The 144,179-nt window shown below is 39.7% G+C and overlaps 2 protein-coding genes and 1 pseudogene across 6 annotated transcripts; all 3 read right to left on the bottom strand.

Annotated features, from left to right (window-relative positions):
* Positions 1-48,335: 48,335 nt before the first annotated feature.
* Positions 48,336-83,740, bottom strand: Ugt3a2 (UDP glycosyltransferases 3 family, polypeptide A2). Of its 3 annotated transcripts, NM_144845.3 has the most exons (7): positions 83,503-83,693; positions 80,547-80,645; positions 68,077-68,191; positions 57,309-57,843; positions 53,914-54,145; positions 51,824-52,043; positions 48,421-49,224 (listed from the first exon to the last, which is right to left on the bottom strand). In NM_144845.3, exons 1-7 carry the CDS (start codon positions 83,594-83,596, stop codon positions 48,948-48,950), a joined length of 1,572 nt encoding a protein of 523 aa, NP_659094.1. In that variant the 5' UTR covers positions 83,597-83,693; the 3' UTR covers positions 48,421-48,947. The 3 variants fall into 3 exon arrangements, with proteins under 3 accessions (XP_006520112.1, XP_011243651.1, NP_659094.1); XM_006520049.1 differs by lacking the exon at positions 80,547-80,645 and having other exon boundaries at positions 48,336-49,224; positions 83,503-83,740; XM_011245349.1 differs by lacking the exon at positions 68,077-68,191 and having other exon boundaries at positions 48,336-49,224; positions 83,503-83,739.
* Gm2360 (predicted gene 2360) lies at positions 97,060-100,332 on the bottom strand (annotated as a pseudogene).
* Positions 104,253-139,469, bottom strand: Ugt3a1 (UDP glycosyltransferases 3 family, polypeptide A1). Of its 3 annotated transcripts, NM_207216.2 has the most exons (7): positions 139,244-139,462; positions 135,118-135,216; positions 127,201-127,315; positions 112,682-113,216; positions 108,583-108,814; positions 107,323-107,542; positions 104,253-105,082 (listed from the first exon to the last, which is right to left on the bottom strand). In NM_207216.2, exons 1-7 carry the CDS (start codon positions 139,335-139,337, stop codon positions 104,806-104,808), a joined length of 1,572 nt encoding a protein of 523 aa, NP_997099.2. In that variant the 5' UTR covers positions 139,338-139,462; the 3' UTR covers positions 104,253-104,805. The 3 variants fall into 3 exon arrangements, with proteins under 3 accessions (NP_997099.2, XP_006520074.1, XP_006520075.1); XM_006520011.3 differs by lacking the exon at positions 127,201-127,315 and having other exon boundaries at positions 104,266-105,082; positions 139,244-139,467; XM_006520012.4 differs by lacking the exons at positions 107,323-107,542; positions 108,583-108,814 and having other exon boundaries at positions 104,272-105,082; positions 139,244-139,469.
* Between the last annotated feature and the right edge of the window lie 4,710 nt (positions 139,470-144,179).

The following is a 144,179-nucleotide window of genomic DNA, read 5'->3' as shown; positions in this document are numbered from 1 at the left end:
GAGTCTTTGTCCTCAGTTCAGACGTGTTGAGATTTGGGCTTTTGAAGAAGTTATTGACCCATATTTTAAAAAAATAATACAGAAGAATGGATTCTAAGAGTTTTCACATGCCTGTCACTGTACCAATACCATGCAGCTTTTATCACTATTGCTCTGTATTAACGTGTGAGGTCAGGGATGGTGATTTCCCCAGTTTTTCTTTTATTGTTAAGAATTGTTTTACTATTCTGGGTTTTTGCCTTTTGACGAGAATTTGAGAATTGCTCTTTCCATGTCTTTTAAGAATTGTGTTGGGATTTTGATGGGGATTGCACTGAATCTGTAGATTGGCTTTGGTAGGATGAACATTTTTAATATGTTAATTCTGCCAGTCCATGAGCATGGAGATCTCTCCATTTTCTGTAATCTTTGATTTCTTTCCTCCACAATGGTGACTGGGTTTGGTAACTGTATATAGGATGGATCCCCAGGTAGGGCAGTCTCTGGATCGCTTTCCTTCAGTTTCTGCTCCACACTTTGTCTCTGTATCTCCTCCCATGGGTATTTTGTTCCCCCTTCTAAGAAGAACTTAAGGATCCACACTGTAGTCTTACTTCTTCTTGAGCTTCATGTAGTCTGTGAATTGCATCTTGGGTATTCTAAGCCTTTGGGCTAATATCCAGTTATCAGTGAGTGCATACCATGTTTATTATTTTGTGATTGGGTTACCCCACTCAGGATGATATTTTCTAGTTCTATCCGTTTGCCTAAGAATTTCACAAAGTCATTGGTGTTTTTTTTGTTTTGTTTGTTTTTGAAGTCATTGTATTAATAGCTGAGTAGTACACCATTGTGTAAATATACCACATTTGCTGGATCCTCCGGTAGTACTATGTCCAACTTTCTGAGGACCCACCAGACTTATTTCCAGAGTGGTTGTAACAGCTTGGATTAGGCTACTTTTCCTTGTAATAAAATTCACATTACATGAATAAATCATTTTATCTAGTTTAAAGGGGACAGCTCAGTGACACTGAGAAATCCATTAAATCAAGTGACCATCATGATTACCCTCGTCCAGGAATGTTGCATTGCCTCAAAAGTAAATCCTCTGTTGAGGGACATCTGGGTTCTTTGCACATTCTGGTTACTGTAAATAAGACTGCTATGAACATAGTGGAGCATGTGTCCTTATTACAAGTTGGAACATCTTCTGGGTATATGCCCAGGAGTGGTATATCTGAGTCTTCAGGTAACACTATGTCCAATTTTCTTTTTTTTTATTTAAATATTTATTATTAGATATTTTCTTCATTTACAATTCAAATGCTATCCCAAAAGTCCCTTATACCCTCCCCTCACCCTGCTCCCCAACCCAAACACTCCTGCTTCCTGGCCCTGGTATTCCCCTGTATTGGGAATACCAATACTTTGCAAGACCAAGGGCCTCTCTTCCCAATGATGGCTGATTAGGCCATCTTCTGCTACATATGCAGCTAGAGACATGAGCTCAGGGGGTACTGTTTAGTTCATATTGCTGTTCCTCCTATAGGGTTACAGACCCCTTCAGCTCCTTGGGTACTTTCTCTAGCTCCTTCATTAGCAGCCCTGTATTCCAGCCAATAGATGACTGTGAATATCCACTTCTGTATTTGCCAGGCACTGGCATAGCCTCACAAGAGACAGCTATATCAGGGTCCCTTCAGCAAAATCTTGCTGGCATATGCAATAATGTCTGCATTTGGTGGTTGATTATGGTATGGATCCCCAATGGGGCAGTCTCTGCATGGTCCTTCTTTCCATCTCAGCTCCAAACTTTGTCTCTGTAACTCCTTACATGGGTATTTTGTTCTAAGGAGGAATGAAGTATCCACCCATTGGTCTTCCTTCTTGAGTTTCATGTGTTTTGCAAATTGTATCTTGGGTATTCTAAGTTTCTGGGCTAATATCCACTGATCAGTGAGTACATATCATGTGAGTTCTTTTGTGATTGGGTTACCTCACTCAGGATGATATCCTCCAGATACATCCATTTGCCCAATAATTTCATAAATTCATTTTTTAATAGCTGAGTAGTACTCCATTGTGTAAATGTACCACATTTTCTGTATCCATTCCTCTGTTGAGGGACATCTGGGTTCTTTCCAGCTCTGGCTATTATAAATAGCGCAGCTATGAACATAGTGGAGCATGTGCTCTTATTACCAGTTGGAACATCTTCTAGATATATGCCCAGGAGAGGTGTTGCTGGATCCTCTGGTAATACCATGTCCAATTTTCTCAGGAACCACCAGACTGATTTCCAGAGTGGTTGTACCAGCTTACAATCCTACCAACAATGGAGGAGTGTTCCTCTTTGTCCACATTTTTGCCAGTTTGATGTGTTGATCTTAGCCATTCTGACTGGTGTGGTTGCTCTTTTGTCCTATTGACAGTGTCCTTTGCCTTACAGAAGCTTTGCAATTTTATGAGGTCACATTTGTCAGTTGTTGATCTTACATCACAAACTATTGGTGTTCTATTCAGGAAATTTTCTCCTGTGCCCATGTGCCTGAGACTCTTCCCCACTTTCTTTTCTGTTAGTTTCAGTATATCTGGTGTTATGTGGAGGTCCTTGATCAACTTGGATTTGAGCTTTGATTCTTTGTAAGAATGGATCAATTTGCATTCTTCTACATGCTAACTGCCAGTTGAATCAACACCATTTGTTGAAAATGCTGTCTTTTTCCCACTGGACAGGCTTTCTCTGTGTATCCTAGCTGTTCTTCGTTTGTGTCCTAGGAAATATTCTACAGAAAACTAGTTATGTGTTTATACACATCTAATATGTGATGCTGTTTCTTCCATTGCAAGGATTCTCAACTTTGGGGACAAGGACTATGAATGAAAGAGGTGCCACCACTGGCTGCCTTAAGGATTCACTGGCAGTATCTTTGCTTTTTGTTCTGGAAGACTAATTCTCCTTTAGAGGTCTTGTTACAGAAGCAGAATGCTACCACTGAAGATACAAAACAGTTGTGTAGAACTCAAAAGCAATGTAGTGCCCTCGCCATCTTTGTCCTAGCTAGTCTCTGAACCGATGGGGGGAAAACAGTGCTGTTCTGATTAGAACAATAATACATGCACTCAATACTCCATACTCAATTCAATACTCAAGAGGGTACAAGAGGGTATTTGGTTGTATCATATGTAGGAAGTGAGGGAGAGAAAGCCCAACTTAATATCTATATACATTACATGCATATAGTTGAAGCCAATGGCTCAGACAATGCTTATTCTTCCAGAATAGTTTAAAATGGCCCAACCCTTTAGGAAATAATTTTATGTAAAACATTTATATTTCAGGCAGTGAGATTCTAGTTGTTAATCCAAAGAAAACAAAGCATATGTTTATGCAAAAAGCATTATGCAAATAAAACACTATACAATAAACACTAAAGAATTACTCTTAAACACAAGAATAAATTTTATAATAATGTGAATAATTAATAATGATAGAATAAACAGTAATGAGAAAAAACTAAAAGAATATAGCCTCTGGTATTATTTATATTAATTTTTTAATAAGAAAGCAGACACCTAGCAATGTATTAGCAACTAACCAGCAGTGAATATTGTCAAGAAGGATAACCAAAACCAATGACATAAAAGCTTAGATATGAATGAAATCTGTAATGACAAATAAATAGTCACATCTTAATGACGATGGGATTATAGTTTATCCCCAACATTCTAATTTCATACATTTAATTTTGTTTAGCTCATGATATAATAGTAACACTTGAATTATTTTTAAAGAAAAGAAAAAAAACATCAATGTGTGGCCAAGAGAATTTAAATACTAGACATATTTACATTTCTACTTCAAACAAAAAGTGAAAGGGATAGGAGCCGCCTATATACAAATGTTTTCACAAATTGTACAACAAAAAGTGGAGGGAATTTATTATTTGGTTAAGTAATTTATATAATAGAGTTTATGAAAGAGGTCAAATCTTCATCCTGAGAGGAGAATTCTAAATTAAAAAAAATCATTGGGACAGCTGGAATTAACAAAACAGAAAAGCATGGAGAGAACTGAACAATGCAAAGACTTGAGGGCAGTGCTTCCAAAATCAGCTCAATACATACATGACAGCTCCTTCTCAAATGAGCAATGACCTGATGAAAAATCTCCAGTTCAGTATACCCAGAAGTCACACATAGTCTATTTCAAATGCCCAGCTCATGTTTATTTCAGCTGTTAATTTTTAGTGAATATTTACAGAAGTCTTCCAATTGTTTTGAAATAGGGAACATGTTGAACATTTACGTTGCCTCTATGGTTATCTCTCTGAGGATTACAGTATTTGCAAGAAAAGTTACTACATTTTATTAAATTCCACAAAACATAGAACTATAACATCAGCTCTACCCTGTACAATATATTAAGTCTCTGTACACATTACTGCACTGAAGACATTGAGGAACATCCGTAAAAAAAAAAAAAAGAAAGAAAGATCCAGGATTCCAAACTGGGAGTTGAAATGCCCTTATAGCATCTGGGTTCCAATCTGCTACCTACTTACTGAAATAAGCAAAGGCTGATGGGAGTGAAAATAATATGATCAGCAAAAGAGATTTAAAAACATAAATCTTGAGCTATGGGTTGTAGGCAGCTACCAAGAATCACTAGAATGACCGTGAGGGTCCCCTGTAACCAAAGAAGATAAGTCATTTGGGACATGCACATGGTAAACAATGAGGGACAGAATTCTGTGTTGTAGAAGGGAAAAGAGCCCAGACTTCCAACCCTTACATGTTCCTTTAAGGCACTTCCATACACTCCAGATTTATGTATAGTTGGAAAAAATATTACCCATGAGCCCTAGAAACCTTGCTTTCTAATTGTGTCTAAAGTCATTTAGTTGATGAAGTTGAAGTTTGTTAATAGCTATTCAAATGTTTCAATATCTTAAACTGATAATTTGGTTAGGAAAAAGTGGCCAGTCAGGACATTTTTGAAGTTTAGATAGAATATTTTTATTTTACTTTCTTCTACAGAAAATGGTCTGTGATTAAGAGGAACTTGGTACCAACATTTTGACATACCACAAGACATAGCAAAATGGCTTCACAAATTCAGAGTTTACATATAACCATATGTTTAAAAGCCTATAACATTCGGGAATTTACCAAAGGCCACAAAAACTACCAAATTAAGGTGAATATACACAACTGCTGAGAAATCAGATGCTTATCCAGGCAGAGGTAAACAAAGAGCACAGAAATATTTGGCAAGTGTTAGGTAACCCAACTCAAAGTAGATTGTACATGCTTTATAAGTATTTGAATGTTAACAAGATCTGCATTGAACTTTCAGAATTACAATAACTCAGGGTACTTTGTACATAGATGTCTATATTTAGATATGTTCTCAAAGTAACACACTAAGAAACCTAGGATCTAAAATCTCAAATTCTTCCAACTCTGCTACATTTAAGTTACTGGGGTCTTTGTGTATTTATCTAAGCACAGAATTTGATTACCTCGACTTAAGATATAACCCTCAATTAAAAAATTTTAACATCAGCATGAATCATTGTTAAATAGAAGGAGATATTAAAATGATCATGAAGTTATCTAGTGCATAATTAAAAGTCATTTGGGATAACTAACAATAAAGACCTTTGAAACAAACATATAGAAATTTAATAATACAAGAGCTTCCTAAAATAAATACTATGCATTTAGTGAAAGAGTTTAAATAGAATTAGCCTGTTGCACATGACAATGCATCTCCCAGACATCATAGATTATCAAGTAAAAAGCCCAGTGCTCTTTAATGGGTATAGGTTAGTTTGTTTTTCTTTTGAGTTGTTCGTTATTAGAATCTCATAGACCCCCAAACAATGCAACATACCAGGAGAAAAATTTATTCAACAACCCTACAAAGATGTAAACACTTCAAGCTGCAACAGTGACCTGGCAAGATGTGTCAATTGGTGCAATTATGCTAAAAATTGTATTGAAGTACACAACCACTTTCTAATTGGATATAAGGCTTTTTCCACTAAATGAAACTGATGCCTGATACTGTTCACTGCATCAAAAATTCATGACTAGCTAGGTTATAGACTTTATGTGAGAGCTAAATATTATTATTCTGTTAAATGTACAAAATATTAAACTGACTCCAATTTCTTATCTTTATACCCATAAAACATTATATTTCTCCACCATCATTAAAGGAACTTCTTTTTGCAGTAGTTAGCAAGTAATACAGAACTTTACAACATACAAATATAAAGAGTCTGTGGAATGCTCAGCTATAAATGCAAGAGTTGTGTCATGTGCACATGCACACACAAACACATGCACAGGCTTAGACAGAGTCATCAAAGAAAAGACTACAAAAGACTAAATAAGAAGTGGACTTTTGCAATGAAACAGTAATGTCTGCACATAACAGGGCTGTTGATGCAAGCAAAATTCATAATTGATTAGATTGCCTGCCTAAGTCCTTCAGAAGATCAAACCAGCCAAAATTCCAGTGTGGACAGAATAAGGAGTCCTGAATCTCCACCCAAAGCTGAAAAGCTATTGTCAATTGATGGCTGAGAGAAACTTTTCTTCAGGGATGTGTTTTCTGAAAGTCTACCAATATTCTATACATGGTTCTCCACCTGTGTACATAGATACAATACTAATTAGACTATGTAACTGAAGAAGAAAGAGAAGGAGGAATAGGAGGAGGCAAGAGGAGGAGGAGGAAGAGGAGGAGGAGGGAAGGAAGAGGAGGAGGAGGGGAAGGAAGAGGAGGAGGAGGGGAAGGAGAAGAAGAGGGAAACGAAGAGGGAGATGAGGAGGAGTGGGAAGAGGAAGGACAAAAGAACAAGAACAAACCAAGAACAAGAATGAGAACGAGAACAAGAACAACAAGAAAAAGAACAAGAAAGAACAAGAACAAAAGAACAAGAAGGTTATGAAGTTGGTTGAGAAATTTTAGGGAATGAGAGAAGAGTTGGAGGGCAGGAAACTGAGAGAGGATCTTCTCAAAACATACTATATGCATGTATAAAAATCTCAAACAACAAAACCTTTTTTAAAAAAACAGATCATTTTTATGACATCATGAAATAGAAGAATGTAATAAATTTTTAAGTACCTGAGATAAATGGTATATCAAAAACAATGTTGATCACCTGATGACCATGTTCTTGGAGAATTTCAGAAGCGCGATTCATCAGTAAGCAATGACTTCCACCTAAGAATGGGAAAGAACTCCATTTCACAATAGGTTTGTGACGACAAGGCTGACATATCCAAAAGGCAATGGAAATTCAGGAAATGATGTGGAGGGGCAAGGGAGTGGCACACTGTACAACACACAGATAGAGAAAAGCCCTTTTATCCCCATATCTCAATTTGGTTAAGGTGAAGCACATGGACCCAGATCCATATCACATGGTAATCTTCACACATAAAAAAGAAATCCCTTTTATGACTAAAGATCTCCATGTCAGTGAGGTGATGTTCTCTATGCTCAGGTCATAGAAGTGGGTCATTCAGCAAATCCTGCTGGCATGTGCCACCAGGAAGGATGCTTGAATCTCACTCAGAAGGAGAAATAAAATCGTCATCAGAGGTGGATGGAGCAGGGAACTGGGTGAGAGAGGAGAAAGGGAGGGCAAGTTGGGGGAAGGGATCAAATGTAGCCAGAGAGGGGGCTGGGAGAGTGAACAGAAATGGTTGGGGTACATCTCTACTACCCACCTGGAATCGGGGAGACTCTAAGAATCTATGAGGGTGACTCTAGCTAAGAATCCTAGTAGTGGGGGATATGGAGCCTGAAGTGGTCAACTGCAGTAACTAAGCAGGACTCCCAGTGGAGAGATAAGCACGGCAACCCACCCACAAAACCTGAGACCCAAAATTTGTCCTGCCTACAAGAAGCGCAGGGACAAAGATGGAGCAGAGACTGAGGGAATGACCAACAAATGACTGGATTAACTTGAGATCCTTCCCACGGGTAAGAAGCAATCCTTGACACTAGGATTGATCCTCTGTATTACTTGCAGACAGGAGTCTAGTCCTCTGAAAGGCTCCCCCTAGCAGCTCATGGAAACAGATGCAGAGACCCACTGCCAAACATTAGCTCAGAAAGTCTTGTGGAAGAGTTAGGGGAAGGATTGAGGAAATTGGAGGGGATAGGGACTCCACAAGAAGACCAACAGAGTCAACTAATCTGGACTCTTGGGGGCTCCCAGAGACTGAACCACCAAACAAAGAACATATAAGGGCTGGACACAACCCCACAAAAACTTGCAACAGATGTGCAGCTTGATCTTCAGGTGGGTTCCCAACATCTGGAGCAGGGGCTTACACTGACTCTGTTGCCTACCTATGGATCCTGCTCTCCTAATTATGCTGCTTTGTCTGGCCTCAAGGGGAGAAGATGTACCTAGTCCTGCATTGACTTGAGGTGCTAAGGTGGGTTGGTCCCCAGTGGGGACTTCACCCTTCTTAGAGGTGAAGGAGAAGGGTAAATGGGAGTGGAACTGTATAAGGAGGGGACTGGGAAGAGAGGGAGGCTGTGATGGGAATGCAAAGTGAATAAATAAGTTAATTAATGGAAAAAGAAGTTATTCGTTCAATAATTACAACAAGTTGCCTTTCAAATGGGGTCTTAAAAGACCTCGTGCTCAAAAGATAAGACTGCAGTGGTAGAAAATACATGAAATTTATATGTGGATATATAACTTGGATATGAGGTTGGCAGGTACTGAGTGGATAACATTCAGAGAAATTTCTTTGATTCATTTATGCTAATTTATACTACTGTTGGATATAGAAATTTGGGAGTTAAAGAGACAGTAATGGGATCAAAATGACAAGCTGCCATTTAGAATCCAAGTTCTTGGGACTCAAATGTATTTGGTAAAAAGTTTTTGTTCTTGATGTGAATTTTGTACCCTATTGAATTAACCCAAAGGAAAACCATCAGGGAAAAAGACTTCTAAAGTAGATCATAAGGATTCTAGATGCACAATGGGCTGCAATAAAACTAAGCCTAAGGAAAGAGAAGCCAGAAGAGTACAAGTGTTATCACATTAGTGGGTGTCTCTTAAACAAAGAAAACCAGATAAGGAGAGAAGTTACAACTGCCACATCTGAGGAGACTGGAGTAGTTTAAGAGATGAAACTACCATGATAATCAAAACTTGATGGTGGTGAAATCTGAGGAGTAAGAGGAATTGTATTCCTCTGCTGAACCTATGATATTTTTACGTCTGTACTCATGTGGTCAGAGGTGACCTAAACCATATAAAACAACAACCTCTCTACTGTCCTTGCTCACATTAACTCAAGAAAAGCCTTGCAATTGAGGAGAAGAAATCTTGAGGAAGGCAGTCATGGTAGTAGGTATTTTTGAGCAACAGTGCATCATCCTGAGTAAAGGTGGGAATTTCAGCACTGCTCAAACCAGATTCCTCCTGGAGATAGGAGAAAGAGCACTATGATCACAGCAGGGCAAAGATCATCCTTCAAGGTTTCAAACAAACAAAGTGAAGAGCCAGTCTAAAATCAGTGCCCTTAGCACTCGAGAACAGGTGAACCAACTGTAATCTCTGTGTGTTACACCAGAAGTTGTGGTGCAATCTTGTGAGAAGCCGAGAAAGGCTTTGGCTCTTGTTTCTTTAGGTGACAACTGACTTAGATATAGTTACTCCATGCTTCAGGCCAACACACACAGATATGAATTCCTGGGAGAACTCCAAAGAGCAATTTAGAAAAGGTCCGCAAAATGACTTAAGGTGCCTTGTTCCTAGGATAAGTCTTTACACTCATGTTTCTTTCTTTTTTTTTTCTTTGTAGAACATGATTTTAATATTTTTTCTCTCTTTTTTTTATTACGTATTTTCCTCAATTACATTTCCAATGCTATCCCAAAAGTCCCCCACACCCTCCCCCCCCCCACTCCCCTACCCACCCATTCTCATTTTTTGGCCCTGGCTTTCCCCTGTACTGGGGAATATAAAGTTTGCCTGTCCAATGGGCCTCTCTTTCCAGTGATGGCCGACTAGGCCATCTTTTGATACATATGCAGCTAGAGTCAAGACTCCGGGGTACTGGTTAGTTCATAATGTTGCACCTACAGGGTTGCAGATCTCTTTAGCTCCTTGGATACTTTCTCTAGCTCCTCCATTGGGGACCCTGTGATCCACCCAGTAGTTGACTGTGAGCATCCACTTCTGTGTTTGCTAGGCCCAAGCCTAGTCTCACAAGAGACAGCTATATCACAGTCCTTGCACCAAACACTTGGTAGTGTATGCAATGGTGTCATCGTTTGGAGGCTAATTATGGGATGGATCCCTGAATATGGCAGTCTCTAGATGGTCCATCGTTTTGTCTCAGCTCCAAACTTTGTCTCTGTAACTCCTTCCATGAGTGATTGTTTCCAATTCTAAGAAGGGGCAAAGTGTCCACACTTTGGTCTTCGTTATTCTTCAGTTTCATGAGTTTTGCATATTGTACCTTATATCTCGCTATACTAAGTTTCTGGGCTAATATCCACTTATCAGTGAGTACATTTCATTTGAGTTCTTTTGTGATTGGGTTACCTCACTCAGGATGATGCCCTCCAGGTCCAACCATTTGCCTAGGAATTTCACAAATTCATTCTTTTTAATAGCTGAGTAGTACTCCATTGTGTAAATGTACCACATTTTTTGTATCCATTCCTCGGTTGAGGGGCATCTGGGTTCTTTCCAGCTTCTGGCTATTACAAATAAGGCTGCTATGAACATAGTGGAGCATGTGTCCTTCTTACCGGTTAGGACGTCTTCTGGATATATGCCCAGGAGAGGTATTGCGGGATCCTCCTGTAGTACTATGTCCAATTTTCTGAGGAACCGCCAGACTGATTTCCAGAGTGGTTGTACAAGCTTGCAATCCCACCAACAGTAGAGGAGTGTTCCTCTTTCTCCACATCCTTGCCAGCATCTGCTGTCACCTGAATTTTTGATCTTAGCCATTCTGACTGGTGTGAGATGGAATCTCAGGGTTGTTTTGATTTTGCATTTCTCTGATGATTAAGGATGTTGAACATTTTTTCAGGTGTTTCTCAGCCATTCGGTATTCCTCGGGTGAGAATTCTTTGTTTAGCTCTGAGCCCCATCTTTTAAGGGGGTTATTTGATTTTCTGAAGTCCACCTTCTTGAGTTCTTTATATATATTGGATATTAGTCCCCTATCTGATTTAAGATAAGTAAAGATCCTTTCCCAATCTGTTGGTGGCCTTTTTGTCTTATTGACGGTGTCTTTTGCCTTGCAGAAGCTTTGCAGTTTCATGAGGTCCCATTTGTCAATCTCGATCTTACAGCACAAGCCATTGCTGTTCTATTCAGGAATTTTTCCCCTTTGCCCATATCTTCGAGGCTTTTCCCCACTACACTCATGTTTCTTAACCTTTGTGTTATGTTTCCTCTATCCCAAAGTAAAGGAAGGTGCAGAATTAACAAGACAGTATTTACTTCCAATTATTCAGAAAATTAAGTAAAATACAGCAAGCACCCAAAGAGCCCAACTCACACTTGTCTTTAGCCATTTTCCCAAGTTTTCTGTGACAAAAAATCACTCCCAGACTGTGTTGTGCTGGCTCCAGCTCCTGATCCTGAAAATGCTCATTTTCTAATAGACACTGAGATGTTCCTGCAAGAAATGTGGGGTGCATGATTGAATGGCTATCGTTTGCCTAGAAAGAGACACTGGGTTTTCAAGCCTAAGACCCCTGACATCCACCTTGAAAAAAGACAATTGTCTTACAAAGATTTTAACAGGAAAAGAAACTACTGGTGTCTCCAAAACCTCCCATTCTTCACAGTAGGGTTTCCTCCGGACCTTATAGTTCCCTACTTTTCTTCTTTCTAGCCAGCCTAAACCCAATTGGAAATCTGCATGTCTGATGCTCTAAATTGTTCCTTCCCTCAGCTATAGATACACAAGTGCCCAACTTTCAGGACCTTGAATTTTTCCAGCAAAATCACTCACCAAATGAAGTTATTGTCAGAATTTTGGCAGCTGAAACCAGAAATCCAGGAAAAAACAAACTCACGAGCAATACAGTGTGCTGTCCAGCCATGATCACTTGTGGGGCATCACAGAGCCTGGTCTAATGTGCCCTGATCTGAGCCTTTATATGCCTATGGGATCCTGTGTCACAGGCCCTGGCTATGAACTTGGGAACAGTAGCCGACAAGTCTTCTTCCCATCTTCCCTGGGGTGGTTATTTTTCATAATTTATTCTGTTCCCCCCTTCCCTACTAAGAACCAGTGTTGAAACAGTTGGAGAACTGGTACCTGTTCCAGCTGTGTCCACATACCTCCTCTAGGCCTGGAAAAGTCTCTGAATTATAAATGTAGTCTTTAGAAATTTTGCCAGTGACAACTTCTCAAAGAGATGTATATTCATGTGTCATTTAGTGCTTTTGTGAACCTGTAATACTCCTCTGACGTGGATATTGCTCTGATTACAAATGTTTACATCTCACTTTCCAGTACTCCAGGTACTCCTTTTGAATCATCCAAGTTTTCTGTAATAAGAATCATTCCCAGATGGTATTGTGTCAGCTACTGGCCCTCTCAGCAGCCTGAAAATGTTTGTTTTCTAATGGAAAGTGATGCCCCTACAAAAAGTGTGAGGTTCATGCCTGCATGTCTATCCTTTGCCCAGAAAAAGGCACTAGGCTTTCAAGCCAAAGACCTCTGACATCAATCCCAAGCAAAGAAAAATATTTTATGAAGATTTAACAGTTTGATACCGACAAGATTTCATTTGGTATCTACAAGGAGGATAGGTCTAATATTTTGCTTAGGGCTTCTCACAAGCTACACATTAATGAAGGTGGCTTTTGTTTGTTTATTCATTTTTTAGTTTTAAAAAGAATTCAAGACAAGAGTGGTTGTCAAAAAAGTTCAACCTTTTTAAGTGATTGAAAATGCCTTTCAAAAATAAATAATGTTTCCAATATCTTACCTAATACTTCACTTTACATGTTCACACCATTTCAGCATGTACATACCTTAGAATTATTATCTATCCAGGAATTTTATCATCCTTCGGGGACAGTCTTCTTTATGAAGGTATTGGGTTTAGTGTTAAACATTTAGTATTTCTTCATCTTAATTCAGGCTTACTTCAAACCCTAGGAATAAATCCAAAAACATTTCTTTGCCAGTGCAGAAGTCATTATATTATCATTGTAGTATTTAAAGTTCAATTTACACATGGATATACAGGTATGGGGCTTAAAATCTTATGAAGTAGAGGAGAGAAAAAGAATACTTGACTTAGAATGGTAGTAAGGAATTTCTATGGTCTAGCAAAGTGGTCATAGTATTTTCTATGAACCTTTTCTAAGGTTCATGATGACACTATCCTCTAGAAGCTGACTAAACTTCCAGTACCTGGCATTATTTCTCTCCTATTTAGTGGGCATTAGGCCCAATTAGGCAGCTGTTGTGAGGCACCAACAGTGAGTGCCACTTCTTGCAACTTCATGCACATCTTCCGATCCTGGTAATTATAAGTGTAGCTAAACACATGGCATCCAAGAAGCTTCTCTGTACAGCAAACAAAGAAGAGCAGGAAGTCTACTGTGAAACTGTCGTTCTTCGAATGGCCAGAAAGCAGACTAGAACAGTAGCAATGCTAATGGAAATGTTAACATAAAGAAGGAGATTTCAGATAGGTAAAGATCCTTTCCCAATCTGTTGGTGGTCTTTTTGTCGGTGTCTTTTGCCTTGCAGAAGCTTTGCAGTTTCTTGAGGTCCCATTTGTCAATCCTCGATCTTACAGCACAAGCCATTGCTGTTCTATTCAGGAAAATTTCCCCTGTGCCCATATCTTCGAGACTTTTTCCCACTTTCTCCTCTATAAGTTTCAGTGTCTCTGGTTTTATGTGAAGTTCCTTGATCCACTTAGATTTGACCTTAGTATAAGGAGAGAGGAATGGGTCGATTCGCATTCTTCTACATGATAACAACCAGTTGTGCCAGCACCATTTGTTGAAAATGCTGTCTTTCTTCCACTGGATGGTTTTAGCTCCCTTGTCGAAGATAAAGTGACCATAGGTGTGTGGGTTCATTTCTGGGTCTTCAATTCTATTCCATTGGTCTACTTGTCTGTCACTATACCAGTACCATGCAGTTTTTATAACAATTGCTCTGTAGTAAAGCTTTAGGTCAGGCATGGTGATTCCACCAGAGGTACTTTTATCCTTGAGAAGAGCTTTTGCTATCCTAGGTTTTTTGTTATTCCAGATGAATTTGCAGATTGCTCTTTCTAATTCGTTGAAGAATTGAGTTGGAATTTTGATGGGGATTGCATTGAATCTGTAGATTGCTTTTGGCAAGATAGCCATTTTTACAATGTTGATCCTGCCAATCCATGAGCATGGGAGATCTTTCCATCTTCTGAGATCTTCTTTAATTTCTTTCTTCAGAGACTTGAAGTTTTTATCATACAGATCTTTCACTTCCTTAGTTAGAGTCACGCCGAGATATTTTATATTATTTGTGACTATTGAGAAGGGTGTTGTTTCCCTGATTTTTTTCTCAGCCTGTTTATTCTTTGTGTAGAGAAAGGCCATAGACTTGTTTGAGTTAATTTTATATCCAGCAACTTCACCGAAGCTGTTTATCAGGTTTAAGAGATCTCTGGTGGAATTTTTAGGGTCACTTATATGTACTATCATAGGGGACTAATATCTAATATATATAAAGAACTCAAGAGGGTGGACTCCAGAAAATCAAATAACCCCCTTAAAAGATGGGGCTCAGAGCTGAACAAAGAATTCTCACCCGAGGAATACCCAATGGCTGAGAAACACCTGAAAAAATGTTCAACATCCTTAATCATCAGAGAAATGCAAATCAAAACAACCCTGAGATTCCATCTCACACCAGTCAGAATGGCTAAGATCAAAAATTCAGGTGACAGCAGATGCTGGCAAGGATGTGGAGAAAGAGGAACACTCCTCTACTGTTGGTAGGATTGCAAGCTTGTACAACCACTCTGGAAATCAGTCTGGCGGTTCCTCAGAAAATTGGACATAGTACTACAGGAGGATCCCGCAATACCTCTCCTGGGCATATATCCAGAAGATGTCCCAACCGGTAAGAAGGACACATGCTCCACTATGTTCATAGCAGCCTTATTTGTAATAGCCAGAAGCTGGAAAGAACCCAGATGCCCCTCAACCGAGGAATGGATACAAAAAATGTGGTACATTTACACAATGGAGTACTACTCAGCTATTAAAAAGAATGAATTTGTGAAATTCCTAGGCAAATGGTTGGACCTGGAGGGCATCATCCTGAGTGAGGTAACCCAATCACAAAAGAACTCAAATGAAATGTACTCACTGATAAGTGGATATTAGCCCAGAAACTTAGTATAGCGAGATATAAGGTACAATATGCAAAACTCATGAAACTGAAGAATAACGAAGACCAAAGTGTGGACACTTTGCCCCTTCTTAGAATTGGAAACAATCACTCATGGAAGGAGTTACAGAGACAAAGTTTGGAGCTGAGACAAAACGATGGACCATCTAGAGACTGCCATATCCAGGGATCCATCCCATAATTAGCCTCCAAACGATGACACCATTGCATACACTACCAAGTGTTTGGTGCAAGGACTGTGATATAGCTGTCTCTTGTGAGACTAGGCTTGGGCCTAGCAAACACAGAAGTGGATGCTCACAGTCAACTATTGGATGGATCACAGAAGTCCCCAATGGAGGAGCTAGAGAAAGTATCCAAGGAGCTAAAGAGATCTGCAACCCTATCGGTGGAACAACATTATGAACTAACCAGTACCCCAGAGCTCTTGACTCTAGCTGCATATGTATCAAAAGATGGCCTAGTCAGCCATCACTGGAAAGAGAGGCCCATTGGTCAGGCAAACTTTATATGCCCCAGGACAAGGGAAAGCCAGGTCCAAAAAAATGGGAATGGGTGGGTAGGGGAGTGGGGGGAGAGGGTGCGGTGGACTTTTGGGATAGCATTGGAAATGTAATTGAGGAAAATACGTAATAATAATAATAATAAAAAGAGATTTCAGAGTTCCACTTAGATCAAGAACTACAGGCAACTATTGACTGCTGGGAGGAGAGTTAGCTTCTGCCAGGGATAAACCCACTTATTGGTTATCCAATGCTGAGTTGTCAGCCCTGAAACCATATACACAAGAGCAACAAAAATAACTGACCCAGTGGGAGATGATATATAGATGATAGATAGATAGATAGATAGATAGATAGATAGATAGATAGATAGATAGATGATAGATAGATAGATAGATAAAATGTGGGTGTGGGTGTGGGTGTGTGGGTGTGTAAGCATGTGCATTGGACAGGAAATGTTTCTCCCTAGATCTCAGTTTTGCACCTTGGTGAATTAACACATTAAAAACAACTCTGAAGTGGGAAAAATGTTGGTGGAGTTGTGAAAAATTTTTAAGTATGAAAGAAATTACCCATCCTTTGACAGTCCTGGGATCCTAAGAAATGAAAAAACTTAATCCTTGGAAGAGACATAAGAGTCAAAACATCAAGCCATGCTTTATGTTGGATATTCTCTGGAGTCTAGGACCACCACAAGTAGTGAAAGCCAGTAATAATTGACAAAAGTCTAGGAGCTCAAGGTTGTTTGGAAACTGAATGTCTCATGATGACCAAAGTGGGAAGGACCTGTGACTCTAGAGAAGTTGTATGTATTGACTGGAATCTCTAGAATTTGAAAAGTCCCTACTTGTTTGAGCTGAGATAACACAGTACATAAACTCTACAAATGATCTACCCCTCCAACTGTCTGTTCTAAAACATTATTCGGGAGGGAAACTGTGTCCCAGAAAGAGGCATGCACAGCAAAGCAGCCACCCTAGTAGGTTTTCTTGAGGACTGGTACATCATCCTATACAAAAGTAGAATCATCTAGGTACTCCACAAACAACCATTTGGTCCTGGAGACACACAGCAGGAAGTAGTGTGCTTATAGCAAGTGCGTAACCTTCCTTCCTTTGCTCCTCCCATATGTGTATATACATGTATATGCATACATAGCTTCCCTATATAATATGTATGCTGAAATGTATTCAGAATGGAGTTAATATTATATTTTTAATATCTCTACCACATAAGCATCATGATAAAAAATGTGTGCAAATCTTGGGATGTGACATTTTGGTGTGATCCTGGAAAAGGACTTAGCTCCTTGATTCTTTTCATTTCTATCTCACAAAATCTCAGGAAGAGACCAAGCCAGCAGTCTCTGCTCTTTTGTCCCCTCCAGGACAAAGATCCACAGATTCTGTTTTCTTTTCTTTTTTTTTAACACTAGCTCTTATTTTTATTATGTTACATACATATTTGACCACAACCTTTGCTTTAGAAATAGTGTTTATACTTAAAATTATTGAGTAGTATAAAACATTTAGAATCAACTAAAAAATGAAATTCATACAAAAGCTGCATGAGAGAAAACCTTTTGTGTCCTTCATTCATTTTCCCCCTTTTTTTAATTAAATATTTTCTTTATTTACATTTCAAATATTATCCCTTTCCTGGTTTCCCCTCCAATAATCCCCTATCCAATCCCCCTTCCCCCTGCTCATCAACCCACCCACTACCACTTCCTGGCCTTGGTATTCCCCTACACTGGGGCATTGAACCTTCTCAGGACGAAGGGCCTCTCCTCCCATTGATGTCCAACAAGGCCATCCTCTGCTACATATGCAGCGGGAGCCATATTGGAGCATCTTCTGGGCATTTCCCCTATGCCCAGGAGTGGTATTGCTGGGTCCTCAGGTAGTACTGTGTCCAATTTTCTGAGGAGCTGTCAAACTGATTTTGTACAGGTTTGCAATCCTACCAGCAATGGAGGAGTGTTCCTCTTTCTCTACATCCTTGCCAGCATCTGCTGTTACCTGAGGTTTTGATCTTAGCCATTCTGACTGGTGTGAAGTGGAATCTCAGGGTTGTAAGAATCTGCAATTTCCTGATGACTACGGATGTTAAAGCTTTCTTTAGGTGCTTCTCAGCCATTTGATATTCCTTGGTTGAGAGCTCTTTGTTTAGCTCTGTATCCCAATTTTATAGGTTTATTTGGTTCTCTGGAGTCTAACTTCTTGAGTTCTTTGTATATATTGGATATTAACCGTCTATCAGATGAAAGATTGGTAAAGATCTTTTCCCAATCTGTTGGTTGCTGTTTTGTCCTCTTGCCAATGTCCTTTGCCTAACAGAAGCTTTGTAATTTCATGAGGTCCCATTTGTTAATTCTAGATCTTATAACATAAGCTAGTGGTGTTCTGTTTAGGAAAATTTCCCCTGTGCCCAGGTGCTTGAGGCTCTTCCCCACTTTCTTTTCTATTAGTTTCAGTGTGTCTGGTCTTATGTGGACATTCATGATCCACTTGGACTTGAGCTTTGTACAAGGAGATAAGAATGAATCGATTTGCATTCTTCTACATGCTAACTGCCACTTGAAATAGCTCCATTTGTTTTTTTTTTCTTTCCATTTTTATTAGGTATTTAGCTCATTTACATTTCCAATGCTATACCAAAAGTCCCCCATACCCACCCACCCCCACTCCCCTACCCACCCTCTCCCCCTTTTTGGCCCTGGCGTTCCCCTGTTCTGGGGCATATAAAGTTTGTGTGTCCAATGGGCCTCTCTTTCCAGTGATGGCCAACTAGGCCATCTTTTGATACATATGCAGCTAGAGTCAAGAGCTGCGGGGTACTGGTTAGTTCATAATGTTGATCCACCTATAGGGTTGCAGATCCCTTTAGCTCCTTGGGTACTTTCTCTAGCTCCTCCATTGGGAGCCCTGTGATCCATCCATTAGCTGACTGTGGGCATCCAGTTCTGTGTTTGCTAGGCCCCGGCATAGTCTCACAAGAGACAGCTACATCTGGGTCCTTTCGATAAAATCTTGCTAGTGTATGCAATGGTGTCAGCGTTTGGATGCTGATTATGGGGTGGATCCCTGGATAAGGCAGTCTCTACATGGTCCATCCTTTCATCTCAGCTCCAAACTTTGTCTCTGTAACTCCTTCCAAGGGTGTTTTGTTCCCACTTCTAAGGAGGGGCATAGTGTCCACACTTCAGTCTTCATTTTTCTTGAGTTTCATGTGTTTAGGAAATTGTATCTTATATCTTGGGTAGCCTAGGTTTTGGGCTAATATCCACTTATCAGTGAGTACATATTGTGCGAGTTCCTTTGTGATTGTGTTACCTCACTCAGGATGATGCCCTCCAGGTCCATCCATTTGGCTAGGAATTTTATAAATTCATTCTTTTTAATAGCTGAGTAGTATTCCATTGTGTAAATGTACCACATTTTCTGTATCCATTCCTCTGTTGAGGGGCATCTGGGTTCTTTCCAGCTTCTGGCTATTATAAATAAGGCTGCTATGAACATAGTGGAGCATGTGTCCTTCTTACCAGTTGGGGCATCTTCTGGATATATGCCCAGGAGAGGTATTGCTGGATCCTCCGGTAGTACTATGTCCAATTTTCTGAGGAACCGCCAGACTGATTTCCAGAGTGGTTGTACAAGCCTGCAATCCCACCAACAATGGAGGAGTGTTCCTCTTTCTCCACATCCTCGCCAGCATCTGCTGTCACCTGAATTTTTGATCTTAGACATTCTGACTGGTGTGAGGTGGAATCTCAGGGTTGTTTTGATTTGCATTTCCCTGATGATTAAGGATGTTGAACATTTTTTCAGGTGCTTCTCTGCCATTCGGTATTCCTCAGGTGAGAATTCTTTGTTCAGTTCTGAGCCCCATTTTTAATGGGGTTATTTGATTTTCTGAAGTCCACCTTCTTGAGTTCTTTATATATGTTGGATATTAGTCCCCTATCTGATTTAGGATATGTAAAGATCCTTTCCCAATCTGTTGGTGGTCTCTTTGTCTTATTGACGGTGTCTTTTGCCTTGCAGAAACTTTGGAGTTTCATTAGGTCCCATTTGTCAATTCTCGATCTTACAGCAAAAGCCATTGCTGTTCTGTTCAGGAATTTTTCCCCTGTGCCCATATCTTCAAGGCTTTTCCCCACTTTCTCCTCGATAAGTTTCAGTGTCTCTGGTTTTATGTGAAGTTCTTTGATCCATTTAGATTTGACCTTAGTACAAGGAGATAAGTATGGATCGATTCGCATTCTTCTACATGATAACAACCAGTTGTGCCAGCACCAATTGTTGAAAATGCTGTCTTTCTTCCACTGGATGGTTTTAGCTCCCTTGTCGAAGATCAAGTGACCATAGGTGTGTGGGTTCATTTCTGGGTCTTCAATTCTATTCCATTGGTCTACTTGTCTGTCTCTATACCAGTACCATGCAGTTTTTACCACAATTGCTCTGTAGTAAAGCTTTAGGTCAGGCATGGTGATTCCACCAGAGGTTCTTTTATCCTTGAGAAGAGTTTTTGCTATCCTAGGTTTTTTGTTATTCCAGATGAATTTGCAAATTGCTCCTTCTAATTCGTTGAAGAATTGAGTTGGAATTTTGATGGGGATTGCATTGAATCTGTAGATTGCTTTTGGCAAGATAGCCATTTTTACAATGTTGATCCTGCCAATCCATGAGCATGGGAGATCTTTCCATCTTCTGAGATCTTCTTTAATTTCTTTCTTCAGAGACTTGAAGTTCTTATCATACAGATCTTTCACTTCCTTAGTTAGAGTCACGCCGAGATATTTTATATTATTTGTGACTATTGAGAAGGGTGTTGTTTCCCTAATTTCTTTCTCAGCCTGTTTATTCTTTGTATAGAGAAAGGCCATTGACTTGTTTGAGTTAATTTTATATCCAGCTACTTCACCGAAGCTGTTTATCAGGTTTAGGAGTTCTCTGGTGGAATTTTTAGGGTCACTTATATATACTATCATATCATCTGCAAAAAGTGATATTTTGACTTCCTCCTTTCCAATTTGGATCCCCTTGATCTCCTTTTGTTGTCGAATTGCTCTGGCTAATACTTCAAATACTATGTTGAAAAGGTAGGGAGAAAATGGGCAGCCTTGTCTAGTCCCTGATTTTAGTGGGATTGCTTCCAGCTTCTCTCCATTTACTTTGATATTGGCTCCTGGTTTGCTGTAGATTGCTTTTATCATGTTTAGGTATGGGCCTTGAATTCCTGATCTTTCCAGAACTTTTATCATGAATGGGTGTTGGATCTTGTCAAATGCTTTTTCTGCATCTAAGGAGATGATCATGTGGTTTTTGTCTTTGAGTTTGTTTATATAGTGGATTACATTGATGGATTTTCGTATATTAAACCATCCCTGCATCCCTGGAATAAAACCTACTTGGTCAGGATGGGTGATTGCTTTAATGTGTTCTTGGATTCGGTTAGCAAGAATTTTATTGAGGATTTTTGCATCGATATTCATAAGAGAAATTGGTCTGAAGTTCTCTATCTTTGTTGGATCTTTCTGTGGTTTAGGTATCAGAGTAATAGTGGCTTCATAAAATGAGTTGGGTAGAGTACTTTCTACTTCTATCTTGTGAAAAAGTTTGTACAGAACTGGAATTAGATCTTCTTTGAAGGTCTGATAGAACTCTGCACTAAACCCATCTGGTCCTGGGCTTTTTTTGGCTGGGAGACTATTTATAACTGCTTCTATTTCTTTAGGGGATATGGGACTGTTTAGAAGGTCAACTTGATCCTGATTCAACTTTGGTACCTGGTATCTGTCCAGAAATTTGTCCATTTCGTCCAGGTTTTCCAGTTTTGTTGAGTATAGCCTTTTGTAGAAGGATCTGATGGTGTTTTGGATTTCTTCAGGATCTGTTGTTATGTCTCCCTTTTCAGTTCTGATTTTGTTAATTAGGATTTTGTCTCTGTGCCCTCTAGTGAGTCTAGCTAAGGGTTTATCTATCTTGTTGATTTTCTCAAAGAACCAACTCCTCGTTTGGTTAATTCTTTGAATAGTTCTTCTTGTTTCCACTTGGTTGATTTCACCCCTGAGTTTGATTATTTCCTGCCGTCTACTCCTCTTGGGTGAATTTGCTTCCTTTTTTTCTAGAGCTTTTAGATGTGTTGTCAAGCTGCTAGTATGTGCTCTCTCCCGTTTCTTCATGGCGGCACTCAGAGCTATGAGTTTCCCTCTTAGAAATGCTTTCATTGTGTCCCAAAGGTTTGGGTACGTTGTGGCTTCATTTTCATTAAACTCTAAAAAGTCTTTAATTTCTTTCTTTATTCCTTCCTTGACCAAGGTATCATTGAGAAGAGTGTTGTTCAGTTTCCACGTGAGTGTTGGCTTTCTGTTATTTTTTTTGTTATTGAAGATCAGCCTTAGTGCATGGTGATCTGATACGATACATGGGAAATTTTCAATATTTTTGAATTTGTTGAGGCCTGTTTTGTGACCTATTATGTGGTCAATTTTGGAGAAGGTACCATGAGGTGCTGAGAAGAAGGTATATCCTTTTGTTTTAGGATAAAATGTTCTGTAGATATCTGTCAGATCCATTTGTTTCATCACTTCTGTTAGTTTCAGTGTGTCCCTGTTTAGTTTCTGTTTCCATGATCTGTCCATTGGTGAAAGTGGTGTGTTGAAGTCTCCCACTATTATTGTGTGAGGTGCAATGTGTGCTTTGAGCTTTACTAAAGTTTCTTTAATGAATGTGGCTGCCCTTGTATTTGGAGCATAGATATTCAGAATTGAGAGTTCCTCTTGGAGGATTTTACCTTTGATGAGAACGAAGTGCCCCTCCTTGTCTTTTTTGATGACTTTGGGTTGGAAGTCAATCTTATCAGATATTAGGATGGCTACTCCAGCTTGTTTCTTCATACCATTTGCTTGGAAAATTGTTTTCCAGCCTTTTATTCTGAGGTAGTGTCTATCTTTTTCTCTGAGATGTGTCTCCTGTAAACAGCAAAATGTTGGGTCTTGTTTGTGTAGCCAGTTTGTTAGTCTATGTCTTTTTATTGGGGAGTTGAGACCATTGATGTTAAGAGATATTAAGGAAAAGTAATTGTTGCTTCCTGTTATTTTTGTTGTTAAAGTTGGCATTCTGTTCTTGTGGCTGTCTTCTTTTAGGTTTGTTGAGGGATTACCTTCTTGTTTTTTCTAGGGCATTGTTCCCGTTCTTGTATTGGTTTTTTTCTGTTATTAACCTTTGAAGGGCTGGATTCGTGGAGAGATAATGTGTGAATTTGGTTTTGTCGTGGAATACTTTGGTTTCTCCATCTATGGTAATTGAGAGTTTGGCTGGGTATAGTAGCCTGGGCTGGAATTTGTGTTCTCTTAGTGTCTGTATAACATCTGTCCAGGCTCTTCTGGCTTTCATAGTCTCTGGTGAAAAATCTGGTGTAATTCTGATAGGCTTGCCTTTGTATGTTACTTGACCTTTTTCCCTTACTGCTTTTAGTATTCTATCTTTATTTAGTGCATTTGTTGTTCTGATTATTATGTGTCGGGAGGAACTTCTTTTCTGGTCCAGTCTATTTGGAGTTCTGTAGGCTTCTTGTATGTTCATAGGTATCTCTTTCTTTATATTTGGGAAGTTTTCTTCAATAATTTTTTTGAAGATGTTTGCTGGTCCTTTGAGTTGAAAATCTTCATTCTCATCCACTCCTATTATCCGTAGGTTTGGTCTTCTCATTGTGTCCTGGATTTCCTGGATATTTTGAGTTAGGATCTTTTTGCATTTTCCATTTTCTTTGATTGTTGTGCCGATGTTCTCTATGGAATCTTCTGCACCTGAGATTCTCTCTTCCATCTCTTGTATTCTGTTTCTGATGCTGGCATCTATGGTTCCAGATTTCTTTCCTAAGGTTTCTATCTCCAGTGTTGCCTCACTTTGAGTTTTCTTTATTGTTTCTACTTCCCTTTTTAGGTCTAGTATGGTTCTGTTCATTTCCATCACCTGTTTGTATGTTTTTTCCTCTTTTTCTGTAAGGACTTCTACCTGTTTGATTGTGTTTTCCTGTTTTTCTTTAAGGACTTGTAACTCTTTAGCAGTGTTTTCCTGTATTTCTTTAAGTGATTTATTAAAGTCCTTCTTGATGTCCTCTACCATCATCATGAGATATGCTTTTAAATCTAGGTCTAGGTTTTCGGGTGTGTTGGGGTGCCCTGGACTGGGCGAAGTGGGAGTGCTGGGTTCTGATGATGGTGAGTGGTCTTGGTTCCTGTTAGTAGGATTCCTACGTTTACCTTTCGCCATCTGGTAATCTCTGGAGTTAGTAGTTATAGTTGACTCTGTTTAGAGATTGTTCTTCTGGTGATTCTGTTACCGTCTCTCAGCAGACCTGGGAGACAGATTCTCTCCTCTGAGTTTCAGTGCTCAGAGCACTCTCTGCTGGCAAGCTCTCTTACAGGGAAGGTGCGCAGATATCTTGTTTTTGGATCTCCTCCTGGTCGAAGAAGAAGGCCCAAAACAGGGCCTCTCTCAGAAGCTGTGTTGCTTTGGCAGTTCCCAGAAGCTGTCCGGTTCTCTGGCGCACCCTCTAACCTGTTCAGACTAATTTCCTAGGTCCCGCGGAGTCCCGGAACCCAGATGGAGATCGCTGCTGCTGAGGCTGAGGCCGCCTCCCAAGCCAGGCGGACGCCTGTCCTCTGGTCCGGACGGTGTCCGGCTGTCTGCGGCCCGCCAAGGGTGCTGCCTCAGCGGCTCTGTGCTTCTGCCCGTCCCAGAAGCTGTCCGGTTCTCTGGTGCACCCTCTAACCTGTTCAGACCAATTTCCTAAGTTCTGCTGAGTCCCGGAACCCGCTCCATTTGTTTAAACTGCTGTCTTTTTTCCTTGGATGGTTTTGTCAAAGATCAAGTAACTGTAGGTATTTGGGTTCACTTCTGGGTCTTCAATTCTATTCCTTTGATCTACGTGCTTGTCACTATACCAATACCATGCAGTTTTTAATCACTATTGCTCTATATTACAGTTGAAGTCCAGAATGCCGATTCCCCCAAAGGTTCTTTTATTATTGAGAATAGTTTTCTCTATCCTGGGTTTTTTTTTTTTTTTTTTTTTTTTTTTGTTAATCCAGATGAATTTGAGAATTTCTCTTTCTAACTCTATGAAAAATTGAGTTGGAATTTTAATAATTTGAAGATTCTGCAGCGATTTCAAATGTACCGAAGAAGAAAAGTCCCATCCATGGTCACCTCTTAAAAACAGCTATATTTGTCATGATTTTGGTTTCTGTTCTTTAACCTAACACAGAATTATGATGGAACTTGGCAATGAGGAATGTATAGCTCTATGAGTCATTCTAAGACTTTCAATATCTCAGGTCAAAAATAGAAGGATCCCCACAGGACACATGTTCTAGGTTCCTCTCTTCTACCTTCCCATTATTCCAGGTTTCCTTTAGAACAATACATTTCTGGTGTAAGTTATACCAAGCAGTAACCACATCCTGGCCCCAAGAGCCTGATAGCTTACACACTATCTTCTATTGGGGACTAAAGAGTATTCCCAGGGATTTATCATGAGCAGCTAAATGTCCTGGTTATGCACCATAGAAAGTGACAGGGTGTTTATGACTAAAGATAAACCTGTAATGCCAGCTTTGAGCGACAGAAAGGACTCCTAATGCAAATTATAAACCAACGGAAATTACTGTTCTTTATCTTAAATGACACCACTCCTGAGATAGTTAGAGGCCTCTGAAAGAAGCAAATAAACGCCAGGTCACTAACCTGTTACCCATTAAAAGTATGAGTCAACAGCATTGTTATACATCTCCATATTCAATCACCACTGATGTGTGCACACACAAGAAGCCTAAGCCCTTACACTTTAACAAGCTAAAGCTAATGGGGTTTCTTAAGGCTAAGCAAATTATAGAAAAACATAAAGAGGAGGATTATATGGAAGAAACAACTTGTATAATGAAATACACTGGTAAGACAGCAGAAACAACTTACATATGTGTCAAGCTGTAAGAACATGACCAAATCACTTTCAGATGAATTACTCTGGCTGTTGTTACCCAGAAAAAAAGCCAGTGAGGCTCTCCTACTTTCATTGCCTCTTCATTAAATAAAAACTCACCAATCACAGACTCCACAAAACTCACACGTACATTTTTGTATCCCAGTAACTTGGCTGCAGGCAACACCTGTAATGAACTGGTTATATAACAAGTTATAAATTAAGTATTGAAAATCCTTTGTAGAAACTTGAAGGTTTATTTGGTTAACGATCGGGAGTTTTCACTGGGGCCTTGAGGCTATGCAATGGATGTCTAAAATAGTCTGAAAGATTTGGCATCCCTGCCTGCCTGTTATTCTAACCCTTTTGCTGTCCTAATCCTTGGGTTTGTTTTATTAAACTCTAAATGTCAACATGTTGATCAACAAAAAAGCATTTATTCAAGACTACATAAAACTTAATGAAGCCTATGCCTTGTCAGGTCTGGCATGCTCCTTTACCCTGCCTTGTCCCTTACCAGGAGTTGATGTAAATAAGTGCAACAGCCTAAGTTTTGAATCAAACCCCAAGGACAGGACAGTTATGAGTATAGGCAAGCTCTGAGGCGGCGCCATTTTCAGCTACAGACAACCTGCCACCTTCCTGGTCAGAGCACAGGTGTCCTCACAGCCCGGGAGGCTTCTGCCTCACGTTCCTCGGGGGTCACCTTGGTTCCGGGACTCCGCAGCGGGCGGGTGAGAGTGTGGAACACAGAGGCCAGCAGCTTCTGGACCGGGCGAGAGCCACAGAGCCTCTGAGGCGGCGCCATTTTCGGCTCCAGACAACCTGCCACCTTCCTGGTCAGAGCACAGGTGTCCGCACAGCCCGTGAGGCTTCTGCCTCACGTTCCGCGGGGGCCACCTTGATTCTGGGACTCCGCAGCGGGCAGTCTGCAGGCCAAAGCAACACAGCTTCTAGGAAAGATCCTGTTTTGGGCCTTCATCTTCGGCCAGGAGGAGGTCCAAACACCAGATAACTGTGCACCTCCCTGAAAGAGGAGAGCTTGCCTGCAGAGACTGCTCTGACCACTGAAACTCAGGGAAGAGAGCTAGTCTCCCTGGTCTGCTGATATAGTGTAACAAAATCACCAGAGGGACAATCTCTAAACAGAGACAACTATAACAACTAAATCCAGAGATTACCAGATGGCGAAAGGTAAACGTAAGAATCTTACTAACAGAAACCAGGACTACTCACCATCATCAGAACCCAGCACTCCCACTTCGCCCAGTCCAGGGCACCCCAACACACCTGAAAAGCTAGACCTGGACTTAAAAGCATATCTCATGATGATGGTAGAGGACATCAAGAAGGACTTAAATAACTCACTTAAAGAAATACAGGAGAACACTGCTGAACAAGTAGAAGACATTAAAGAGGAAACACAAAAATCCCTTAAAGAATTACAGGAAAATATAACCAAACAGGTAGAAGACATTAAAGAGGAAACACAAAAATCCATTAAAGAATTGCAGGAAAACACAACCAAACAGGTGATGGAATTGAATAAAACCATCCAAGACCTAAAAAGGGAAGTAGACACAATAAAGAAAACCCAAAGTGAGGCAACAGTGGAGATAGAAACACTAGGAAAGAAATCTGGAAACATAGATGCGAGCATCAGCAACAGAATACAAGAAATGGAAGAGAGAATCTCAGGTGCAGAAGATTCCATAGAGAACATCGGCACAACAATCAAAGAAAATGGAAAATGCAAAAAGATCCTAACTCAAAACATCCAGGAAATCCAGGACACAATGAGAAGACCGAACCTACGGATAATAGGAGTGGATGAGAATGAAGATTTTCAACTCAAAGGACCAGCAAACATCTTCAACAAGATTATTGAAGAAAACTTCCCAAATATAAAGAAAGAAATACCCATGAACATACAAGAAGCCTACAGAACTCCAAATAGACTGGACCAGAAAAGAAATTCCTCCAGACACATAATAATCAGAACAACAAATGCACTAAATAAAGATAGAATACTAAAAGCAGTAAGGGAAAAAGGTCAAGTAACATACAAAGGCAAGCCTATCAGAATTACACCAGATTTTTCACCAGAGACTATGAAAGCCAGAAGAGCCTGGAAAGATGTTATACAGACACTAAGAGAACACAAATTCCAGCCCAGGCTACTATACCCAGCCAAACTCTCAATTACCATAGATAGAGAAACCAAAGTATTCCACGACAAAACTAAATTCACCCATTATCTCTCCATGAATCCAGCCCTTCAAAGGATAATAACAGAAAAAATCCAATACAAGGACGGGAACCACGCCCTAGAAAACACAAGAAGATAATCCCTCAACAAAACTAAAAGAAGACAGCCACAAGAACAGAATGCCAACTTTAACAACAAAAACAACAGGAAGCAAAAATTACTTTTCCTTAATATCTCTTAATATCAATGGTCTCAACTCCCCAATAAAAAGACATAGACTAACAGACTGGCTACACAAACAAGACCCAACATTCTGCTGCTTACACGAAACCCATCTCAGGGAAAAAGACAGACACTACCTCAGAGTGAAAGGCTGGAAAACAATTTTCCAAGCAAATGGTCGGAAGAAACAAGCTGGAGTAGCCATTTTAATATCGGATAAAATCGACTTCCAACCCAAAGTTATTAAAAAAGACAAGGAGGGACACTTCATACTCATCAAAGGTAAAATCCTCCAAGAGGAACTCTCAATTCTGAATATCTACGCTCCAAATGCAAGGGCAGCCACATTCATTAAAGACACTTTAGTAAAGCTCAAAGCACACGTTGCACCTCACACAATAATAGTGGGAGACTTCACCACACCACTTTCATCAATGGACAGATCGTGGAAACAGAAACTAAACAGGGACACAGTGAAACTAACAGAAGTTATGAAACAAATGGACCTGACAGATATCTACAGAACATTTTATCCTAAAACAAAAGGATATACCTTCTTCTCAGCACCTCACGGGACCTTCTCCCAAATTGACCATATAAGTGGTCACAAAACAGGCCTCAACAGATACAAAAATATTGAAATTGTCCCATGTATCCTATCAGACCACCATGGCCTAAGACTGATCTTCAATAACAACATAAATAATGGAAAGCCAACATTCACATGGAAACTGAACAACACTCTTCTCAATGATACCTTGGTCAAGGAAGGAATACAGAAAGAAATTAAAGACTTTTTAGAGTTTAATGAAAATGAAGCCACAACGTACCCAAACCTATGGGACACAATGAAAGCATTTCTAAGAGGGAAACTCATAACTCTGAGTGCCTCCAAGAAGAAACGGGAGAGAGCACATACTAGCAGCTTGACAACACATCTAAAAGCTCTAGAAAAAAGGGAAGCAAATTCACCCAAGAGGAGTAGACGGCAGGAAATAATCAAACTCAGGGGTGAAATCAACCAAGTGGAAACAAGAAGAACTATTCAAAGAATTAACCAAACGAGGAGTTGGTTCTTTGAAAAAAATCAACAAGATAGATAAACCCTTAGCTAGACTCACTAAAGGGCACAGAGACAAAATCCTAATTAACAAAATCAGAACTGAAAAGGGAGACATAACAACAGATCCTGAAGAAATCCAAAACACCATCAGATCCTTCTACAAAAGGCTATACTCAACAAAACTGGAAAACCTGGACGAAATGGACAAATTTCTGGACAGATACCAGGTACCAAAGTTGAATCAGGATCAAGTTGACTATCTAAACAGTCCCATATCACCTAAAGAAATAGAAGCAGTTATCAATAGTCTCCCAGCCAAAAAAAGCCCAGGACCAGACGGGTTTAGTGCAGAGTTCTATCAGACCTTCAAAGAAGATCTAATTCCAGTTCTGCACAAACTATTTCACAAAATAGAAGTAGAAGGTACTCTACCCAACTCATTTTATGAAGCCACTATTACTCTGATACCTAAACCACAGAAAGACCCAACAAAGATAGAGAACTTCAGACCAATTTCTCTTATGAATATCGATGCAAAAATCCTCAATAAAATTCTTGCTAACCGAATCCAAGAACACATTAAAGCAATCATCCATCCTGACCAAGTAGGTTTTATTCCAGGGATGTAGGGATGGTTTAATATATGAAAATCCATCAATGTAATCCATTATATAAACAAACTCAAAGACAAAAACCACATGATCATCTCCTTAGATGCAGAAAAAGCATTTGACAAGATCCAACACCCATTCATGATAAAAGTTTTGGAAAGATCAGGAATTCAAGGCCCATACCTAAACATGATAAAAGCAATATACAGCAAACCAGTAGCCAACATCAAAGTAAATGGAGAGAAGCTGGAAGCAATCCCACTAAAATCAGGGACTAGACAAGGCTGCCCACTTTCTCCCTACCTTTTCAACATAGTACTTGAAGTATTAGCCAGAGCAATTCGACAACAAAAGGAGATCAAGGGGATACAAATTGGAAAAGAGGAAGTCAAAATATCCCTTTTTGCAGATGATATGATAGTATATGTAAGTGACCCTAAAAATTCTACCAGAGATCTCTTAAACCTGATAAACAGCTTCGGTGAAGTAGCTGGATATAAAATAAACAAGTCAATGGCCTTTCTCTATACAAAGAATAAACAGGCTGAGAAAGAAATTAGGGAAACAACACCCTTCTCAATAGTCAGAAATAATATAAAATATCTTGGTGTGACTCTAACTAAGGAAGTGAAAGATCTATATGATAAAAACTTCAAATCTCTGAAGAAAGAAATTAAAGAAGATCTCAGAAGATGGAAAGATCTCCCATGCTCATGGATTGGCAGGATCAACGTTGTAAAAATGGCTATCTTGCCAAAAGCAATCTACAGATTCAAAGCAATCCCCATCAAAATTCCAACTCAATTCTTCAACGAATTAGAAGGAGCAATTTTCAAATTCATCTGGAATAACAAAAAACCTAGGATAGCAAAAAGTCTTCTCAAGGATAAAAGAACCTATGGTGGAATCACCATGCCTGACCTAAAGCTTTACTACAGAGCAATTGTGATAAAAACTGCATGGTACTGGTATAGAGACAGACAAGTAGACCAATGGAATAGAATTGAAGACCCAGAAATGAACCCACACACCTATGGTCACTTTATCTTGGACAAGGGAGCTAAAACCATCCAGTGGAAGAAAGACAGCATTTTCAACAATTGGTGCTGGCACAACTGGTTGTTATCATGTAGAAGAATGCGAATCGATTCATACTTATCTCCTTGTACTAAGGTCAAATTTAAGTGGATCAAGGAACTTCACATAAAACCAGAGACACTGAAACTTATAGAGGAGAAAGTGGGGAAAAGCCTTGAAGATATGGGCACAGGGGAAAAATTCCTGAACAGAACAGCAATGGCTTGTGCTGTAAGATCGAGAATTGACAAATGGGACCTAATGAAACTCCAAAGTTTCTGCAAGGCAAAAGACACCGTCAATAAGACAAAAAGACCACCAACAGATTGGTAAAGGATCTTTCCCTATCCTAAATCAGATAGGGGACTAATATCCAACATATATAAAGAACTCAAGAAGGTGGACTTCAGAAAATCAAATAACCCCATTAAAAAATGGGGCTCAGAACTGAACAAAGAATTCTCACCTGAGGAATACCAAATGGCAGAGAAGCAACTGAAAAAATGTTCAACATCCTTAATCATCAGTGAAATGCAAATCAAAACAACTCTGAGATTCCATCTCACACCAGTCAGAATGGCTAAGATCAAAAATTCAGGTGACAGCAGATGCTGGCGTGGATATGGAGAAAGAGGAACACTCCTCCATTGTTGGTGGGATTGCAGGCTTGTACAACCACTCTGGAAATCAGTCTGGCCGTTCCTCAGAAAATTGGACATAGTACTACCGGAGGATCCAGCAATACCTCTCCTGGACATATATCCAGAAGATGCCCCAACTCGTAAGAAGGACACATGCTCCACTATGTTCATAGCAGCCTTATTTATAATAGCCAGAAGCTGGAAAGAACCCAGATGCCCCTCAACAGAGGAATGGATACAGAAAATGTGGTACATCTACACAATGGAATACTACTCAGCTATTAAAAAGAATGAATTTATGAAATTCCTAGCCAAATGGATGGACCTGGAGGGCATCATCCTGAGTGAGGTAACACATTCACAAAGGAACTCACACAATATGTACTCAGTGATAAGTGGATATTAGCCCAAAACCTAGGCTACCCAAGATATAAGATACAATTTCCTAAACACATGAAACTCAAGAAAAATGAAGACTGAAGTGTGGACACTATGCCCCTCCTTAGAAGTGGGAACAAAACACCCTTGGAAGGAGTTACAGAGACAAAGTTTGGAGCTGAGATGAAAGGATGGTCCATGTAGAGACTTCCATATCCAGGGATCCACCCCATAATCAGCATCCAAACGCTGACACCATTGCATACACTAGCAAGATTTTATCGAAAGGACCCAGATGTAGCTGTCTCTTGTGAGACTATGCCGGGGCCTAGCAAACACAGAAGAGGATGCTCACAGTCAGCTAATGGATGGATCACAGGGCTCCCAATGGAGGAGCTAGAGAATGTAGCCAAGGAGCTAAGGGGATCTTCAACCCTATAGGCGGAACAACATTATGAACTAACCAGTACCCCGGAGCTCTTGACTCTAGCTGCATATGTATCAAAAGATGGCCTAGTTGGCCATCACTGGAAAGAGAGGCCCATTGGATATGCAAACTTTATATGCCCCAGTACAGGGGAACGCCAGGGCCAAAAAGGGGGAGAGGGTGGGTAGGGGAGTGGGGGTGGGTGGGTATGGGGGACTTTTGGTATAGCATTGGAAATGTAAATGAGCTAAATACCTAATAAAAAATGGAAAAAAAATGAGTATAGGCAAGACTTGATGTAAGATAATCTCAGCATTAATAATGTCAGGAATTGATTCTTGCCCATGGTATGGATCTCAAGTTGCGCCACTCATTGGTTGACTATTCCCTCAGTCTCTGCTCCATCTTTGTCCCTGCACATCTTGAAGGCAGGTCTAAGGTTTTGTGGATGGGTTGGTGTGTTTATCCTTCCACTGGGAGTCCTTCCTGGCTACAGGAGGTAGCCATTTCAGGTTCCATATCCCCACTGCTAGAAGTCACTCTCAGTTAGAGTCACCCTAACAGACTTTCTGGAGCCTCTCCCAACCCATGTTATCTTAGAGATGCTCTCCAGTCCCTGCCAATTTCTGTGAATTCTTCAAGCCCTCTATCCCTAGTTTTCCCTACAGGTGATCTCCTTCTTCCACCATCCAACCCCTTCACCATCCATTTCACTCCCTCCATCCAACTCCAATGACAATTTTATTTCCCCCTTTGATTGAGACTCAAGAATACTCTCTTGGGCCCTCCTTGTTATTCAGCTTCTTTGGGGTCTTTAGATTGTAGCATATGTATCCTGTGCTTTATGGCTGATATCTACTTCTAAGTGAGTACAGACCCTGTAAGTCCTTCAGGGTCTAAGATACTTCCTAGTACTATCTATTTGCTTGCCAATTTCGTGAGGACACTATGAATGGTACACTGTAATGCTTGCAGACAGGAGTTTATCACGGCTGTCCTCTGAGAGACTCTACCAAGCCACTGACTGAAACAGATGCAGAGAGCTACACCCAAACATTAGACAGAACTTGAGAAGTCTTGTGGAAGAGTTGGGAGGATTGTGGAACCCAGAGGGGATAGGGACTCCACAAGAAGACAAAGAGAGTCAACTAACTTTGACTCTTGGGGGCTCCTAGAGACTGAACAACCCTAGCTCCCTGCACATATGTAACATCTGGAGCAGGGGCCTTACCCTGACTTTGTTACCTGAATGTGAATCCTGTCCCCCAAAGTGTGCTGTCTTATCTGTCCTCAGTGGAAGAGAATGTACCTAATCCTGCAGTTACTTGAAATATCAGGGTGGTGTTGGTACCCAGGGGAGGCCTAACCCTTCTCAGAAATGGAAGGAAGGGGGGAATGGATGGAGGGGCCATGTGAGGGGAGTTTAGAGGAGAGCGAGAGCTGCAATCCTGATGTAAAATGAATAAATAAATTAAAGGGCAAAAAGAGTATTTCAGCAATTCCTGGATAAAATTAACTGTGGATTAGCCCAGAAACCTTGATGCCAGAGTGTTCATATACAACAAGATAGTAAATGAATTTACCCAATACAAGAAAATCAATAAAAATTTTTACTTACATTTTTAAGCGAATACTATGATGACTTAAATCAATGGTGTGTCCTTCTCACTTATGATCTAAAGTCCTGGTATAGGCACCCTGCCTGACTTCTCTATAATATATTATTTGGTTTTGTTTCCATTGTACTTATGTCATAAGATACTACCACATGATATTCACACTGTTTGGCAGAGTCATTTCTGTGTCCCACAATGTCTGCCTGCCACTCACTTCTTCAGCTCTTGTCTAAATCCATCTGAGAACTCATACATATGATCACTTTCATGCCCCTTTTAAGAGATCTAGAGGTATAGGAACTCCAAGCATGCCAATATCTGAAGAACCAGTCTAGCATTTAGTCATAATCAACATGTCTATATTTAGAGTTGAGTAAAAACAAACCCAAGGGTTAGGACAGCAAAGGGGTTAGAATAATAGGCAGGCAAGGATGCCAAATCTTTCAGACTATTTTAGACATCCATTGCATAACCTCAAGGCACCAGGGAAAACTCACAGTCTTTAGTCCAATAAGCCTCCCAGTTTCTATAAAGGATTCTCAATACTTACTTTATAACTTGTTATAACCAGTTCATTACAGGTGTTGCCTGCAGCCAAGTTACTGGGATATAAATAATATATTAGTTAGCTTTGTAGAGTCTGAGATTGGTAAATTTTCATTTAGTGAAGAGGCAATGAAAGTTGGAGAGCTTTGTTGGCTTTTGTTCTGGGTTAGCATCAGCCAGAATAATGCATTGTGAAGGGATTTGATCATGTTCTTGCAGCTTGACAGATGTGTAAGTTGTTTCTGTTTTCATAGCTAAGCATTTCATTATACAAGTTGTTTCTTCAGAGTCCCCCTCCTTGTGTTTTTCTGTAATCAATTAGGATTTTGTCAGTCTCTGAGAACAGAACAGCAGGAAGAAAATTCACCAAAATGAAGCCATGACTTAGCTATTTTTATTCCTACATAGAGCTCACTGTAGACTGGGCACCTTAAAACCTATACTCTCCTTTGTGACAAGAGACACTTCTGATCTTGGACAGTGATTAATAATTGAAATTATTATTAATCTGCCTGTTTTTTCTTTCATTGTCCTTACATCTGTGCCTTCCTCCAACTCAAAGTGGTAAATTTCTCCTGGGTTCTCTCTTGTCTTCCCTTACCAGTCAAACCAAGGAACACTGGAAGAGATTATTTTAACTCTGTTCTCTCCCAATGTCTCCTCTTTTCTACCTATAACCCCCCATGAACTACAAATTTAGGGACCTTATCTCAGTGGGCAATCCTTATTCTGATTCTAGAAAATATTATCTCCTTTGTTTCTGCCCCAGTGTTACATACTATAATAACCATGCCCTTTTACCTCATGTGCCAGTTTTAAACCCTTTCTGTTGTGTGAAATTCAAGACTGCCAAAGCTAATCTGAAAGCAAAAGGGCCTATGATTATTTTTAGGGTCTCTTGAAAGTAAGAAATTCATGAAATAATGCATTATGGTTAAAAATCAAAATGGCTGCTCATATATTTGAATGCTGTTTGATCCCTGTCTATTAGTAATGCAGTTATAGGACCTGTAGGACAACTTCATTATGATATGTATTATGGTGGTAGTGGGCTTTTATGGCTATAACCCAGATCTGTTTCCAATCTACTTAGTGCTTTCTGATCTCATGTGCTTTCTGATCTCATGTCAGTCTTAAATTACCACCACCATGAATTCCTTCGTTTCATAATTACTAAGACTATGAGATACAATCAGCATCCTCTCTAAGTTGCTTGGATCAAGTATCGTGGTTATAAGCCTTAGAAGAGTAATTATTAAACTCAATAGCAGAACTGTCTTAATAAAGCTTGTCTTGCAGTTCTTAGGATCAAAGTTCTCCCTTTGGAATTAGTGCATATACTCTGTTCCTAAATATATGAGAGATATTTAGTATATTGATTTTGTGTGTTTATTATTTTTGCAAATTTTGTGCAGTGCATTCCAGTTATACTCATCTTCCTTCCCTCCGCTCCTCCAGATCCACTCTGATCCAAGTTTCTATTCTCTTTTTTTAAGCCTAGCAAGTCCAATTTGTAGTGTCCATAGTCTTGAATAAATGGCCTTTGTTCATAGTCTTGAATAAATGGGCAATTTACCAGGGGCAGCAATCTTAACTCTCCCAATAGCTATTAACTGCCAATAGCACTTTCTCTAGGGATTCCACTTCTACTTTCTTCTCCATACTTCGGCTTAGTATGGCTTGGGCATGCTTTCACAATCACTGTGAGATCTGACATTCATGAGTCCTGTTTCCAAAAAACACTGTTTCCTTTTATGCCTTCACTCTCCCGATTCTTCTGCTCTTCTTTATAAGCCTCTTCTACAGTGATCCATGATCCTTGGAGGTGTGTTATGGTTTCTGCATTTAGGAATGAACATTCTGTAGTCTCTTGTTCTCTGCACCTTGACCAGGTGAGGCTCTCTGTGTTAATCATGATCTATTACAAAAAGAAGCCTCTCAGATGAGCATTGGGACAATAAATGTTGTCAAAGGTGTGAAGAAATTCGAATACTGGTGAGAGTGAAAATTGGTACAACCACTGTGGAAACCAATGCAGAGGTTTTCTCCACGTTAGGAAATATGACGCAGGACCCAGCTATGCCACTCTTGGAAATGTACCTACGGTCTCTATATTCTACAATCAAAGGACCTGCATATCCATGTGCATTGCCACTCTAGTAACCATAGCCAGGAAATATAACAGCCTAGATATCAATAAAGCAATGAATGGGTGATGAAAATATGATACAGCTACATAATGACATATCATTCACCTGTTAAGAAAAACACAATTATGAAAATCACAGTATGGAGACAGAAACAGTTACTCTACATGAAGTAAATCTGACCCAGTATGTTTTCTCTCACCTGTGAATGCTAGCCTTGGACAGTCAAATATCCGTGTTACATCTAGAATCCCCACAGAGGTCTGGAAAGTACTAAGAGATCATAGGGTAAAATTTCAAGGGAGAGAAGACAGACAATAGCAGCAAAAGTTGGTAAAGGGGAATAATAAAATAGGTCACACTGAGGTGAGTGAGAGCTAATAAGGAAAGAGATTTTAAAAAAAGACATTTTGAAAAAGTCACATGCTTTCATATCTCTCCCAAGTGGGACTGGGGCATCCTTACTTGGGCACTTCACCTTGTTGAGCTCTTTGAGCACTATGGACTGTATCTTGGATATTCTGTACACTTTTTTTTCTAATATCCACTTATTAGTAAGTACATACCATGCGTTTGAGTTACCCCACTCAGGATATTTTCTAGTTCTATCCATTTATCTGCAAAACTCAGGATGTCCTCCTTCTTAATAGCTGAGTAGAACTCCATTGTGTAAATGAACCACATTTTCTGTATCCATTCTTCTGTTGTGGGACATCTAGGTTGTCTCCAGCTGCTGGCTATCAAAAATAAGGCTGCTATGAACATAGTGAAACACGTACCCCAGTGGCATGGTGGGGCATCTTTTGGGTATAAGTGTGGAGGGAGGGAAGGACCTGGGAGGGAAAGTGGAAGGGATTGGCGGGGAGGGAACAGAGAAAAACCTGATCTGCTATTAGGTGAGGGAAAAGGACTGAAGCCCTGAGGACCAGCAGAAAGAATGTAAACAGGCAACCTCAGGAAATAGGAGGTTGGAGGACCCCCAGAATGCATCAGAGTCCAGGGAGGTGAGAGACTCCCAGGACTCAAAGGGAAGGACTTTAGATGAAATGTCCTTACTGCTTTTAATAGTCTTTCTTTGTCTAGTGCATTTGGTGTTTTGATTATTATGTGACAGGAGGAATTTCATTTTTGGTCCCATCTACTTGGAGTTCTGTAGGCTTCTTGTATGTTCATGGGCATCTCTTTCTTTAGGTTAGGGAAGGTTTCTTCTATAATTTTGTTGAAGATATTTGCTGACCCTTTAAGTTGGAAACCTTCACTCTGCTCTATACTTACTATCCTTAGTTTTGGTCTTCTCACTGTGTCCTGGATTTCCTGGGCATTTAAGGTCACGATCTTTTTGACTGTTATATCAATGTTTTCTATGTGTATCTCTTGCATTCTTTCGGTGATGTTTTCATCTTTGACTCCTGATCTCTTTTCTCTTTGCTTCCTTTTGTTCTAGAGCTTTTAGGTGTGTTGTCAGCGGCTAATGTGTGCTCTCTCTAGTTTCTTTTTGGAGGCACTCAGAGCTATGGGTTTTCCTTTTAGAAATGCTTTGATTGTGTCCCATAAGTTTGGGTATGTTGTGGCTTCATTTTCATTAAACTCCAAAAAGTCCTTAATTTTTTCTTTATTCCTTCCTTGACCAAGGTATCATTGAGAAGAGTGTTGTTCAGTTTCCACGTGAATGTTGGCTTTCTATTATTTATTTTGTTATTGAAGATCAGCCTTAGTCCTTGGTGATCTGATAGGATGCATGGGACAATTTCAATATTTTTGTATATGTTGAGACTTGTTTTTTTAAATATTTTTTATTACATATTTTCCTCAATTACATTTCCAATGCTATCCCAAAAGTCCCCATACCCCCCACCACATTTCCCTACCTACCCATTCCCATTTTTTTGGCCCTGGCGTTCCCCTGTACTGGGACATATAAAGTTTGTGTGTCCAATGGGACTCTCTTTCCATTGATGGCCGACTAGGCCATCTTTTGATACTTATGCAGCTAAAGTCCAGAGCTCCAGGGTATTGGTTAGTTCATAATGTTGTTCCACTTATAGGATTGCAGATCCCTTTAGCTCCTTTGGTACTTTCTCTATCTCCTTCATTGGGAGCCCTGTGATCCATCCAATAGCTGACTGGGAGCATCAACTTCTGTGTTTGCTAGGCCCCGGCATAGTCTCACATGAGACAGCTATATCTGGGTCCTTTCAGCAAAATCTTGCTAGTGTATGCAATGGTGTCAGCGTTTGAAAGCTGATTATGGGGTGGGTCTCTGGATATGGCAGTCTCTAGATGGTCCTTCCTTTCGTCACAGCTCCAAACTTTGTCTCTGTAATCATTCCATGGGTATTTTGTTCCCAATTCTAAGAAGGGGCACAGTGTCCACACTTTGGTCTTCATTCTTCTTGAGTTTCATGCATTTAGCAAATTGTATCTTATATCTTGGGTATCCTAAGTTTTGGGCTAATATCCACTTATCAGTGAGTACATATTGTGTGAGTTGCTTTGTGATTGTGTTACCTCACTCAGGATGATGCCCTCCAGGTCCATCTATTTGCCTAGGAATTTCATAAATTCATTCTTTTTAGTAGCTGAGTAGTACTCCATTGTGTAAATGTACCACATTTTCTGTATCCATTCCTCTGTTGAGGGGCATCTGGGTTCTTTCCAGCTTCTGGCTATTATAAATAAGGCTGCTATGAACATAGTGGAGCATGTGTCCTTCTTACCGGTTGGGACATCTTCTGGATATATGCCCAGGAGAGGTATTGCGGGATTCTCCGGAAGTACTGTGTCCAATTTTCTAAGGAACTGCCAGACTGATTTGCAGAGTGGTTGTACAAGCTTGCTATCCCACCAACAATGGAGGAGTGTTCCTCTTTCTCCACATCCATGCCAGCATCTGCTGTCACCTGAATTTTTGATCTTAGCCATTCTGACTGGTGTGAGATGGAATCTCAGGGTTGTTTTGATTTGCATTTCACTGATGATTAAGGATGTTGAACATTTTTTCAGGTGCTTCTCTGCCATTTGGTATTCCTCAGGTGAGAATTCTTTGTTAAGTTCTGAGCCCCATTTTTTATTGGGTTCTTTGATTTTCTGGAGTCCACCTTCTTGAGTTCTTTATATATATTGAATATTAGTCCCCTATCTGATTTAGGATAGGTAAAGATCCTTTCCAATCTGTTGGTGTTCTTTTTGTGTTATTGACTGTGTCTTTTGATTGCAGAAGCTTTGCAGTTTCATGAGGTCCCATTTGTCAATTCTCGATCTTACAGCACAAGCCATTGCTGTTCTATTCAGGAATTTTACCCCTGTGCCCATATCTTCAAGGATTTTCCCCACTTTCTCCTTCAGTGTCTCTTGTTTTATGTAAAGTTCCTTGATCCACTTAGATTTGACCTTAGTACAAGGAGATAGGAATGGATCGATTCACATTCTTCCACATGATAACAACCAGTTGTGCCAGCACCATTTGTTGAAAATGCTGTTTTTCTTCCACTGGGTGGTTTTAACTCCCCTGTGGAAGATCAAGTGACCATAGGTATGTGGGTTTATTTCTGGATCTTCAATTCTATTCCATTGCTCTACTTGTCTGTCACTATACCAGTACCATGTAGTTGTTATCACAATTGCTCTGTAGTAAAGCTGTAGGTCAGGCATGGTGATTCCACCAGAGGTTCTTTTATCCTTGAGAAGAGTTTTTGCTATCCTAGGTTTTTTTGTTATTCCAGATGAAATTGCAGATTGCTCTTTCTAATTTGTTGAAGAATTGACTTGGAATTTTGAAGGGGATTGCATTAAATCTGTAGATTGCTTTTGGCAAGATAGCCATTTTTACAATGTTGTTCCTGCCAATCCATGAGCATGGTAGATCTTTCTATCTTCTGAGATCTTCTTTAATTTCTTTCTTCAGACACTTGAAGTTTTTATCATACAGATCTTTCACTTCCTTAGTTAGAGTCACGCCAAGATATTTTATATTATTTGTGACTATTGAGAAGGGTGTTGTTTCCCTAATTTCTTTCTCAGCCTGTTTATTCTTTGTGTAGAGAAAGGCCATTGACTTGTTTGAGATAATTTTATATCCAGCCACTTCACTGAAGCTGTTTATCAGGTTTAGGAGTTCTCTGGTGGAATTTTTAGGGTCACTTACATATACTATCATATTATCTGGAAAAACTGATATTTTGTCTTCATCTTTTCCAATTTGGGTCCCCTTGATCTCTTTTTGTTGTCGAATTGCTCTGGCTAGGACTTCAAGTACAATGTTGCATAGGTATGGAGAGAGTGGACAGCCTTGTCTAGTCCCTGATTTTAGTGGGATTGCTTCTAGCTTCTCACCATTTACGTTGATATTGGCTACTGGTTTGCTGTAGATTGCTTTTTATCATGGTTAGGAATGGGCTTTGAATTCCTGAACTTTCCAAGACTTTTATCATGAATGGGTGTTGGATCTTGTCAAATAATTTTTCTGAATCTAACGAGATGATCATGTGGTTTTTGTTTTTGAGTTTGTTTATATAATAGATTACGTTGATGGATTTCCATATATTAAACCATCCCTGCATCCCTGCAATAAAACCTACTTGGTCAGGATGAATGATTGCTTTAATGTCTACTTGGATTCGGTTAGCGAGAATTTTATTGAGTATATTTGCATCGATATTCATAAGGGAAATTGGTCTGAAGTTCCCTATCTTTGTTGGATCTTTCTGTGGCCTACGTATCAGAGTAATTGTGGCTTCATAGAATGAGTTGGGTAGAGTTCCCTCTACTTCTATTTTGTGGAAAATTTTGTGCAGAACTGGAATTAGATCTTCTTTGAAGGTCTGATAGAACTCTGCACTAAACCCATCTGGTCCTGGGCTTTTTTTGGCTGGGAGACTATTAATGACTGCTTCTATTTCTTTAGGGGATATAGGACTGTTTAGATCGTTACCTTGATCCTGATTTAACTTTGGTACCTGGCATCTGTCTAAAAATTTTTCCATTTTGTCCAGGTTTTCCAGTTTTGTTGAGTATAGCCTTTTGTAGAAGGATCTGATGGTGTTTTGGATTTCTTCAGGATCTATTAATATGTCTCCCTTTTCATTTCTGATTTTCTTAATTAGGATGTTGTCCCTGTGCCCTCTAGTGAGTCTAGCTAAGGGTTTATCTATCTTGTTGATTTTCTCAAAGAATCAACTCCGGTTTTGGTTTTTTCTATGAATAGTTCTTGTTTCCACTTGGTTGATTTCACCCCTGAGTTTGATTATTTCCTGCCATCTACTCCTCTTGGGTGAATTTTCTTCCTTTTTTTCTAGAGCTTTTAGATGTGTTGTCAAGCTGCTAGTGTGTGCTCTCTCCAGTTTCTTTTTGGAGGCACTCAGAGCTATGAGTTTCCCTTTTAGGAATGCTTTCATTGTGTCCCATAGGTTTGGGTACGTTGTGGCTTCATTTTCATTAAACTCTAAAAAGTCTTTAATTTCTTTCTTTATTCCTTCCTTGACCAAGGTATCATTGAGAAGAGTGTTGTTCAGTTTCCATGTGAATGTTGGCTTTCCATTATTTATGTTTTTATTGAAGATCAGCCTTAGTCCATGGTGTTCTGATAGGATACATGGGACAATTTCTTTATTTTTGTATCTGTTGAGGCCTGTCTTGTGACCAATTATATGGTTAATTTTGGAGAAGGTCCCATGAGGTGCTGAGAAGAAGTTATATCCTTTTGTTTTAGGATAAAATGTTCTGTAGATATCTGTTAAGCCCATTTGTTTCATAACTGCTCAGGCAAAGCGCTCCCAGCCCGGGCTGACCCCTTTCCTCTGGCCGGGAAAGTGGCCGGATGTCTGGGGCCTATGCAGAATACTCTCGGCTGGGTCCCAGAACCAAAATGTCTGCTGCTGATGCTCAGGCAAAGCGCTCCCAGGCCAGGCAGAACACTTTCCTCTTGCTGGGAAAGTGGCCAGCTGTCTGGGGCCTGTGCAGAATACACTCGGCAGGGTTCCAGAGAGGCTTGTGTTTTGACCAATTATATGGTCAATTTGGGAGAAGGGACCATGAGGTGCTGAGAAGAAGGTATATCCTTTTGTTTTTAGGATAAAATGTTCTGTAGATATCTGTTAGATCCATTTTTGTCATAACTTCTGTTAGTTTCATTGTGTCCCTGTTTAGTTTCTGTTTCCATGATCTGTCCATTGGTGAAAGTGGTGTGTTCAAGTCTCCCACTATTATTGTGTGAGGTGCAATGTGTGCTTTGAGCTTTACTAAAGTATCTTTAATGAATATGGCTGCCCTTGTATTTGGAGCATAGATATTCAGAATTGAGAGTTCCTCTTGGAAGATTTTACCTTTGATAAGTATGAAGTGCCCCTCCTTGTCTTTTTTGATGACTTTGGGTTGGAAGTCGATTTTATTAGATATTAGAATGGCTACTCCAGCTTGTTTCTTCAGACCATTTGCTTGGAAAATTGTTTTCCAGACTTTCATTCTGAGTTAGTGTCTGTCTTTTTCCCTGATATGGGTTTCCTGTAAGCAGCAAAATGTCGGGTCCTGTTTGTGTAGCCAGTCTGTTAGTCTATGTCATTTATTGGGGAGTTGAGTCCATTGATATTAAGAGATATCAAGTAAAAGTAATAGTTGCTTCTTATTATTTTTGTTGTCAAAGTTGGCATTCTGTTCTTGTGGCTGTCTTCTTTTAGTTTTGTTGAGGGATTACCTTCTTGCACTTTCTAGGGCGTGATTTCCAGTCTTGTATTGTTTTTTTTTTTTTTCCTGTTATTATCCTTTGTAAGGCAGGATTCGTGGAAAGATAATGTGTGAACTTGGTTCTGTCGTGGAATACTTTCGTTTCTCCATCTAAGGTAATTGAAAGTCTGGCTGGGTAGAGTAGCCTTGGCTGGCATTTGTGTTTTCTTAGTATCTGTATAACATCTGTCCAGGCTCTTCTGGCTTTCATAGTCTCTGGTGAAAAATCTGGTATAATTCTGATAGGCTTGCCTTTTTATGTTACTTGACCTTTTTCCCTTACTGCTTTTAGTATTCTCTCTTTATTTAGTGCATTTCTTGTTCTGATTATTATGTGTCGGGAGGAATTTCTTTTCTGGTCCAGTCTATTTTGAGTTCTGTAGGCTTCTTGTATCTTCATGGGCATCTCTTTCTTTAGGTTTGGGAAGTTTTCTTCTATAATTTAGTTGAAGATATTTGCTGGTTCTTTGAGTTGAATACTTCATTCTCATTTACTCCTATTATCCGTAGGTTTGGTCTTCTCATTGTGTCCTGGATTTCCTGGATGTTTTGAGTTAGGATCTTTTTGCATTTTCTTTGATTGTTGTGCTGATGTTCTCTATGGAATCTTCTGCACCTGAGATTCTCTCTTCCATCTCTTGTATTCTGTTGCTGATGCTCGCATCTATGTTTCCAGATTTCTTTCCTAGGGTTTCTATCTTCAGCATTGCCTCACTTTGGGTTTTCTTTATTGTGTCTACTTCCCTTTTTAGGCCTTAGGTGGTTTTATTTAATTCCATCACCTGTTTGGTCATGTTTTCCTGCAATTCTTTGAGGGAATTTTGTGCTTCCTCTTTAATGTCTTCTACCTGTTTAGCAGTGTTCTCCTGTATTTCTTTAAGTGAGTTATTAAAGTCCTTCTTGATGTCCTCTACCATCATCATGAGATATGCTTTTAAATCCGGGTCTAGCTTTTCTGGTGTGTTGGGGTGCCCTGGACTGGGTGAAGTGGGAGTACTGGGTTCTGATGATGATGAGTGGTCTTGGTTTCTGTTAGTAAGATTCTTACATTTACCTTTTGCCACCTGGTAATCTCTGGATTTAGTTGTTATAGTTTTATCTGGTTAGAGATTGTTCCTCTAGTGATTCTGTTAGCCTCTATCAGCAGACCTGCGATACTAGATCTCTCCTCTGAGTTTTATTGGTCAGAACACTCTCTACATGCAAGCTCTCCTCTTACAGGGAAGGTGCACAGATATCTGGCATTTGAACCTCCCTCCTGGCTGAAGATGAAGGTGCAAAACCTGACCTGTCCCAGAAGCTGTGTTGCTTTGGCCTGTCCCAGAAGCTGTTAGCTTCTGTAGTCCACACTGTCACCTGTGCAGACTACTTTCGGTGGAGTCACACGTTTATTTCATAGAACCTTTATAATTTTAATGAAGCAATTCTAAGTGCCATAGTAAGAATAAATATATTTTTAATTTATTGAAGTATATTCAATATAGATCATCATGCATTTTATAAAGATATTTTCAATAAGGTACATAATATTATGGTCATATTTGACAACATGTATTTGAAAGGAATGAATTTGCCTGAGCCAGGCTGACTTTCTGACAGATGGCAAACTAGCAGCTTATAAGATCACGTTTGAGTTTTTACTTCCCAGAAATGGGTAAGTCAGTTACTGGAACAACCACAGGCTTACATAAAAGGGATTCCCCCACCCCCTGCTTTCCAAAGGACAGTTGGCCAAATTTTTATCCAAGAGGTCAAGAGCTACTCTTCCTTGGCATGAAGCAGGAATAAGTAGTCTGAATCATAGATCACTCAAACCCCCAGAGATAGAACCCCCCAATCAAGATACCTATACCTCCCTAATATTCCTCTTTTTTTTCCTTCAATTTAGTTTTGTCTTGTTTTCCTCTTTTTATTGGATACTTTATTTCCATTTTAAATGTTATCCACATTCCTACCCCACTAGAAGCCCCTTATCTCATCCTGCCTGCCCCTGCATCTATGAGTGTGCTCCCCCAACCACCCACCCACTCCTTCCTCCCTACCCTGGCATTCCACTACACTGGGGCATCAAGCCTTCCATGGACTAAGTGCCTCTCCTCCCATTGATGTCTGACAAGGCTATCCTCTGCTACAAATGTGGCTGGAGCCATGGGTCCCTCCACATGTACTCTTTGGTTGGTGATTTAGCCCCTGGTAACTCTAGGGGTCCTGGTTGGTTGATATTGTTGTTCTTCCTATGGGGTTGCAGACACCTTCAGCTCCTTCAGTCCTTTCTTAGCTCTTCCATTGGGGACCTCATGCTTATTCCAGTGGTTAACTGTGAACATTCACCTCTGTATATGTCAGGTTCTGGCAGAGGCTCTTAGGAGACAGCTATATCAGGTTACTGTCAGCAAGCACTTCTTGGCATTCTCCATAGGGTCTGGCTTTGGTGTCTATATGGGATAGATACCCAGGTGGGGCAATCTCTGGATGGCCTTTCCTTCAGTCTGTGCTCCACACTTTATCTCCACATTTCTTCCCTCAAGTATGTTGTTCCCTCTTCTAAGAATGAATGAAGCATTCACACTTTGATCTTCCATCTTCTTAAGCTTCATGTGGTCTGTGGTTATATCTTGGGTATTCCTTTTGGGCTAATATCCACTTATCAGTGAATGCATACCATAGGTATTCTTTTGTGACTGGGTTACCTCACTCAGTATGATATTTTCTAATTTCATCCATTTGCCTAAGAATGTCATGAAGTCATTATTTTTAATAGCTGATTAGTATTCCACTGTGTAGATGAACCACATTTTCTGTATCCTCAGATGAAGGACATCCGCGGTTTTTTCCCATTTCCAGCTATTATAAATAAGGGTGCTATGAACATAGTGGAGCATGTGTCCTTGTTATATGTTGGAACATCTTTTGGGTACATACCTAGGAGTGCTATAGCTGGGTCCTAAGGTAGTGCTATGAGTGTTCCTCCTTTTGTCTTTAAAACAGAATCTGCAAATTCAGTCAGCATCCTTCCAGTCCAGTGAAATTGGGCCCTGCATGTAGGAATAACTGTTCTTTGCTTTTGCGTACTATTTGAGTCTGGGGTATTACTCTTCAGTGATTCACAGACCCTAACACAGACACATACCATGTCTTTTTGTCCTGTCTCATTTTCTACTCATTCTTCTGGTCTCCTTTTTCTCTCATGCAATCTCACCCCCATTACTCTATATATATGAGTGATTTCATCTGTCTATATTAAAATCTAAGTCCCACAAATTTTACAAAATGTGGCTTTCTGGGTATAGGACTCACCAGTTGTAGTCGCTGAAATGGACCTGCAGTGATGTAATTCCATTCTTCTTCATGGCTGAATTACATTCTATACCACGTTTTCTTTACCCATTAACTTATTGATAGATGCCTAGGCTGATTATATAACATTCTTAGACATTACAGAACTTCAAGTTAGAACCACATCAAGATTTCATCTCACTCCAGTCAGAAAGGTTATCATTAAGAAGCAGAAAACAATAAAATGCTGTTGAGGATTTGGAGGAAGTAATCTTGTGTACTGTTAGTGCCAAATAATAATTTCTAACTCTATTTTCATACATTTACAACAATATCTTTTGTTGCCAAGAGATTTACCTTTGTGATTATTTGTTTCTTTGTTTGAAGTGAGGTGTTATTGTATACCTCAAGTGGGCCTTCAACTCAGATATCTCCTTGATAATGCTGAGATTAGAGGCAAGAACAACCATACCTATCTGAAACATTATATATATATATATATATATATATATATATATATATATATATTCCCTTCTGGAGCATTTTTCTTCTTTTTGTGGCCTCCTAATCATCTTACTTACCTAATATCAGTCTTCAAATCATATATTTGCAAGGTGCCATGAATCTTTTCCATGATAATACTTGGAGACCAGTTCATGATCAGAAAATATGCTAGAAAATGTACAGATATAAATAGGGTTGCAAAATCCCATGTGGCTATCTAGAAGAGCATGCCTATCTTTATCATATCAAATTGTGAGTTCTTAGTCATACTTTAAATTGAAGTACTCTCCCAGTTGCGTTATGTTCATCTCATATTGCCATTTCTGAGTCTCTCTTTTAAAACTAAGGAATACAGCACTGATGTTACCAAATTATTTACAAATCTATTTGTTCAATCCTTTGCAGTAGTTTTCAAACACTCATCCACCCAACTATGAAGCACAAGCCGTAAATCATAAGGTCATCTATATGTATGCTTTTCTTTAACTGGGAATTTGATACTCAAAATATTTTTAGCCATTGGTGGTGATAGTTTTTAATGCTTTTCTTAGTAGTAAAAATCCTGGTGAGAAGATGAAGACCACTCTCATTTTGGTGTTTATATGATTTCATGGGTTCACTTATCTTATTCATTTTAACATGTTTTGTGCATAAACCATGGGCACACCTGTGGGTAATGTGAACTGAGATGTGTGAAGATTCTTCACACTGCAGCATCTATACAGTGCAGAGGAAATATCAAGTGAGTCTCAAACTTATGGTTCTTTTTAAGAAAAAAGTATAGTGTAAGGAGCATAGTTGTATACTATTCATGGCACATCAACTCTTACATCTTAGAAAATGTCAAAGAATATACTTATTGGTTCATTGGCATTATTTTAGTTAACAATACTGAACCCCATTCCACATACATTTATAAAAGTCTGGCTCATTCTACTTTATATAGACACATTACTCCAATGAATAAATAGACAACAGGTTCTTTCCTTTTGTAATTTCTTAAATGTTTAGAATAAAACCTTTTATATCAGGAACATTTTGAAAGCATACTCTTCCAATATTTTAGTTGCATATTATTTTTATTCTGATTATTACCAAACAATAATTATTATATTTTTCTACTTCATATATTCTTAGATAAATTCATTCACAATATAGAATGATTATTGTCCAGATCTTAGGGAAACAGTGGAGTAAGGCAGAGCAGGTGTTCTGAGCTCTAAAGAATGTTTATATAAAAAAAAAAAAAGAACATGAGAAAAAATGTCCAACTATGGTTTTAACCCCAAATGATAGAAGGGATAAAGAGAGGAAGAACATAAGGAGCCATGGGGCAAACAGCCTATTGAAGCAGTGTGTTTAGGATAAATGAGTGAGAGGAGGAACACATGATGCAAGTGGTTTATATCTAAGTAGGAATGAAGATCATAAGAGGAAAACAGGGCCAAAAGTAGTGAGGTACTAACTCGGGTGCATCAGTAGAAGATGGAGGCAGAGAATGCTAGAGTTTCTCTGTGCTGAATTACGGAAGGCCTCTGAAGAGCCACAGACCTCCCATCCCTACACCAGAGCCAAGCCCAGCATTTCAGCATTATGCCTCCTTGACCTTCGTTGCTATACTCAGATACCTGGTTACAGCAACAAGAACCTTTACACTAAGCCACAAAGTACCCAGCATGAGCCCTAGGAGAAAGAGGAAGACATCAAGCATGTACTGCTCATGCCATGGCTGCTGGAAAGCATATGGCTTGAGATGTGCTGCACCCCCTGTCTGCAAGATATGATCTATCCAGCCCAAAAGCCTCTGGGCAGGGGTCAGTGGGTGGGAGTGCCTGATAATCTTGGAGGCCATTGCTGCAGACTTGTACCTGTAGACATAGACAGAGAAAGGCTGTTACCTATTTGCTGTGCCAGTACTTAAATCTTAAATCATGAACACACAAACATACAAGCCCATATTTTCTCCCCCCCCCAATTTCTCTCTCTCTCTCTCTCTCTCTCTCTCTCTCTCTCTCTCTCTCTCACACACACACACACACACACACACACACACTTCTTGTCCATATTCATAGCTCAGCTATATACCAAATCTGTTGGCAAACCCTTACCATTATTACTCAAGGTCCATCAGAAAGTTCCCATGGCATAGTAGATGGCCCCCACCAAACCAATTCAGATGTGGAGAGTTCAATGCAATTGGTTAAAAGAGTGTATATATATATATATATATATATATATATATATATATATATATATATGCAAAGATTTTAAAAGGAGAAAGGAAGTTGAGAGGATGCTGTTTGAGGGAGTTCTGGGAAGAGGTGGAGGAGAAAGTAACCTGGAATTGATCAAAATACATCTATGTAAACAAAAAACCCTCAAGGATACATACAAAAATCATTTTTAAAAGTTCAATATAAAAGAAAAACCTACACAGAAGGACTATAACTAATTTGTGAAGAGAGAATATTTAGACAGAGAAATAAGTAGTCATTAGAGGGAGGGAACTTAATGAGAGAAAGGATGGGGATGGGAACAGGGTGGGGGAGATCAGATGTAAGGACATCTCAGAAGAGAGGACTAGGGGAATGAACCAAGACAACTGATAGAAACAGATGCAGAGACCAATACACATACATTAGATCAAGCTGGATGGGTCGTGTAGAAGAGTTTGGGGAAGCATTAAATGACCCTGAGGCAACAGGGATTCCAAAGGAAGACCAAAAGTGTTAGCTATTTTGGACCCTTTGGGGCTCCCAGAGACTGAATCACCAATCAAAGAGCATACATGACCTGGACCTAGTCCCCTGCCACACACATCACACACATATGTAGCAGATGTGTGGCTTGGTCTTCATACAGAACTCCCAACAACTGGAGAGGGGCTGTTCATGACTGTTGCCTGCTTATAGACTCTGTTCCCCTAATTGGTCTGCCTTATCTGACTTCAGCAGGGAGGATGCGCCTAGTTCTGCAGTGACTTGATGTGCCAGGGTGTGTTTGTTGGTGAGGGGGCCAGTCCCCTTTTCAAAGGAGAAGGGAGTGGGTTGGGAGAAGGCGCTATGTCAGAAGTGGACTGGAAGAAAGGGATTGCGATCAGGATGTAAAATGAATGAATGAATTAATTAATTAATGGCAACACAAATTGTTAACTACTAGAGCTGCTTGACCCTATGACCTTCAGTGTTGGCTGCCTGTTGGATTCTAGAAACAAGATAGGATATAAAAAAGCCAGTAGAAGTTGAGAAAGTGAATTGGGCTAGCAGTATGAGAGGAGAAGGCAGTTGGTGTAGAAGATGTATTGTTAAGAGACAGTTGAGCCAGAAGAAGCAGAGCTGAGTAGATAGACTAGAACAGTTATTATAGTTTGGAGCTGCTAGTACTGGGAAAACTGGGAGAAGAGACTTGTTTAAGCAGAGGGAAACTGAAGGAAGAACAGTGGTTAGAAGAAGCCTTTGAAGGGGCTGGGCTGGAAACTGGGAGCATTGTTCACAGGAAGTTAAGAAAAGTGCTCACTGTTTATACAAAAGAAAAAAACACATTTTATACCCTATAGCACAGAGAGAATGAGTAAATTGAATACTGTGAACAGATGTAAGAGATGTATATATGATTGAAGCCATTAGGACATTGAAACCTGAATATTTACCCTTGTTGAGTTGTTAAGTCATAGTGCTGAATGGGCAAGAGCTATGTGGGTCTCCAAACTCCTGTTCCTGCCCTACTTGTGCTAGATTTGTAAAATCTTCCTTTATAGCAGAACTGCCCTGTGTCCTAGGAACAGAATAAAATTGATACATACTGCTTCTTCATGTTGTGTGCTCTCTATATGCTACTGTTGGAAACACAATACCAATTCAGGTGATGGAGAGATGTCAAAGAGAAAGTCCTCAGGGAGATTAGTCATAATAACATGTAAATATCTTGAAGCAGAGGATTGCCAGGTCAGTCATCAATGGGAGGAGAGGCCTTTGTCCTGTGAAGGTTTTCTGCCCCAGTTAGGGGAATGCCAGAGCCAGGAAATGGAAGTGGGTGGATTGATGAGGAAGGGGGAAGGGGAGGGGATAGGGAATTTTTAGAGTGGAAACTAGGAAAGAGGATAACATTTGAAATGTAAATAAAGAAAATATCTAATAAAAAAGAACATTTTATGAAAATAAATTTAAATAAAACATGTAAATATCCTGTCCTGGTTCAACTGGAATTCTACTATAGGTACCCAAAATGTGAGAGGTCATGAAGGTACTTTGTAGAAAAGAAACCATCATACAACCATAGACAGAAGCATTTTTTCAGTACTTTACCTAAAATTAGGATTAATGGCAAAGGAAAAGCAGGGCCTTCAAGTACCACACACTTATTATAACACAACTACAAAATTCTAGTTTCACTGGAAAACAGACAACACAGATCCCTGTGTCAGGCCTGCATTCAGTCTTACGGACCACAACCCAGAAAGCTGCATACCTCTTGTCTTCTATGATTTTTTTCATGGTGAGCGCAAATGACTCTGCCTTGAGCGTCTGTAGCTGAATAGAAACACCAAGGTTCTTTGCTTCTACTCGGACCATGTTTTCAGGTTGGTCAAAAAAAAATGGAATCCCCACCATGGGTACTCCATGATGGACAGCCTCCATCACACTGTTCATCCCTCCATGAGTGACAAACAGACGAATGCTAGGGTGAGCTGTTGCAAAAGATAGAGAGATGGTCCAAGATTTCACTATGGAAGCGTCAGATACTAGGTAAAGCAGCAGACTCAAGAAATACCCATGTGCTGCAGAGAATGGACATTGGTTTTGCTTTTGATATTTGCAATGTTCCAGGGTATTGTGTCTAACCTTCCCTTTGCAGAGAAATGCTTTACTTCAATCCAAATACACCCAGCTACAAGGAGAGTGACAAGCCAGACATGTTTTCTGTCCTCCTATTCACCCTTGTCCCTTCCAATGATGCTTTTCTCTTCTCTTTTGTCACCTCTACAATCTCTTGCTTTCCATACCTGCTCTCTTATAAAGCTTATATTCTGTTTGCTATCTCCTCTGCTTCAAGGAAAGCAAAGGGGGATGGTAAGCCAAACACTTCTAGATATATAGGTCTTGTCTGTTGCAACATCTTGAAAGCAATCAAATATATCTTATGATCATATAGAAATTATCCCAAACTATACCTCACACAAAATCTACCCACGTTCCCTGGAAAGTGAGCCTTTTTCCTATGTCCTCAAACCCCCAATGGTCATGTATGTGTCTGAGTTTTCAGCCTGTAGCTGACAACCAAGATGCGTCTACATGTTTACATTCATATTTGTGTTTTATAATCGCTGAAGTATATTCATGTCTCTGTGATAATGGTGCTAACAAATAGTGCCAACTGCCCCCAGAAAGTAGTTATAGTTCACATATTGTTCAAGATGGTGTTATATTAATCCTATTCTGCTACGCTCTCCGGTAGAGTCAGCTGGACAAGCCGAAAGGCTTAAAAGTCACTCATGAGGCAAAAGAGTTTCAAGGAAGCTCTCCCCCTGGAGTCTAGCGTTCTCTACCCATACATTAATTTTTCATTCCCGTGTTCCATTACCGCATTAGTCTAGTGTATGGATCCACGTGCTCTCTTTCAGTATTTTCCTATTATAAGTGCTTTTTAAAATTGAATTCTGACATGGCTAAAGCCTTCTGCAGTGTTCCAACAGTCCTAGAACGTCCTTGACCAAGATCAAGGGCTTGGAATTCAGTAAGACTGTAAAAGCTAAGTCACTCCCTTATACAGGAATTTACCATCACTAAGGAAGAAGAAAGTTTCAGACCAAAGGAGAAACCAGAAACTATAGCAGAGTTACACCCATACACATGTATTTAAAATGGCCTAAGGGGAAGGTGGACTATACAAGATACTAAAATAGGAACTATGGCAAGGGCTCGAAGCCCTTGACCCTGGCTTCTAAGATTAGTGAATCTTAGGTGGAGCCCTTGTTGATCCCAGCTGTTATCAATGTATTCTATCCCATGTGGTTACTGTTAGACCTTTTGTGTTTGCATTCCTCTGTTTTATGTAAGATTCTGGTTACCTCAATTGTACCTTGCGAATTTGTCACCCAACTTCCTTATTGTCCTCTGCATAAAAGGTCTAATGCTCAATTCTAAAATTACACTCAGATTCCACACGACCTCTCCTGTGTGTGTCTGTTTGTCATTCATCCACGCTTTGCCCACCCGCGTCGAGAGACCCGTTCCACGCAGACACAGGGACCAAGAGGGTCTGCGGCACTATTCAATCTCAGATACTGTTACATCAAGGCAATGTCACTGATCATATCTAATTACAGATATGAGACCTGTCTGAGTTGGGAAAAAAATAAGGAAGTTGCTGCTATAGCCAGACTAGACTGCAGCCTGGTTCCTTCAAGAAGCTGTTATCATTCAAAAGCTGTGATTGCCTGCCTCCTGGAGATAAATCTTTACCTATCAGAAGACTTCTCTTCTGCCAGTCCAAGTGTTCAGACATCAGATATCCATCATGTGAATGGAAGGAAAGTAACAGGTCGAAGAGGAGCTTACCTAGAAGGTCAGTCTGTGGAAGCCAATCCATGATTTTGACATTTGGGGCCAAACTGACATCTTTGGGCCAATGAGAAGTCTTACATGTCCATAGCACCCCTTGAGGGAGGTGAGCAAAGGCACTGTTCATCTCCTTAATAATTTCCTTGGACTGAATCATGCTCACTATAGAGCCCAGGGCCACAAGGACAAAACCTGAGTCTCCAAACTGAGAGATAAAATTCTCCAAGTCCTAGAAGAATCATAGAGGGAAGAAGGAAAAGGAGGTGGTTTGTAAAGGCCAAAGCAGCATGACACGAAAGCAGGCTGGGTGTTAAATAAATCTTTGCTTCAGTTGATTATGTCCTATATGATAAAAGTCCTTCCATAGGCCCTGTTCAGATGTGCCATGTGTACCGTGTTCATGGTTACTGCTTTTATTAGCAGACATCTCTTCACCATGAAGTCTTATAAAATGTGTAGCCTGTGGTTTTACTGACAGAAGTATATTTCCAAAATTTCCCAGCTTATTTTGGGTCACAATGTTAGGTACAAAACTCAAACTCAGTCACTTAGTGTGCTGGTGATGGGTCTCCAAAAAGTCACACATAAACATAGAATTTGAGGGGAGGTGGCTTTGGGGACTTCTCTATTGTCCAAGAAATCACTGTCTCTGTATCATAACATGGGGTTACATAGGTTGGTGCTCAAGTGTTTCATATGCCAACCCCCAATATTAATGTTGTAAATATCTGAGTTCTCTGCCTTTAGTTGACAACCAAGATATGTCTAAATACGTGTAAATATACATATACATATGCATATACACAAGATTTATTTCAGTGACTAATTTCTGTTGCTTAAAGTATAACCTTGGGAGTAACCTAATTGTTAAGAGTAGTTCTCTGTTTAAAAAGTTGAGATCCCTGCAAACGTTTTTTTTTTTAATATCAATTGCATTATTTTATAAGTAGGCAACAAATATGTAATAGAATACACAAGATTCCTTCACCAGCTTCGTTATCATCTGGTTTTCTTTTTTGTCTTTGGTAACAGAGCAATAATAGACTCATAGAATGGGTTGAGAAGGATTCCTCCCTGTACAACTGCCATGGATTTATAGAGGAACTGCCATTGATTTTTAAGTGTTTCACCTAATTTGCCAGTTAATCTATGTCATATTAGACTTTCTTGATGAAAGATTTTGTTTGGCATTTCCAACCTAATATAATCTTACAAGTTTCAGATGTTTTATTTCTCTCAAGTCCAGGTTTGTAAACAGATAGCATTAGGAATTTGTCCATTCCTGTAGGTCACCTAATTTGATGATACATGTTTCTGTGGCTCCCTTAGAATCTTTTGATTTGTTTTGTTTTTGTTTTTGTTGTTGTTGTTGTTGTTTGTTTTTTTTTTTTTTTGATACAGGGTTTCTCTGTGTAAGACTGGCTGTCCTGAAACTCACTCTGTAGACCAGGCTGGCCTGGAACTCAGAAATCTGCCTGCCTCTGCCTCTCGAGTGCTGGGATTAAAGGCGTGTGGGTGCCAGGCATGGTGGTGCATGCCTTTAATCTGAGCACTCAGGAGGCAGAGGCAGGTGGATTCTTGAGTTCAAAGCCAGCCTGGTCTATAAAGTGAGTTCCAGGACAGCCAGAGCTATACAGAGAAACCCTGTCTCGAAAAACATAAATAAATAAATAAATAAAATGGGCAATTTTTCACTTTAGGATTTAGTTACTTGATTGTTCTTTCTTATTCATTTTCTCAATGACTCTAGTGGTTTGCAGTATACTATTCTCTTTTGTTCAGTTGATTCCAATGCTTTAATATTCATTTTTCAATAATCTTTGCTGTGATTTCTAAGCCTCTCCTTTCTAAGAGTAAAAGGTTCCATATAGTAAAAGGTTATATTATCGATCTCCATTGCCTTGTCTGCACCAAAAGAGATAATGACAGCCAAAAAGGATGTACAGAATTGTTTATATTGCATTTTATTATCCCAATGTGTTTTTCCCTTTCTCCTTGATATACAGTATTTTCAAATGTTCCTCTTGATTTTCCCCCTTTGTCTCATTGACTGTTTTAGAGCATGTTGTCTATTTTTATATATTTTTGATTTCTATATCATCCCACTGTGATATGAGATTTTTGCACTAATTCAAGATTTTGAAATTTACTGGGGTTGTTATCATCTGACGGTGTTCTAATGCACAAACCAAGGATTTTGTTTTGTGAATTAGAGAAGGATATGTACCCTGTTCTTACTGGAAAAGATCCTTGAGCTAGAGAGATGGCTCAGTATCTAAAAGAACTTGATGTTCTTATAGAGGACCACAGTAAAGTTTCCAGTAAAGCACATAGCAGGTCACAGCCCTCTGTAACTCTAGCTCCAGGGAATCTGGTGCCCTCTTCTGGTCACTTCTGGACCCAAGCACACCTATGTCTCACGCACAGGCATATATGCAGGACAAAAACTTAAGAAATATAAAATTATTTTAAAAATAAATTTAAAGAATACTCTATATATTTCTAAGAGTTCTGATTAGCTTATCGTGTTGATGGAGATGATAATGGATATGGAAACTCTTCTCATTCTATAAAGCCAGAATTTAAGTCTTAAGTTATTATCTACTACTTCTTTAAATTGTTTACATTTTCTTCATATTTTTATTTCATATTTGTTGTACATATGGTGTATTTCTTACATATTCTCTGTGAATTACCCATTTCACATATTTTAAATAATGTAATTGTAAAGTTTGATAAACTCAAAATTTCCAATAGTTAAATGCAGTCTTTAATCTTCTGCGAAAGGTTCAATACAAAGTCTGCTTCTTATATCAACAAACACAACTGTCTATTTTGCTTCTAACATGATCTTTAAAGAACCATGTGGTCAAATACCCTACAGAGTAAATTCCATACTGCTTTGTCAGGCATTCTTTCAAAACATTTCTCCCCGTTCTTCTCTTTGACAACTATTTCATCTCTCTGCGTGGCAGTATCTGATCCACCTGTGTGTGTGTGTGTGTATGTACATATATCTGTGTGTGCATGTGTTTATATACATGTAAATAAATATGTTTCTGTGTGTCTGTGTGTGTTTGGGTGTTTGTGTCTCTGTGTGTGTAATCAAATTTCAATCGGAAATATCAATACTAACTAAAAGAGTCATTCTACCCAATCCAGGACTACAGAGGGACAAAAATAATTCATAGTTATTATCATATAACTAGGTATTCAATATCAGCCTGGGGCATTCTGACACTGTACTTACACAGACATAAAAGTGTAGGCTGCAAATATCTCCCTTACCTTGAGGCACTTCCTTTCAGGACATCTCTGACAAGTGACAACCCCTACCTGAGTATTGTAGGTCTCTGAATAAAATATAAAGTGAGAGCTAATTTGTCACTTACTTGGGGTATTGGCTGAACAGGTTTGTCCAGTAAACCTCCCACATAGACTGTGTTGGGAAACAGGGGACGAGCAAAATCCAAAGCAAAGTCAGAGTTGACAAACCACAGCTCAGCTTTCAGTAGAAGGTCAGACAACACTGGCTGAGAGCCTTCCACAAAATGCTCCTGGATAGTGCTGTCATACTGAGAAAGGATTTCCCTTTGCTTCATGGAGAAATCAAGGAACATCAGAAAGTTCTTCACTCGGCCCCAGAAGTCCATTTGGTCAGTTAGACCAGAACCATACACTGGAGCATAGGACAAGGGGGCGCTTGGTAACCCAAAGTCCATATAGCTAAATTGAAAGGGAAGAAAGGACACAAATCGTTTCCCAAGCTTTTCAACAATTAGCAAAGAACAGAGATCCATTGAATCAAGAAGTACTAGGTCAAAGTTCTCATTTTTTAAGAAGTCCATGATGTCCTTTCTGCTTAATAATTGACTGCATAAGTCCCCAAAGTATTGATGGATCTTTAGAAGGGTGTGATGTTTGGACCTGTAATAAATAAACACACAAATAAATTAAAACACAAAAAATATTTTAATAAGCTTTTACACACTATATGGAATGCTACTATGCTTAATTCCCAAAGGATATTTTGTATGTTTTTACACAATTTATTATTCAACATTAGATATAGGATTCTCAGTTATGGATAGTACTAAACATTCACTAATGATATTTGTAGGGTATGAAAAGATATGAATATAAAAGTTGAACAAGCTCAGGAAAGATGACAATTTTCTCTCTGGTGACTCTCTAAGGCAGGTCCACTCAGGTCCACCCAGAAGTGGCAGAGCAGCTGGAACAGGATTCTATGGGCCGACATCTGCACCCAGGAGGTGGGGCTTTTCCTAGTCCTTTGTGCACTGGTCTTGCCAGGAAGGAGCTGGTCTCCCAGACACAGGCTTACTGACTCACAGGGGAAACAATCTGTAGCCAGAGACAGCAAGAACATCTTACACCAGAAAATACAAGATAGCAAAAGGCAAATGTAAGTATCTTACCAATAGAAACCAAGACGTCTTGGCATTATCAGAACCCAGTACTCCTGCTACAGTGAGTCCTGGGTACACCGACACACCGGAAAAGGAAGATTCAGATTTAACATCATATCTCATAATTCTGGTAGAGGGTTTTAAGGACATTAATACATCCCATAAATAAATACAGGAGAATGCAGCTGAACACATAGAAGCCCTTAAAGAGGAAACACAAAAATCCCTTAAAGAATTACAGGAAAACACAACCAAACAGGTGACGGAATTGAACAAAACCATTCAGGATCTAAACAAAAAAGGAGAAACAATAAAGAAATCACAAAGGGAGACAATTCTGGACATAGAAACCTAGGAAAAAAATCAGGAGCCATAAATGCAAGCATCACCAAAAGAATACAAGAGATGGAAGAGAGAATCTCAGGTGCAAAAGATTCCATAAAAAAGATTGACACAACATCAAAGAAAAGGCAAAAAGAACCGAAGCTAAATCATTCAGGAAATTCAGGACAAAATGAGAAGACCAAATCTAAGGATAATAGGTATAGATGAGAATGAAGATTTTCAACTTAAAGGAGCAGTAAATATCTTCAACAAAATTATAAAAGAAAACTTCCCTAACCTAAAGAAAGAGAGGCCCATGAACATACAAGAACGCTACAGAACTCCAAATAGACTGCACCAGAAAGAAATTCTTCCCAACGCATGATAATCAAAACATCAAATGCACTAAACAAAGAAAGAATACTAAAAGCAGTAAGGGAAAAGGGTCAAGTAACATATAAAGGCTGACCTATCAGAAGTATACCTGACTACTCCCCAGAGTCTATGAAAGCCTGAATATCCTGGACAAATGTCATACAAACCATAAGAGAACAGAAATGCCAGTCCAGGCCTATACCCAGCATACTCTTAATTACCATAGATGGAGAAACCAAGGTATTCCATTGTAGCCTCCCACAGCCTGAAGCAGGCTGGTACAAACCTTGTGGCCACTGAGGTGGGGCCACCTGCAGTGCAGCTTTCTGACTTGGCTGGCTCCTTTTTGAAGTGACAACTGCCCTGCTCTTCTGCTACCTGCCAAGAGGCTGAACCTGTCTTCCTGAGAGATTCCTGAATAAGCAACCAGCCTGGCCACTGAGTGCTGGCAGAATGGCTCCAGACACCAAGAGTGGACTGGGGGTGGGGTAGGGATGGGCCTTCCCCCTTAAATGCACGGTCTCTTAGTAAACTCATGGGTCTTGAACAGAATTGTGTCTTTGTCTTCATTAATTTCTCTCAAAGTCTAAGTCTCTTTCAGCCCCAGTCTGCCTCCCAGGTGTACCTGGTTCATGTAGGCCATGGGCCGGCATACAACATTCCATGACAAAACCACATTTACAACATATCTTTCCATGAATCCAGCCCTTCAAAGGATCATAAAGGAGAAACTCCAACACAGGGAGGGGAAACTAAACCCTAGAAAAAGAAAGAAAGTAATCTTTCAACAAACCTAAAGGAAGATAGCCTCATGAATAGAATCCCAACTCTAACAACAAAAATAACAGGAAGCAACAATTTCTTTTCCATAATATCTCTTAATATCAATGGACTCAATTCTCCAATAAAATAGACATAGATGAACAGACTGGTTACGTAAACAAGACCCGCATTTTGCTGTATACAGGAAACCCACCTCATGGACAAAACAGACACTACCTCAGAGTAAAAGACTGGAAAACAATTTTTCAATCAAATGGTCCAAAGAAACAAGTTGGAATAGCTTGTTCTATTAGCCATTCTAATTTCGAATAAAATCAACTTGCAACCTAAAGTTATCAAATAACACAAGGAGGGACACTTCATACTCAACAAAGGTAAAATCTACCAAGATGAACTCTCAATTCTGAACATCTATGTAATATTTGATATTCAAGACAATCAATAGTATTACTGTGCTCGATGTATTAAATGCATTTAAATAATAAAAATATAAAGAAATAAAGAAATAGTTCTGCAGCTAGATAAACACAAGCCTGTAATTTCAACACTCTGGAAATGGAGACAGGAGGATCAAGAGTTTAAGGTCAGTCTTAGGATTGTGACTTTGAGGCCAGCAGTGCCTGAGCTAAATAAAATTGTGACTCACTTAGATAAAAATGATTTCTAATATGTTTTATGGAAAGAGGCTCTGTAGCCTGACTTATTGTTTTATTCTGTTTAAAGATAGACAATCATTAGTTTTACTTCCTATGGAAACCATATGGCTTTTCACAAAATAAAGTATGTTTTTTAATTAAAAGCAAAAAACACGTAGAAAGTTGTTTCCACACTCCTCCATTGCTGGTGGGATGGCAAGCTGGTACAACCACTCTGGAAATCAGTCTAGCCGTTCCTCAGAAAATTGGGCATAGTACCCGATGACCCAGCATATACCCAGAAGATGCTCCAACATATTATAAGGACACATGCTCCACTATGTAGACTTGGAAAGAACCCAAATGTCCTTCAACAGAGGAATGGATACAGAAAATGTGGTACATTCACACAATGGAGTACTACTCATCTATTAAAATGATGAATTCATGAAATTCTTAAGCAAATGGGTAGAACTAGAAAATATCATACTGAGAGAAGTAACCCAATTGCAAAAGAACACACATGGTACGCCCTCACAAATGGATATCCTCCAGATACATCCATTTGCCTAAGAATTTCATGAATTCATTGTTTTTAATTGCTGAGTAGTAATCCATTGTGTAAATGTACCACATTTTCTGTATCCATTCCTCTGTTGAGAAACATCTGGGTTCTTTTTAGCTTCTGGCTATTATAAATAAGGCTGCTATGAACATAGTGGAGCATGTGACCTTATTACAAGATGGAACATCTTCTGGGTATATGCTCAGGAGAGGAATTGCTGGATCTTCTGGTGGTACTATGTATAATTTTCTGAGGAACCACCAGACTAATTACCAGAGTGGTTGTACCAGCTTGCAATCTCACTGCAACCCTATAGGAGGAATAAAAATATGAACTAACCAGTACCACACAGAGCTGTATCTCTAGTTACATATGTAGCAGAGGATGGCCTAGTTGTCCATCAATGGGAGGAGTGGACCTTGGTATTGCAAAGATCATATGCCCCAGTACAGGGGAATGCTAGAGCCAGGAAACAGGAATGGGTGGGGTGAAGAGCAGGGTGGGGGTAGGAATAGGGGACTTTTGGGATAGCATTTGAAATGCAAATGAAGAAAATATCTAATAAAAGAATGCCTTAAAATATACAGAGGCACATATTCACATCCAGCCATTGGACTGAGCCTTGAATCCCTAATAGAGGAGTTAGAGAAGGTACTGAAGGACTTGAAGGGGTTTGTAACCCCATAAAAAGAACAAAAATATCAACCAACCAGACTCCACAGAACTCCCAGGGACTAAGCCATCAACAAAGGAGTGCACATTCCTACAGCTGCATATGTAGCAGAGGATGGTCTAGTTATGCATCAATGGAAGGAGAGGTCCTTGAACATATGAAGACTTGATAGATGCCCCAGTTTAGAGTAATTGAGGGCAGGGAGGTGTGAATGGGTGGGTGGGTGGAGGAAAACCCTCATAGAATCAAAGGGAGGGAAGATATGATAGGGTGTTTTCAGGAGGGAGGAAAACATTTGAAATGAAAATAAAGAAAATATCTGTAGTCTCCCCTCCCCCAGCCTGAAACCTGCTTGCTCAGGGGTGGAGCTTCCTGCTCATTCGTTCTGCCACGCCCACTGCTGGAACCTGTGGAGCCACACACGGGCACCTTTCTACTGGACCAGAGATTATTCGGCGGGAATCGGGTCCCCTCCCCCTTCCTTCATAACTGAGTGTCGCAACAGTAAAATTTGAGCTTTGATCAGAATAACCATCTTGGCTACATTTCTTTCTCTCGCCACCTAGCCCCTCTTCTCTTCCAGGTTTCCAAAATGCCTTTCCAGGCTAGAACCCAGGTTGTGGTCTGCTGGCCGGATACAACAATTGGCGAACCAACGCGGGACTGAGAAACGGCAAAGGATTTTTGGAAGAGACGCTGCTGGTTTGGAGCTCCATAAAATAAAGGATAAAGGAAATTCATACCGAAGAAGGTATGGGCTAAGCTGAGACAGCGTTAAACCCGAGCGCTGGTTCACTTAGGTTCAGCAGTGAGGAGCTGGGTAACAGGCGGTAGGCCGTAGCTCTCTGAAGCTACATGAGGCATGAGAAAAGAAAGGGTTTATTAAAAGGAATAGGCGGATTGCCCCAGTTAATAAAAAATGCATCATAAGGGAGGAAAATGTCCCAAAAAGCAGAGAGAAATTTCTCTCTGGGCCTTATAGCAGGAGTACTCTGTTCCCTTTTGTGTCTTGTCTAATGTCCGGTGCACCAATCTGTTCTCGTGTTCGATTCATGTATGTTCGTGTCCAGTCTGTATGAATGAATGTTCTATGTTTTATGTTGGATAATAAAGATTGTATAAAAAACTTTATCTGCAAAGCCGAGAGCTGCCACGTGTTTCAGCCAGGAATCAGACACATGGCGGGAGGGCCCCTGCTGGAAAAACTGTTCGTTTTAGGAAATAAGGGCGAGTGCACAGCCTCTTAGTTCCAGAGTAAAAAAGCTAATAAATGGTTCATGATTAATGTGTTTGACAATGGTAAAGTGTTTTTTATTCTATGATTGTAGCTACAAAACTTAATATTCTCTGATTGGTCTAAATATAACTGCTTCATTTGGTTCTTTTTTATTGAAAATGTGCTCTGCATGTCTTCACATTCAGCTCATAAGTTGTTGGTTAAGATTAATAATTGTTACACTGCTACAGATGGCTAGTGTTAAATTTGATAACTCAAGTTTAGAGTCCTTCCGACACGTGGCATAAAGCAGGCCAAGAGGCTGGGTCTCTAAAGATATTTCTAGTTTAGGTAATAATTAATGTGGTTCGTATCCTAAATAGTAAAATTTAAGATAAGATTTAAAGCAATGTCTTTTTATTAAAGCATTAAAGCTTGCTTTAATAGCTATTCATAGGTATTAATTGGCATCCAAACTTCGTAATATGATAGTAATGCTTCTAATATTTATTTTAAAGATAATAAATTGTTTTAAACTTGGGTTTTGCTTTCCCAAGGTTGTAGGTATTATCCTAACCTTGAACAAAAAACTTAAAAATTATGGTTAAAACTGCCATTGTTCCATTGACTGCAGCTTGCAGTTTGATTTCAAATTTAAGATCTTTAATTCACCTGTATACTGTAATTAAGATAATTACAAGAGTAATCATCTTATGAGAGCGCTCATACAGCTCACTTCATACAAAACTGTGACAAAGTTATCTAGTTATGTTTGTCTTTGTGAATAAATTAGACAAACAGTTTGGCTATAGTTGCTGCCTGGCAGGAAACTGCAGTACGGGCAATTTTTTCACAACACTAAAGTTGTGAAGAACGTTTTAACTGTAAGTCATCTTAAGAAAGAGTATCAAAAATTAGAGGCGTAGATGGTTAAATTGTTCCTCTAAAATCGGTCCTTATTACAAGAGGGCCAAGATGCTCAGATTAAAAAGTATTTTACTTTTGAGTCAATACATGGCTCTGGGCAGCCCCAGAGCAGCTTGTGGCCTTTCTTTTGTCTTGCAAACAGTGCCTGAGAAAGTTTTTTCCCTGTGTTCAAGAGAATTTCTTTTTAACAGTGTTGCAGATCTATTCAGATGTTTAAAATAATGCTTAAATTCAAAGAGTTTTGCTTCTAGTGAACTGGTAATCACTAGAAAACTTTGCCTCTAGGTATGGCTAATGTAACTTTACATTATGTAAGAAAAATTTTTATTGTTTCTGCTTCTATACAAGAAGCCAAGAGTTTTAATCTTTCAGTGTATATTGTTTCCTAAGTGAAAAGTATTTTATTAACTAATGCTTCTTGAAGTTTACCTTTTTTCCCCCCCTCAGGCCATCTTTTTCTTTTTTTAAATTTTGTTAATAAAAGGGAGGAAATGTAGTCTCCCCTCCCCCAGCCTGAAACCTGCTTGCTCAGGGGTGGAGATTCCTGCTCATTTGTTCTGCCACGCCCACTGCTGGAACCTGTGGAGCCACACACGGGCACCTTTCTACTGGACCAGAGATTATTCGGCGGGAATCGGGTCCCCTCCCACTTCCTTCATAACTGAGTGTCGAAACAGTAAAATTTGAGCTTTGATCAGAATAACCGTCTTGGCTACATTTCTTTCTCTCGCCACCTAGCCCCTCTTCTCTTCCAGGTTTCCAAAATGCCTTTCCAGGCTAGAACCCAGGTTGTGGTCTGCTGGCCGGACACAACAAATACCCAATTAATAAAAGGAGACATGTTTGTTTTCTAATGAAATACAGAAAGGTCATGTATCTATTAGGGAAGTACTAGGAGGAGTGGAGAGAGGGAGGGGAAACTATAATCAGAATATAGTCAGAAAAATATTTACTTTCTTTTTTTTTTTTTCTTTTTCTCTTTTTGATGTTTTCTTCATTGACATTTCAAATGCTATAGCCTTTCTTAGTTTGCTCTCTGAAAATCCCCTCTACCCTCCCTACTCTAACTGCTCCTCAACCCACCCACTCCCAAATCCTGGGATTGGCATTCCCCAATACATGGTCATAAAATCTTGACAAGACCAAGGGACTCTCCTCCCATTGATGACCAACTAGGCCATCCTCTGCTCCATATGCAGCCAGAGACATGAGCTCTGGGGGTACTGGTTAGTTCATATTGTTGTTCCTCCTACAGAGTTGCAGACCCCTTCATCTCCTTGGGTATTTTCTGTAGCTCCTTCATTGGGGACCCTATATTCCATCCAATAGATGACTGTGAGCATCTACTTCTGTATTTGCCAGGCACTGGCATAGCCACACAGGAGACAGCTATATCAGGGTCCTGTCAGCAAAATCTTGTTGGTATATGCAATAGTGTCTGGTTTGGGTGGTTATTTATGAGATAGATCCCCAGTTGAAACAGTCTCTAGATGGTCATTTCTTCAGGCTCTACTCATACTTTTTCTCTGTAACTCCTTCCATGGGTATTTTGTTCCTCTTTCTAAGAAGAAACAAAGTATCAATACTTTGGTCTTCCTTCTTCTTGAGTTTCATGAGATTTGCAAATGGAATCTTGGGTATTCCAAGATTCTGGGCTAATGTTCACTTACCAGTAAGTGAATATCATGTGTGTTCTTTTGTGATTGGGTTATATCACGTAGGATGATATACTCAAGAGTCATTCATTTTCCTAAGAATTTCATGAATTCATTGTTTTTAATAGCTTAGTAGTACTCCATTGTATAAATACCACATTTTCTGTATCCATTCTGTTGAGTCACATCTGGGTTCTTTCCAGTTTCTGGCTATTATAAATAAGGCTGCTATGATCGTAGTGGAACACGTGTCTTATTGCACATCAGAACATATTCTGGGTATATGCCCAGGAGTGGTGTTGCTGGATCTTCTGGTAGTACTATCTACAGTTTTCTGAGAAACTGCCAAATGGATTTCCAGAGTGGTTGTATGAGCTTGCAATCCTATCAGCAATGGAGGAGTGTTCCTCTCTCACCACATCCTCACCAGCATCTGCTGTCACCTGAATTTTTGATCTTAGCTATTCTGACTGGTGTGAGGTGGAATCTCAGGGTTGTTTTGATTTGCATTTCCCTGATGATTAAGGATGTTGAACATTTTTTCAGGTGCTTCTTAGCCATTCAGTATTCCTCAGTTGAGAATTCTTTGTTTAGCTCTGTACCCCATTTTTAATAGGGTTATTTGGTTTTCTGACATACAAGTTCTTGAGCTCTTTATATATATTGCATATTAGCCCCCTATTGGATTTAGGATTAGTAAAGATCTTTTCCCTATCTGTTGGTCGCCTTTTTGTCTTATTGACATTGTCCTTTGCCTTACAGAAGCTTTGCAATTTTTTAAGGTCCCATTTGTCGATTCTTGATCTTACAGGACAAGCCATTGCTGTTCGGTTCAGGAATGTTTTCCCAGTGCCCATATATTCAAGTCTCTTCCCCACTTTCTACTCTATAAGTTTTAGTTTCTCTGGTTTTATGTAGACTTCCTTGATCCACTTAGACTTGAGCACTGAATAAGGAGATAAGAATGGATCAATTCCCATTCCTATACGTAATAACTGCCAGTTGAGCCAGCACCATTTGTTGAAAAGGTTGTCTGTTTTCCACTGGATGGTTTTAGCTTCTTTGTCAAAGGTCAAGTGACAGTAGGTGTGTGGGTTCATTTCTGGGTCTTCAAATCTATTCCATTGATCTACCTGTCTATCGCTGTGAATGTACCATGCAGTTTTTATCAAAATTGCTCTGTAGTACAGCTTGAGGTAAGGGATGGTGATTCTACCAGAGATTCTTTTATTGTTGAGAATAAATTTTATTGTTGAGTTTTAAAATGTAAATTAAAAAAATCCAATAAAATAAAAGGAAACCTGTTTATTCTAATGAGACAGAAAGTTAGTGGATCTAGTAAAGAGGAGTAGAGGGAGGGGAAACTGTAATCAGAATACATAATGTGAAAAAATTACTTTCAATAAAAGGAAAAATAAAAAGAAAGCTTTTAGGCAAGTTTGATAGGAAAGGACCAATTAATAACACAGTCATGTACAAGGGGATTTGAAGAAGAAATTTCTGGTTTCTCTATCAACTCAGTTGTGTGACATGATGTTTTCCTTGAAGCAGTTCTGTAAGAACATGTTTTGCTGAAGCAGACACATGAGAGGATGTTTTGCTGAAGCAGACACATGAGAGGATGTTTTGCTGAAGCAGACACATGAGAGGATGTTTTGCTGAAGCAGACACATGAGAGGATGTTTTGCTGAAGCAGACACATGAGAGGATGTTTTGCTGAAGCAGACACATTAGAGGACATGCAATGCTTTGCTGGAGCAGACACTTGAGAGGGTGCATGATGCTTAGAAAGAATATAAATATAACCCACAGACATGCGAGGATGCTCTTGTGTTGGTTCACTCAGCAATGCTTTGCTGGTTTTCTCTGATCTTCACTTGTCATAACTTCATAGAGACAAACATGCCAAAGAACATCTCATGGTGTTCTGGCTGTTGCCTGCCACCTCCTAGGACTCATGCTGATTCCTCAGAGCCTCAAGGTTTCTTATGGGTCAAGCTGCTGCTACTGATTTGTGTTTGGTGTTGCTGATTGGACTGGACTACCACTACTGATTTGTGTTTGGAATTGCCCCAAACAACCACTTCTAAACAAGTCTGCATTGCCTTATTAACCAGTTTTCTCTTCTATATTTGGTGAGTGGGCTAGGAGGAAGAATGAAGCATCTATGAATCCTTATTAAAGTATGATTTAAAAACTCTAAGCCTACAGGCATTCCCTCTATTAGTGAATTTACATAAGAAGGTGACAAAGTACATTGAAGAAGGTGGCTCTCCTTTCCCTGAGTTGAGAAGTTGAAGTGACAGTACTGGCATATATGACAGGAAACTTGTTGACAGGTAACTTAATAATAATAATAAGGCACAGTTCCCATGTTCTAGAGAATTACTTCAGCCCATCATTTATCTAGCCAAGAGTGAACTACCATGCACAATCCAAACACATCTATCCCTGTATCCATCAGAGCACCAAGTCATCCTTCCCCTTAAGCTCACTGAAAGCATCATGCATCCATCCTCTACCAACTTGTAAGGCTTGATTAGCAATAGTTTGGTTCAATGAAATGGAAAAGATTACCTGCCATAAGTTATTTCTTCTGTAAGTCGATGCCTAAGATCAGCAAATTTCTTTTCCTGATCTTCAGGTGGACGCCAATTAATAACTTGATATGATGGTTTTTCCTTTCTAAAATCTAAGAAAAGACCAACTGAGTAAAATTTAAATTTATCACAATATACCACACGTTATTATGGTAATAAGGACAGTTAATTTAATTAATATCACATCTATGTGGAAATTTTATTTGTTTTCCAGTGGGCTTATATTTATTTTATTCTACACAATTCTGAATTCTAATCATATTTACTGATACTTTACAATAATTCAAGAATTTTATACAGTCTACATAATGAAATATTCTAATAATGCCCTTCACTTAAAGACATAGCTACCATTTTTTCACTTTACAAGTAAGAAAACACAGAAGTAAATATTCTAAAGTGATGTAATTCAGCAACTTTGTCACCATAGTGATTTGCAATTTTTGTTAATTACAAATGAGTTTGACTGCAGTTTTCTGTGTTTCAAAGAAATATCAAAATGAAATAGATGAAGTATAATTTTGTTTGTTTGCCTTTTAATTGATATTCATTTCATATTAGTGGTTGGTTTGTTTATTTGTTGTTTTGTGATAGTCATGTTCTAACTTTTGATTGACTTTCAATTCACAAACCTACTTTTTGAAGCTGTCAAGAAATTGGATTACAAGTATGTGATAACAAACAGGTTTTATCTCTGTTTTTCTTTCTTTCTTTCTTTCTTTCTTTCTGTTTGCTTGTTTGTTTGAGAAAATACAAAGGTTCTACTCACAGTCAAGATGCAAAGTCAAAAAGAAACATGAACAGTAGGAAGGAAGGAAGGAAAGAAGGAAGGAAGGAAGGAAGGAAGAAAGGGAGGGAGGGAGGGAGGGAGGGGGGAGGGAGGGAGGGAGGGAGGGAGGGAGGGAGGGAGGGAGGGAGGGAGGAGAGAAAGTTTGCTATGCCCCAACTGGCCAGTCTGGCTCTCCCCTTATTACTCATTCACAATGAACACTATGATTTCCCTTTGAGGTTTCACTTCTGACAATTTCAAGCTATATCTCTCATCTTAAAGAAGAAAAAAACTGAATTCATCCTCTCTTGCTATTGATGAGAATTTCAAATCAAAATAAGTAGGCCTAAACCAGAATCCTCAAGTGATCCTAACTAGAGAGTTTCAATAATTTGTGTTTGAAGACTGACTATAGGTTGGGAACATCCATTCATTGTTCATTGCTCATCTGACACAGTCCCACACTAACTTGGTGTCTCAGACTCAGTCATAATTGGAGATTCCAGCACCAACTGTGGCTGACTCACCTCAGTGAATGCCTCTAATCTGCACATCTGCCAGGCGGTGCTCATATAAAGTATTAGAATGGATCCCATACACAACACAATGTACAGATGAGTAAATCCAGCAGGATGCTTGTGCCCACACAACACAGTCATCAATCACCCAGAATCCTGGAAAATGCCCTTTCTATCCCCATTGATTACACATCTGCAGATTTTTTAATGCTATTAAAATGTTCCATGGGGGGAAAACACTCAAAATTTCCATGAGTGTGGCCATTCTTTTTAATGATATTGGTTGGGTCTCTCGGGGGAAAGTTGTAAATATAAGAAACTTTTAAGTACACCCACCATTGGCAAGGGAAATGAAGCAATAACCAAAAAGAGATTAGGAGAGAGGTGGAGAACAGCTAAACAAAGCTAAAGACTATACAGGAGACATATGGAAATCCACTAGTTTAGAAGATAATTTTAAAAGAAGAAAATAAAATCTCAAAGGGCCACTGAGATGGCTCAGCAGATTAAGGTACTCACTGCCAAGGCTGGTGGCCTGAGTTTGATCTCTGGGATTCAGATACTGGAAACTCCTGCAGGCTGTCCCTTGATCTCCACACATTAGCATGCACACACACATACACAGTCAGTAAAGAAGCTTACTGTCAAAACCATTCATAAAACATGTTTTAAATTGTTTAAATAGAGATGTCATGTATACTTAGATAATGCTGATCTCAGAAGTCAAGAGCAATCAAACAAAAAGACCCTGTGCTAGTGTGGGACACATTCCTAGGAGTTGTTGATCTGGAGGCCAATGAAGCCCTCAAGACAGCATAGGCTGCTGCCATTGCTCTTGATTGCCCAGCAGATCTTGATCACATAGCTGAGGTCACCACAGCTTTGGTTATAAGGCAGAACAAACTCGAACTGGGACTGAACATGGAGCTTCCTCCCTTCTGACTGAAAGGTGCTACACAGGACACTAGGGGGCAAAATTCATCAATACTTTCACATAAATGATGGGCCTCCTATGTTACAATAGTGACCTACAGGGAAAACGTGCCCAGTGTTATGAAGGTGGTCTTCTACCTTCTGACTGGATTTAAAGCCTGTTGTACAGTGGGGTAAAAGTACCCAGCACTGTAAACTTCTTCAAACGTCCATGACTTAGGGAGGCCATATTTTGGTATGGAAGAAATTACTATTTTCTTTAACTAAATGGATATGTTTTTCAAACCACCTTATAAATATTTATGTTTATACCTGAGTATTTTAAGTATTGCTGTTAGCCTTCATTAGAGAATTTCTTTGTGCACCCAACTGTAGTAATTGCAAAGAACCATGTCTGCTCAATGTGCTGAGAACATCCAGTGCTCAGCTCTATCTACATCACTCTCTCCAGGGCTCAGGCAGCATTGCACAGAAGGGATGAGAATTGGATAAAAGCTGGATAGAGGGAAAGGGGGGGTCACAAAACATTATCTTCTGAACATGGCATGTCTGTGACTTCACTACAGCTGTGATTGCCTACACTGGACCTGACTTCCAGACAGGATAAAGAATGGCTAATGCAAATCTGCCCTCCTTGGGAAACTACTGCGGACTGTCCATGGTTGCTGAGGGGTACAGTTATTGTCATCAATGGTTTGACCACTAGTGAGCTTCCTAAACTCCAATGGATAGTCCTAGTCACATGCTTGTGCAACTAGTTACTTTAGTTAAATACAGTTGTTCTCTCAGTCTCTCTGTATCTTTCTCTCTCTCTCTCTCTCTCTCTCTCTCTCTCTCTCTCACGCACACACACACACACACACTTACACACAGACACATGAATACAGACTTGGGATTGAATTGCAAAAAAGAAGAGAAATAGACAAGAGGTTGAGAGGTTAGAGGAGTAAGTGCAGTGGTGTGACAAGAATGCATTATTTATTTGAATGAAATTGTATATAAAGACCTTCAGGTACTGCACACCTATCAACCTAGAGAAATAGAGGTTTTAGACAGAGGTATGTGGATGTGTGTGAGTGCATTTCTGTGTGTGTGTGTGTGTGTGTGTGTGTGTGTGTGTGTGTGTATACAAAATATTCACAAAGGATTATTTTTTAACCACAGAAAACTATACATAGCCTGAACTCTATCTATAGGAAACTAAATAAGTTAACCATGCCAATAGGATATGACTAAGAAATGCCTTGAATTATTCACAAATACAAATGGATGTTTACATAATATCTAAAAGAATATTTAATTTATGGTCCCATTCATGTAAAGCCCAGAAGATACAAACTAACATAGCAATATTTTATATTGACCACCAAAGCTTCCTAGGAAGTAAGATGGCCAAGAAAAAACATCGTGAAGAGCTAGGGAGGAGAAATCTTCTGTGATGACAAAACTTCACAGTGTTCAGATATTTAAACACTGATATCCATATATGTACAACTGATTGTTTTAGTTATGATGAATTTGTCAATGCTAACCCAGTAAATTACTTTTCAGAATGAAGTGTGAACAAAAGGGAAAAATAGACAGATCTGCTTTGCATGTTAAATGACTAAAAATCTAAACTAGAAATACTGTCTGTGTAAAATGTTCTTCACACATTGTTCATTAGGAGGCACAGGATACTTGGTAACCATTGGAGTTAGTTTTCAGAATCCAGGTCATGAAGGACGTATTCAAATCCACTCAGGCATTCATCCTGAATGAGAAGATTAAATTCAGATTTTAGGAAGGACAAGACAGCTGGAAGGAATTTATAGGCTAAGCCAGCAAGGACAGAGTGGTACATGAGAGAGTAGAGTGCTCTGTGAGAGAAAGTCTGGAACTGAGATTTCCTAGAAACAGGTCAATCCAAACTTGCCAATCCCTCCTCCTTTCAGCAGTGTGTTACAGAAACAGTCAAGTGGAATGATATCCAGAGGGTACACATGGCCCTCTCTATACCCTTATCCCTGATTCAATTATTGATATTTTTCAACACAGAAGAGAGTCAGTTGGCTGATGACACTTCACATGGTGATTGTGACCTCTCTCTCTCTCTCTCTCTCTCTCTCTCTCTCTCTCTCTCTCTCTCTCTATCTCTGTGTGTGTGTGTGTGTGTCTATTTCTATCTCTCTCTGTCTCTCTCTCTCTCTCTGTCTCTCTCTCTCTCTGTGTCTGTCTCTATCTGTCTCTGTCTCTGTCTCTGTCTCTTTCTGTGTCTCTGTGTGTCTCTGTGTGTGTGTTTCCCTGTATCTGTGAATTCTCATATTTAAGGATAAACACATACTTTAATTTCCTTAGACCCACTAGTAGTGAACCGACTTCACCTTACATAGTGAATGAAATGTTATACTTTGAGTTCTTCTGGATTAAAGTGAACAGTGCTGTTAGGGAAAGGAAGGCCTGCATTCTAATCTGGAAAATGAACTCTGAATGAGGGACTTCATTACATTTATCTATCTGTTTTTTGTTTGTTTGTTTGTTTGTTTGTTTGTTTTTGTTTCTGTTTTATCTAATCTTCACTATAAATAAGAACCAGCCTGCTAGAAGGGATAAAGGTTGCCTGGTAATCAAGAACAATTATAAAAACATGTCCTAGCCTGAATATTTATATCAAATCACTAAGGATCAGTGGTGTTATTGCATTCATCTACCAAAACAAGAGTGTTTACTTAAGATGTATGCTTGATAGGAAGTGAGGCATACACATATTGATACATTGCTCAGTTGTTAAAGTTTTTGCTAGTGTATACAAAGTCTTAACACTGGATGCTGATAATCGAATTTTTTGGCACATACTTATAATCCAAGAACTCAGGAAGTGGAAGAAGAAAGACAAGAAAATAAGTGTTATTATTTACTATAAAGCAATTTTGAAGCCATCCTGGGACACATGAGACCCTTTCTCAAATCAAATAGATAGTTAGGTAGATAGGTGGATTAGTAGAAAGATAAATAGATAGATAGATAGATAGATAGATAGATAGATAGATAGATAGATAAGTTAATTTAAAATGAGTCTAAGTATGTTTGTTATGGGAAGAAAAGAACTATAACTTCCAACCATTAAACCCTCCTTCCTGGCACTAATCCATTACTCGAAATTATGTATAAACCCTAAAAAACTTCAATCCTTCAAAATACATCATATAGACCTTGGGGGCAAATCAGCAGGCGGTCCCAAGTTCCCCAGAGGACTCGCAACACGATCTCAGGATCACTGGTAAGTGGAACACAACCTCAGTTCCAATCCAATCATGCCAGGCCTGAGCCAGTGGCAGGGAAGCAGAAAACCTGAGTGACCAGGGCCACAAGTCTCTTCTGGTAGGAGCCAGCTCTGCATCACCTTGTGCGTAAATCGATGGTCGGTCCCACAGACCTCAGAGGACTCTCCATGCGATCTTAGGATCACTGGTGAGTGGAACACAACATCTGTTCAAAACCAATTATGATGGGCCTTTGACAGCAGGAGCAAGGATATGGGAGCCCTGCCTGACCAGAGACTCAGGTTCCTTCTAATTGGTACTACTAAACCTTGATTTCAAACAGACCAGACAGCCCCACAATCCTCAGAGGAGACACCACTTCCAGGCATTGTAACATGCCCAGGAACTTAGGATTCCAGGATCCGAAGATGACAGGAGCTTGGTCACAAAAGAATCTTAGGGTCTCAGAGGAAGCTTGACTGCCAATAACTCTGACACACCCAGAATCTCAGGTTCACAGGAGACAGGAATCACAGGATCATAGAGAAAACTGTACTCTGAGGAGTCCTGAATCAACTGGGATTATAGGAAGGACAGGTTCCAATCAGATATATTGAGGGCAGCAAGCTTTTGAGATAATCAGATGTCAGTGAGCAAGCACAAGACTAGAAGCAACAGAAACCAAGGTTACTTGGCATCATCAGAAACAAACTCTCCAACCATAGCAAGTCCTGGATACACCATCACACCAGATAAGCAACACATGGATATAAAGTCACTTCTCATAGTGATGATGGAGGATTTTAAGAAGGAAATACAGGAAAACACAGGCAAACAGCTAGAAGCCCTTAAATAGGAAACACAAAAATCCCTTAGAGACTTACAGGAAAACAGTACCAAACAGGTGAGAGAATTGAACAAAAACATCTAGGATCTAAAGTAGAAACAATAAAGAAATCATAAAGGGAGACAACTCTGGAGATAGAAAACCTAGGAAAGAAATCAGGAACCATAGATGCAAGCATCAGCAAGAGAATAAAAGACAAGGAAGGCAGAATCTCAGGTGCAGAAGATTCCCCAAAAACATGGACACAACAATCAAAGAAAATGCAAAATACAAAAAGATCCTAACTCAAAACTTCCAGGACATCTAGGACACGATGAGAAGACCAAACCTATGGATAATAGGTATCGATGAGAATAAAGATATTAAACTTAAAGGGCCAATAAATATCTTCAACAAAATTATAGAACAAAACTTTCCTAACCTAAAGAAAGAGATGCCCATGGACATACAAGAAGCCTACAGAACTCCAAATAGACTGAACCAGAAAAGAAATTCCTCCCAACACATAATATTCAGAAAAACAAATGCACTAAATAAGGATAGAATATTAAAAGCAGTAAGGGAAAATGGTCAAGTAACATATATAGGCAGACCTATTAGAATTACTCCAGACTTCTCACCAGAGACTATGAAAGCCAGAAGATCCTTGACAGATGTTATACAGACCAGACCCTAAGAGAACACAAATGCCAGCCCAGGCTATTATAGCCAGCAAAACTCTCAATTACCATAGATGGAGAAACCAAAGTAGTCCATGACAAAACCAAATTCATGCAATATCTTTCCATGAATCCAGCCCTTCAAAGGATAATAAAGGGAAAACTCCAAAACAAGGAGGGAAATGACGCTCTAGGAAAAGCAAGAAAGTAATCCTTTAACAAACCTAAAAGAAGATAGCTATAAAAATAGAATCCCAACTCTAACAATAAAAATAACAGGAATTAACAATTACTTTTCCTTAATATCTCTTAACAGCAATGGACTCAATTCCCCAATAAAACACATAGACTAACAGACTGGCTATACAAACATGACCCAACATTTTGCTACATAAAGGAAACCCACCTCAAGGACAAAGACAGACAGTACCTCAGAATAAAAGGCTGGAAAACAATTTTCCAAGCAAACAGTCCAAAACAACAAGTAGAAGTAGCCATTTTAATATCGAATAAAATTAACTTCTAACCCAAAGTTACCAGAAAGGACAAGGAGGGGCACTGCATATTCATAAAGGTAAAATATTCCAAGAGGAACTCTCAGTTCTGAATATCTATGCTCCAAATGCAAGGGCAGCCACGTTCATTAAAGAAACTCTAGTAAAGATCAAAGCACACATTGCACCTCACACAATAATAGTGGGAGACTTCAGCACCCCACTCTCATCAATGAACAGATCCTGGAAACAGAAATTAAACAGAGACACAGTGAAACTAACAGAAGTTATGAAACAAATAGATTTAACAGATATCTACAGAACATTTTATCCTAAAACAAAGGGATATACCTTCTTAGCACCTCAGGGTACCTACTCCAAAACTGACCATCTAATCAGTCAAAAACAAGCCTCAACAGATACAAAAATATTGAAATTATCCAATTAATCCTATCAGATCACCACAACTAAGGCTGATCTTCAATAACAACATGGATAATAGAAAGTCAACATTGAAGTGGAAGCTGAACAACACTCTACTCAATAATAACTTGGGCAAGGAAGAAATGAAGAAAGAAATTAAAGAATTTTTAGAGTTTAATGAAAATGAAGCCACAACATACCCAAACGTATGGGACACAATGAAAGCAGTCCTAAGAGGAAAACTCATAGCTCTGAGTACCTCCAAAACAAAACAAAACAAAACAAAACAAAACAAAACAAAACAAAACAAAACAAAACAAACTAGAGAAAGCATACACTAGCAGCTTGACAGCACACCTAAAAACTCTAGAACAAAAGGAAGCAAATTCACCCAAGAGGAGCAGATGGCAGAAAATAATTAAACTCAGGGCTAAAATCAATTAACTGGAAACAATAAGAACTATTCAAAGAATCAACCAAACCAGGAGCTGGTTTTTTTGAGAAAATCAACAAAGTAGATAAACCCTTAGCCAGATTAACTAGAGGGCACAGGGACAGTATCCTAATTAACAAAATCAGAAATGAAAACGGAGACATAACAACAGAACCAGAGGAAATCCAAAGCATCATCAGATCCTACTGCAAAAGGCTATATGTAACAAAACTGGAAAACCTGGATGAAATGGATAAACTTCTAGACAGATACCAGGTACCAAAATTAAATCAAGATCAGATTAATAATCTAAACAGTTCCATATCCCCTAAAGAAATAAAAGCAGTCATATATAGCCTCCCAACCAAAAAAAAAAAAAAAAAAAAAAAAAAAAAAAAAAAAAAAGTCCAGGACCAGATGAATTTAGTGCAGAGTTCTATCAGAACTTCAAAGAAGACCTAATTTCAATTCTCCTCAAACTATTGCACAAAATAGAAATAGAAGGTATTCTACCCAATTCATTCTATGAAGCCACAATTACTCTGATACTTAAAAGACACAAAGACCCAACAAAGAAAGAGAACTTCCGACCAATTTCCCTTATGAATATTGATGCAAAAGTACTCAATAAAATTCTTGCTAACCAAATCCAAGAACACATCAAAGCAATCATCCATCCTGACCAAGTAAGCTTCATCCCAAGGATGCAGGGATGGCTTAATATACAATGTAATCCACTAAATAAACAAACAAACTCAAAGACAAAACCCACATGATCATCTTGTTAGATGCTGAGAAATCGTTTGACAAAATGCAACACCCCTTCATGATAAAAGTCTTGGAAAGATCAGGAAATCAAAGCCCATAACTAAACATAAGAAAAGCAATATACATCAAACCACTAGCCAACATCAAACTCAATGGAGAGAAACTTGAAGCAATCCCACTAAAATCAGGAACTAGACAAGGCTGCCCACTTTTTCCCTATATATTCGATATAGTGCTTGAAGTCCTAGCCAGAGCAATTAGGCAACAAAAGGAGATGAAAGGGATAGAAATTGGAAAGGAAGAAATCAAAATATCACTATTTGCAGATGATATGATAGTATATATAAGTGACCCTAAAAATTCCACCAGAGAACTCCTAAACCTGATAAACAGCTTCAGTGCAGTAGCCGGATATAAAATTAACTCAAACAAATCAGTGGCCTTTCTTTACACCAAGGTTAAACAGGATGAGAAAGAAATTAGGGAAGCAACAGCCTTCACAATAGACACAAATAATATATAATACCTTGGTGTGACTCTAACTAAGGAAGTGAAAGGTCTGTATGATAAGAACTTCAAGTCTCTTGAAGAAAGAAGTCAAAGAAAATCTCAGAAGATGGAAAGGTCTCCCATGCACATGGATTGACAGGATTAATATAGTTAAAATGGCTATCTTGCCAAAAATAACCTACAGATTCAATGCAATTCCCATCAAAATTCCAACTCAATTCTTCCCTGAGTTAGAAAGGGCAATTGGCAAATTCATCTGGAATAACAAAAAACCTAGGATAGCAAAAACTATTCTCAACAAAAAAGAATCTTGGGTGGAATCAGCATGCCTGACCTAAAGCTGTACTACAGAGCAATTGTGATAAAAAAAAAACTGCATGGTACAGGTATAGTGACCAACAGGGAGATCAATGGAATAGAATTGAAGACTGAGAAATGAACCCACAAACCTATGGTCACTTGATCTTTAACAAGGGAGCTAAAACCATCCAGTGGAAAAAAGGCAGCATTTTCAACAAATGGTGCTGGCACAACTGGCAGTTATCATGTAGAAGAATGCAAATTCATCCATTCTTATCTCCTTGTACAAAGCTCAAATCTAAGTGGATCAAGGAACTCCACATAAAATCAGAGACTCGGAAACTTATAGAGGAGAAAGTGGGGAAAAGCCTTGAAGATATGGGCACAGTGGAAAAATTCCTGAACAGAACAGCAATGGCTTGTGCTGTAAGATCAAGAATCAAAAAATGGGACCTCATAAAATTGCAAAGCTTCTTTAAGGAAGAAGACACTGTCAATAAGACAAAACGGCCACCAACACATTGGTAAAGGATCATCTCCAATCCTAAATCTGATGGAGGCCTAATATCCAATATATACAACGAACTCAGGAGCTGGACACCAGAGATTCAAATAATCCCATGAAAAAAGGGGGTAGAGAGCTAAACAAAGAATTCTCAACTGAGGAATATGGAATGACTGAGGAGCAACTGAAAAATATTTCAACATCCTTAATCATTAGGGAAATACAAATCAAAACAATCCTGAGATTCCACCTTACACTAGTCAGAAGGGGTAAGATAAAAATTCATGTGACAGCAGATGCTGGCAAGGATGTGGAGAAAGAAGAACACTCTTCCATTGCTGGTGGGATTGCAAGCTGGTACAACCACTCTGGAAATCAGTTTGGCAGTTCCTCAGAAAATTGGGCATAGTGCTACTGTAAAATCCAGCAATACCCCTCCTGGGTATATACCCAGATGATCCAACTTGTAATAAGGACACATGCTCTGCTATGTTCATAGCAGCCTTATTTATAATAGCCAGAAGCTGGAATTTATAATAGCCAGAAGCTGGAATGAACCCAGATGTCCCTCAACAAAAGAATGAATACAGAAAATATGGTACATATACACAATGGAGTACAACTCAGAAATTAAAAACAATGAATTTATGAAACTCTTAGGCAAATGGATGTATCTGGAGGATATCATCCTGAGTGAGGTAACCCAATCACAAAAGAACACACATGATATGCACTCACTGATAAGTGGATATTAGCCCAGAAATTTAGAAGACCTAAGATGCAATTTGCAAAACACATGAAACTCAAGAAGAAGGAAGGCCAAAATGTGGATACTTCATTCCATTTTAGAATGGGGAACAAAATACCCATGGAAAGAGGAGTGGCTCTTGGTCCTGTGAAGCCTCTATGCCCCAATATAGGGGAATGGCAGAACCAGGAATGGGAGTGGGTGGGTTAGAGAGCAGGAGAAGTGGGGAGGAGATAGATAGGGGATTTTCAGAGATGAAATTAGGAAAGGGGATAAAATTTGAAATGTAAATAAAGAAAATATCTAATGGATCACAGGGCTCCCAATGGAGGAGCTAGAGAAAGAACCCAAGGAGCTAAAGGGATCTGCAACCCTATAGGTGGAACAACATTATGAACTAACCAGTACCCCGGAGCTCTTGACTCTAGCTGCATATGTGTCAAAAGATGGCCTAGTCGGCCATCACTGGAAAGAGAGGCCCATTGGACATACAAACTTTATATGCCCCAGTACAGGGGAACGCCAGGGCCAAAAAGGGGGAGTGGGTGGGTAGGGGAGTGGGGGTGGGTGAGTATGGGAGTGGGGGTGGGTGGGTATGGGAGTGGGGGTGGGTGGGTATGGGGGACTTTTGGTATAGCATTGGAAATGTAAATGAGCTAAATAACTAATAAAAAATGGGAAAAAAGAAAATATCTAATTTTAAAAACTATTTTATCTTAAATAATGTCCCTTAAAAAATACATCATATACTTTTTCTTTTTTTTCCCATTTTTAATTAGGTATTTAGCTCATTTACATTTCCAATGCTATACCAAAAGTCCCCCATACCCTCCCACTCCCCTACCCACCCACCATTACATAAGACATTGTAACATAAGACACCATTACATAAGACAATGTAACTCATTGTACATAAGACACCATTACATAAGACAATGTAACTCATTTCCAAGTGTTTATCTTCATAGGACAGTCAGATTGTACTAGACCTACCTCTTATAGATCAATAATTATTCAACACCATTAAGTTAAAAACCCTGATTGTAGCACATTAAGGCTTGGGGCACATACTGTAATCATAATCAACCTATACTCAGAAGTAAGTAAATTACAGAAGTATATCATATGTGGCCAAGACTACATAGTCTAATGAGATCCATAAAACTTACACACACACACTCACACACTACAACTTAACTCTCAACAAGGCCAAATACAGAAATTTTGTCAAACAGTTCTATAAAAAATCATCATTTGTTATTTAAGTAATTTACTGTAATAATTGATTTTAAAGATACCTGGGATATTAGCACTTTCATAAAGAAGTTTGGTCACATTGTGGCCACCTTCATGAAGAACTTGCGACACACGGCTTATCACTATATAATGGCTTGCACCTAGAAACAATACATAAGGTTTATTTTTTGTGGAGATTAAGGAAAATGGTTCTGATTACCATAGATAGCTGACATAAAGAAATCCAAAACTAAGTGTCAAAGCACAGAATGCCTCAGGATGCCTCGATGGAAACCAGCTCTTTCATGCCCTCTATTACATTGTAGGTAACACCCAAAACAGGACCCAGAGCTTTGACCAATAGTGATCTTTCAACAAAGATGTGAGGGTCATGCCTGGAGAAATGGCTCAGCAGTTAAGAGTGCTTGCTTTTCTCACAGAGGATTTGGCTTCAGTTCTCAGAAGTCAGTCATGTGATGGCTCACAACCATATGAAACTCTAGTTCCAGGAGGTCCAACCCTTTCTTCTAACCTTCGCAGGCTTTCCATGTGCATAATACACTAACATACATGCAGGCAAAACACACATATGTAAAATGAAAATAAATAAAATCCTTTTTTAAATTTAGACATTCTTCATCTTATGGTGAAATTCCCCTATACCAGCCCCCCACCCTGCTTCCCTACCCACCCACTCCCATTTCTTGGCCCTGGTGTTCCCCTGTACTGGGGCATATAAAGTTTGCAAGACCAAGGCTCCTCTCTTCCCAGTGATGGCCAACTAGGCCATCTTCTGCTACATATGCAGCTAGAGACATGAGCTCTGGGGGCACTGGTTAGTTCATATTGTAGTTCCACCTATAGGGTTGCAGACCCCTTCAGCTCCTTGGGTACTTTCTCTAGCTCCTCCATTGGGGGCTCTGTGTCCCATCCAATAAATGACTGTGAGCATCCACTTCTGTGTTTGCCAGGCACTGGCATAGCCTCACGAGAGACAGCTATATAAGGGTCTTTTCAGCAAAATCTTGCTGGCATATGCAATAGTGTCTGCATTTGGTTTCTGATTATGGGATGGATCCACCTGTAGGGCAGTCTCTGGGTGGTCCATCCTTTCCTCTCAGCTCCAAACTTTGTCTCTGTAACTCCGTCCATGTGTATTTTGTTCCTAATTCTACAAAGGGGCAAATTATCCACACATTGGTCTTCCTTCTTGAGTTTCATGTGTTTTGCAGATTGTATCCTGAGTGAGGTAACCCAATCACAAAAGAACTCACATGATATGCACTTGCTGATAAGTGGGTATTAGCCAAGAAACTTAGAATACCCCCAAAAAATAGTATTTTAAAAAGCAAATAGAATGTAGCATCAGAATTGTTAACACTAATATACAAGACCCCACTCTAAAACTACTCCATAAGAATTTTTTATGCAACATTAGAAAGGTGAGTTTTACTCCTGCAAGAGGCAGCCCATGCTCTTGACCCTTGTGTCCCTCTAACATGAGCAGAGTAGAAGGCTCAAGCCCACGGCTCCAGTCAGTGTTTTGCCACTGCTGAGATCCTCAGGCTCCATCCCTGAAAGTGCACTGAGGGTGGCGCCCTGCCATTTGAGAGCAGCTGAGAACAAACATCCCTTTATACAGGCACACTTTTAACTTTTGCATTCTATTATCCTAGACAAACAAAAAGTAAGTAAGTAACACGTGAGCCATAAAATACAGAATTATAACACCTATCCATCTACAATATTGTTAAGAAAGCAGGAAAAGCACACAAGGGCCCATAGAACCCTTGAGAAGATGCCCACCCATTCTTTCAGTTTTACCTTGGCAGAAAATATTCCTAATTTTCACCCCTTGGAAACATAAGATAAGTCCCTGAATATTTTGCCCCTACCACTGAGAATGTTCTAGAATGCTAGGGTTTTACGACTCAGGTAAATCTTTGACACCAGTCCTGTATAATGATTATTTTTGCAGAGCTTAAAAGAAAACTTCTGCTTTCCATAAAATCATCATCTAGCTGAGGTAGTTAGAAATAGTGAAGAGGGACCAGTGGAGGCTAACTTACCCGTTCATTGTTAAATCCAGAATGTCTATAGCTTTGCCATAAAATAACAGATAATTTGGCTTGTGGGTAATATCTATTATAAGTGAGTTATGATCACAGGTTAGAAATTAAGAGTTTGTCGTCCTTTGCAGATCTTTGAAGGTTAATTTTGCTTAAATTCTTACCTGGCACAATGCGATAACCCTTTCATCACGTCTGCCACACTATTCTGTCTGTGTTCTTTCTTGCCCTAATTCTTCAGTCATATTCTATTCAACTATAAATACAAACAAGTTGACCATTTGAAAAAGAATGTTTTCACAAAGCCTATATACAGCCTTCATGTGACCTGTTATCAGTTGTCACTAATGTGTATTTCTCCTAGCTAACCCAGTCTTTTATCAGTGATCCATGTATATGAAGCTGCTGTTATCATGAGCTCCAGACCAAACCATGGAGCCAGGATGTTTGTGGTGTTAAGGGTAATGGATTAGGTCCTGGAATAAGATGATGTCCTGGTGACATGCGAACTTTGAGGCCTGGGTGCTTATAAGAAGGAGAACATCTTTTAAAAACCAAAAGGTTTATGAATGTTAGCCTACCCAGAAAAATCAAGAAATGTTCACTGCTCCCTTTGTTGGATGAATAGGCAGATCACTTTTCCTGATCTGCCTCCCACCCACTCACAACTAAAACCCCAGTAGAGAAGCCTTTCTTACAACCCCACCCCCCCCTGCATTCCTCCTTCTGTTTCCACATCACATTATATCACCATCTACTGCTGTTCTCTCCCTTGGGTAGAGTCCTCTCTAAGCACAACTTTACACACACTCCATAGCCCCTGCCCCAGGTGTGGTCCACACCTAGGTAGAAAAACCTCATGCATGGTCAACTATGTGTCATTTTTGTGAAACATGTTAACCCAGGCATTACAGTCTCACAAGGCTCTACATTCCCAACAAGAACTTACTCAGTGTAGATATAGTCAGGATTTTTGCAGCCTCCAAGAGAATAACCTCAAGGAAAAGGAAGCTCATGAGAAGCCAACGCCGATGTGCTGCCATCTGTAGAATATGTGGAGCCCTGACACAGGTTGCACACCTAAAGAGCTGTGCCCCACTAAGGGACCCTGTAAGCCTCTGTCACAAAGCACTGTCTGTTGCCTCAGATGGACTAAAGGCAGAAGATATTTTCTGTTCTTTTTCCAAATGCCCTTTTACCCTTGGCCTTTTCTCTGCTAATCTCTTTCCAGCTGATGTTGCATCATCCTCCTTAACTAGAGTTAAAAGAAAAACAAATGGAGAATTAATACATAACTTGTCTTTTCGTTTTGTTTTGTTTTGTTTTTGTTTTTCAAGACAGGGTTTCTCGATATAACCCTGGCTCTCCTGGAACTCACTTTGTAGACCAGGCTGCCTCGAACTCAGAAATCCGCCTGCCTCTGCCTTTCGAGTGCTGGGATTAAAGGCGTGCGCCACCACACCCAGCTATAATTTGTCTTATAGCCACAATATTTCTTTGCTGCCACAATATATCTCTAAAGTGGGAATGTAGGGACCTTGGGAAATCCTGTCAATGAGAATATCTTAAAGTGGAATATATCGTAAATATTTTTTAAGCCTAGTCATAAGCTCACAAGATGCTTCTCCCTCTGACACTCCTCTATCTATTTTCTATCGTCACTTCTGGAACAATTACCCTGGGTACCGGTTTTAAAATCTCCAGTGACGTCGATCATAAACATATCTTCGAGAAAAGCAATCAAGATTATTGCTTGACATCTCTCACTAGTCACAGATGCATGAAAATGTGCTAGTTGCCTGTGTAACTGAAAGACAGAAAAAGGAAAAGGAAAAAAAAAAGCTAAACCTCCACTTCTGAATGAACAGCATGAAACAGAACAGAACTATTCCACAATCCTTCCAAGGGCAAGCTCAGGACAGAGTCCAGATCTGTTTACTTGTAAATCAACAATGAAGGAAGGAGCACACTGCTCCGAGCAGTCATCTTCACACTCCAGTGTAAAACCAAAGTGCTTTAGCCAAGTTTCTCAGTGCAAAGTTTCCAGCTCCAAAGCACAAAGAGAATCTGATTCCCCTGAGGTTCTTTTATTGTTGAGAAGAGTTCTTGCTCTCGTAGGTTTTTTGTTATTCCAGATGAATTTGCAAATTGCTCTTTCTAACTTGGTGAAGAATTGAGTTGGAATTTTGATGGGGATTGCATTGAATCTGTAGATTGCTTTCAGCAAGATAGCCATTTTGACTATGTTCATCTTTCCAATCCATGAGCATGGGAGATCTTTCCATCTTCTGAAAACTTCTTCGATTTCTTTCTTCAGCGACTTGAAGTTCTTATCATACAGATCTTCCACTTCCTTAGTTAGAGTCACACCTAGGTATTTTATATTATTTGTGATTTTTGTGAAGGGTAATGTTTCCCCAATTTCTTTCTCAACCTGTTTATTCTTTGTGAAAAGAAATACCACTGATTTGTTTGAGTTAATTTTATATCAACCTACTTCACTGAACCTGTTTATCAGGTTAAGGAGTTCCTTGGTGGAAATTTTATGGTCACTTATATATACTATCATATCATCTGCAAAAAGTGATATTTTGACTTCTTCCTTTCAAATTTGTATCCCCTTGATCTCCATTTGTTGTCTAAATGCTCTGGCCCAGACTTCGAGTACTATATAGAATACGTAGAAAGAAAATAGGCAGCCTTGTCTATTCCCTAATTTTAGTGGGATTGCTTCAACTTTCTCTCCATTTATTTCAATGTTGGCTACTGGTTTGCTCTCTATTGCTCTTATTATGTTTAGGTATGGGCCTTGAATTCCTGATCTTCCCAAGTCTTTTATCATGAATGGGTGATAGATTATGCCAAATGCTTTCTCAGCATCTAACAAGATGATCATGTGGTTTTTGTCTTTGAGTTTGGTCTTATAGTGGATTATGTTGATGAATTTCCATATATTAAACCATCCCTGCATCCCTGGAATGAAGCCTACTTAAACTTGATGAATGATCGTTTTGATGTGTTCTTGGATTCAGTTAGTGAGGTATTTATTAGGTATTTTTACATAAATATCCATAAGGAAAATTGGTCTGAAGTTCTCTTTCTTTGTTGTGTCCTTACATGGTTTAGGTATCAGACTAATTGTAGCTTCATAAAATGAATTGGGTGGAATACCTTCTGTTTCTATTTTGTGCAATAGTTTGAGGAGAATTGGAATTAGGTCTTCTTTAAAGGTCTGTAGATCTCTGCACTAAATCCGTCTGGTCCTGGGATTTTTTTGGCTGGGAGACTATTAATGACTGCTTCTATTTCTTTAGGGGATATGGGACTGTTTAGATCATTAACTTGATCCTGATTTAACTTTGATACCTGGTATCTGTCTAGAAATTTGTCCATTTCATCCAGGTTTTCCAGTTTTGTTGAGTATAGCCTTTTGTAGAAGGATCAGATGGTGTTTTGGATTTCTTCAGGATCTGTTGTTATGCCTCCCTTTTCATTTCTGATTTTGTTAATTAGGATACTGTCCCTGTGCCCTCTAGTTAGTCTGGCTAAGGGTTTATCTATCTTGTTGATTTTCTCAAAGAACCAGATCCTGGTTTGCTTTATTCTTTGAATAGCTCTTATTGTTTCCACTTGGTTGATCCCTTTTTATTTTATTAAAATTTGAGGCTGGTCTAGGCCTCTGCAGTCATGTCCATCTGCTGTGGCTCCTGTCTTGGGTCATTCCTCCAATGCCACAGCCTTTCCTGTCATAGGGTAACCCTATCGCCACCAGGTCCCATGTCTTAGGTTGGTCTGTGCATGAGGAAAGTTGCCCGTCTCTGGATACCGCAGTACTGTGTGACAGTAACTGCTAAATGACCTAGGGAGAACTCTATAAAAGAGGCCAGCCAAAAAACTAATTAGTAAACCTCAGCAAGGTGTAAGTGCTGATCAATGAGCGTTGAGTCTCTTACATCCCAGTGCAATGTATCCACAAATCCGTGGGACACAATAGCAGAGAACTCAGATGCCATTTAGGTCTTAAGCATGGACAGCCAAATTTCAGGGGAGGCCCCTTGTTCAATGGCTGCAAGTGCTTGAGCAATAACAACCTTGTCATTTGTTTGTTGGGTTCTGAGCTTGCAAACTAACCAGAGCATAAACACAAATCCACAGCAGGTGGCAACACCAAATAAAACTACCCCCACCCATTCCTTAAAATAAGAAAAAGCAGATGAAATCCAGGAGGAGAGACCCTCTGTCAATGACAGGTCCACTCATGTCGAGTTGATCCTGAGAACAGCCGCTCTCAGGGCCTCAAGGGTCTCATCGAATCTTTCAGACCAATTTCTTGCAAGATACAAAGAAATCTGCCTAGACAGATTAGCAAACATGTAAATATTGATTTTTCCCAAAGGAGGAAATATGCGTGACATCCATTTGCCAGCTCAAAGAACGGGAGCTAATAGTGGAGCAGGACTGATAGCCTAGCCCTTGTAAAGAGTGTGATGACTGAGTTACGGGCCAGGTTTTTGGCCACCAGTGAGAAGAAATAATACTTTTGTCTGCTCCTGTATCTAAAATTCCCTTAAATTGTTTCCCTTCTATAACTAACTCCAAGGATGGCCTGGAATCTAAAGGCATTATTAAGTAAGCAGAATCATTTCCAGTAGAACCAATCCTTCTGGAAGCTCAAGGAATACCAGAGGAAGGAAAACAGCCATGTAGGCTTGGCAAAATTATTAGTTGAGCTATTCTGTCCCCTTGTGATATAGAAAAGACACCTTGAGGACAAGAACAGAGAACCTGAAGTTCCCCTTTATAATCCTGATCTACAACTCCAGGGTGGACAATAAGACCTTGTAGGCTGCAAGAGCCTGCCTCGTATATCTCTAATTGAATGACAGTCCTTAGCCCAATGATATCCTTTTCCACATTTAGTTCACAATCCTGGTGCTGTCCTTTTTATAGGGGCTCTGCAGTCCTTTTTTAAATGTCCTGGTTTGCCACAATTAAAGCAGAGTTTGAGCTCCGCTGAGTCTGAGCACCTCCGCCCCTGCAGAATGGCAGCTGCCAATCCAGCATTAGTAAGCAGCCCTCCAAGCTCACCGCAAACCTTTAACCAGTCCTGTAACCCCTTACTCTTTCTAGGTGTGATTGCTGATCTGCATTCCTGCGTAGCTTGTTCATAAACCAGCTGTTCAATTAAAGGCATAGCTGCCTCTGGATCACCAAATATCCTCCCTGCTGCCTCCGTCATTTTGGCCACAAAATCTGAGAAGGACTCCTGTGCACTTTGAGTAATCTTGGTCAAATGCCCACTTGCCTCTCCCTTCTTAGAGAGTGCCTTCCATGCCTTAACAGTGGCAGCTGAGATCTGAACGTACACTCCCCAATGATAATCTGTTTGGTTAGCAGCATGCTGTCCCTGACCTGTAAGTAATTCAAACGTCCACGTTCTTTGGTCCCCTTCCATGGTGGAATTGGCCCTTGCCTGCGTCTGGCAGGAGTCCTGCCACAAGGCTTTCCACTCAAGATACATTCCCATACTGGGGGCCTCAGCTTTTACTACAGTCTGCCAATCACCAGGAGTCATAGCGTGATTTGCAAGCCTTTCGACTTGTGCTATAGTGAAATTAGCGCTGACTCCATAATTGCGAACTGCTTCTGCAAGTTCCTTAATCTGTATATACTCTACCGGAGCGTGAATACGCCCTCCCTCAGCTCCTTCAAAAACTGGGAACGCTTGCTGCACTTTTCTCTGTTCCTCTTTTGGAATGAATGAATCTGAATGATACCTCTGCACATAAGGCTCTGAATGGTACCTTTGCACATAGGGCTGAGGTGCACTAGGACCCTGAAGCCAACAGTCCGGAGGCCGAGCAGCAAGCTGGCTTTCGCCAGCCGCTTTTTGCCTTTTTCTGGACTGAGTAGCTCGCTTTTTATCTTGCTGGTACCTTTCTCCCTTATAATGAACTGCTTCCTCCTCCAAGTCCGTTTCTTCAGAGGAGCTAAGTCCTTCATCTGATTCTGAGCTACTAAGAGCTAGCTCCTTAAACTCATCTAGTAGCAGGTATAAGTTCCTTCTCCTAGAAACCTCCGCTGATTGATCTTTTTTCTTTGCTTTTTCCTTCTCTTTCCTTCCAATCTCTCCCCAGGTATTCTTCCCTGACATTAACTTTTCCTCGGGTTCAAGACCCGTGGAAAGGCTTGTATGCTTAATTGGTACACCATGTTTCCTCTTTGCTCCTACTCTCTCTCCCCGCTTTACCTCTGATAGACTGTCTTGAATTTCATCCAGAATTCTCTGCCCTGCCTTAACCACTTGTTGACATGTGAAAAGAAACAAAAAGGCTTCTAACACTGGAGAAAGTTCAAGGCCAGACATACCTCGTAAAGCTGTAATTTGTCCCGCAGTTCTGGTTCCGCCTCGCGAACGAGGGATCTCCCTTGCGCCGGTGTGATGGTAGCTCCTGGGTTTCGGCACCACTTATTGCCCGAGCTTTTGTCCCCGCTGGCAAGAACATACTCAGGACAACTGGAATCTTCTGCGGCAAAGCTTTTATTGCTTACTTATCAGGAGGGAAGACCCTGAACCCAGAAAATGTCACTGCTTATATAACCTGCAGCATGACGTTTCAGCACCTGATGTGGCGTGACAGCTCCTGATTCGTTGCTCGGCCATCACCCCATTACTACGCCGCGATGGGCAGTGAATGGCGATTGCTCACAGCATGCGCACGCACGCGATTGCTTGCGGCACGGCTCTCCACATTTACTAAAGTTTCTTTAATGAACGTGGCTGCCCTTGCATTTGGAGCATAGATATTCAGAATTGAGAGTTCATCTTGGAAGATTTCACCTTTGATGAGTATGAAGTGCCCCTCCTTGTCTTTTTTGATAACTTTGAATTGGAAGTCAATTTTATTCGATATTAGAATGGCTACTCAAGCTTGTTTCTTCGGGCCATTTGTTTGGAAAGTTGTTTTCCAGCCTTTCACTCTGAGATAGTGTCTGTCTTTTTCCCTGAGGTGGGTTTCCTGTAAGCAGAAAAATGTTGGGTCCTGTTTGTGTAGCCAATCTGTCTATGTCTTTTTATAAGGGAATTGAATCCATTGATATTAAGAGATAGTAAGGAAAAGTAATTGTTGGTTCTTATTATTTTTGTTGTTAGAGTTGGTATTCTGTTCTTGCGGCTGTTTTCTTTTAGGTTTGTTGTAAGATTACTTTCTTCCTTTTTTAGGCCGTAATTCCCGTTCTTGTGTTGGTGTTTTCCCTTTATTATCCTTTGAAGGGCTGGATTCGTGGAAAGATATTGTGTGAATTTGGCTTTGTCATGCAATACTTTGCTTTCTCCATTTGTGGTATTGTTCAATTCCATTACCTGTTTGGTTGTGTTTTCCTGTAATTCTTTAAGGGATTTTTGTGTTTCTTCTATGGGCACTTCAACATCTTTAGCTGAATTCTTCTCTATTTCTTTAAGGGAATAATTAATGTCCTTCTTAAAATCCTCTACCAGCTTCATGAGATATGATTTTAAATCAGAATCTTGCTTTTCAGGTGTGTTGAGGTATTTAGGACTCGCTGTGGTAGGAGTGCTAGGTTCTGATGATGCTGAGTGTTCTTGGTTTCTGCTAGTAAGACTCTTATGTTTGCCTTTCGCCATCCTGTAATCTCTGGTGTTAGTTGTTATAACTGTCTCTGGCTGGAGCTTGTTCCTTCTGTGATTCTGTTAGCCTCTGTTAGCAGTCCTGGGAGTCAACTCTCTCCTGAGTCTCAGTGGCCAGAGTACTCTCTGAAGGCAAGCTCTCTCTCATCTTGCAGGGAAGGTGTGCAGAGGTCTGGAGCTCAGCTCTGCCTCCTGACTGAAGATATAGGCCTGAAAGGGACCCGGACCCAGAAGCTATGTTGCTTCTACTGCCTGAGCTCTCTCCTGAGCAGACTGGTCTCTGAGGGACCCTGGATACAAGATGATGTTTTCACCTGGTCCCTCTGTCACAGCCCTCCCTGGAGGCCAACTCTCCTCTGAGGGGAAAAGTGTCCAGACATCTGGCTGGGATCAATTTTTAACTGTGTTTATTAGTAGAACAAAAGCATCAGGGTTGACCTTAGGGGTAATGACAGAGAATGCCCCGGAATTTTGTCTCTGACAATGATACAAAGCATAGAGTTCACATTATAGAGCAGGTTTTTAATTTAATCAGAAAATAGTTGGTTGCTCTGACAATATTTCTGCCACTGTTTTACCACTGGACATATTTTCTTTCAGGCCAATTGTTACAGTTCCCAGAGCTGTCAGTTAGGTAAGACTCTTGATGATGCTTCTCCTCCAATAGCATGGATAGAAACTTCTAGCATTAAGAAAGTCAGCTAGCAGGAATAAAGCTGCTGTTTGGTTACCAGCTTGATTGTTCCCTGTCCTTTGAATAAGGTATTTGTCATCTTCAACAAGAGTCTTACATTCAAGTTCTAGGGAGGAACCAAGAGCAATGGAACCAGATTGTAATGTTTTGGGGAGGGGCTTTCTTTGGCTTCTCATTGACCAGAATCCTGAAAAGAAGTAATTCATACCAGTGATTAGTATTTATGTTTTATTTGATAGCCTATGGTGCTTTCAAAAGGCATTGCATTCTCACTATAGATAAATCCCATTTAAGTTCTTTAATATGTATCATAATTAAAATAAATAATTATACATATATGGATATCTATATTTGTCCATACACCCCCACACCCATCTTATACACCCAGTGTAGATTAATCACCATTGAACATTTCCCCTCCCTAGCTCTTCGTAATGTTTTCTGTTAGTTGTCTTACTTCCTAACAGCCATTGGTGGTCAGTAAATAATGTTACTATGCTAGTTTGTATCTTCTGGATTTTACATAAATGAGACCATGAATTAGATAATCTTTTACTGTATTGTTTTAAACACTCACACACACACACACACACACACACAGAGAGAGAGACATGTTCCCACATATCTCTGTAAAAAAAAAAAAAACAAGCAAACAAGCAAACAAACAAACTATTTTCTTTAGGTTGGTAGTTAGTAGTACAGTGCCTGAAAGTTTTTATATACAATTTCATCCACATGTATAATGCATTCTGTTCACACTTGCTTTTCCATATTTATTCCTTCATCATTTCTATCTCCTTTATATATACCTTCCTTCCTCTTTGTAAGTCTCCATTCCATATTAATTTGTGTGTGTTTGTGTGTTTGTGTGTGTGTTTGTGTGTGTGTGAGAGAGAGAGAAAGAGAGAGAGAGAGAGAGAGAGAGAGAGAGAGAGATTGAGAGAGAGAGAGAGAGAGAGAAACAGAGAGAGAGAGGTCTAGGTGTGTGTTATATGTGTTTTCATGTGTATATATGAGCAAGACACTTCATTCATATATTTCAGAACATGTAGGTTGAAGCCAGAGATAGGCATTAAGAGCCCTTCTTTATACTACATACCCTGCTTTTTGTAAAAGGATCATTGACTAGACCTGTCACTTGGCAGTTAAGTCAGACAGGCAGGTGTGTAATGCCCCAAGATACACCTATTTAGACCTTTATAGTCCTGGGATTATAGGAGCCTGTTTTGTTGTTGCTCTTGTTGCTTGTTTGTGTGTTTGTTTTTGTTTGTATTGTTTTGTTTTGTTTTTATTGGATATTTTCTTTATTTAAATTTCAAATGTTATCCTTTTTCTTGGTTTCCCCTTGGAAAAACACCCTCCACCTATCCCCTCCACCATCCCTGCTCACCAATCCACCCACAGCTGCTTCCTGGCACTGGCATTCCCCTAATCTGGAGCATAGAGCCTTCATAGGACAAAGAGTCTCTCCTCCCACTGATGTCTGACTAGGCCATCCTCTGCTGCATATGCAGCTGGAGCCATGAGTCCCACCATGTGTGCTCTTTGGTTGGTGGTTTAGTCCCTGGGAGCTGGGGGGGGGGTTACTGGCTGGCTTATATTGTTGTTCCTCTTATGGGGTTGCAAAACCCTTCAGCTCCTTGGGTCCTTTCTGTAGCTCCTTCATTTGGGACCCTATGCTCAGGCAAATGGATGACTGTGAACATCTACCTCTGTGTTTGTGAGGCACTGGCAGAGCTTCTCGGGAGACAGCTATATCAGGCTCCTGTCAGCAAGCACTTGTTGGCAGCCACAACAGTGTCTGCATTTGGTGATTGTTTATGGGATAGATGGCCAGTTGAGTAAATCTCTAGATGGTCATTTCTTCAGTCTCTACTGCACACTTTGTCTCTGTAACTCTTTCCATGGGTGTTTTGTTCCCTGCTTCTAAGAAGGATACAAGTATCCACACTTTGGTCTTCCTTCTTCTTGAGTTTCTCGTGATTTGTGAATGTGTCTTGAGTATTCCTAGCATCTGAGCTAATATCCACCATTCAGTGAGTGCATATCATATGTGTTCTTTTATGATTGGTGTACTGGCTAGTTTTGTGTCAACTTGACACAGCTGGAGTTATCACAGAGAAAGGAGCTTCAGTTAAGGAAATGCCTCCATGAGATCCAGCTGTAAGGCATTTTCTCAGTTAGTGATCAAGGGGGAAAGGCCCCTTGTGGGTGGGACCATCTCTGGGCTGGTAGTCTTGGGTTCTATAAGAGAGCAGGCTGAGCAAGCCAGGGGAATCAAGCCAGTAAAGAACATCCCTCCATGGCCTCTGCTCCTGCTTCCTGCTTTGCTTGAGTTCCAGACCTGACTTCCTTGGTGATTAACAGCAATGTGGAAATGTAAGCTGAATAAACCCTTTCCTCCCCAACTGTTTCTTGGTCATGATGTTTGTGTGAGAAGAGAAACCCTGACTAAGACAAATTGGTACCAGAAGAGTTGGATATGCCTGTGACAACCTGATCATGTTTGGGGAGGAGTGTGGAAGGACTTTGGAACTTTGGGCTAGAAGATCCATTCGGTGTTAAGAGCTCTGTCAGATGTTGTGTAGAAGTTTGGAAGATAATGTTGAGAACAGTGCAGAAGATGGAGGCCTGGCTTGTGAAATTTCAGAGGGAAAATTAAAGACTTTTCAGGGCCATTGCTATTTGGGAGTTTGATTATTCTGTGATTTTGGTTAGCTGGGGCTGAAAAATCAGCTGTGATTAACAAGATACCAGAACTACTAAAGCAAAGCCTTTGCATTACTGGGTGGATCTATTGATGCTGGTTAGCTGGAGCTAAAAAATTAGCAGTGATTAAGAAGAGACCAGCATCATTGAAGTGACATCTTCTGGGAAGTGTTTTCTGAAAGCACAAAGAGGCTGTGTTCCAGAGATAGCCACGGTTGTACTCCTGCTGCAGCAGGATTGGTAATGTGTAAGGGTCACCCAAGTGATACTGGTTTTGAAGGCATGAAGGGGTCACACAGAGCAGCTGAGACTCAGCACTGTGAGAGGCCATGGAAGGCAATTGGTGAAGGTGCAGCCTCAGTTGCAATTGATGGCCCAGGTCTGAAGGGGCCATGAGGTATTTTGAAGATGCCAGTACCATGAGATGACCACCAAGACCAGCATCAGTGGAGTACAGGTATCTGGAGCCTAGAGGATGATGTGTGTGCCACACAGGGCATGGCTGGAGAAGTGACCCAAGCCCTTGGAGGAGCCCAGAAGATCATGAGTTGGATCCCAGACTTTGGATGGTTGGAGATTGATTTTTGATTTTGATTGTGACTGTGCCCTGATATTTTTCCCTCTTGAAGGAAGAAACTATTTTAGTGGAGCCTACAGTTAAGAGACTTTTAATTGTAAAAAGACTTTGGATTTTAAAGATATGGATATTTTAAAGAGATTGAAATTTTAAGAATATGTAAAGACTATGGGACTTTTAAAGTTATTTAGATCTTGGAGATGAATAAGAGGGTAAGGGTTGAGGCTTACTAGTGATGTGTTTGTGGTCAATTGTACTGGCTAGTTTTGTGTCAACTTGACACAGCTGGAGTTATCACAGAGAAAGGAGCTTCAGTTGAGGAAATGCCTCCATGAGATCCTACTGTAAGGCATTTTCTCAATTAATGATCAAGGGGGAAAGGCCCCTTGTGGGTGGGACCATCTCTGGGCTGGTAGTCTTGGGTTCTATAAGAGAGCAGGCTGAGCAAGCCAGTAAAGAATGTCTCTCCATGGCCTCTGCATCAGCTCCTGCTTCCTGACCTGTTTGAGTTCCAGTCCTGACTTCCTTGGTGATGAACAGCAGTGTGGAAGTGTAAGCTGAATAAACCCTTTCCTCCCCAACTGCTTCTTGGTCATGATGTTTGTGCAGGAAGAGAAACCCTGACTAAGACAGCTGGGTTACCTCACTCAGAAGGATATCCTCCAGATCTATCCATTTGTCTAAGAATTTCATAAATTCATCATTTTTAAAAGTTAGTAGTACTCCATTGTGTAAATATACCACATTTTCTGTATACATTCTTCTGTTGAGGGACATCTGGTTTCTTTCCAGCTTCTGGCTCTTATAAATAAGGCTGCGATGAACATAGTGGAGCATGTGTCCTTATTACACATTGGAGCATCTTCTGGGTATATGCCCAGGAGTGGTATTTCTGGGTCCTGAAGTAGTACTATGTCCAATTTTTTGAGGAACTGCCGTATAGATTTCCAGAGTGGTTGTAGCAGCTTTTAATCCCACCCACAATGCAGTACTGTTCCTCTTTCTCCACATCCTGATAAGCATCTGCTATCATATGAGGGTTTGATCTAAGCCATTCTGACTGGTGTGAGGTTCAATCTCAGGGTTGTTTGATTTGCATTTCCATGATGACTAAGGATGTTAAATATTTTTTAGGAACTTCTCAGCCTTTCGGTATTCCTCAGTTGAGAATTCTTTGTTTAGCTCTGTACCCCATTTTTTAATAGGGTAGTTTGTTTTTCTGGAGTCTAACTTCTTGAATTCTTTGTATATATTGGATATTAGCCTTTTATCCAATGTAGGATTGGTCAAGATCTTTTCCCAATCTATTAGTGGCCTACTTTTCTTCCTGACAGTGTCCCTTGCCTTACAGAAAGAAGCTTTGCAATTTTATGAGGTTGCCTTTGTCAATTCCTGATTATACATCACAAGGCATTGGTGTGCTGTTCAGAAAATTTTCCCCTGTGCACATATGTTTGAGGCTCTTCCCCACTCTCGCTTCTTTAAGTTTCTGTGTATCTGATTTTATGTGAAGGTACTTGATCCACTTAGACTTGAGCTTTGTATAAGGAGATAAGAATGGTTGATTTGCCGCCTTCTACATAATAACCGCCAGTTAAGCCAGCACCATTGGTGGAAAATGCTGTCTTTTTTTCCACTGGATGGTTTTAGCTTCTTTGTGAAAGATGATGTAACTATAGGTCTGTGGATTCATTTCTGGGTCTTCAATTCTATTCCATTGATCTACCTGCCTGTCACTGTACCAATACCATGCCATTTTTTAATCACAATTGCTCTGTAGTACAGCCTGAAGTTAGGGATGGTGATTCCCTGAGAAGTTCTTTTATTGTTGAGAATAGTTTTAGCTATCCTGGGTCTTTTGTTATTATAGATGAATTTGGAAATTGCTCTTTTTAACTCTATGAATAATTGAGTTGAAATTTTGATGGGGATTGTATTGTATAGGTAGATAGCTTTGGGCAAGATGGCCATTTTTATTATATGAATCCTGCCAATCCATGAGCACGGAAGATCTTTCCATCTTCTGAGATCTTCTTTGATTCTTTCTTCAGAGACTTGAAGTTCTTATACAGATCTTTCACTGCTTAATTAGAGTCACACCAAGATATTTTATATTATTTGTTACTATCGTGAAGGGTGTTGTTTCCCTATTTTCTTTCTCAGCCTGTTTATCCATTGTGTAGAGTAAGGCCACTGATTTGTTTGAATTAATTTTATATCCAGCCACTTTGCTGAAGTTGCTTTTCAGAATAAGGAGTTCTCTGGTGGAATTTTTGGGGTCACTTAAGAATATTATCATCAGCAAATAGTGATATTTTGACTTCTTACTTTCCTATTTCTATCCCTTTGGTGTACTTTGTTGCTCCGGATAGGGTTTCAAGCACTATATGGAATAAGTAGAGAGAGAGAGAGTGGGCAACCTTGCCTAGTTCCTGATTTTAGTGGGATTGTTTCAAGTTTCTCTCCATTTATTTTAATGTTGGCTACTGGTTTGCTCTATATTGATTTTACTATGTTTAGGTATGGGCCTTGAATTCCTGGTATTTCCAAGACTTTTATCATGAACGAATTTTGGATTTTGGCAAATGCTTTCTTCATATCTAATGAGATGATCATATGGTCTATTTCTTTGAGTTTGTTTATATTGTGGATTAAGTTGATAGATTTCCATACATTGAACCATCCCTGCATCCCTGGGATGAAACTGACTTGATCATGATGGATGATTGTTTTGATGTGTCCTTGGATTTTGTTTGTGAGAATTTTATTGACTTTTGAGATAGCATTTGAAATGTAAATAAAGAAAATATCTAAAAATATAAAAATGAAGAACAAAGGAAAATAAAATAAAAAAGAAAGTATTTTCTTATAATATTTCAGTTGCATATCATTTTTATTCTGATTTTTACCAAACAATAATTATTATATTTTTCTACTTCACACATTCTTAGATAAATTCATGTATAATATAGAATGATTGCTGCCCAGGCCTGAGGGAAATAGAGGAGTAAGGCAGAGCAGGTGTTCTGAGCTGTAAAGAGTGTTTATTGTAAAAGAGAAGAAGAACAAGAGAAAAAATGCACAAATATGGTGTTAATCCCAAATGATAAAAGGGATAAAGAGAGGAAGAACATGAGGAGCCACAGGGCACACAGCCTATTGAAGCAGTGTGTTTAGGATAAATGAGTGAGAGGAGGAGAACATGATGCAAGTTGTTTCTATCTAAGTAGGAATGAAGGTCACAAGAGGAAAACAAGGAGCAAAGGAGCCAAAAGTGTGAGGTACCAATTCAGGTGCATCTGTAGAAGATGGAGGCAGAGAATGCTAGAGTTGCTATGTACTGAATTATGGAAGGCCTCTGATGAGCCACAGACCTCCCATCACCACACCAGAACCAAGCCCAGAATTTCAGTATTATGCCTGCTTGACCTTCCTTGATATACTCAGATACCTGGTTACAGCAACAAGAACCTTTACACTAAGCCACAAGGTACCCAGTGTGAGTCCTAACAGAAAGAGGAAGACATCCAGCATGTACTGCTCATGCCATGGCTGCTGGAAAGCATATGGCTTGAGATGTGCTGCACCCCCTGTCTGCAAGATGTGATCTATCCAGCCCACAAGCCTCTGGGCAGGGGTCAGTGGGTGGGATTGCCTGATAACCTTGGAGGCCATTGCTGCAGTCTTGTACCTGTGAAAATAGACAGTGAGAGACTGTTACCAATTTGTTGTAACAAAACTTAAATCTTACATCATAAACACACATACATATAAGCCCATATCTCTCCCTCCCCCCCACACACACATACATCTAGTGCATATGCATAGCTCAGTTCTAAACAAAATCTGTTGGCAAACCCTCACCATTATTAGTCAATCAGAAAGTTTGCTTGGCACAGAAGATGGCCCCCACCAAACCCATGTATATATGTGGAGAGTTCAACACAATGGGTTAAAGAGTAAATAAATAAATAATTAATAATAAATTAGGAAGCAAAGATTTTAAAAAGAAAAAGGAATTTGAGAGGGTGGTGTTTGAGGGAGTCCTAGGAAGAATTGGAAGAGAGAGTAAGGTGGATTTCATTAAAATACACTACATATAAACAAAAAAATTCAAACATAGGTACAAAAATCATTTTTAAAAATTCAATACAAAATAAAAACCTACACAGAATGATCATAAATAATATGTGAAGGGAGAATATTTAAATGGAGAAATATAATAGTCATTGGAAGGAGGGAACTGGATGAGAGAAGGGATGGGGAGGGAAACTAGGTAGGGGAGATCAGATGTATGGACATCTAGGAAGAGAGGGCTATGAGAGTGAACCAAAACAACTGATGGAAACAGATGCAGAGACCAATAGCCATACATTAGACCAAGCTTGATGGGTCATGTAGAAGAGTTGGGGAAAGGTTTGAGAGACCTTGAGGGGATAGGGACTTGACAGGAAGACAAACAGTGTCAACAAACCTGGAATCTTGGGGGCTCTCAGAGATTGAGTCACCAACCAAAGAGTATGCAGGGGCTAGAGCTAGCCTCACACCACACACATACATAGCAGATGTGTGGTTTGGTCTTCATACTGATTCCCCAACAACTGGAGAGGGGCTGTCCATGACTGTTGCCTGCTTGTGGACTCTCTTCCTCTAATTGGTCTGCCTTAGCTGGCTTCAGCAGGGAAGATGTGCCTGTCCTGCAGTGACTTGATGTGCCAGGGTGGGTTTATAAGGGGACCAGCCTGCCTTTTCAGAGGAGAAGGAATTGGGGAGGGGGAAGGGGCTATGTCAGCTGTGGACTGGAAGAAAAGGACTACAGTCAGGATGTAAAATAAATGACCTAATAAATTAATGGTAAAAACAAATTCTTAACTGTTAGGGAGGTTTGAACCTATGATCATTAGTGTTGGTTGCTTCTAGCATTTCTAGAACAGGATAGGATATTTAAAAAAAAAAAGCCAGAAGAGGCTGAGAAAGTGAATTGGAGCAGAAGGCAGTTGATGTAGAAGATGTTATGTTAAGAGACAGTTGAGATGGAAGAAGCAGAGCTGAGTAGATAGCCTAGAACAGTTGAACAGTTGTTATAGTTTGGAGCGGCTAGTACTAGGAAAAGTGGGAGAAGAGACTGTTTAAGCAGAGGGGAACTGAAGGAAGAACAGTTGATTAGAACAAGCCTTTGATGGGGCTGGGCTAGAAACTGAGAGCAGGGCTGACAGGGAGTTAAGAGAAGTGGTCACTCTTTATAGGGAAAAAAACACATTTTACGTCTTATGGCAGAGAGAAAACGAGTAAATTAAATGCTGTGAACAGATGAAACAGATGTATATCTGATTTAAGCCATAAGAACACTGAAACGTGAATATTATTCTTGTTGGGTTGTTGAGTCACGGTGCTGAACGGGCAAGAGCTCTGTGGATCTCCAAGATCCTGTCTGCCCTCCTTGTGCTAGATTTGTGAAATTTTCCTTTATAGCAGACCTATCCTGTGCCCTGGGAACAGAATAGAACTGATACACACTGCTATTTCATTTTATGTGCTCTCTGTGTGCTACTGTAGGACACACAATAACAATTCAGGTGATGGAGAGATAGATGTCAAAATGTCAGAAAATTCTCAGGGAGATTAGCCACAATTATATGTAAATGAACTCTCCTGTTTTAACAGGAATTCTACTATTGTTACCCAAAATATGAAAAAGTCATAATGACACCTTGTAGAGAAGAAACCATCATACCACCATAGGCAGAAGCATCTTTCAGCACCACACTTAAAATTGGGATTAATAGCAAAAGAAAAGAAGGACCTTCAAGGCCCCCACACATACTATAACACATACCACAAAATTCTGGTTTCACTGGAAAACAGACTACACAGATCCCTGTGTCAGGCCTGCATTTAGCCTACAGGACCACAACCCAGAGAGCTGCATACCTCTGGTCTTCTATGACTTCTTTCATGGTGAGCAAAAATGACTCTGCCTTGAGTGTCTGTAGCTGAATAGAAACACCAAGGTTCTTTGCTTCTACTCGGACCATGTTTTCAGGTTGGTCTCCAAAAAATGGAATCCCTACCATTGGTACTCCATGATGGACAGCCTCCATTACACTGTTCATCCCCCCATGGGTGACAAACAGACGAATGCTAGGGTGAGGGTGTGCAGACCACCAAGAAATCAAAGCCATCTAAACATAAGCAAAACTCATATGAACTCAGAGAGACTGAGCCAGCATGGACAGGGTCTGCATCGGGTCGTATGTATATATACATACATACATACATACATACATACACACACATATATATACATATATACATACATATATACACATATACATGCATATATACATATACATGCACATATATATGTTAGTTTCATACTTTTATGGGATTTCTGAGTGTGAAAGCTTTTGAATCTTGTGCATTTTCTTAGGCTCTTTTCCTTTTGGTTGTTTATCTTATCCAATTCTGATGTGATAGTTTTGGTTTTATCTTATTTTATTTTATTTTGTTACATTTTATTATTATCCCTTAGAAACCTGTTTCGTGTTTTAATGAGATACAGAAAGGTACTATATCTAGTAGGGAGGTATTGGGAGGAGCAGAAGGAGGGGAAACTGTAATCAGAATATACTATGTGAGAAAAAATTTTACTTTCAATAAAAGGAAAGATAAAAAGAAAGCTTTTCGGGAAGTTTAATAGTAAAAAAACAAAGAATAACACACTCATGTACAAGGGAGTTGAAAGTGGAAATTTCTGGTTTCTCTATCAACTCAGTTGTGTGACATGATGTTTTTCTTGACTCAGTTTTGTAAGAACATGTTTTGCTGAAGCAGACACATGAGAGGATGTTTTGCTGAAGCAGACACATAAGAGGATGTTTTGCTGAAGCAGACACATGAGAGGATGTTTTGCTGAAGCAGACACATGAGAGGATGTTTTGCTCTCAGCACTGTGAGAGGCCATGGAAGGCAATTGGTGAAGGTGCAGCCTCAGTTGCAATTGATGGCCCAGGTCTGAAGGGGCCATGAGGTATTTTGAAGATGCCAGTACCATGAGATGACCACCAAGACCAGCATCAGTGGAGTACAGGTATCTGGAGCCTAGAGGATGATGTGTGTGCCACACAGGGCATGGCTGGAGAAGTGACCCAAGCCCTTGGAGGAGCCCAGAAGATCATGAGTTGGATCCCAGACTTTGGATGGTTGGAGATTGATTTTTGATTTTGATTGTGACTGTGCCCTGATATTTTTCCCTCTTGAAGGAAGAAACTATTTTAGTGGAGCCTACAGTTAAGAGACTTTTAATTGTAAAAAGACTTTGGATTTTAAAGATATGGATATTTTAAAGAGATTGAAATTTTAAGAATATGTAAAGACTATGGGACTTTTAAAGTTATTTAGATCTTGGAGATGAATAAGAGGGTAAGGGTTGAGGCTTACTAGTGATGTGTTTGTGGTCAATTGTACTGGCTAGTTTTGTGTCAACTTGACACAGCTGGAGTTATCACAGAGAAAGGAGCTTCAGTTGAGGAAATGCCTCCATGAGATCCTACTGTAAGGCATTTTCTCAATTAATGATCAAGGGGGAAAGGCCCCTTGTGGGTGGGACCATCTCTGGGCTGGTAGTCTTGGGTTCTATAAGAGAGCAGGCTGAGCAAGCCAGTAAAGAATGTCTCTCCATGGCCTCTGCATCAGCTCCTGCTTCCTGACCTGTTTGAGTTCCAGTCCTGACTTCCTTGGTGATGAACAGCAGTGTGGAAGTGTAAGCTGAATAAACCCTTTCCTCCCCAACTGCTTCTTGGTCATGATGTTTGTGCAGGAAGAGAAACCCTGACTAAGACAGCTGGGTTACCTCACTCAGAAGGATATCCTCCAGATCTATCCATTTGTCTAAGAATTTCATAAATTCATCATTTTTAAAAGTTAGTAGTACTCCATTGTGTAAATATACCACATTTTCTGTATACATTCTTCTGTTGAGGGACATCTGGTTTCTTTCCAGCTTCTGGCTCTTATAAATAAGGCTGCGATGAACATAGTGGAGCATGTGTCCTTATTACACATTGGAGCATCTTCTGGGTATATGCCCAGGAGTGGTATTTCTGGGTCCTGAAGTAGTACTATGTCCAATTTTTTGAGGAACTGCCGTATAGATTTCCAGAGTGGTTGTAGCAGCTTTTAATCCCACCCACAATGCAGTACTGTTCCTCTTTCTCCACATCCTGATAAGCATCTGCTATCATATGAGGGTTTGATCTAAGCCATTCTGACTGGTGTGAGGTTCAATCTCAGGGTTGTTTGATTTGCATTTCCATGATGACTAAGGATGTTAAATATTTTTTAGGAACTTCTCAGCCTTTCGGTATTCCTCAGTTGAGAATTCTTTGTTTAGCTCTGTACCCCATTTTTTAATAGGGTAGTTTGTTTTTCTGGAGTCTAACTTCTTGAATTCTTTGTATATATTGGATATTAGCCTTTTATCCAATGTAGGATTGGTCAAGATCTTTTCCCAATCTATTAGTGGCCTACTTTTCTTCCTGACAGTGTCCCTTGCCTTACAGAAAGAAGCTTTGCAATTTTATGAGGTTGCCTTTGTCAATTCCTGATTATACATCACAAGGCATTGGTGTGCTGTTCAGAAAATTTTCCCCTGTGCACATATGTTTGAGGCTCTTCCCCACTCTCGCTTCTTTAAGTTTCTGTGTATCTGATTTTATGTGAAGGTACTTGATCCACTTAGACTTGAGCTTTGTATAAGGAGATAAGAATGGTTGATTTGCCGCCTTCTACATAATAACCGCCAGTTAAGCCAGCACCATTGGTGGAAAATGCTGTCTTTTTTTCCACTGGATGGTTTTAGCTTCTTTGTGAAAGATGATGTAACTATAGGTCTGTGGATTCATTTCTGGGTCTTCAATTCTATTCCATTGATCTACCTGCCTGTCACTGTACCAATACCATGCCATTTTTTAATCACAATTGCTCTGTAGTACAGCCTGAAGTTAGGGATGGTGATTCCCTGAGAAGTTCTTTTATTGTTGAGAATAGTTTTAGCTATCCTGGGTCTTTTGTTATTATAGATGAATTTGGAAATTGCTCTTTTTAACTCTATGAATAATTGAGTTGAAATTTTGATGGGGATTGTATTGTATAGGTAGATAGCTTTGGGCAAGATGGCCATTTTTATTATATGAATCCTGCCAATCCATGAGCACGGAAGATCTTTCCATCTTCTGAGATCTTCTTTGATTCTTTCTTCAGAGACTTGAAGTTCTTATACAGATCTTTCACTGCTTAATTAGAGTCACACCAAGATATTTTATATTATTTGTTACTATCGTGAAGGGTGTTGTTTCCCTATTTTCTTTCTCAGCCTGTTTATCCATTGTGTAGAGTAAGGCCACTGATTTGTTTGAATTAATTTTATATCCAGCCACTTTGCTGAAGTTGCTTTTCAGAATAAGGAGTTCTCTGGTGGAATTTTTGGGGTCACTTAAGAATATTATCATCAGCAAATAGTGATATTTTGACTTCTTACTTTCCTATTTCTATCCCTTTGGTGTACTTTGTTGCTCCGGATAGGGTTTCAAGCACTATATGGAATAAGTAGAGAGAGAGAGAGTGGGCAACCTTGCCTAGTTCCTGATTTTAGTGGGATTGTTTCAAGTTTCTCTCCATTTATTTTAATGTTGGCTACTGGTTTGCTCTATATTGATTTTACTATGTTTAGGTATGGGCCTTGAATTCCTGGTATTTCCAAGACTTTTATCATGAACGAATTTTGGATTTTGGCAAATGCTTTCTTCATATCTAATGAGATGATCATATGGTCTATTTCTTTGAGTTTGTTTATATTGTGGATTAAGTTGATAGATTTCCATACATTGAACCATCCCTGCATCCCTGGGATGAAACTGACTTGATCATGATGGATGATTGTTTTGATGTGTCCTTGGATTTTGTTTGTGAGAATTTTATTGACTTTTGAGATAGCATTTGAAATGTAAATAAAGAAAATATCTAAAAATATAAAAATGAAGAACAAAGGAAAATAAAATAAAAAAGAAAGTATTTTCTTATAATATTTCAGTTGCATATCATTTTTATTCTGATTTTTACCAAACAATAATTATTATATTTTTCTACTTCACACATTCTTAGATAAATTCATGTATAATATAGAATGATTGCTGCCCAGGCCTGAGGGAAATAGAGGAGTAAGGCAGAGCAGGTGTTCTGAGCTGTAAAGAGTGTTTATTGTAAAAGAGAAGAAGAACAAGAGAAAAAATGCACAAATATGGTGTTAATCCCAAATGATAAAAGGGATAAAGAGAGGAAGAACATGAGGAGCCACAGGGCACACAGCCTATTGAAGCAGTGTGTTTAGGATAAATGAGTGAGAGGAGGAGAACATGATGCAAGTTGTTTCTATCTAAGTAGGAATGAAGGTCACAAGAGGAAAACAAGGAGCAAAGGAGCCAAAAGTGTGAGGTACCAATTCAGGTGCATCTGTAGAAGATGGAGGCAGAGAATGCTAGAGTTGCTATGTACTGAATTATGGAAGGCCTCTGATGAGCCACAGACCTCCCATCACCACACCAGAACCAAGCCCAGAATTTCAGTATTATGCCTGCTTGACCTTCCTTGATATACTCAGATACCTGGTTACAGCAACAAGAACCTTTACACTAAGCCACAAGGTACCCAGTGTGAGTCCTAACAGAAAGAGGAAGACATCCAGCATGTACTGCTCATGCCATGGCTGCTGGAAAGCATATGGCTTGAGATGTGCTGCACCCCCTGTCTGCAAGATGTGATCTATCCAGCCCACAAGCCTCTGGGCAGGGGTCAGTGGGTGGGATTGCCTGATAACCTTGGAGGCCATTGCTGCAGTCTTGTACCTGTGAAAATAGACAGTGAGAGACTGTTACCAATTTGTTGTAACAAAACTTAAATCTTACATCATAAACACACATACATATAAGCCCATATCTCTCCCTCCCCCCCACACACACATACATCTAGTGCATATGCATAGCTCAGTTCTAAACAAAATCTGTTGGCAAACCCTCACCATTATTAGTCAATCAGAAAGTTTGCTTGGCACAGAAGATGGCCCCCACCAAACCCATGTATATATGTGGAGAGTTCAACACAATGGGTTAAAGAGTAAATAAATAAATAATTAATAATAAATTAGGAAGCAAAGATTTTAAAAAGAAAAAGGAATTTGAGAGGGTGGTGTTTGAGGGAGTCCTAGGAAGAATTGGAAGAGAGAGTAAGGTGGATTTCATTAAAATACACTACATATAAACAAAAAAATTCAAACATAGGTACAAAAATCATTTTTAAAAATTCAATACAAAATAAAAACCTACACAGAATGATCATAAATAATATGTGAAGGGAGAATATTTAAATGGAGAAATATAATAGTCATTGGAAGGAGGGAACTGGATGAGAGAAGGGATGGGGAGGGAAACTAGGTAGGGGAGATCAGATGTATGGACATCTAGGAAGAGAGGGCTATGAGAGTGAACCAAAACAACTGATGGAAACAGATGCAGAGACCAATAGCCATACATTAGACCAAGCTTGATGGGTCATGTAGAAGAGTTGGGGAAAGGTTTGAGAGACCTTGAGGGGATAGGGACTTGACAGGAAGACAAACAGTGTCAACAAACCTGGAATCTTGGGGGCTCTCAGAGATTGAGTCACCAACCAAAGAGTATGCAGGGGCTAGAGCTAGCCTCACACCACACACATACATAGCAGATGTGTGGTTTGGTCTTCATACTGATTCCCCAACAACTGGAGAGGGGCTGTCCATGACTGTTGCCTGCTTGTGGACTCTCTTCCTCTAATTGGTCTGCCTTAGCTGGCTTCAGCAGGGAAGATGTGCCTGTCCTGCAGTGACTTGATGTGCCAGGGTGGGTTTATAAGGGGACCAGCCTGCCTTTTCAGAGGAGAAGGAATTGGGGAGGGGGAAGGGGCTATGTCAGCTGTGGACTGGAAGAAAAGGACTACAGTCAGGATGTAAAATAAATGACCTAATAAATTAATGGTAAAAACAAATTCTTAACTGTTAGGGAGGTTTGAACCTATGATCATTAGTGTTGGTTGCTTCTAGCATTTCTAGAACAGGATAGGATATTTAAAAAAAAAAAGCCAGAAGAGGCTGAGAAAGTGAATTGGAGCAGAAGGCAGTTGATGTAGAAGATGTTATGTTAAGAGACAGTTGAGATGGAAGAAGCAGAGCTGAGTAGATAGCCTAGAACAGTTGAACAGTTGTTATAGTTTGGAGCGGCTAGTACTAGGAAAAGTGGGAGAAGAGACTGTTTAAGCAGAGGGGAACTGAAGGAAGAACAGTTGATTAGAACAAGCCTTTGATGGGGCTGGGCTAGAAACTGAGAGCAGGGCTGACAGGGAGTTAAGAGAAGTGGTCACTCTTTATAGGGAAAAAAACACATTTTACGTCTTATGGCAGAGAGAAAACGAGTAAATTAAATGCTGTGAACAGATGAAACAGATGTATATCTGATTTAAGCCATAAGAACACTGAAACGTGAATATTATTCTTGTTGGGTTGTTGAGTCACGGTGCTGAACGGGCAAGAGCTCTGTGGATCTCCAAGATCCTGTCTGCCCTCCTTGTGCTAGATTTGTGAAATTTTCCTTTATAGCAGACCTATCCTGTGCCCTGGGAACAGAATAGAACTGATACACACTGCTATTTCATTTTATGTGCTCTCTGTGTGCTACTGTAGGACACACAATAACAATTCAGGTGATGGAGAGATAGATGTCAAAATGTCAGAAAATTCTCAGGGAGATTAGCCACAATTATATGTAAATGAACTCTCCTGTTTTAACAGGAATTCTACTATTGTTACCCAAAATATGAAAAAGTCATAATGACACCTTGTAGAGAAGAAACCATCATACCACCATAGGCAGAAGCATCTTTCAGCACCACACTTAAAATTGGGATTAATAGCAAAAGAAAAGAAGGACCTTCAAGGCCCCCACACATACTATAACACATACCACAAAATTCTGGTTTCACTGGAAAACAGACTACACAGATCCCTGTGTCAGGCCTGCATTTAGCCTACAGGACCACAACCCAGAGAGCTGCATACCTCTGGTCTTCTATGACTTCTTTCATGGTGAGCAAAAATGACTCTGCCTTGAGTGTCTGTAGCTGAATAGAAACACCAAGGTTCTTTGCTTCTACTCGGACCATGTTTTCAGGTTGGTCTCCAAAAAATGGAATCCCTACCATTGGTACTCCATGATGGACAGCCTCCATTACACTGTTCATCCCCCCATGGGTGACAAACAGACGAATGCTAGGGTGAGCTGTTGCAAAAGAAAGAGAGATGGTCCAAGATTTCACTATGAAAGCATCAGATACCAGGTAAATCAGTAGACCCATGAAATACCCATGTGCTACAGAAAATGGACTTATTGGTTTTGTTTTTGGTATTTGCAGTGTTCCAGGGTATTTTGTCTAACCTTCCCTCTGTAGAGAAATGCCTTACTTCAATCCAAAGACACCCAACTACAAGGAGAGTGACAAGCCAGACATGATTCCTGTCCTCCTATTCATCCTTGTCCCTTCCACTGATGCTTTTCTCTTCTCTTTCCTACCTCTGCCTTCTCTTGCTTTCCATATCTGCGCTCTTATAAAGCTTATATTCTGTGTGTTATCTCCTCTGCCTCAAGGAAAGCTTACAAAAGGGGATGGTAGGCCAGACACTTCTAGATATATAGAGAGGTCTTGTCTATTGCTCCACCTTGAAAGCAATCAAATACTTCTTATGATCATATATGAATTATCCCAAACTACACCTCACACAAAATCTACCCATGTTCCCTGGAAAGTCAGCATTTCCCCAATGTTATCAAATCCCCAACATTCATCTAAGTGTCTGAGTTTTGAACCTGTAGCTGACAACCAAGATGTGTCTATATGCTTACATTCATATTTGTGTCTTAAAAGTGCTGAAGTGTTCTCACAACATTGAGACTAGTGGTAACAAATAGTGCCAACTGCCTCAGAAAGTAGTTATAGTTCACATATTGTCCAAGATGGTGTTAGACTAATCCTATTCAATGTTAGGTACTGTTACATTAAGGCAACATAACTGATCATATTAGGGATGTGAGAACGATCTGAGTTGGAAAAAAATTAAAGAAGTTGTTGCAATAGACAGACAGTCTAGAGTGCAACCTGATTCCTCCAAAAAGCTGCTATCCTCCAGAAGCTGTGATTGCTTGCCTCCTAGAGGAAAAATATTTACCTATCAGTAGCCTTCTCTTCTGCCAGTCCAAGTGTTCAGACATCAGATATCCGTCATGTGAATGAAAGGAAAGTAACAGGTCTAAGAGGAGCTTACCTAGAAGGTCAATCTGTGGAAGCCAATCCATGATTTTGACATTTGGGGCCAAACTGACATCTTTGGGCCAATGAGAACTCTTACATGTCCATAGCACCCCTTGAGGGAGGTGAGCAAAGGCACTGTTCATCTCCTTAATAATTTCCTTGGACTGAATCATGCTCACTACAGAGCCCAGGGCCACAAGGACAAAACCTGAGTCTCCAAACTGAGAGATAAAATCCTCCAAGTCCTAGAAGAATCATAGAGGGAAGAAGGCAAAGGAGGTGGTTTGTAAAGGCCAAAGCAGCATGACACGAAAACAGGCTGGGTGTTAAATAAATCTTTGCTTCAGTTGATCATGTCCTATATGATAAAAGTCCTTCCATAGGCCCTGTCTAGATGTGTCATGTGTACTGTGTTCATGCTTATTGCTTTTATTAGCAGCCATCTCTTCACTATGAACTCTTATAAAATGTGTAGCCTGTGGTTTTACTGACGGAAGTCTATTTCCAAATTTTCCCAGCTTATTTTGAGTCACAAAATAAAAATCAGCTTATTTTGTTAGGTACAAAACTCAAACTCAGTCACTTAGTGTGATGGTGATGGGTCTCCAAAAAGTCACACATAGACATAGATTTGAGGGGCCATTGCTTTGGGGAGTTCTCTGTTGCCCAAGAATTCACTCTCTTTGTATCATACCATGGGGTTACTTTGGTTGGTGCTCAAAGAGTTTTATATGTCAAACCCCCAATATTAATGTTCTAAGTGTCTGAGTTCTCAGCCTTTAACTGACAACCAAGATACGTCTACATACATGTACATATACATATATATGCACATACACAAGATTTTATTTCAGTTGCTTAAAGTTTAACCTTGGGAGTAACCTAATTGTTAAAAGTAGGTCTAGCTGGACTTGGTGGCGCACGCCTTTAATCCCAGCACTGGGGAGGCAGAGAGAGGCAGGTAGATTTCTGAGTTCGAGGCCAGCCCAGTCTACAAAGTAAGTTCCAGGACAGCCAGAGCTATACAGAGAAACCCTGTGTCTAAAAAAAAAAAAAAAAAAAATTAAAAAGAGTAGTTCTATGGCCAGGCAGTAGTCCTGCATGCCTTTAATCCCAGCACTTGGGAGGCAGAGGCAAGTGGATTTCTGAGTTTGAGGCCAGCTACAGAGTGAGTTCCAGGACAGTCTTGGCTACACAGAGAAACCCTGTCTCAAAAAACAACAACAAAAACCAAACCAAACCAAACCAAACCAAACCAAACAAACAAAAAAGAGTAGTTCTATGTTTAAAAACTTGAGATCCCTCCAAATGTTTTTTTTTAGTATCATTTGCATTATTTTATAAGTAGGCTACAAATATACAATAGAATACACAAGATTCCTTCACCAGCTTCGTTCTCATCTGGTTTTCTTTTTGTCTTTGGTAACAGAGCAATAATAGACTCATAGAATGGGTTGAGAATATTCCTCCCTGTACAACTGCAATGGATTTATAGAGGAACTGCCATTGATTTTAAGTGTTTCACCTAATTTGCCAGTTAATCTATGTTATATTAGACTTTCTTGATGAAAGATTTTGTTTGGCTTTTCCAACCTAATGCAATGTCACAAGTTTCAGATTTTCTATCTCTTTCAAGGCCAGTTTTGTCAACAGATACCCATAGGAATTTGACCATTCATGTAGGTCACCTAATTTGATGACACATCATGTTGTGTTCTTCCATTAGAATCTATATTGTTTTAAACACTAATGGGTAATTTTTCACTTTTAGATTTAATTATTTGGTTGTTCTTTCTTATTTATTTTCTCAATGACTCTAGAAGTTTGCCAGCATACTGTTCTCTTTTGTTCTGTTGATTCCAATTTTTTACTATTCATTGTTTCAATAATCTTTGCTGTGATTTTTAAGCCTCTCCTTTCTAAGAGTATGCTATTTAGTTCTATCCTCATTATCTATTTCCATATAGTGAAAGGTTATATTATCAATCTCCATTGCCTTGTCTGCACCAAAAGAGATAATGACAGCCAAAAAGGATGTCCAGAATTGTTTATATTGCATTTTATTATCCCAATGTGTTTTGTCCCTTCTTGATATACAGTATTTTCAAATGTTCCTCTTGATTTTCCCCCTTTTTCTCATTGACTGTTTTAGAGCATGTTGTCTATTTTTATATATTTTTGATTTCTATATCATCCCATTGTGATATGAAATTTTGCATTAATTCAAGATTTTGAAATTTACTGGGATTGATTTCATCTGGGTGTGTTCTAATGCACAAAACCAAGGATATTGTTTTCTGCATTAGAGAAGAATATGTGCCCTGTTCTTACTGGAAAAGATCCTTGAGCTAGAGAGATGGCTCAGTATCTAAAAGAACTTGATGTTCCTACAGAGGACCACATTTAAGTTTCCAGGAACCCACATAGCAGGTCACAGCCCTCTGTAACTCTAGCTCCAGGAAATCTGGTGCCCTCTTCTGGTCTCTTCTGGACCCAGGCACACCTATATCTCATGCACAGGCATATATGCAGGACAAAAACTCAAGAAATAAAAAATGATTTTAAAAATAAATTTAAAGAATACTCTATATATTTCTAATAGTTCTGATTAGCTTACAGTGCTGATGAAGATGATAATGGATATGAATAGTCTTCTCATTGTATAAAGGCAGAATTGAAGTCCTTACTTCTTTAAATTCTTTAATTTTCTTCATATTTTATTTCATATTTTTGCATATATGGTATATGCCTTACATCATCTCTGTAAATTAACTGTTTCATATATTTTAAATAATGTAATTGTAAAGTTTGATAAACACAAAATTTCTAATAGTTATATATAGTCTTTTATCTTCTGTGAAAGTTTCAGTACAAAGTCTACTTCTTATATCAATGACCACAACTATTTTGCTTCTAACATGATTCTTAAAGAAACATGTGGTCAAATACCCTACAGAGTAAACTCCATACTGCTTTGTCAGGCATCCCTTCAAACCACTTCTCCCCACTTCTCTTTGACAATTATTTCATCTCTCTATGTGGCAGTATCTGATTCACCTGTCTAGAAGGTGAGGACTCTGTCAATCACATCTAGATCTCTAAATGTAGATGAATCTTCTGCTACTTGAAGATACAGTCAGGAAACCCAGCTGATGACTGTCTCTCTTTCACATCTACATACTGTACCCCTACTCCCCCAATTTGAGTTTTCAGAAGATTTTATCCAAAACTCATAGCTGATAACTCCTTCCAGCAATGAAAAAAAATATATATCATTCAGTGATCACTCCCCAAACCCTTCTTCTCACTCAGTGCAAGGAAAAGTAGGGACTCTGGTACCCAGTAGAACCAGAAGAAACCTGTACTCTCTGTGCATTTAGATGAAAATAGGAGAAATATCACCTTTATCATTTCAACAACTCGGCCACCACTGTATAAAAACTCAGGGGGTCATTCCTCCCAGCAAGGGACAGGGAATTATAGAAGATAATTTCTACAAAACAACAATCCTATAGTGACAGGTAACAACCAATCAAAATTTATAAGCTCTGTACTTTTAATTTTTCAGTGGTAGTGATTTTGAGCCTGCATTGATCATGCAAACTAGATGGCAACTTTAATGGTTTACAATAGCTGAATGAAGTATAAAGGGCTCATAGACTGGGGACACAGAATAACAGACACAGTTCTTGATGCCACTCCTGCTAAGTTCTATCTAGATACATGCCTTCTGAAAGAGGTATATGTTTCATCATGAAAAGTGTGGCTCTGTAACAAATACAAAATGTACAGACATTTGCTGCATTTAATCTCTCTCTGTGTGTGTGTGTGTGTAATCAAAATTCAATTGGAAATATCAACACTAACTAAAAGAGTCATTCTACCAAAAGAGGGACAAAACCAACTCATACTTCTTAGCATATAACCAGGTCTTCAATATCAGCATGGGGCATTCTGACACTGTACTTACACAGCCCTAATAGTGTAGGCTGCAAATATCTCCCTTACCTTGAGGCACTTCCTTTCAGGACATCTCTGACAAGTGACAACCTCCACCTGCGTACTGAAGGTCTATGAATGAAATATAAAGTGAGAGCTAATGTGTCACTTACTTGGGGTATTGGCTGAACAGGTTTGTCCAGTAAACCTCCCACATAGACTGTGTTGGGAAACAGGGGACGAGCAAAATCCAAGGCAAAGTCAGAGTTGACAAACCACAGCTCAGCTTTCAGTAGAAGGTCAGACAACACTGGCTGAGAGCCTTCCGCAAAATGCTCCTGGACAGTATTGCCATATTGAGAAAAGATGTCCCTTCGCTTCTTGGTGAAATGAAAGAACATCAGAATGTTCTTCACTCGGCCCCAAAAGTCCATTTGGTCAGTTAGACCAGAACCATACACTGGAGCATATGACAAGGGGGCGTTTGGTAACCCAAAGTCCATATAGCTAAATTGAAAGGGAAGAAAGGACACAAATCGTTTCCCAAGCTTTTCAACAATCAGGAAAGAACAGAGATCCATTGAATCAAGAAGTACTAGGTCAAAGTTCTCCTTTTGTAATAACTCCATGATGTCCTTTCTGCTTAATAAGTGACTGCATAAGTCCGCAAAGTATTGATGAATCTTTAGTAGGGTGTGATATTTGGACCTGCAATAAATAAATAAATAAATAAATAAATCATAACATATTTTGAGAAGCTTTTTCACACTATTTGGAATGATGTTATGCTTAATTCCTAAAGAATATTTTCTATGTTTTTATACAATTTAGCATTCAACATTAGATATAGTATCCTTAGTTATGGATATTAGTAAATATTCACTAATGATATTTTTAAGATATGAAAGGATATGAATATAAAAGTTGAACAAATTTCTTATGTATTATTTGAGTCTCAAAACATTTAATATTATTAATGTGTTTGATATATAAAATGCATTTAAATAATGAAAATTTAAAAACAGAAAAGAAAATATTCTGCAGCTAGACAAATACAAGCCTATAATTCCAGCACTCTGGGAATGGAGACAGGAGGATCAAGAGTTTAAGGTAGGCTTAGGATTGTGACTTTGAGGCCAGCAGTACCAGGCTAAATAAAATTGTGACTCACTTAGAGAAAAATGATTTCTAATATATTTTAAGGAAAGAGGCTCTGTAGCCTGACTTTTTTCTTTTATTCTGTTTAAAGATAGAAAATCATTAGTTTTAGTTTCTATGGAAACCATATTGCTTTTCACAAAATATGGTTTTTAATTAAAAGCAAGCAGACACAAAGAAAGTCATTTCCACATTCCTCCATTGCTGGTGGGATTGCAAGCTGGTACAACCACTCTGGAAATCGGTTTGGCAGTTCCTCAGAATATTGGACATGGTTCTACATGAGGACCCAGCTATACCATTCCTGGTCATATATCCAAAAGATGCTCGAACATGTAATAAGGATACATGCTCCAATATGTTCACAGTATCATTATTTATAATTGCCAGGATCTGGAAAGAACCCAGATGTCCTACATCAGAGGAATGGATACAGAAAATGTGGTACATTTACACAATGGAGTATTACTCAGCTATTAAAATGATGAATTCATGAAATTCTTAAGCAAATGGATAGAACTAAAAAATATCATCCTGAGTGAGGTAACCTGATTGTGATTGCAGGCTGGTATCCAGTCGAGCTGAGGTCTGAACCCCGATGATCATAATTCACCTTCATTACACGGTAGGCGTTCCCTCATGCTCCTGGAATTCCACCCCCTGCCTAAGGTACCACCTCCCACAGCCCCCACAAGAGAAACATGGTTAGTAGTCACATAAGCAATGGCCCAAGCTTCTGACCTTCAGGCTAAACTCCTCCCCAGTTACCTAGCAACAGTGACGACCATAAAAAGGGGTGCTCAGCCTGCACCTTGCTCTCCTGTTCCTTTGTCCTCTCACCTCTCTCTTCTCTCACTTCTCTCTCCTCTTCCCTTTCTCTTTGTCTTCTTCTTTCCTCTCTTCTCTTCTCTCTCTCTCTCTCTCTCTCTCTCTCTCTCTCTCTCTCTCTCTTCCTCCTTTCTACCTTCTCTCTTTCCCCTGCATTTCTACAATAAAGCTCTTAAACCATAGAGTCTCTGCTCTGCTCCTTCAAGTTCCACAGCGCACTCTGGTCAGTGTTAGGAACTTCTTCCCTCTTCCCTGTCTCCCACAACCCTGGTGGCTTTAGCCAAGTAGCTCCAGGGGCAGGGGTCTCCAGGCAGGGCTGCCCCTTGACCACTCCCTGATGAGTAGGATAGAGAAATGCCCACCCAGGGATGAGTGGATAGGGTAGATAGTAGCCTCCCCACACCTGACTGACCAGAGAATAGGGAAACTCTGGCGGGGTGCGGGCATCTTTTTCCTTCCATTCTTCTCCAGGGCCACAGGGCCCCCCCCCTCTTTTTATTTTGTTTCCAACACCTGATTACAAAAGAACACATATGGTATACACTCACTAATAAGTAGAATGAACCCAAAAGCTCCAAATAACCAGAATACAATTCACAGAGCACATGAAGCTCAATAAGAAGGAAGACCAAAGTGTGGATGCTTTGGTCCTTCTTAGAAGTAGAACAAAATACTCACTGGAGCAAATATAGAGATAAAGTGTAGAGCAGAGACTAAAGGAAAGGCCACCCAGAGACTGTCCCACCTGGGTATTCATCCCATATACAGTTACTAAACCCAGACATCATTATGGATGCCAAGAAGTGAATGCTGAAAGGAGCTTGATATGGTTGTCTCCTGAGAGTCCCTGCCAGAGCCTTACAAATACAGATGCAGATGTTCACAACCAGCCATTGAACTGAGTTTGGGGTCCCCAATAGAGGAGTTAGAGAAGGGACTGAAAAAGTCAAAGAGGTTTGCAACCCGATAGGAAGAACAACAATATTAACCAACCAGATTCCCCAGAACTCCAAGGGACTAAGCCATCAACAAAGGAGTGCACATGGCTCTAGATGCATATGGAGCAGAGGATGGCCTTGTCAGGCATCAATGGGAGGAGAGGTCCTTGGTCTTATGAAGGCCAGATAGATGCTCCAGTATATGGGAATCGAGGGCAGGGAGATGGCAGTGGGTATGTGGGTGGATGAACACCCTCATAGAAGCAGGGTGAGGGAGGATGTGATAGAGTGTTTCTGAGAGGGAGGGAAACTGGGGAAGGAGATAACATTTGAAATGTAAATAAAGAAAATACCCAATTAAAAAGAAAAGAAAAGAAAGTCATTTCCAGGCCCCTCCCTCCTACATGGAAATATTTCTTTACTTCTTAGTAATCTTTTCTTATGAGAGAGAGAGAGAGAGAGAGAGAGAGAGAGAGAGAGAGAGAGAGAGACAGAGATAGAGGCAGAGACACAGAGAAAGAGACACAGAGAGAGACAGAGACACAGAGAGAGACAGAGACACAGAGAAAGAGACAGAGAGAGAGAGAGAGAGAGAGAGAGAGAGAGAGAGAGAGAGAGAGAGAGAGAGAATTCTAGGTGACCATGTAGCATCAGCCTTCCATCTGAATTACAGCTGTTCAACAAAACCTTCAGCTTTAATCATTCTGGTGTAGGTATTTCTGCTTCCTAAAATGCACCCACTTCCATAAGATTTCCTCTAAGGATTTAATTCCCATTCATCATCAATATGAGTTTGATTTCTTCTGTCTTGGAAGTCATCATTAGATCTTGGAGCATCAGTCACCAAATGCAGGTGTATAATGATATTAAACTCATGTTATATAATCAGTTTTTGAGTCATAGTATTGTTCCCCTGGCAATCTGTGTAAACAGCATAAATACAGCTAATAAAGTCCTCACTGATAAAGTTATTTCCTTTAATCCTCTGTATCTTAGCTTGGATGTTTTGTCCCATAAAGAGAACATTCATCCCAATGATAATATTGGAACTAGGCTGAACATGTTTCAGCTTTCTGCCTAAAACTTAAACAATTAAAAAAAACAATATATAAACCTAATGATTTTTGTCTTTTGTATGTGAAACCTAAATATAAACATGTGTGTGTGTGTGTGTGTGTGTGTGTGTGTGTGTGTGTGTGTGTGTGTGTATGTGTGTATGTGTGTGTGTGTGTGTTGTTTTCATTTTTTGATCATGGAATTAGAAAGGAAGCAATGATAGAACACTGGGGGGTGGATATCAAGAGAGATGCAGGTGTCATGAAAGAGAGCTGGGGAGGAAGAGGGCAAGGTACCACAAAGAATAATCACACACGCACAAATCAAAACATATTACTGTGCATGCTAGCTTAAAATTTTAATGTAAAATATGTGTGACTGGAAGCTTACTATTAGAATGTCTAACTCTTATTGGCTCAAATTTTCACTGAAGATTGTGATATTGATCCTACTGATGACTCCTATCTGTAGCCCCGTTCAGATACTCTTTCTTGTCAATGCTTCTCAGATAGATGAGCAACATAGTACAACGCCCCAATGTACCACATCAACATATATCAAAAGAGCCACAAGATGTGAGCCCAGAAGCATCTTTACTCCCTTTCATACTCAACTTTAAATCACAGCAGCTGTTCTTTGTCTTCAAGGGTTCATCTGTCATAGATTTGGGGCTCAATACAACTGTGTAGAGGTAGCAGGAACTTTAAGAGGGCACCTTAGTAGGAGATCATTCAAAGCTGGCCTCCTGTATGGTTAAAGTAGTCCTCATTGGACTTTGAGTCGGTGCCTGTAGTTGGCACTATGGAAACATACTTCTGTTTTTTCTCTGCTCTTTACCCTTCCAGGAACACTTGGTTTCAACATTGTCTATCATGATGCCATCAACCAAGCAGACTGTTGTTGATGCTATGGGCCCAAACTTCCACAACTGTGTGCCAAATAAAATTCTTTTCAGTATAAAGTCACCTAAATTCAGTTATTCTGTCATAATAATAGAGTGTAGGGCAATACAAGGCATAATTCTCTAAAATTATTCCTAGTATTGCATTTTAATTTTTATGTAATAATTGCCAAATGAAATGTAGTATGTGTAGTATATAATTCTTTAAAATAGAAGGTTAAATCCCTTTAAAGGCAATCAATTGTAAAAATTCCAAGAAGTCTCTGTTCTCAGCAATTTGACTCTACTGCACTTATAATTTGAACCACTTCTCAAGAGTTCAGGCTTGAAAAGAAGACTCTGTGTGTGTGTGTGTGTGTGTGTGTGTGTGTGTGTGTGTGTGTGATTGTGTATGTTTGTGTGTGTGTTTTAAATGTGTATAAATAAGTGGGGGGGGGGGTTAAATGTGTATAAATAATAACCCAATTTGAACCACCCCTAGAGTCCAGACTTGAAAGAATCCACAATATATATGTTCAAATATGTATAAATAATAACCCAATTAGACGAAGGTACAATTTGACTCTTCTTTCAATAATATGATAAAAGAAATATGTTTTTAAATATCTGTGAGTGAGAACACTTTCCATAAATAATTATCTATAAGCACCACCTTGATTGTCATGTAGAATTTTCAAAAATGGAGAAGAGAGTAAGATCAATGGAATTAACTAAAAGATACATCTGTACATGCTATGCTTGTGAAAGACAAAAGAGGTTCTGTACACCCCATTTAAGAACTAAGCCTCAGGCTCAGCTGTATCACCTGGTCATTGAAAGGATTTAAACTTACCTGTGGCTATTGGTTGTAAATTCAATGATAACCAAATTGCAATCCATAGAACCACAGAGGTTAGGTATAGAATAAGGGACAAATAGAGTAAGGGCACCAATAGACCTCCTTAAGGAAAGAAAAATAGGATAGTTCTGTGTGGAAGTGGGAGACTAGAACAGGACGATCAAGTCAGGAGGAGAGAGTGATGAGAGAGGGAATACAGAGAGACACAGCTACGATTAAGGGGAATTGAGGGGTATCATGTGAACCTAATACAGTACACTCTTTCTAACATATATATATATATATGCAATCTAATTAAACTTGCCAAATAATGTGTTAGACGGAGTACTGACTGGCCATCTCTTTTCACACAATGAGCTTCCAGTACCATAACTGGGTTACATCTAAATGATTTGTTAGCCAAAGGGGTCTCATGGAAATTCCCAAACAGTCCAGGCAGTTGCCAAAACTATAGGATGCTCTCCACAAATTGACAGCAAGGTTCTACTGCTGAAGAAAGAAAGCACCTACACAACTCACTGAACATGGAAAAATTGATCTGTTGACTATACAGAGTCTATACAGAGTTCAAGCATTTTTGGTGCCAAAATATACCCTACACACTACCAAATGAGAAATGTAAACATGAGCCAGCCACAAATCCATTGATTTACAATGTTGTCCTGCCTACAAAATATGCTAGGAAAATTGTCATACATAGCTTGTGTGAGTAACCAACCAATAACTGACTTTAGTCCCACTCCACTAGATAAAACCCATATACAGCACTGTTTGGATGACAAAAAGTGGGTGACTCTTTTTTAAGGGGTGAATATATATCCCAGAGACCTAAGGTAAGCCCAATACTATTGGTCTAAAAAAAAAAAAAAAAACAAAACAAAACAAAGCAAAACAAAAGCAGCAGTATTTTGACTCCTGATGACATTCTGCTCTACTCATAGATCATCACCTTGCTCAGTCATCATAAGAAAGCTTCCTCTTGCAGCAGATAGGAACAGACCCACAGCCAGGGACTTAGCCCAAATGGAAAGTTTGCATCAAAACTTTCCATCCCTTCAGGTCTCAGGGAACACTGAGGAAGAGGAGGCAGAAAGAATGTAAGAGGTCCCTTCCGGCCCACTGCTGCACCATGGTCCCTGGCCCGAGAGTCTGTGGACACCCGCAAGGACCCACACAGGATCCGCCACGGGATCCTAAGACCTCTGGTGAGTGGAACACAGTGCCTGCTCCAATCCAATCACGCGGGACCTGAGACTGCATTAATTAAGGAAGCAGATAATCCAGCCTGACCCGGGGCTCAAGTTCCTTCTGGCCCACTGCTGCACTGTGGTCACTGGCTGGGGAGTCTGCAGACACCCGCAAAGACCCACACTGGATCTGCCACGGGATCCTAAGACCTCTGGTGAGTGGAACACAACTTCTGCCAGGAGGCAGGTTCAAACACCAGATATCTGGGCACCTTCCCTGCAAGAGGAGAGCTTGCCTGCAGAGAGGACTCTGACCACTGAAACTAAGGATATAGCTAGTCTTTCAGGTCTGCTGATAGAAGGTAACATAATCACCTGAGGAGCAAGCTCTAACCAGAGACAATTATAACAACTAGCTCCAGAAAATACAAGATGGCGAAAGGCAAATGTAAGAATCCTACTAACAGAAATCAAGACCACTCACCATCATCAGAATGCAGCACTCCCATGCCACCTAGTCCTGGGCACCCCAACACAACCGAAAAGCTAGACCCGGATTTAAAATCATATTTCATGATGATGGTAGAGGACATCAAGAAGAACTTTAATAACTCACTAAAAGAAATACAAGAGAACACTGCTAAAGGGTTACAAGTCCTTAAAGAAAAACAAGAAAACACAACCAAACAGGTAGAAGTCCTTATAGAAAAACAGGAAAGCACATCCAAACAGGTGATGGAAATGAACAAAACCATACTAGTCCTAAAAGGGGAAATAGACACAATAAAGAAAACCCAAAGTGAGGCAACGCTGGAGATAGAAACACTGGGAAAGAAATCTGGAACCATAGACGCGAGCATCAGAAACAGAGTACAAGAGATGGAAGAGAGAATCTCAGGTGCAGAAGATTCCATAGAGAACATCGGCACAACAATCAAAGATAATACAAAACGCAAAAAGATCCTAACTCAAAACATCCAGGAAATCCAGGAAACAATGAGAAGACCAAACCTACAGATAATAAAAGTTGATGAGAATGAAGAATTTCAACTTAAAGGGCTGGCAAATATCGTCAACAAAATTATAGAAGAAAACTTCCCAAACCTAATGAATGACATGCCCATGAACATACCAGAAGCCTACAGAACTCCAAATAGACTGGACCAGAAAAGAAATTCCTCCTGACACATAACAATCAGAACAACAAATGCACTAAATAAAGATAGAATATTAAAAGCAGTAAGGGAGAAAGGTCAAGTAACATATAAAGGCAGGCCTATCAGAATTACACCAGACTTTTCACCAGAGACTATGAAAGCCAGAAGAGCCTGGACAGATGTTATACAGACACTAAGAGAACACAAATGCCAGCCCAGGCTACTATACCCGGCCAAACTCTCAATTACCATAGATGGAGAAACCAAAGTATTCCACGATAAAACTAAATTCACACATTATTTTTCCACGAATCCAGCCCTTCGAAGGATAATAACAGAAAAAAACCAAAACAAGGACAGAAATCACGCCCTAGAAAAAGCAAAAAAGTAATCCCTCAACAAACCAAAAAGAAGACAGCCACAAGAACAGAATGCCAACTCTAACAACAAAAATAAAAGGAAGCAACAATTACTTTTCCTTAATATCTCTTAATATCAATGGTCTCAACTCCCCAATAAAAAGACATAGACTAACAGACTGGCTACACAAACAGGACCCAACATTCTGCTGCTTACAGGAAACCCATCTCAGGGAAAAAGACAGACACTACCTCAGAGTGAAAGGCTGGAAAACAATTTTCCAAGCAAATGGTCTGAAGAAACAAGCTGGAGTAGCCATTCTAATATCGGATAAAATCGACTTCCAACCTAAAGTTATCAAAAGAGACAAGGAGGGACACTTCATACTCATCAAAGGTAAAATCCTCCAAGAGGAACTCTCAATTCTGAATATCTATGCTCCAAATGCAAGGGCAGCCACATTCATTAAAGACACTTTAGTAAAGCTCAAAACACACATTGCAACTCACACAATAATAGTGGGAGACATCAAAACACACCACTTTCATCAATGGACAGATTGTGGAAACAGAAACTAAACAGGGACACAGTGAAACTAACAGAAGTTATGAAACAAATGGATCTGACAGATATCTACAGAACATTTTATCCTAAAACATAAAATCCTATCTCAGCACCTCACGGGACCTTCTCCAAAATTGACCATATAATTGGTCACAAAACAATCCTCAACAGATACAAAAATATTGAAATTGTCCCATGCATCCTATCAGACCACCACGGCCTAAGGCTGATCTTCAATAACAACATAAATAATGGAAAGGTAACATTCACGTGGAAACTGAACAACACTCTTCTCAATGATACCTTCGTCAAGGAAGGAATAAAGAAAAAAATTAAGTACTTTCTGGAGTTTAATGAAAATGAAGCCACAACATACTCACACTTATGGGACACAATGAAAGCATTTCTAAGAGGGAAACTCATAGCTCTGAGTGCCTCCAAGAAGAAACTGGAAAGAGAACACACTAGCAGCTTGACAACACATCTAAAAGCTCTAGAAAAAAATGAACAAAATTCACCCAAGAGGAGTAGATGGCAGGAAATAATCAAACTCAGGGGTGAAATCAACCAAGTGGAAACAAGAAGAACTATTCAAAGAATTAACCAAATGAGGAGTTGGTTCTTTGAGAAAATCAACAAGATAGATAAACCCTTAGCTAGACTCACTAGAGGGCACAGGGACAGCATCCTAATTAACAAAATCAGAAATTAAAAGGGAGACATAACAACAGATCCTGAAGAAATCCAAAACACCATCAGATCCTTCTACAAAAGGCTATACTCAACAAAACTGGAAAATCTGGACGAAATGGACAAATTTCTAGACAGATACCAGGTACCAAAGTTAAAGCAGGATCAAGTTAATGATCTAAACGGTCCCATATCCCCTAGAGAAATAGAAGCAGTCATTAATAGTCTCCCAGCCAAAAAAAGCCCAGGACCAGACGAATTTAGTGCAGAGTTCTATCAGAACTTCAAAGAAGATCTAATTCCAGTTCTGCACAAACTATTTCACAAAATAGAAGTAGAAGGTACTCTACCCAACTCATTTTGTGAAGCCACAATTACTCTGATACCTAAACCACAGAAAGATCCAACAAAGATAGAGAACTTCAGACCAATTTCTCTTATAAATATCAATGCAAAAATCCTCAATAAAATTCTCGCTAACCGAATCCAAGAACACATTAAAGCAATTATCCATCCTGACCATGTAAGTTTTATTCCAGGGGTAAAGGGATGGTTTAATATACAAAACTCCATCAATGTAATCCATTATATAAACAAACTCAAAGACAAAAACCACATGATCATCTCGTTAGATTCAGAAAAAGCATTTGACAAGATCGAACACCCATTCATGATAAAAGTGTTGGAAAAATCAGGAATTCAAGGCCCATACCTAAACATGATAAAAGCAATCTACAGCAAACCAGTAGCCAACATCAAAGTAAATGGTAAGAAGCTGGAAGCAATCCCACTAAAATCAGGGACTAGACAAGGCTGCCCACTTTCTCTTTCAACATAGTACTTGAAGTATTAGCCAGAGCAATTCGACAACAAAAGGAGATCAAGGGGATACAAATTAGAAAAGGAGAAGTCAAAATATCACTTTTTGCAGATGATATGATATTATATATAAGTGACCCTAAAAATTCCACCAGAGAATTCCTAAACCTGATAAACAACTTCGGTGAAGTAGCTGGATATAAAATTAACTCAAACAAGTCAATGGCCTTTCTCTACACAAAGAATAAACAGGCTGAGAAAGAAATTAGAAAAACAACACCCTTCTCAATAGTCACAAATGATATAAAATATCTTGGCGTGACTCTAACTAAGGAAGTGAAAGATCTGTATGATAAAAACTTCAAGTCTCTGAAGAAAGAAATTAAAGAAGATCTCAGAAGATGGAAAGATCTCCCATGCTCATGGATTGTCAGGATCAACATTGTAAAAATGGCTATCTTGCCAAAAGCAATCTACAGATTCAATGCAATCCCCATCAAAATTCCAACTCAATTCTTCAACAAATTAGAAAGAGCAATCTGTAAATTCATCTGGAATAACAAAAACCTAGGATAGCAAAAACTCTTCTCAAGGACAAAAGTACCTCTGGTGGAATCACCATGCCTGACCTAAAGCTTTACTACAGAGCAATTGTGATAAAAACTGCATGGTACTGGTATAGTGACAGACAAGTAGACCAATGGAATAGAATTGAAGACCCAGAAATAAACCCACACACCTATGGTCACTTGATCTTCGACAAGGGAGCTAAAACCATCCAGTGGAAGAAAGACAGCATTTTCAACAAATGGTGCTGGCACAACTGGTTGTTATCATGTAGAATAATGCGAATCGATCCATTCCTATCTCCTTGTACTAAGGTCAAATCTAAGTGGATCAAGGAACTTCACATAAAACCAGAGACACTGAAACTTATAGAGAAGAAAGTAGGGAAAAGCCTCGAAGATATGGGCACAGGGGGATAATTCCTGAATAGAACAGCAATGGCTTGTGCTGTAAGATCGAGGATTGACAAATGGGACCTCATGAAACTGCAAAGCTTCTGCAAGGCAAAAGACACCGTCAATAAGACAAAAAGACCACCAACAGATTGGGAAAGGATCTTTAACTATCCTAAATCAGATAGGAGACTAATATCCAATATATATAAAGAACTCAAGAAGGTGGACTCCAGAAAATCAAATAACCCCATTAAAAAATGGGGCTCAGAACTGAACAAAGAATTCTCACCTGAGGAATACCGAATGGCTGAGAAGCACCTGAAAAATTGTTCAACATCCTTAGTCATCAGGGAAATGCAAATCAAAACAAACCTGAGATTACACCTCACACCAGTCAGAATGGCTAAGATCAAAAATTCAGGTGACATCAGATGCTGGCATGGATGTGGAGAAAGAGGAACACTCCTCCATTGTTGGTGGGATTGCAGGCTTGTACAACCACTCTGGAAATCAGTCTGGCGGTTCCTCAGAAAATTGGACATAGTACTACCGGAGGATCCCGCAATACCTCTCCTGGGCATATATCCAGAAGATGTCCCAACCGGTAAGAAGGACACATGCTCCACTATGTTCATAGAAGCCTTATTTATAATAGCCAGAAGCTGGAAAGAACCCAGATGCCCCTCAACAGAGGAATGGATACAAAATTGTGGTACATTTACACAATGGAGTACTACTCAGCTATTAAAAAGAATGAATTTATGAAATTCCTAGGCAAATGGTTGGACCTGGAGGGTATCATCCTGAGTGAGGTAACACAATCACAAAAGGACTCAAATAATATGTACTCACTGATAAGTGGATATTAGCCCAGAAACTTAGTGTAGTGAGATATAAGGTACAATTTGCAAAACACATGAAACTGAAGAAGAACAAAGACCAAAGTGTGGACACTTTGCCCCTTCTTAGAATTGGAAACAATCACCCATGGAAGGAGTTACAGAGACAAAGTTTGGAGCTGAGACAAAAGGATGGACCATCAAGAGACTGCCATATCCAGGGATCCATCCCATAATTAGCCTCCAAACGATGACACCATTGCATACACTAGCAAGCGTTTGGTGCAAGGACTGTGATATAGCTGTCTCTTGTGAGACTAGGCCGGGGCCTAACAAACACAGAAGTGGATGCTCACAGTCAACTATTGGATGGATCACAGGGCCCCCAATGGAGGAGCTAGAGAAAGTATCCAAGGAGCTAAAGAGATCTGCAACCCTGTCTGTGCAACATTATGAACTAACCAGTACCCCGGAGCTCTTGACTCTAGCTGCATAGGTATCAAAAGATGGCCTAGTCGGCCATCACTGGAAAGAGAGGCCCACTGGACAGGCAAACTTTATATGCCCCAGTACAGGGGAAAGCCAGGGCCAAAAAATGGGAATGGGTGGGTAGGGAAGTGGGGGGGGAGGGTGTGGGAGGCTTTTGGGATAGCATTGGAAATGTAATTGAGGAAAATACGTAATAAAAAAAAATAAGAGAAAAAAAAAGAGTGTAAGAGCCATAGGGTGTGCAGACCACCAAGAAATCAAAGCCATCTAAACATAAGCAAAACTCATATGAACTCAGAGAGACTGAGCCAGCATGGACAGGGTCTGCATCGGGTCGTATGTATATATACATACATACATACATACATACATACACACACATATATATACATATATACATACATATATACACATATACATGCATATATACATATACATGCACATATATATGTTAGTTTCATACTTTTATGGGATTTCTGAGTGTGAAAGCTTTTGAATCTTGTGCATTTTCTTAGGCTCTTTTCCTTTTGGTTGTTTATCTTATCCAATTCTGATGTGATAGTTTTGGTTTTATCTTATTTTATTTTATTTTGTTACATTTTATTATTATCCCTTAGAAACCTGTTTCGTGTTTTAATGAGATACAGAAAGGTACTATATCTAGTAGGGAGGTATTGGGAGGAGCAGAAGGAGGGGAAACTGTAATCAGAATATACTATGTGAGAAAAAATTTTACTTTCAATAAAAGGAAAGATAAAAAGAAAGCTTTTCGGGAAGTTTAATAGTAAAAAAACAAAGAATAACACACTCATGTACAAGGGAGTTGAAAGTGGAAATTTCTGGTTTCTCTATCAACTCAGTTGTGTGACATGATGTTTTTCTTGACTCAGTTTTGTAAGAACATGTTTTGCTGAAGCAGACACATGAGAGGATGTTTTGCTGAAGCAGACACATAAGAGGATGTTTTGCTGAAGCAGACACATGAGAGGATGTTTTGCTGAAGCAGACACATGAGAGGATGTTTTGCTGAAGCAGACACATGAGAGGATGTTTTGCTGAAGCAGACACATGAGAGGATGTTTTGCTGAAACAGACATATAAGAGGACATGCAATGCTTTGCTGGAGCAGACACTTGAGAGGGTGCATGATGCTTAGAAAGAATATAAATATAACCCCACACACATGCGAGGATGCTCTTGTGTTGGTTCACTCAGCAATGCTTTGCTGGTTTTCTCTGATCTTCACTTGTCATAACTTCATAGAGAGAAACATGCCAAAGAACATCTCATGGTGTTCTGGCTGTTGCCTGCCACCTCCTAGGACTCATGCTGATTCCTCAGAGCCTCAAGGTTTCTTATGGGTCAAGCTGCTGCTACTGGTTTGTGTTTGGTGTTGCTGATTGGACTGGACTACCACTACTGATTTGTGTCTGGAATTGCCCCAAAGAACTACTTCTATTAACCGTCTTTCTTCCCTATATTTGGTGAGTGGGCTAGGAGAGAGGTTGAAGCATCTATGAATTCTTATTAAAGTAGGTTTTGCAGGCATTCCCTCTATTAGTGAATTTACATAAGAAGGTGACAAAGAAGGTGGCTCTCCTTTCCCTGAGTAGAGAAGTTGAAGTGACAGTACTGGCACAGATGACAGGAAACTTGTTGACAGGTAACTTGTAGATGATAAGGCCTAAAGGGCACAGTTCCCATGTTCTAGAGAATTACTCCAGCCCACTGTTTATCTAGGTATGAGTCAACTACCATGCACAATCCAAATACATCCATCCCTATATCCATCAGAGCACCAAGTCATCCTTTCTCTTAAGCTCACTCAAAGTATCATGCATCCAACCCCTACCAATTTGTAAGTTAGATTAGCAATACTTTGGTTCAAAGAATTGGAACAAATTACCTCCCATAAGCATATTCGTCTATAAGTCGATGCCATCTATTTTCAAATGTCTTTTGCTGATCTTCAGGTAGACGCCAATTAATAACCTGGTATGATGAGTTTTCCTTTCTAAAATCTAAGAAAACATGAACTGAGTAAAATCTAAATTTATCACAATATACCACACATTACTATTATGATAAATATAGTTAATTCAATTAATGTCTCCTCTTTGTGGAAATTTGATTTTTGTTTTTAAGTGAGCTTGCATTTCTTTTAATCTACTCTATTCTGTCTTCTCATCATATTTATTGATACTTTACAATAATTCAAAACTTTTTAAACAGTCTACATAATGAAATATTCTAATAATGCCTTTCATGTAAAGACATAGCTACCATTTTTTTCACTTTACAGGTAAGAAAACACAGAAGTAAACATTCTAAAAGGATGTAATTCATCAACCTTGTAACCTTAGTGAGTTAGAGTTTTTCATTAATTACAAGTCAGTTTAATTGCAGTTCTCTGTGTTTCAAAGAAATGAAATATGTGAAGTGCTGTTATGCTTGTTTGCCTTTTAACTGATATTCATTTCATGATGGTGGTTGGTTGGTTTGTTGTTTGTTTGTTTTGTGATAGTCATATTCTATCTTTTGATTGACTTTCAACTCACAAACCTACTTCTTGAAGGTGCCAAGAAGCACTTGGATTACAAGTATGTGCCAATGTGAAGAGGTTTTACCTTTCTTTGTTTGTTTGTTTGTTTGTTTGTTTGTATAAATACATAGGTTCTACCTTCAGGCAAGATGCTAAGTCAAAAAGAAAAATGAAAGGAAGGAAGGAAAACAGAAGGAAGAAAGGAAGGAAGGAAGGAAGGAAGGAAGGAAGGAAGGAAGGAAGGAAGGAAGGAAGGAAGTCTGCCGTGCCCCAACTGGCCAGTCTGGCTCTTCCTTTATTACACATTCACAATGAACAATATGAGTCCACTATAAAGTTTCACTTCTGACAATTTCAAGCTATATATGTCATCTTACATTAGAAAAAAATAAAAACAACTCAATTCATCCTCTCTTGCTATTGATGAGAATTTCAAGTCAAAATAAGTAGGTCAAAACCAGAATCCTCAAGTGATCCTAACGAGAGAGTTTCAATCATTTGTGTTTGAAGACAGACTATAGGGTTGGGAACCTCCTTTCGTTGTTCATTGCTCATCTGACACAGTCCCAACCTAACTTGGTGTCTCAGACTCAGTCATAATTGGAGATTCTAGCACCAACTATGGCTGACTCACCTCAGTGGAAAGCCTCTAATCTGCTCATCTGCCAGGCAGTGCTCATAATAAACTGTTAGGATGGATTCCCTACACAACACAATATACAGGTGAATAAATCCAATTGTATGCTTATGCCCACACAACACAGTCATCAATCACTGAGAATTCTGGAAAAATGCCCTTTCTATCCCTATTGATTACATGTCTGCAGATTTTTTTAGATGCTATTAAAATGTTCCATGGGGGTTGGGGGTGACTCTCAAATTTTCCATGAGTGTGGCAATTCTTTTTGATGATGTTTGTTGGGTCTCTCTGGGGAAAGTTGTAAATATAAGAAACTTAGAAAGACACCCACCATTGTCAATGGAAATAAACCAACAACCAAAAAGAGATTAGGAGAGAGGTGGGGGACAGCTAAACAAAACTGAAGATTATACAGGAGACATGTGGAAATCCACTAGTTTAGAAGCTACTTTTAAAAGAAGAAAAGAAAATCTCTGAGGGCCACTGAGATGGCTCAGCAGATTAAGGCACTCACTGCCAAGGCTGGTGGCCTGAGTTTGATCCCTGGGATTCAGATACTGGAAACTCCTGCAGGCTGTCCCTTGATCTCCACACATTAGCATGCACACACACATACACACAGTCAGTAAAGAAATTTACTGTCAAAACCATTCATAAAACATGTTTTAAATTGTTTAAATAGAGATGTCATGTATACTTAGATAATGCTGATCTCAGAAGTCAAGAGCAATCAAACAAAAAGACCCTGTGCTAGTGTGGGACACATTCCTAGGAGTTGTTGATCTTGAGGCCAATGGAGCCCTCAAGACAGCATAGGCTGTTGCCATTGCTCTTGATTGCCCAGCAGAACTAGATCATATAGCTGAGGTCACCACAGCTTTGGTCACAAAGGCAGAGCAAACTCAAACTGGAACTGAATATGGAGCTTCCTCCCTTCTGACTGAAAGGTGCTACACAGGACACTAGGGGGCAAAATTCATCAATACTTTTTACATAAATGATAGGCCTCCTATGTTACAATAGTGACCTACAGGGAAAACGTGCCCAGTGTTATAAAGGTGATCTTCTACCTTCTGACTGGATTTAAAGCCTGTTGTACAGGGGGAAAAAACAGTACCGAACACTGTAAATTTCTTCAAAAGCCTATGGCTAGGAGGGCCATATTTTGTATGGAAGAAATTGCTACTTTCTTTAACTAAATGGATATGTTTTTTAACCCACCTTATACATACTTTTGTTTATACCAATGGATTATAAGTTTTGCTCTCAGCCTTCATTAGAGAATTTCTTTGTGTAGCCAACTGCAATAAACGCAGAGAACCATGTCGGTTGACATAAAACATCGAATGCCTGGCTCTATCTGCACTCTCTCAGGGGATCAAGGAACACAACACAAGAGAGGAGGAAAATCAGATAGGAGCTGGTTGGAGGGAAAATGGGTCACAAAAAACTATCTTCTGAACATGAAATGGCTGTGACCTCATTACAGCTGTGATTGCCTACACTGGACCTGACTGCCAGACAGGATAAGGAATGGCTCATGCAATTCTGCCCTTCTTGGAAAACTACTGCGGACTGTCCATGGATACCGAGGGGGGGCAGTCATTGTTATCAGTGGTTTGACCACTAGTGAGCTTCCTAAACTCCAATGGATAGTCCTATTCCCAGGCCTGTGCAAGTGGTTACAGTATACAGTTGTTTCTCTATCTCTCTATCGCTCTATCTCTGTCTGTCTCTGTCTCTTTCTCTCTCTCTCACACACACACACAAACACACACAGAGACACACACAAACACACACACACATAGACACATGCACACACTAATACAGACTTAGCAGATAATTGCAAAAAGGAAGGGAAATAGTCAAAAGGTAGAGAGGATAGAGTAGTAAGTGTGGCAGTGTGATCAGAATGCATTATACATGTGGATGAAATTGTACAGAAAGACCTACAGGCACTACACACCTAGCTACGACCCTAGAGAAAAACATTTTAGACAGAGGTATATAGATGAGTGTGTGTGTGTGTGTGTGTGTGTGTGTGTGTGTGTGTGTGTATACAAAACATTCACAATGGATTTCTTTTTTACTCAGAAAACATCTCTCAGTTTTATTTTTCTAAAGGTTGAGAAAATTAATAAAACAAATGTGATACATCAGTATATCTGGAATAGTATGTCTATAACCATTGGTTAATTTACTTAATCCTATAGTTTTTGGAAGCTTGCTTACTTGGGGCTTGTTAGGGGAAGGTACAATTGGGGATTAACCTCAAAGCCCCTAGAGTACTGATCAGTGTTCTGCCCTGACCACTCTGACTCACTTTCATCAGTGAAACTCTTAGTGATGTTTATATCTATTAGTTCTCCAAAGTATAAGCCCAGAATGGGGATACAGGCCTTTAACACTGGCACTCGGAGGCAGACAGCCAATTGGATATCTTTGAGTTCCAGGCCAGCCTGTATTACATAGCAAGCTACCTAACAGACTCTTGTCTTTAAAAAAAAAATTCCTAAAATAAACACAAGCTTTTATCAGCATGTAGTAAGTTGTTAGGCTTGCTACTCAATCAGTTGTTTGGCAGAACACAAACAGATCATCCCTGGATGTAAACCTGGTCTCTGGAGCTGCCCAACAACTCACTTATCTTCTCATACCACTCCCAGATTATGGATTATTTTTTAACAACACAAAACTATACATAGCCTGAACTCTATCTATAAGAAACTAAATAAGTTAACCATGACCATGTACACAATAGGATATGACTAAGAAATACCAAGAACTATTCACAAACATAAATGAATGTTTACATAATAACAAAAAGAATATCTAATTATTTATCCTATTCATGCAAGTCCAGTAGGTACAAACTAACATAGTAATATTATATGTTGACCACCAATAAATACAGTTTATTATTTAAAGAAAATAATAACTTCTGAGGAAGTAAGATGGCCAAGAAAAAACATCATGAAGAGCTAGGGAGGAAAAATCTTCTGTGATGATAAAACTTCACAGTGTTCAGATATTTTAACACTGATATCCATGTATGTGCAACTGATTGTTTTAGTTATGATGAATTTGTCAATAGGAACCCAATAAAATACTTTGCAAAAAGAAATAATAGACAGGTCTGCTTTGCACTTTACATGACTAAAACCCAAACTAGAAACACTGTCTGTGTGAAATGTTCTTCACACACTGTTCATTAGGAGGCACAGTACACTTGGTACCCATTGGACCTAGTTTTCAGAATTCATGTCATGGAGGAAGTATTCAAATCCACTCAGGCATTCATCCTGAGTGAAAAGAATGAATTCAGATTTTAGGAAGGAAAAGACAGCTGGAAGGAATTTACAGGCTAAGCCAGCAAGGACAGAGTGATACATGAGAGAGCATATTGCTCTGTATGAGAAAGTCTAGAAATGAGATTTCCTAGAACAGGTCAGTCCAAACTGCCCATTTCGTGGTGAGCTAAAGAAAGAGTCAAGTGGAATGATATCCAGAGGGTACACATGGCCCCTCTCTATGCCCTTATCCTTGATTCAGTTATTGATATTTTCAACACAGAATAGAGTCAGTTCCCTGGAGACACTTCACATTGTAATTGTGACTTTCTTCTTCTTCTTCTTCTTCTTCTTCTTCTTCTTCTTCTTCTTCTTCTTCTTCTTCTTCTTCTTCTTCTTCTTCTTCTTCTTCTTCTTCTCCTCTCCTCTCTCTCTCTCTCTCTCTCTCTCTCTCTCTCTCTCTCTCTCTCTCTCTCTCTCTCTCTCTCTGTTTCCCCATGTCTGTGAATTCTGATACGTAAAGATAAAAGCATAATTTAATTTTCTTAGACCCAATATTAGTGAATCAACTTCACCTTACATACTGAATAAAACTGCTATACATTTAGTTCCTCTGGACTGAAGTGAACAGTGGTGTTAGAGAAAGGAAGGCCTGCATTCTAACCTGGAAAATGAACTCTGAATTAGGGACTTCATCACATTTCTCTCTGTGTTTTTTGTTTCTTTGCTTTTGTTTCTATTTTTACCAAGTCTTCACTACAAATAAGAAGCAGCCTGCTAGAAGGGATAAAGGTTGTTGGGTAATCCAGAACTTATACAAACATGTCCTGGCCTGAATATTTGTATCAAATCACTAAGGATCAGTGGTGTTATTGGATTCATCTCACCAAAACAAGAACATTTACTTGAGATATATGCTTTATAGGAAGTGAGACAAACAGGAATTGATATGTTGCTCAGTTGGTAAAGTTACTGGCAAGTGAATACAAAGTCTTACATTGGATGCTGAGAATCAAGATTTTTGGCACATACATATAATGCCAGAGAACCGGAAGTAGAAGAAGAAAGACAAGAAAAATCAATGGTATTATTTACTACAAAGCAATTTTGAAGCCATTCTGGGATACCTGAGACCCTTTGTCAAATCGGGTAGATGATAGATAGATAGATAGATAGATAGATAGATAGATAGATAGATAGATAGATAGATAGATAGAGTTGATTTACAATGAGTCTAAGAATGCTTGTTATAGGAAGAAAACTTCCAACCATTAAACCCTCCTTCCTGGCACTAATCCAATACTTGCAATTATGTATAAACCCAATAAACATTCACAATACATTATATAGTTTTTCAGGCTGAATAACCACAGAATGAAAGTGACCAAAACAGCTAATTAATGTTTAAATGGTCAATGCAGAGCTTCAATTTAAGGTGAGGAGAAATAATCTTATAATGTTATTTCTTACTTCATAAATCCACTCAAATTCTACTAAAAAATAAGAAGAAAGAATAGCTCATTACTGCATCTAAAGTGTCCGGAGCTCATGGATATTGAAAGGACATCTGAGTTGGGTGTGAATGGTGCCCCATGCCTCTAATCCCTAAAGTTGAGATGCTAAGACAAGAGCACTCCCCTAAGTTTGAGAACAACCCTGGCAATATATCTGAGCTTCAATGAAAGCCTGGACCTATCTCAGAAAAAATGAAGAAAAATAAGAGAATAATGAAAGAAAAGAACACAAGAATGGAAGAAAACAGGACGCCATTGTGGGATAGCAAAAGAAGAAAAAGAGAAAGAAGAAATAAAAGACAAGATACTTTAGGATAGCAAAACTAAAAACCTAATACTGAAGAATGCCAGGTCTACAAATGTGAAAATTTTTGGTGGACTATTTTGTGCATAGCTTATTAAAGGAGCAGAGTCTATAGCATTGAGCAATGTATCAAACATTGTGGAAACAAGCAAAACAGGCTGGGCATGATTGCATCTGTGAAGTCAGACTCTCAAGACAAATTAAATGTGTAGGAAGATATCCAGTGAACAAGGAAGTGACGTTTCCTGAGTTCTGCGCCTTGATCTATCAGCAGGGATGAATGATCTTCAGTGGTTCTGAGTCTCTGTATTTACTAAACTAAATAGGAACTTCTGACATCACTGTACAGAGTTTTGGGAAGCTACTGATTTTTAAGATCCTGTGGTCATCTCAATCATTCATACTAAACATTTGATTCAAATATGAAGGTCACTAGAAAATATTTCTTAAAAGGTAGGCCTCATTGAAAAATAGAAACTGATTTATGTGACATTGAATATAGTGATCTAATGTAATTAGAGTCCTAAATAGGTCAGATACATCTATTCAACACTTCTTTCAGATACACTTGACATAAGAACTTCACACAATGATCAATACCATTGGGTATTGTTGACTGTGAGTGACCCTCAAGTAATGAGATGTTTAATCTATTTTTGTTGCCATAACAATAATATCTGACATTTGTTAATTTGTATTTTGAAAGTTTTTATTGAGATGGCTCAGCAGTTCAAAGTGTGCACTACTCTTGCAGAGAACTCATATTCAGTTCCCGACAACCACACCATGCAGGTCACAACTACCTGGTAACTCCAGGTCCAAATGATGCAACCATGTCTTTTGGCCTCCTTGGATACTTGCACTCTCAGGCAAAAACTCACATACCATCACATCCAAATATACATAAATTGAAAATAAAAAATCCAAAAAACAATTTTGCTCATAGTTCTAGAGATTGACAACCCAAGATTGGGCAGAGTCACCTGAACAGCCTTTGATGGGCTCTCACTGCATCACAACACACAAGTGTCATGTGTGGGTACAAAGGTCACAAGACCAAAGAGAATAAGGGGCCAGGTAAGTACAGGATCATTCTTTCATAAACACCTACACAACTGAGAGCTATTCCACCCCTGGGGAGACAATGTAACTCCCTTCCAAGTGTTTACCTTCATAGGCAAGTCAGATTGTACTAGGCTTGCCTCTTATACAATATTTATTCAACACCATTACATCAAAAACCCTGATTCTATCACATTACGGTTTGGGGTACATACTGTAATCAAAATCAACCTATACCTGGAAGTAAGTAAATTACAGAAGTATATCATTTGTGGCCAAGACTACATAGTCTAATGAGATCTATAAAACTTACACACACACACACACACACACACACACACACACACACATTCATACACCACAGTTTAACTCTCAATAAGGCCAAATACAGAATTTTTGTCAAACAGTTCTATACAAAAGTCATCATTTATTATTTAAGTAATGTATTATAATAATTGATTTTAAAGATACCTGGGATATCACCACCTTCATAAAGAAGTTTGATTACATCGTGGCCACCACCTTGCAGAATTTGCGACACACGGTTCATCAGTATATAATGACTGGCACCTAGGAACATTAAATAAAGTTCATTTTTTATGGAGATTAAGGAAAATGGTTCTGATTACCGGAGATAGCTGACATAAAGAAATCCAAAACTAAGTGTCAAAGCATAGAATGCCTCAGGATGCCTCGATGGAAACCAGCTCTTCCATGCCCTCAGTTACATTGGAGGTAACTGTCCCAGCCCGCAGGACAGTCAAACAGGGTCTGAGGAACCACCTGTGCAGAGAATGGGGGACAAGAAACATAAACAACAGACAGCAAGTCTCATTGATCAAGCTGACACATTTTATTTTCTCCAGGCAGGTTTTATACCCATAGAAGCAGAATATGGGGAGGGGGATGATGCAGAATCGCTTTGTTTCTGGGGGGGACGTACCTGTTCGCAAAAGCAGGATATTGGCTAGGTAAAAAGTTCAGCAGGAGGAACAGAAGAGAATGGGTTGCTAGGTACCTGTTCACAAGATCTATAGCTATTTGTTCTTAACTGGGGGTAGTACTTTCCTACAGAGGCCTCAACTTTTCCCACAGAAATCTCAGCTAAGCTAGTACTTTTCCACTAAGGACAAGACTTTGTAAGTAAGCTCTTATTGCTGACAAGGCAGTTAACATTCAAGCAGGGTCATTCCCAACAGGTAACACCCAAGACATGACCCTCAGAACTTTGGCCAATGGCAATCTTTCACCAAAGATCTGAGGGTCATGCCTGAAGAAATGGCTTGGCAGTTAAGAGTGCTTGCTGTTCTCAGAAATGACTTGGCTTAAGTTCTCAGAAGTCACGTGATGGCTCAGAACCATATGAAACTCTAGTTCCAGGAGAACTAACCCCTTCTTCTAACCTTCGCAGGCTTTCCATGTGCATAATACACTAACATACATGGAGCCAAAACACTCATGAATGTAAAATCAAAATAAATGAAATCCTTTTTAAAATTTAGACATTCTTCATCCTATGGTGCATGTATATTTTCCACTGTATCTTTCCCACACTGCTGTCCTTTGGGCTCCAAAAAATTGTTGTAATCATGGAAAATACATTACAATATGATGGGTGATATCTTTCTCTGGAATTTTATCTTATTGCTGAGAACAGAGATGCAGTATATAAAATATTAGGGAAATAAATTTTCATAGGGATAGAGGGTATGGAGCCCCCACTTAAGAAGTTTCTCTTCTTGGACCTGAGTTTATGCCCTTTTGAAAAATGTTATCTAGGATCACTATGAGACTTAAACCACCCTGAAATCGTCATGAAAAACACCAGAGGCATGAGAAACTGAGAGAACATGATTCTGCAGCGACCCTGGGTTGCTAAGTAAAGAGAATCCTTGGGAAAGGAACAAGCATCATCACACCGATGCCTTCTCCTCAGCCACAATTTCTTTAGAACTTTGTTTTGAGTCCAAAACTGAAGCAGAGAAAGATAAATAAAGAAAAGAAGAAAAAGAAATTGTAAACAAAAGCTGAGAGGTCAGAGTGTTTGGGAACTCGAAGAACCATAATAATTAAGTTGGGGCAGAAAAGTCAGGGAAACTGAACGTATCTGCTGAGTGGATAACTCCTTCCATTCCCATTTGTGTTGTCTGAACACAGCACATACAGGAGCTACCACACCCAAGGAGTTCTGCTCCTGCTCTCAAGAGACTGAGAAGAAGGAGGGCCCAGTGAGGGGACCATTATAATGGATGCTCATGAGCAAGGTTTCTTCCAGAGAAATACAGAGAACTTCAAACTGCACAAGCTAAGCCAGTGGGACAGAAAAAAATCACCCTAATGTATCAAGATCTGGGGTCCATACAATCATTACTTCTTCTGTACATGTACGCATGCACACACACACACACACACACACACACACAAGAAAATAAAACCAAAGTTAACAAAGAGATGCCTAGAGTAGGAGAAATAGTCTTCCCTAGGGATGAGCATACCAACTGTTGATCCAATACAAAATGGTTATCCCTAAAAACGTTATACAACCTGAGCAGGTTATATTTAGTAATATATGTTTATATATGTGCACTTGTGTGCATGTGGCAACAATTAGAAAAAAAGTGGCCCTAGTATTGAAAGAGAACAAGGAGATGTTTGCAAGTGTTTGGAGAGAGGAAGGGAAAAGGGAAATGGTGTAATTATGTTATGATCAAAAAAAAAAAAGTATTTTTAAAAGCAGATGGAATGTAGCATCAGAATTTTTAACACTAGTATGCAAGCCCGTACTCTAAAACTAAAGAATCTTTATGCAACATTGGAAAGGTGAGTTGTATTCCTGCAAGAGGCAGCCCATGTGACCCTTGTATGCCTCTAACAGGAACAAAGAAGGCTCAAGTCCATGGCTGTAGTCTGTGTTCCTCTCCACTGCTGAGGTCTGCTGGCTCCATCCTTATAAGTGCTCTGAGGGTGGCGCCCTGTCATTTGAGAGCAGCTGAGAACAAACATCCCTTTATACAGGTACACTTTTAACTTTTGCATTCTATTATCCTAGACAAGCAAAAAGTAAGTAACACATGTGCCATAAAATACAAAATTATAACACATATTCATCTTCAAAATTGTTGAGAATGTGGGTAAAGCACACCTAGGCCCATAGAACCCTCCTAAGGATGCCTACTCATCCTCTCAGTTGTAACTTGGTAGAAAATATTCCTAATAATCACCCTTAGAAATGTAGGATAAGTCTCTGAATATTCTGCCCCCTACCACTGAGAATGTTTTAAAATGCTAGGGCTTAAGACTCAGGAAAATCTTTGACCCCAGTCCTTATAATGACTACTTCTGCGGCACTTAAAATAAAACTTCTGTTTTCCATAAAGTAATCTGAAGTAAATCTAACTGAGGTAGCTAGAAATAGTGAAGAGGGGCAAGTGGAGGCTAACTTACCATTCATTGTTAAACCCAAAATGTCAATAGCTTTGCCATAAAACGACAGATAATTTGGCTTTTGGGTAATTTCTATTATAAGTGAGTTCTGATCACAGGTTAGAAGTTAAGTGTTTACGATCCTTTGCAGAAGTTTGAAGGTTAATTCTGCTAGAATTCTTTCCTAGCACAATGGGATAAAACTTTCTTCACCTCTGCCACGCTATTATATCTGTGTCCTTTCTTGCCCTAATTCTTGGGTTACATCCTATTCAACTATAAATCCAAACAAATTGACTATTTGAAAAGAAAATTGTTTTCACAAAGCCTATATACAGGCTTCTTGTGACCTATTACCTGTTGGCACTAATATGTATTTCTCCTACCTGACCCAGTCTTTTTGTTGTTGTTGTTTTTGGTGTTTGTTTGTTTGTTTGTTTGTTTTGTTTTCGTTTTTTTGAGACAGGGTTTCTCTGTATAGCCCTGGCTGTCCTGGAACTCACTTTGTAGACCAGGCTAGCCTTGAACTCAGAAATCTGCCTGCCTCTGCCTCCTGAGTGCTGAGATTAGAGGCATTCGCCACCACACCCAGATCTGGCTCAGTCTTTTATCAGTGATCCATGTACATGAAGTTGCTGTTATCATGAGCCCCAAACCAAACCATGGAACCAGGACATTTGTGATGTTAAGAGTAACATATCAGGTCCTGGAAATAAGATGATGTCCTGGTGACATGCAAACTTTGAGGCCTGGGTACTTATATAGAAGAACATCTTTCAAAACCAAAAATGTTTATGAATGTTAGCTTCCCCAGAAAAATCAAGAAATGTTCACTGCTCCCTTTGTGGGATAAATAGGCTGAACACTGCATGATCTGCCTCCCACCCACTCACAACTAAAACCCCAGTAGAGAAGCCTTTCTTACAAACCCCCCTCTGCATTCCTCCTGCTGTTTCCACATCACATTATATCACCATCTACTGCTGTTCTCTCCCTTGGGTAGAGTCCTCTCTGAGCACAACTTTGCACACACAGTCCATAGCCCCTCCCACAGGTGTGGTCTACACCTAGATAGAAAAATCTCATGTAAGGTCAATTATGTGTGATTTTTGTGAAACATGTTAACCCAGGTATCACAGTTTAAGAAGACTCTATATTCCCAGCAAGAACTTACTCAGTGTAGATATAGTCAGGATTTTTGCAGCCTCCAAGAGAAGAACCTCAAGGAGAAAGAAGCTCACAAGAAGCCAACTCCGATGTGCAGCCATCTATAGAACATGTGAAGCCCTGGCACAGGTTGCACACCTAGAAAGCTGTGCTCCACTAAGGGATCCTGTAAGGCTCTGTCACAAAGCACTGTCTGTTGCCGTGAAATGGGGTAAAGGGAGAAAATAGTTTATATTCTTTTTCCAAATGCCCTTTTGCCCTTGGCCTTGTCTCTGCTAATCTCTTTCCAGTGGATACTGTTTCACCCTCCTTAACTAGTGTTGAAAGAAAAAACAGGTGAAGAGTTAATTTTTAACTTGTCCTAAAATCACAATATTTTCCTTGTTAGCCTCAAAAAACTCTAAAGTGGGAATGTAGGGACCTTGGCAAACCCTGTCAATGACCGCATCCTAAAGTGGCATATACCATGGACATTTTACAAGCCTAGTCACAAGCTTACAAGATGCTACTTCCTCCATCACTCCTCTATCTGTATCCTAATGCCATGTCTGGAGCTCATTACCCTGGGTACAAGTTTTTAAATCTCCAGTGGTGCCAATCATGAACTAATCTTCAAGGAAAACACTCAAGATTATTGCTTGACATGTCTTACTATTCACAGATGCATGAAAATGTGCTAGTGGCCTATGTACCCAAAAGGCAGAAGAAAAAATTGTTAAACCTCCAATTCTGAATGAACTTCATGAAACAGAACAGAACTATTCCACAATCCTTCCAAGAACAAGTTCAGGACAGAGTCCAGATCCGTTTACTTGTAGATCAGCACGGGAGGAAGGAGCACACTGCCCCGAGCAGTCATCTTCACACTCCAGTGTAAAACCAAACTGCTTTAGCCAAGTTTCCCAGTGCAGTTTCCAGCTCCAAAGCAGGAAAAGAATCTGCCTCTGTATTTACCAAGCATGCAGAATACAGCCTTGAATTCTGCTCTACTCTGTAGCAGTGTGTCTTGTGTCTCTAAGACTTTGTCTATGCCTGAGTTTAAGCATGATACTCTGGTATAATTCACAGTCATAAAACTGAAGAGACAAAAAGAAGAAGAAATAGTGTGAGAAAGAGGACTGCAGTGTTCTTCCCCCAAAAACTCAGTCAAACTTTTGTTCTCATATTTCTCAAATGTATTAGGGTAATGGTTAACTTATTGTCAGCTACAGTAGACTAAGGGATACTCAGACAGCTGGTAAGGAAGGCATCACTTTTGGCCAGGTGTGAGGCTCCTTCCAGATGGAAGTAGTTTTGGTATCAGTGAAGAGAGTAAGGAAATTCCACCCTCACCCAAAGTGTCTGAGCACCATCATGTCCACTGAGGTTCTGGAAGCAAAAGTTCTCTCTCTCTCTCTCTCTCTCTCTCTCTCTCTCTCTCTCTCTCTCTCTCTCTCTCTCCCTCTCCCTTCCCCTCCCCCTCCCTCTTTCCCTCTCCCTCCCCCTCCCTCTTTCCCTCTCCCTCCCCCTCCCTCTTTCCCTCTCCCTCTCCCTCCCCCTCCCCCTCCCCCTCCCTCTCCCTCTTTCCCTCTCCCTTTTCTGGAGATCAGACACCTATCTTCTCCTAGTTTCAAACATCAGATCTCAGGACTGATGAAATTGTTCATTGCATGAAGAATTTGTGGACTTTAGTACAGATGCCTAGATTTAACATTTAAAAAAAATAAAAATAAAAATAAAATAAAACAAAACAACAACAACAAAAACAGGCAGTTATAATCCCAGCACTGGAAGGTCATAATGGGTGGATCTGGATCTTGTGGCCTTACTCACACCTCCCTGTCTAGCTTAATTGCCAAGTGATAGGTTTCATAAAAGACCCTATCTCAAAAGGCAGACTATGTAGTATAAAGAAAGACACCTAAAGTCAGTCTCTGGCTTCAACATATACGTTCAGAAATACATGTATGGAGTGTCAAGCTCATATATACACTTGAGAACACATATACCACACACATAGACCTCTCTCTCTCTCTCTCTCTCTCTCTCTCTCTCTCTGTGTGTGTGTGTGTGTGTGTGTGTGTGTGTGTGTGTCTCATACACACACACATTAATATGAGAGGGAGACTTACAAAGAGGAAGGAAGGTATATATAAAGGAGATACAAATGATGAAGGAATAAATATGGAAAAGTAAGTGTGAACAGAATGCATTATACATGTGGATGAAATTGTATATAAAAACTTTCAGGCACTGTACTTCTACCAACCTAAAGAAAATTGATTTTTTACAGAGATATGTGGGCACATGTCTGTATGTGTGTTTGTGTGTTTAAAACAATACAATAAAAGAATATCCAATTTATGGTCTCATTATGTAAATCTAGAAGATACAAACTAGCATAGTAACATTATTTACTGACTACCAATGAGCCTTAGTAAGTAAGATAGCTAACAGAAAACATGAAGAGCTAAGGAGGAGAAATGTTCTATAATGATAAATCTTCATTGTGTGTGGGGGGGGGGCAAATATAGATATCCATATATGTATAATTATGTACTTTAATTATGATGAGTTCATCAATAATACCCAAAAATACTTTCCAAAGTGAAGTGTGACCAAAGGGAAATAATAGACAGATCTGCTTGGCATTTTAAATGACTAAAAAGCCAAACTGGAAGCATTAGAAACACTATCTGGGTACAATGTTCTTCACATTGTTCCTTAGGAGACACAGGACACTTGGTACTCACTGGACTTAGTTTTCTGAATCCCAATCATGGAAGAAGTATTCAAATCCACACAGTCATTCCCCCTGAGTGAGAAGACTAAATTCAGATTTTAGGAAGGACAAGACAGCTGACAGGAATTTGCAGGCTAAACCAGCAAGTTCAGACAGGTTGCTAGGACTCAAGATGTATCACAGTCTAGAATTTGCCTCAGTTACTATTGCGCAACACATAGTAGGAATATTGGATAGTCAGCAATAACTCTGTTATCTCCTGGACTCCTCCTTTCAGAGATTTTTTTTTTCAGAAAAAATCTTTGCTGTATTTACTTTGTGTGAATATTTGACCAGGAAACTCAGAGTAGAGAGTCTCTGATTGTTGCGCTCACCTCGTCCAGCAAGAAAGACACAACACAGTCGGATTCTTCTCAACAGCCTTCTTTATTTCAGGAACACCTCGATGCTACGGGGACTCTGGAAACCCAGGGAGGACTGCTTATATACACCCCAGCACTGGGGAGAGCTATGTGTCCTCCTGGGATTGGTCAGTCTGCTGGCACTTTGATTTGTATGCACCCACTTGGGAGGGGTTGGCGCTAGATTCAGGCTAGCGCCTGTGCAGTGGCGTTGTTTACGGCGACAGTATACCAGAGGCCGGTGCCATATTTTAGGCGCCCGGCTGCTTACATCTCCCCCTTTTTTGTTTAATAATATGATGCTGGACTAGGTCTGGGCAAGTCTGTCCATCGGCCACGGCTCCTGTCTTAGGTCGATCCTTTCATGTCACAGCCTTATCCGTCCTAGGGTTACCCTATCGCCTCCAGGCCCCATGTCTTAGGTTAGTATGTGCATAAGGAAAGTTGCCTGTCACTGGATACCATGGATCTGTGTGACTACAACTGCCAGACGACCTAGGGCGAACTCTTAATTTTTTAAAGAGGCCAGCCAAACATTGGGAGATGCGCCATCAATGCTTGGTACACCACTGCCTTATACTGAGCGTTCTCTCATTTGAATCGACACATTAGCCAGATACAAAAGACACAACCCAGGAGGACCACTGCCCCCCAGGCCAACATTCCTGCCCATTCCTTAAAATATGAGAAGGCATTGGTGATCCAGGAGGTGAAGTCCCCCAAGGTAGTGGGGTCCAGTCGAGTGCTGTTCAGTTTTGCAATCTGGAGGAGCAGCTTTCTGGACAACTGCTCCGCTTTAGCTGACCAATTTCCTACTCAGATAAGAGGTGAATCTGTTCAAGAGACTGAGAAAAATTATCTTGTACAACTTTATACAAGGGGCACCTAATGGGCATAGGTAGCAAACATTTCAAAATCTACTATAGGCACAAAGGTGGGAAGTTTCACAACCACAGCAGTATACCCTGCCAACACTCTGCTAATAAACATGTCCTTCCGGAACTATTACAGTCTATATCTCTGTCAGGGAGAGCAATTTTCACGTCAGCCTCTCTGGTACCCAAATCGGGTGTTCTTGACCTTGTGGAAAAACACAAACAGCTCCCCTGGATCTCGAAATAACGGGATCTGGGCCATACCATTTTCCAGTTAGGACATCTAGCCATTTGACATCCTGTTTAAGGATAGGCGAGGTCATGGCATGCCTATCTGCAGCCGAACGACTATGTTCATCCAGAATTTTAAAAATTTAAAGTAAAGAGGGCTAAAGATAATCGTTCTTTGGGTGGCCAGCCATCAGCGATTCCCCCTTTTTGTTTTTGTAAGAGTTCTTTTAAGGTTCGATGTGCTCTTTCCACAATGTTTTGACCCTGTGGATTGTAAGGAAGGCCAGTAGAGTGACTAACCTGCATTATTTTGCAAAAGGTTTGGAATGATTTTGATGTATATGCGGGGCCATTATCAGTTTTTAAACTATCTGGCTTTCCCCAAGTTGCCCAGGCTTCTAGGCAATGGCCAACCACGTTGCGGGATTTCTCACCAGACATGGGGGAGGCAAAAATGACACCTGAACCAGTGTCAATTGAAACATGAACATATTTTAATCTTCCAAATGCTGAGACATGAGTAACATCCATTTGCCACAGTTTTAAAGGAAGCAATCCATGAGGGTTAATACCAACATGAGGAGGGTGGTGAAATTGTACACACTGTGGGCATTGTAACACCACATCTCGTGCTGAGACTCAAATTTCTGCTGAAGTGTGGCAGCAGGAACATGATACAATCGATGAAAATCTTTTGCAAGCTCCAGTGGGGTG

Source organism: Mus musculus, chromosome 15, assembly GCF_000001635.26.
Source record: "Mus musculus strain C57BL/6J chromosome 15, GRCm38.p6 C57BL/6J".
In the NCBI taxonomy this organism is placed as follows: Eukaryota; Metazoa; Chordata; class Mammalia; order Rodentia; family Muridae; genus Mus; species Mus musculus.
This window is presented reverse-complemented; position numbering and strand designations above follow the sequence as displayed.

Excerpts from the sequence above, each read along its gene's own strand:
- Ugt3a1 (NM_207216.2), bottom strand. The coding sequence starts at position 139,337 with ATGGCTGCACATCGGAGTTGGCTTCTTGTGAGCTTCTTTCTCCTTGAG. Across the intron at positions 113,217-127,200 it reads GACGAATATGCTTATGGGAG|GTCCAAATATCACACCCTAC; the intron begins GTAATTTGTTCC and ends TATTTATTGCAG. Across the intron at positions 108,815-112,681 it reads CTGTTCAGCCAATACCCCAA|GACTTGGAGGATTTTATCTC; the intron begins GTAAGTGACACA and ends TGATTCTTCTAG.
- Ugt3a2 (NM_144845.3), bottom strand. The coding sequence starts at position 83,596 with ATGGCAGCACATCGGCGTTGGCTTCTCATGAGCTTCCTTTTCCTTGAG. Across the intron at positions 80,646-83,502 it reads CCTGACTATATCTACACTGA|GTGCAAGCCATTATATAGTG; the intron begins GTAAGTTCTTGT and ends TATTGTTTCTAG. Across the intron at positions 54,146-57,308 it reads CTGTTCAGCCAATACCCCAA|GACTTGGAGAATTTTATCTC; the intron begins GTAAGTGACAAA and ends TGATTCTTCTAG.